Raw genomic sequence first — 143,042 nt, 5'->3', positions numbered from 1 at the left:
CCCTTTTGAGGAAAGGGAAACAAACATACTTCTTCCTCAAGTAGCTACAGTAGCTTCACGTTGTGTACAGTATGATGACCATGTTACTACAGTCTGGAGGTTTCCAGTCATTTCAATGCCAAAGGTGCAGTTTGGGGATTGATCAGGCAGGGCAAAACTTTGTGAGTAAGCACAATCAGTGGGGCCCTCGTCATTCATGTGCCCACTGCTGGTCCATCAACTGGCCGGTCAGCACCTGCTTCCTCTGGGACAGCCAATCACAGGCGTTCAATGCTATCGACAGCTGCTCTCGCTCTCTTGTCTCTTTCCCTGTCTCTCTCACTCTCCCTTACTGCTGCTGAATTATCCACATTTCCCTATACCTGAGGATTAGTTCATGGGATCGTACTCTACAGTACCTTATTATCAGTGTTGCTCTTTTTTTCCCTCTCCTTCTCACTCGCTCTCTCACTTTCTTTTCTCTCTCTCATCCCACCCTCCATCTGTCCCTCCCTTCTTCCCTTTCCCTTCAGATAAGTGTGTAATACCTTGGGGATTATGTTGACACCCGAGCCGGCATGAGCAATGTTGTGATCAGCAATATGGTCATGCATTAATTTAATTCCTGAATAAATGAATGGTATTTATTGAGTGGTCAGGGGAGAAAATGTTGGCATTGTACTTATTGGCATCTTTAAAAGATTCATTATTCCAGAGGTAGTTTACAATTGGTAAACAATTATTATAATCCAAGCCTACATGTATAATTAATTGATGCATTAAAAGCCATCACCTTGGTTTTCATGAATTTGTGTAGAGATGTTTATATGGAAATGCTTAAAATGGAGATATAGGAATACTGCTGAGAGATTATATTTTATCAGTATCAATGAACTCAATTTAAATATAGACTTTGGTGCTAATATACAATTCCATCAATTACTTTTACCTACTGTGGTTAGTTATTAGGAGTTCACAGCGAAGCTGCACACAGATGCTAGAGGCCATGAGTAACTTGGTCAAAAATAATGGCACCGATTGGCCTATAGGGGGTGCCGTTATAAGCAGTCTCACTTAAACCCTTATATCCATCACCCCTTTGACCTGGAGACTTTAAACTTTGGATGTAGGTGTAAGGACAGATGCTGTAGACGAGAAGCAAGTACAGGGAGTAATTTAATGAAACATGGACAGGAACAGAATACAGACAGTATCTGGACATTTGAAAACAAAACAGCAATAATGCTGACACAGGGATGAAACAGAGGAGCCAGACAGATATAGGGAATGCAATAAAAATGTGAAGGAGTCCAGGTGAGTCCAATGAGTGCAGATGCGCATAATGATGGTGACAGGTGTGCGTAATGAAGGGCAGCTTGGTGCCATCGAGCGCCAGAGAGGGGAAGCAGGATCAGGCGTGACAATAGGTGTCTTTCCTCATGCTGGACACATTTGAATCAACGACCTATAAGGTCCGTCAGGATAGATTTTCCTCCATCTTGTAAATGTTGAAAACCTTTGAAATACATCTTCTCATTAACTTATTTTGAAAAAAGCTCAGGGCTTTACTAAGAGATGGCTGAGTTATTGATAAAATCAAGAAATCAGATTTTAGTTGTCCATTTAAATCCTTTGTATATCCAATTCACAATGGTCTATGAACTTGAAACTTTTTAGAGTAATCAAATGCATTACCATGATGAACCATGTTAAGTGTGGCATTGATATCTAAAAATAAATATGAAACTATTAACAATTCACTTTTTGACTATGAAATGCTAATGCTTAAAATAATAATACAAAATCTTCTCACAAACTAAAAGTCCGTAAAGAGTTAGAGATTTTTGTTATACATTCAAAGATGGCCACACTATACCAGTAGAAAAGGAATTGGTCAAAAGATGGCTGAGGTATTGACAAAAATCTGATTTTACGTGTCCATTTATACCACTGTAAATCCACTCCACAGTGGCCTATCATGAATGTACCTAAGATGAACCACACTGAATGTGGTATTGATATCTCAAAAAACAAGGAAACTAGTAACAGCTCATTCTTTGCACATGGAATGCTAATGCTCAAAATAATCTTCTCCTCATAAACCATACGTCAGATTTTGGGATGATTGCACATAAAGGAAAACAGTTCCTACATGATAGACTGCTTGCTTTGTTATCCAACTGATCTTGTGTCCTTTCTATCATCCTGTGAACCCCGTTCATTGCTGCTCGCAGCTATGTCTTTTTAATATGTTTTTATTAGTGTACTGTTTGCAGTGTTTCTGCCTCACTGCCTGCTGTTGCCTCACTATCACACATCTAGGCTGTAGCTCAGTGAGCTAACACAGTCTTGTGGTGCATAGTTGACCTGGTTTCAAACTCAGTTGGTCACACTGATCCCTGGTCCAGAATTGGTCAGTCAATGTCTCTTAGCTGCTGTGGTTGTTGTGGAGGAGGTCATTGAGCAGACTGTAACTGTATGGCAGTAGTGTGATCATTTGTTTTAACGTTTTTTACAAAATGGGGTGTGAGCATCAAGTTAAACCATAACCAATATAATTATTTATTGTTGAATGAAGAACCGAGTCTTGAGAGACCAGGTCAAGAACATTGTTGCACTTTGAATTATATCCAATGGGATTCAAAAGAAAGACTTGCATTGGGGAAAATAAATTATGGAACTAATTTTAACAGACCACAGCAAATCATTGTCTGGAAGCACAACAGTCAGTTCAGACATCAAATGGCAGCCTCACTTTTCAGATGTCATTTGGTTCTGGAGGCGGAAATTGTATACCGCCATTTTGGTGCTTGGGATCGGAGCAGGCTGTGTGTTAACTCGGCAACATGCAAATTAAATAATCTTGGGAAGAGATTGAAAGGGGTGTAGGGTGTGCTGGCAAGCCCATCTGTTTGACAAACAAATATACAGTTGTCAGAGAGATGCAGAAGCGAGCTTGCCTGACAGGAAGAAGGGGGGATAAACTGTTTGCTCTGTGCCCAGAGGAGCGCTGTGGTAAACATCTCCTCTGCCATGTTTTCTTCCAGTCGCACATCTTTGGAGAGTCCTTGTGATCACATTGTGGCAAACACAACATGGTTTCTGTGTTAAGAGGAAGGTGCTCAAAGTTGCTCGCTCACAAACCAGCGCCCCAAATCTACCATTATCCCAGTACCAGATCACAGAGCTTCTGCTCTAACCCAATGTTGACTTGTTTTGAAGAACATTTATGTGGTAATGTTTGGAACAAGTGTTTTGCACTGCAAAAAGACTGGAAGGTGGCGAAAGTCCAGCATCCTACAGGTGACAATTTTTTGGGGGAGACAGAGACCATGAGATAGAATGACCTGTCTGAAAAGTACAGAAGGACAGACTGAGCAACAGAAGGCACACAATCTTATCTGGGCAAATCAGCCGGGATTACCGCTGGCATTGACATGACTGGCATTGAGCCTTTTCTCAATTTGCTGATAACAGAGCCTCTGATAACCAGGAAGAATTCTGCACAGAGACAAAACACAGAGGTGAGAAACCAAAAACAGAAGAATTCGCTCAATACAGGCCACAAAGTCTTCTTCAAACTTGACAGCCCAATCAGAGGATTGGTGCTAGAGTGTAGACCCATATGGTATCCAAGCAACAATTTAGCTAGGGAGGTCTGGGAGCGGTCTGAGTGGGGAGTGAAAAAGTAAAAACTAGCTGTTATTGGCAGGGAGGCCTAACATAGAGTTTATATTTTGTTACAATACAGCAAATGTTGACTTTGTGGCTGTGGTAACTAGCTAACGTTAGCTAGCATGTAGCTAGCTAGCCTGCCTCGCAAGCATTATCAAATGATAACGTTACATAACCAGCAGTATCTCGACAACCCTTACAAAAAAAGATTGCCGTTTTGAAACTGCAGTAAAAGTTCAGTAACTGCAGTCGACTGTGGTATTTTGAACACAGTAATTGCAGTCTAACAGTGTTATTTTGGGCGCAGTATTTGCCTCATACTGCAGTTACAATGCACTCTAACTGCAGTTATACTGCACTCTGACTACAATCTTTTTTCTTAAGGGAATTCACAATAAACTTGTAATGAGGTATCTAGCTAGATATCTAGTTAGCTAACTATGCTAACATTAGCTAAAATGTTAGCTAGCCACCTTAAGTCTCCATACTGGCCAATGATTACAACGGTGATTCTGATTCAACCATTAATTCATACATTGCTGTGCCCCCCTGGCCTAGGAGGATGGAAGATGTTGGCTAATGTTAACTATCTAACATTTCCCATGAATAGACGTTAGGCTACCGAGCAAGCATTTTAGCCAGGTAGCCTAGGACAACAAAAAGTAAAAGCGTGTACTGCATGACAGAGTGATAGACAGTTTCGTCAACATGAAAGCGAGTCAACATGCTTTTCTACTTGCACGAACGTGCACGCACGCACACACACACACACACACAGAAGCACAGAAATCAGAACCATGGACAGTCACATCATATTTAGCTTACGTTGATTGGACTAAATTGTTTTTGGTATATTTTAGTAGTCACTGTATTACACTAAGCAGAGGTGATTTGATTGTGTTGAAATGTTGAAGTTTGAACTGTGCTGCAATAGTGGAGGCAGCTCCTGTTTTCTTTGTGACTTGAGGTAACTCTCTGTGGTTCTAATGTCGGAAACATTAACTTGCTTGACCATGCTGTAGATCATGTAACTGTCTGTTAGTGTACAAGCAATATGCTTTGTGGACTTCACTTGACAGAGTTTGCTATCCGGTTTTGGGAAAAAACAAAGATATGGTTGAATTTATTCTGCAACTGTGTCTTCTTATTGTCTCTGCCTTTAGGCCTATATATCACGGTCGCAAGGCATATGAATTCACAGGTTATAGAGCAAACAACTCAATTATCACAACACATGGGTTGTAATATGGCTTTTCTGGGGAATAACACTACTTGTTATACTCACCACCACCGATCATGACACACCAAGCTAGAGTTACTGGTGCAGACTTCAGGACCGCCGAACTCCAAGCACCTATTTCGCATACTAGCTAGGGTCCTTCGGCAGGGCATGCAAACAATATAACTTTATCAATACGTTTAGGGCTTTTCAGTCTGCCTTCCTTGGAATACATTAGGGGCGATGAAACAATGGAGCTCCATTCAATGAAGGGAAGTGGGCAGAGGGGCGATTTGCCCAGTGTTGTCCGGGTTATGGGAGAGTTTGACTGGCTGGGATATCTTTGCCCCATCGTGGTCTAGCGACTCCTGGGGCAGCCTGGGCGCATGCAGTTGTACGGTGTTTCCTATGACACATTGGTCCGGCTGGCTTCTGGGTTAAGTGAGCAGTGTGTCAAGAAGGTTTGGCAGGGTTGTGTTTCGGAGGACGAGTGGCTCTCAACCTTCGCCTCTCCCGAGTCTGTATGGGAGTTGCAGCGGTAGGACAAGACTGTAACTACCAATTGTGGAGAAAAAAGTGGTTAAAAATAAATAACATTCAGAGACCAAGCAAATTGTGTCTCCATCAAAAGGGGCTGTACAGGCCTGACCTTTGGTGAGCTTTTTGATAGCTGTGCAAACCTTACTCTGTGAAAGGCTGCAGCATTGCTACTTATAAAATCTACAATGACAGAATATTTCCCCCCTCCTCCCTTTGCAGTACAAACCATTGAATCTGCTCATGAGTCGCAACAGAGCTATATTACCCTCAGAAATGTCAGACAGCTGCAGTAGAGAGGTACTGAAATGATACTTTATAATTATTTATGAACACAAAGGAGGGAGAGTAAGGAGGGAGAGTCTGATCCCTGTAAGGTTGTAAGACATACCTTAAACAGATTTGAAAGGCACGTTAACTGGAACATCTTTGAAGACATCTTCGGGAGAAGAAATAAAATGGCTGGGCTCATCTCTTGGTAATCCTAAAGAAGAAGGTACAGGAGGAGTGAGAGTCGTCAGCAACTGACAACTATAAACAGCTAAAGAGTAAATGTTTGTTAGGTAAGAGGTTTATATTTAACCTCCTTCACAGAGACCTGTAGACATAGAAATTGCACAAGGCATCAATTTGCATTTTGAGCTGACACAACTAGATATCATGGAGTTAAACAGTCCCTCTCTGGGGTTGGATGTGATGTCTCTATGAGGGGACCCACTGGGCACACACAGGTTGAATCAATATTGTTTCAATGTGGAAAATACAATGGATTAAAAAAAAAGTAAACCAGTACTGTATTCATCTCATTTAAACCAGTGTTGTAGACATTGGAATTAGGATAAAACTTCAACTAAAATACATTGACTTAGCGTAACTAACAGGTTGATACATCAATTTAGTTTTAACATATTCATCAGAACTATGTATACGTTGAAATTGCATTGAGAATTCCATATGGAAATGTAAAAAATAAAATCCTGTATTTAATTTACAATATATACAGTATATTGACTAAAGTAGGCTACTAAATAAAATGCCCAGTGGCACACAGATGAAATGAAGCCATAGGCTACTCACCGGTGATGGCCGATGCGTTCGTCGTGGCAATAGCCTATATTAGCTACTTTGCAAAACAGTGCTGCTGTTCGCAAATTTGGAGAAAATATATATATATATATTGGCTCTACAGACAGATTAGTACGGAAGTCCAGAGAGGACATATTAATAAATACAAAAATTCCCTCCTTATGTCGATACCTCAACTTATTTATCTCTTAATCACAACATAACAAAAGTTATTTGGTCGATATAACTAGATAATCAAAAGTACCACACATCATCCATTCATTTGTACAGATGCACTATAACCACCTCATCAAGGAGCCCTGTGGCTTTGTTGATCACAATGTTCCCCCAAGACAACAGGCATTCACATGCAAAGAACAACGCAGCCAACTTGGCTAGTCTTGTTAGCTAATTAGCAAGCAAGCTAGCTTGTTATCTATGCTGGTTGTTAGCTTGCATAACGGATATGTGTATAATTAAATGGGACACTTTATGTTTTGTGGATAATATTTACATTTACAGTGTAAATATGTGTAAGGGGTCCCTAATGTAAACTTGATGTCTTTATGACATTGGAAAAGCCTATAAGACTGTCCCACTTTAGCTACTCCATGCTGTCCTACTTTAGCTAGCTATAGTTGGTAAAGCTGGACAACTAAAAATTGACTGAATTACCAAAGGTTTACATAATATTGGCAACTTTTTATATATCTTGAGGCACCAGTACACAGTATTCACAATTATATCACAATTTGGCACAGTGCATTATTTATGACAGTTTTATAACTTCAACATCAAAACAGAAAAAGTTATGCCACTGATATTACCATGTGCTTCGCTGCGTGAGCTTGCTGTTTGAAGCTTGCTCTGCCCCCCTCTATGATGTCTTACCAATGAAGTTTGTGATTTTGATCATGTAGTTTCTCAAAAAGGGCTTAGTAACAATAGTTTAGATTTTCTCTTGTCAGACCAAGAAATAAAAGTGTCAGGATTAAGCTTTCCCGGTTAATATGATGTCCTACTCTTTCTGTGCATTTTCCTGGCGTGGTTTAGGTCCACTCATTGGAGCATTGAAGCTGTTCTGGCGGCTTGTGGTGGCCTAACATCCTATTAAGACACTTTATGTTGGTGTTTCCTTTATTTTGACAGTTACCTGTATGATAAAACCTAATTTATTTATTTTTAACCTTTATTTAACTAGGCAAGTCAGTTGAGAACAAATTCTTATTTACAATGATGGCCTAACTCGGCCAAACCCTAACAACGCTGGGCCAATTGTGCACCGCCCCAATCACAGCCGGTTGTGATACAGCTTGGAATCAAACCAGGGTCTGTAGTGATGCCTCTAGCACTGAGATGCTGTGCTTTAGACCTCTGCTCCACTCGGGAGCAACTAATCGCCACTAATCCACAGCTATTTTTTTAGAAGCTATTGATCCTCTGTGACAAAATTATGCTTTCTGGTGTATTTTGAACATTGAGAGCGGGCTCCTGTGGTTGGCTGATGCAGTAAAAAAAAAGATTTACTTAAAAAAACTAAAACATTCTCTGACTCTGGGTCCCCTATGGGTTTGGGCCCAGCCCCTGTAAGCCTCTGAATTAACCCTTTCCTCCAGTGGGCTAAATCAGGGTCACACAGAGTGTTTCTTGGTAGACTTAAACAAATCTACTTTGAAACAAAAATATACACCTCACACACATGGTTATGGTCTTTAAAAAACAAGACACCTGTACCATGTCAGATATAGAGTTGAAATGTATTACATTTTGAGTTTGCAATCCAAAATTACACTTCATATACATTACAGAAGACTGAAATATAACAAAACCCTTTGACATAGAAACACCGTCTTTTGGCTGTTTTTTTTTATAAAGTTTATTAATTATCAAATTATAAAAAATATGAATAACATTACACCCATGAGGCCACTTGAGGGCAACTTGGTCATTTGACTGCAGGAAAGGGGTCTACTTCGGCCCTGTAGTCTATGTGAAAGTAAATTCGGTGTGAGGTTGTATTTATGTAGGCTACATTGACATGTGATTTGACCAGCAAAGGACACCATCATTTCAACGTGTAGCTAGGTATACTATAATGTATCAATGGTTGACTGGATATTTGAAAGTTTAGAAGTAGTTGCCATTAGTCCTGTATATAGGATGCCAAATGAACTTTTACCCATGGATATCGTCTTGTATATGAAGGTTGGTTGGTTGATTTAAAATGTAATCTACAAGTTATTCATATTTTGGATTCACGTCTCCATCTCAACCAAAAATGTAAGTTGAAGAATATTACTAAATCAAATCAAACTTTATTTGAAGTGCATTTAAAGTTTGATTTGATTTAGTGCTACTCTTTAACTTTGATTTGTGGTTGAGATGGAGACGTGAATCCATCAATCACTAATGTGTAGACAAACTGGATATTGGATTTTGAACCAAATATCAACATTTGAACGGGATGTATCTTCTGCTAGGATAGTATATATATACCGTATATTATGAATAACATACATAAAAGACAATATCCAAAGGTAAAAGTTTATTATGAATTCATGAATTTGGCATCCTATTTATAGGGCTAATGGTAACTACTTCTAAACTTCCAAAGATCCAATCAACAATGGATGAATGATAGTATACCTAGCATCATGTTGAAATGATGGTGTACTTTGGGCAAATCAGATGTCAATATAGACAACATAAACCCAACCTCACTCTAAATGTACTTTCACATACAACATGTAAATATTACCTCAACTAATATTACCTTGACTCCGTACTGGTACCCCCCTGTATATAGTCTTGTTATTGTTATTTTACTGCTGCTCTAAAATTACTTGTTACTTTTATTTCTTATTCTTATCTGTATTTTTTTAAACTGCAATGTTGGTTAGGGGCTTGTAAGTAAGCATTTCACTGTAAGGTCTACTACACCTGTTGTATTCGGTGCATGTGACTAATAAAATGTGATTGGATTTGAGCTTGTGTAACAAAAGTTAGAGTTAATTTAAACTTTTTTATATAATTTAGGTAGTCTAAGCAAATTAATATGGAAACAGATCGATGTCTAAATGTGTTGACATGATACCTCAGCTGAATCAAACATAGCTTGTTTCAAAAGCTAAGCAGGGTACACAGAGGTGGGCATCTGGATGGTAGACTGTTTCTTACAGAAGTCCATTACCCCTCAAATACCAGTTGGAGTCAATGAATCATTGGACTGTGGTTTCACATTTTATTTCAATATATTGTACCTCTTTATATAGTTGATTCAAACATTCTATTTTACTCAACAAGCTCTCACAGTCTCACTGCTAAATTTATGTTTTTGTTGCACCTGCTGCTCTGTATTGTTCCATTTCTCCACAAGTCAAATGAATAAGTTAAGGGTTAAGATTAGGCACTCATTCTGAATGGTTACGGTAAGGGTTAAAGTTTGGGATAGGGTTAAAACCCCCAAAATAAAAACTGTGTCCACAACTGGGATCAAATGCGCAACCTTCTGATCCAGAGTCATGGGATTACGCCCTAGCAAAACAAAGCCTACTTGGTGGTAATAGCACTCACTGTTGCCTCTAGTGGACAGTTTTGAAGGCATTTCACGACGTCCTCAGGACATGGATAGACGTCCGATTTCGAGATCAATCTTGAACGATCTCCCTGTTTTACTATCAACATTGAAACAAGGTCAAATAAAACATGTCTAATAAAATATGAAATTCAAACAAAATCGACGCAATTTTAAATATGCATAGTTCTTAAATTGGAATTAGATTGATGTAAAAACCTATTTGTCAGGTTAAGTCAATGTATTTATGTGGAACTATTTCCCTAATTTCAATGTTTACATAAGTGGTTGAAATTAGGTGATAACAGTACTGGTTTATGTCTTTTTCCACGTTGATTACACGTCAAAATACTTTTACAAATGAAGTTGAAACAACGTTGATTCAAGAAGTGTGTGCCCAGTGGGGAGTAATTGAGAATGCTCTTTTAATGTTCATTTGACAAGTGCAGTGCTTTTAAAAAATACATTTAATTGGTGCTGCTAAAAGACAGACGCTGCGCTAACAGTTACTGGAGGGAAAAGCAGTTCATTCTCAGACAGCTGAAGGAACTCCTCTCTATTTCTCTGTATTCTCTCTCTGACTGGGGCTGTTATCACCTTCAGAGAATTAAAACACTATTACGCTCAAACACATTTGTGAACAATCAGTGTCTTTTGTACACAAAGCACACACAAAAGTACACACAAAGCACTTCAATTGACTCTGGAAGTTTTGGAATAGGCATTTACTGAAAAAAGATTGGATTAGAGCCAATATGAGCCAAGATGTCAGAAAGGGAGAGGACGAGAGAGAGTGCATACTGAGACTGATCTAAACTCAACCTCCAGAGAGACTTCATAAAAATATTTATCAGAATGATCTGCCACTGGCCTTGAACTGTTCTTTAATTATTTGTTACTGTTATTTTTTGCTCTTTAATTATTTGTTAGTGTTATTTTAAATGTTTTACTTATCTATTTTTTACTTAACACTTGTTTTTTTTCATAAAGCTGCATTGTTGGTTAAGGGCTTGTAAGTAAACATTTCACTGTAAGGTCTACCTGTTGTATTCGGTGCATGTGACAAATACACTTTGATTTGTTTTGATTTGACATGAATTGATCGCATTTGAATTTAGCTAAACAGTTGCACAACACACGTTAGGCAGTCCTTGTGCTCTATTCAATCTGTATCGCTGCTTGAGCATTATAGATTGCACGCTAGAAATGTAAAAATAAATACAGTGTTTACCGTGAATGCAGTCTTCATAAACATGGGAAAATTGCCATTAATTGTCAAAAGCGCTGTAAAGGTGAACTTCCGGGATACGGATTGAACACAGCCAATTGTGTTTGTAAAGGAATCCAATTTCTGAGGGATTGTAGCATGTATGTCATCATGACAATATCTGTCATATTTGTTATTCTTGTGGGTGCTTTTGTCCATTCTCATTATGGCCAAGTTTAGATGATTCCTGCAGTGAGATCTTCAATGTGAAGCACAGGGCCCTTTAGGATTACATCATAAATAAATCATTAGCATCTTTATGTTCTGTGGACACACCAGCATTCTAATGAAGGAAGGATGCATGCATTAGTAGCAGGGGTTGGAACTGGAATATAACTACATTTTTCAAGGAACAGAAATGGAACCTGGAATGAAAGTGATCCATACTGTTCTGGAACAGAACCATTATTTTAAAAGCATGGTAGCCGGTTAATAACGTTATTTTACGTTCCAGGCATTTTTCTTTCTAGTACCACAACAAAATGCTACAAAGCGCATATGCAAAGCCTATGCGAAAGCATGTCACTCAGCCTGTCATCCTGAAACATATTCGTGTCTGCCTGCAAGCAGAAAATCTTTGCCTGTGCATGTGCGTTTAGGAGGGAGAGGATGTGTGAGAGAAAACCTTGCAGAGAATGTTAATGAGTCAGTCAGACGTCACAAGAGTAGAGCAGAGTACACCCTGACTAACACTTCTGGGTTGCCACCAAATAACTCAAATCAACAAACATCACTCGCCTTCACCTCAGCTAGACCCTATACGCTATGCTGACTACTTCCTCTCCTATACTACATTATCTATAGCTGAGCCTGCCAGCATCAGTTCCCTTATCACTAAACCAACATTGTAATGTCATACCTTCTTTATTCCTCAAACACACACATTGTTCAGTTATTACTGTAAGACTGTTCTGAAAATCCACATCTACAAGCTTAAAGTCACACCTCCAATGTCTTAAAATGAAATGAGCTTATATAGTGTGTGTAAATGTTCTGTGCTGCCGACACCAGGCTTATGTAAATAGACATCTGCTCATTGAGCAATGAATAATGTGTGACATGGAGGTAAAAAATACCTACATTTCTGAAGAAAGTGTGTGTGAAGAAAAACCATTTCAGCAAAGGCAGATGATTCCATACTGGAATGGTTGGTTGGTTCCATGTTCCAAATTAAATCAAGAATTTATATTATCTTAATTAAAATGCTGTATGAAGTATGAAAGCAAGTGATATGTCAAGAGGAGGAATGCCCTATGTGAGCTAGAAACCAAGACAATCTCTCACGGCAGAGCTGAGAGCCTCACAAAGTCACAGCCATGGTATGTAAATGTACAGCTGGAAATGGAGCAGAAACAAAATGCCCTAACCCATTATTACTATGGGGTCATTCCACCTCAAAAAGCACAAGAAAGAGGATTTCAACACCCACCATTTCAAATTGTTCTGAAATTGTTTCTGTTGTTAGCTTTAATATTTTGTTAAAAAACAATTTGATCTCTTATAAATTAAGCTAATTGATTGCACCAAAAGTGTAAATTTCAATTAATAGGATTCATGTAATATTCAATAAATATGGTACCTAACATCCGATTTGGACCAAACATTTTTCTGACAATGTGTTAGACCTGAGGGATCCAAAGAAATAGTCAAAAGACACACTCTGACCCCACATACCAAACGCCAATCCCACCGCAACAACAAGTATATAGTATCAGTTCTCTATGTCTGACAAGTAGAATGGAGCTGCGGCTCAGAGTATTGTTTCTTCATCCTATGAAGTGTATTTCAAGTGAATTTGGTGTTGTTGTTTTTTCTTGTTCAGAGACATTAATCATTAAGCATTTCACTGTAAGGTATGTTGTATTCGGCACATGTGACAAATACAATATGATTTGATTTGAAGTTGTTAGGATTTTGTCCCATCCTACATATTGATATTTCCAGGTTTTGACCATTAGATGGTGCTGTTCCAGGTGATTTGTTTTAAAGAATCCCATCCCTCTCGATATTAAAGGGATAGTTCACCAAAACTACAAAATTACAAATTGATTTCCTTACCCTGTAAGCATTTTATGGACAAGGAATGACAGCAATCCATGCTTTTGGTTTGATGTTGACTTTTTGTATTTATTAAGGATCCCCATTAGCTACTACCACAGCACAAAATGTACAATACCACCATACAACATTATTAAAATGTACAGTGCCTTGCATAAGTATTCATCCCCTTTGCATTTTTCCTATTTTGTTGCATTACAACCTGTAATTTAAATAGATTTGATTTGGATTTCATGTAATGGACATACACAAAATAATCCAAATTGGTGAAGTGAAATTTAAAAAAATACGGAAAAGTGGTGTGTGCATATGTATTCACCTCCTTTGCTATGAAGCCCCTAAATAAGATCTGGTGCAGCCAATTACCTTCAGAAGTTACATAATTAGTTAAACAAAGTCCACCTGTGTGCAATCTAAGTGTCACATTATCTGTCACATGATCTCAGTATATATACACCTGTTCTGATAGGCCTCAGAGTCTGCAACAACACTAAGCAAGGGGAACCACCAAGCAAGCGGCACCATGAAGACCAGGGAGCTCTCCAAACAGGTCAGGGACAAAGTTGTGGAGAAATACAGAACAGGGTTGGGTTATAAAAAAAGATCAGAAACTTTGAACATGCCACTGAGCAACATCAAATTCATTATTAAAAAATGGAAAGAATATGGCACCACAACAAACCTGCCAAGAGAGGGCCGGCCACCAAAACTCACGGACCAGGCATGGAGGGCATTAATCAGAGGGCCAACAAAGTGACCAAAGGTAACTCTGAAGGAGCTGCAAATCTCCACAGCAGAGATTGGAGTATCTGTCCATAGGGCCACTTTAAGCCATACACTCCACAGAGCTGGGCTTTATGGAAGAGTGGCCAGAAAAAAAACATTGCTTAAAAAAAAATATGCAAACACGTTTGTGGTTGGCCAAAAGGCGTATGGGAGACTACCCAAACATATGGAAGAAGGTACTCTGGTCAGATGAAACAAAAATGTAGCTTTTTGGCCATCAAGGAAAATGCTATGTCTGGCGCAAACCCAACACCTCTCATCGCCCAGAGAACACCATCCCCACAGTGAAGCATGGTGGTGGCAGCATCATGCTGTGGGGGTGTTTTTCATCGGCAGGGACTGGGAAACTGGTCAGAATTGTAGGATGATGGATGACGCTAAATACAGGGACATTCTTGAGGGAAACCTGTTTCCAACTGGGACAGAGGGACAGAGGTTCACCTCCCAGCAGGACAGTGACCCTAAGCATACTGCTAAAGCAACACTCGAGTGGTTTGAGGGGAAACATTTAAATGTCTTGGAATGGCCTAGTCAAAACCAAGACCTCAATCGAATTGGGAATCTGTGGTATGACGTAAAGATTGCTGTGCACCAGCAGAACCCATCTAACTTGAAGGAGCTGAAGCATTTTTGCATTGAAGAATGGGCAAAAATCCCAGTGGCAAATGTGCCAAGCTTATAGAGACATACCCCAAGAGACTTGCAGCTGTAATTGCTGCAAAAGGTGGTTCTACAAAGTATTGACTTTGGGGGGGGGGGGGGGGTGAATAGTCATGCACGCTCAAGTGTTTTTGTCTTCTTGTTTGTTTCACGATAAAAAATATTTTGCATCTTCAAAGTGGTAGGCATGTTGTGTAAATCAAATGATACAACCCCCCCCAGAAAAATATATTTTAATTCCAGGTTGTAAGGCAACAAAATAAGAAAAATGCCAAGGGGGGTGAATACTTTCGCAAGCCACTGTACATGTGTACAATGCATGTGTTGGCGTGTGTGTGAGTATGCATGTGTGTGTGTGTGCTGTGTGTGTCTCTCTTAACAGTTCACGTTGTTCCATAAGGTGTAGTGTTATCTGGAGCTATCTGATTTTACTGCTTGCATGAGTTCCTTGATGTGTAATAGAGTTCCATGTAGTCATGGCTCTGTATAGTACTGTGCTTTTCCCAGAGTCTGTTCTGGACTTGAGAACTGTGAAGAGACTGCTGGTGGCATGTCTTGTGGGTTATGCATGGGTGTCTGAGCTGTGTGCTAGTCATTTGAACAGACAGCTCGGTAATTTCAACATGTCAATCCCTCTCACAAAGACAAGTAGTGATGCAGTCACTCTCTCCTCTACTTTGAGCCAGGAGAGATTGACATTCCTGTCATTGATGTTAGCTTTCTGTGTACATTTAAGGACCAGACATGCTACTCTGTTCTGGGCCAACTGTCCCTCTTTGTGGCACTCGACCATATGACTGGGCAGTAGTCCAGGTGCGACAAAACTAGAGCATGTAGGACTTGTTTTGTTGATAGCCTTGTCAAGAAAGCAGAGCAGCACTTTATTATGGACAGACCTCTGCCCACCTTAGCTACCATTGCATCAATATGTGTTGACCTTAACTGTTTATATTCCAGGGTTACACCAAACAGCTTAGTCTCCTCAACTTGCTCTATTTCCACAGTATTAATTACAAGATTAAGTTGAGATTTAGTGAATGGTTAGTCCCGAATACAATCCTTTTAGTTTTTGAAATATTTAGTACTAGCTTATTACTTGCCAGCCATTCTAAAACTGACTGCAGCTCTTTGTTAAGTGTTGCAGTGATTTCACTTGCTGTGGTAGCTGACGTGTATAATGTTGAGTCATCGGCATACATACATACATACAGCATATTAGCTTTACTCAGTGCCAGTGTCAGTAAGGGGCCTAGACAACTGCCCTGGGGAAGTCCAACTCTGCCCGATTATGTTGGAGAGGCTTCCATTAAAGAACAGCCTCTGTGTTCTGTTAGACAGGTAACTCTCGATCCACGATATAGCAGCGGATGTAAAGACATAACACATGTTTTTTCAGCAGCAGATTATGATTGATAATGTCAAAAGCTGCACTGAACTCTGACAAAACAGCTCCCACTAGCTTCTTAGTATCAATTTATTTCAGTGCTGCACGTATTGAGTGCCCACCCCTGTAAGCATGGTGAAAGTCAGTTGTTCATTTGTTTACTATAAAATAGCATTGTATTTGGTCAAACACAATTTTTTTCCAAACGTTTACTAAGGGTTGTAAGCAGGCTGATCGTCCGGCTGTTTGAGCCAGTAAAGGGTGCTTTGCGAGTTTATTGTGATGGCAGTGGTGTAAAGTACTGAAGTAAAAATACTTCAAAGTACTACTTAAGTAGTGTTTTGGGGTATCTGTACTTTATTATTTCTATTTTTTAACTACTTTTACTTCACAACATTCCTAAAGAAAATAATATAATTTTTACTCCATACATTTTTACCGACTCCCAAAAGTACTCGTTGCATGGTGAATGCTTAGCAGGACAGGAAAATGGTCCCATTCATGCATTTATAAAGAGAACACGTGGTCATCACTACTGCCTCTGATCTAGCAGACTCACAAAATACAAATGCATCATTTGTGGAGTGAGTGAAAAGGGAAAATGGTTGCAAATTCCTGAGCCCATGTGTGTCTGTGAGCAGGAGATCTGACAGAGAGAGCTTTCAATTTTGTGCAGATATCAAATCAAATGTTATTTGTCACATGCGGCGAATACAACAGTGAAATGCTTACTTACAAGCCCCTAACCACCAACGCAGTTTCCAGAAAATACCTTTAAAAAAGTAAGAGATAAGAATAACAAACTATTAAAGAGCAGCATTAAATAACAATAGCAGGGCTATATACAGGGGGTACCGGTACAGAGTCAATGTGTCAATGTGCGGGGGCACCAGTGTCAAGGTAATTATGTACATGTAGGTAGAGTTATTAAAGTAGCTATGCATAGATAATAACAGAGAGTAGCAGCATCGTAGGGAGGGACAATGCAAAAGTCTGGGTAGCCATTTGATTAGCTGTTCAGGAGTCTTATGGCTTGGGGGTAGAAGCTGTTTAGAAACCTCTTGGGCCTACACTTGGCGCTACTGTACCGCTTGCCATGGGGTAGCAGAGAGAACAGTCTATGACTAGGGTGGCTGGAGTCTTTGACAATTTTTAGAGCCTTCCTCTGACACCGCCTGGTATAGAGGTCCTGGATGGCTGGAAGCTTGGCCCGGTGATGTACTGAGCAGTACGCATTACTCTCAGTAGTGCCTTGTGGTTGCCATATTTTAATTATTTTATTTAACCTTTATTTAACCAGGAAGGGCTCATTAAGATTCAACATCTCTTTTTCAAGAGCGTCCTGGCCAAGATAGGCAGCACCAAATCATTACAAAAATGACAGACAAACAACATGAAAAACTACAAGTAATCTAGTAAAAACCATAGAATTCACAAAAGAATAACAAAATCAAAAACAGCAAATTAAAAACATTGACATGTCAGGGAATCAGTCTCAAAATCATTCATCAGTGATTTAAAAATACCAATCGGAACAAGTTCTTCCAGTTTAAAAGTATTTTGTAAGGTGTTCCAAGACGATGGCGCAGAATACATAAAAGCCCTTTACCAAATTCAGTTTGGATATTTGGAACAGTTAGCAGGATAAAGTCCAGCAAACGAAGAGAGTACCCACCACTTTTCTGAAAAATAAAAATGCCCAAATAAAAAGCTAATAAACCCAAAATGGCTTTGTAACTAAAAGTATGCCAGTGACTGAGCCTACAAGTGACTAGAGAAGGCCAGCCAACCCTGGTATACAAGTGCAAGTGTAAGTGTTTTGCAGTACCAGGCAGTAATGCAACCAGTCAGGAATCGCTCGATGGTGCAGCTCTAAAAACCTTTTGAGGATCTGAGGACCTTTGCCAAATCTTGTCAGTCTCCTGAGGGGAATAGGTTTTGTGGTGCCCTCTTCACGACTGTCATGGTGTGCTAGGACCATGTTAGTTTGTTGGTGATGTGGACGCCAATGAACTTTAAGCTCTCAACCTGCTCCAGGTTGAGAGCTTTAGTCAATAAATAACATTCCACATAGGTGTTCCCTTTTGTCCAGGTGGGAAAGGTCAGTGTGGAGTGCAATAGAGATTGCATCATCTGTGGATCTGTTGCGTTATGCGAATTGAAGTGGGTCTAGTGTTTCTTGGATAATGGTGTTGATGTGAGCCATGACCAGCCTTTCAAAGCATTTCATGGCTACAGACATGAGTGCTACGGGTCAGTAGTCATTTAGGCAGGTTTCCTTAGTGTTCTTGGGCACAGGGACTATGTTGGTCCGCTTGAAACATGTTGGTATTACAGACTCAGACAGGGACAAGGTGAAAATGTCAGTGAAGACACTTGCCAGTTGGTCAGCGCATGCTCAGAGTACACGTTCTGGTAATCTGTCTGGCCCAGCAGCCTTGTGAATGTTGACATTTTTAAAAGTCTTACTCACATCGGCTACAGAGAGTGTGATCACACAGGCGTCTGGAAAAGCTGATGCTCTCATGCATGTTTCAGTGTTACTTGCCTCGAAGTGAGCATAGAAGTTATTTAGCTCATCTGGTAGGCTTGTGTCACTGGGCAGCTCGCGGTTGTGCATCCCTTTGTAGTCTGTAATAGTTTGCAAGCACTGCCACATCCAACGAGCGTCGGAGCTGGTGTAGTACGATTCGATCTTTGTCCTGTATTGACTCTTTGCCTGTTTGATGGTTCATCAGAGGGCATAGCAGGATTTCTTATAAGCATCCCGGTTAGAGTCCCGCTCCTTGAAGCGACAGTTCTACCCTTTAGCTCAGTGCAGATGTTGCCTGTAATCAATGGTTTCTGGTTGGGGTACGTACATACAGTCACTGTGGGGATGATGTCCTTGATGCACTTATTGATAAAGCCAGTGACTGATGTGGTGTACTCCTCAATGCCATCAGAAGAATCCCGGAACATATTTCAGTCTGTGCTAGTAAAACAGTCATGTAGTTTGGCATCTGCTTCATCTGACCACTTTTTTATAGACTGTGTCACTAGAGCCTCCTGCTTTAATTTTTGCTTGTAAGCAGGAATCAGGAGGATATTGTTATGGTCAGATTTGCCAAATGGAGGGTGAGGGAGAGCTGTGTACGCATCTCTGCTGATAGAAATTAGGTAAAACTGAAAAAGTCACCGGCCACATGACTCGTCGCCTCTGGATGAGCGTTTTCCTGTTTGCTTATGGCAAAATACAGCTCATTGAGTGCGGTTTTAGTGCCCGCCTCTGTCTGTGTTGGTATGCAGACAGCTACGGAAAATACAGATAAAAACTCTCTAGGTAGATTCTGTGGTCTACATCTTATCATGAGATACTTTGAGACTTCCTTAGATATCGTGCACCAGCTGTTGTTTACATAAATGCATAGGCCCCCGCCCCGTGTCTTACCAGAGGCTGCTGTGCTGTCCTGCCGATAGAGTGTATAACCCACCAGCTGTATGTTCTTAACGTCATCGTTCAGCCACGACTCAATGAAACACAAGATATTACAGGTTTTATTGTCCTGTTGGTAGGATATAAGTGCTTTCAGTTTGCCCTATTTATTTTCCAGCGATTGAACGTTAGCTAGCAGAACAGAAGGCAAGGGCAGATTAGCCACTCGTCGCCTGATCCTCGCAAGGCATCCTGATCTCTTTCGGCAAAACTTGCGTTTCCTTTTCCAGCAAATCACAGGGATCTGGGCCTGGTCGGGTGTCTGTAGTATATCCCTTGCCTCCGACTCATTGAAGAAGAACTCCTCATCCAGTTTGAGGTGAGCAATCCCAGTTCTGATGTCCAGAAGCTCTTTTCGGTCATAAGAGACGGTAGCAGCAACATTATGTACAAAATAAGTTACGAACAACGCGAAAAGACAAACAAAATAGCATGGTTGGTTAAGAGCCGATATGGGATATACATTTTTAAATTAATTATAAATATAGTTTATTTATTGTCCTATCATGATGGAACGGTCCCCAACCCTGTACCCTAGACACCCACCTGAGCGACCCACACACTAAGGAGAAGTCCTTATCTGTTTTATAGGCCTACTGCAAGTAGCCTATCTGCAGCCAAGACAGAAAGATAAACGCAGTCAGAGACCAACTAGAGCAGCACTGGCCCCTCAAGAGTCTGAGCATGCCTGGCAGGGTTGGTCCAACAAAGCCAAAGTCCCCGGATGAGTGAAAATAATATAGAAGGAGTTTCTCAAAGCTTCTAATGAGAACTTTGATGACCTTGTACCTAGCCGATGAGAATTTCATTGGGGACACTACCCTCCTAGGTAGTGGCAGTGCTAGTAACACTAGCAGCAGGAACCCATGGGGAGGGGTCACTCAGAGAGAGGGGAAATTATTGTGGCTCTGGTTATAACGGGGGACGAGCATGTGTGTGTTTCAGGGTAGGGGGGGTGTATCTGAGCTCCATCACCTAGTACTTGACATTGGTTAATCTCCCCATTCTTGCTCAATTTTGCATGCCTTCTCAGACAGCTGCAACTGTATATGCATTCGCACATCAAGTCTTCTCTTGAGTTCGACTCGGGGATGGAACAACTGTTGAACATCTGAGCCTGTGGTTGTTTGTGGGGGAAGGGTGGGGAGTGTGTATGAGTTGTGGTGGAAATTCTAACAAAAAGAAGAGAGACTGTAGATTTCTTCAAACAGCAACATTATTATAAGATTTGCAAAAATGGAGCAATCAACAATCACTCAAATAGTTCAGAGTTGAAATGCCCAATGAACAGAGTTGTCAATCCCCTTTTATAGAAAGTACATCCTCTTATCTGTGTGACAGTTAGCAGATGTGCAGAAATAGGGCCAGGGAACAGAGTTGTAAAGTAATTTAGCTCATCTGTGCAGATCAAGATAGCCATTATCTCCACCATTCTCTCTTCCTCCCTGTAATTCACACATAGCTCAATTCCTGCCGATTGTAAACATAAGAGGTCACATCCTGCAGTCGCACCCAAACGGCTCATAAATCTCCACGCTCAGATTTATGATTAAGTCACACAAGATAAGTTTGTATCAGTAAAAAATATTAGCATAAAGCAATGGACAATTAATTAAGTAAAAAACAGCATAGTATGTCTAAACAGCATACTATGTGATTAATTAATTTCCTCCACATATCCACCCTTTTGAGACTAAGTCTCAACCTAATAGGAAATTACCTACAAGCATTTTCATCAAACAAGCATGAGGGGAAAGAGGGAAAAATGAAGACTGTCTTACATTACAATCGTAAATTACCTCTGTTGTCATTGAGTTTCAAACCTTCACATAGTGCAATTAATTCTCAGAAGGGGGCAAGGACGTATTGTAAGGCTCCGGGTGTCGTGGGTGTGGAGTCAAATGCAGGAGACAGAGAGTTCAATGATGTGCGTCTTTTAATAGCACCAACGCACAGGGAATCAAAATGTACAATGGAAAAAATCACGACCAGGCACTAACATGTACCTCTTACAACAGAGCCGAAGGTTACATTGAAATAATCCCGCACAACAACCAGGCAGGCAGGCCGGCTGTCTAATAAAGACAAACCAATTAAACATAAACAGGTGCTACCACTAAACATACAAGGAGGGGGAGGAAAGACAATCAGTGGCAGCTAATAGGCCGGTGACGACGACCGCCGAGCGCCACCCGTCCGGGAAGGGGAAAGACCCTCGGTCGGACTCGTGACAGTACCCCCCCCCCCCCCCCCCCCCCCGACGCGCGGCTCCCGCAGCGTGCCGACACCGGCCTCGAGGTCGCCCCGGAGGACGAGGTGCAGGGCGATCCGGATGGAGGCGATGGAAATCCCTCAACATGGATGGATCCAAGATGTCCCCCACCGGTACCCAGCACCTCTCCTCCGGACTGTACCCCTCCCAGTCCACGAGGTACTGCAGGCCCCTCACCCGGCGTCTTGAGTCCAGAATGGCCTGGATCGTGTACGCCGGGGACCCCTCGATGTCCAGAGGGGGGGAGGGACCTCCGGCACCTCACTGTCCTGCAGGGGACCAGCTACCACCGGCCTGAGGAGAGACACATGAAACGAGGGGTTAATACGATAATAGGAAGGGAGTTGTAATCGATAACACACCTTGTTTATTCTCCTCAGGACTTTAAAGGGCCCTACACACTGCGGACCCAGCTTCCGACAGGGCAAGCGGAGAGGTAGGTTTCGGGTCGAGAGCCAGACCCTGTCCCCCGGTACAAACACGGGGGCCTCACTGCGGTGGTGGTCAGCACTCCTCTTCTGCCGTCCACTCGCTTGTCGTAGAGATTCCTGGACGGCCCTCCAGGTCTCCTTGGAGCGCTGTACCCATTCCTCCACCGCAGGAGCCTCGGTCTGGCTCGGATGCCATGGTGCCAGGACCGGCTGGTACCCCAACACACACTGAAAAGGGGACACATTAGTAGAGTAGTGGCGTAGGGAGTACTGAGCCATTTCAGCCCAGGGAATGTATCGTGCCCACTCCCCTGGCCGATCCTGGCAATACGACCACAGAAACCTACCCACCTCCTGGTTCACTCTCTCCACCTGCCCATTACTCTCAGGGTGATAACCGGAGGTCAGGCTGACAGAGACCCCCAAGCGTTCCATGAACGAGTCGTGAGACGTGAGACGTGAATTGGGGGCCCCGATCAGAAACGATGTCCTCCGGCACCCCGTAGTGCCGAAAGACATGGGTGAATAACACCTCCGCAGTCTGTAGGGCTGTAGGGATACCGGGCAACGGGAGGAGACGGCAGGACTTAGAGAACCGATCCACAATCACTAGAACCGTGGTGTTCCCCTGAGACGGCGGAAGATCGGTCAGGAAATCTATGGACAGATGTGACCATGGCCGCTGTGGAACGGAGAGGGGTTGTAGCTTCCCTCTAGGTAGGTGCCTAGGAGCCTTACTCTGAGCGCACACTGAACAGGAGGAGACATAATCCTTAACGTCCTTAGCCAACGTAGGCCACCAATACCTCCCCTGAAGGCTCCCCACTGTCCTCGTCACCCCAGGGTGACCCGAGGAGGGTAGGACGTGAGCCCACCGAATCAGTTTGTCCCGAACACCAAGCGGCATGTACCTTCACCCCGCTGGACACTGAGGAGGCGCGGGTTCAGCCCGTAACGCCCGCTCGATGTCCGAGTCCACCTCCCATACCACTGGGGCTACCAGCTTTGAGGCGGGAAGGATGGGAGTAGGTTCGGTGGACCCATCCTCCGGGTCGTAAAGGCGGGACAGTGCGTCAGCCTTTACGTTCTGGGAGCCCGGTCTATAAGACAAAGTAAACCGGAACCGGGTGAAGAATATGGCCCACCTTGCCTTGCCTGTGGGTTAAGTCTCCTAGCTGCCCGAATATACTCCAGATTCTGGTGGTCGGTCCAGATGAGAAAGGGGTGTTTAGCCCCCTCCACACCCTCCACACCTTCAGAGCTCTAACCACCGCTAGCAACTCCCGGTCCCCCACATCATAGTTACGCTCCGCTGGGCTGAGCTTCCTTGAGAAGAAAGCGCAGGGGCGGAGTTTTGGTGGCGTACCCGAGCGCTGTGATAGCACGGCACCCACCCCAGCCTTGGACGCGTCCACCTCCACTATGAATGCTAGAGAGGGGTCCGGATGCGCCAACACGGGCGCATCAGTGAACAACGCCTTCAACTTGTTGAATGCTCTGTCCGCCTCTGCTGACCACTGCAACCGCACCGGGCCCCCCTTCAGCAGTGAGGTGATGGGAGCCGCTATCTGGCCAAAACCCCGGATAAACCTCCGGTAGTAGTTGGCAAAACCCAAAAACCGCTGCACCTCCTTTACCGTGGTCGGAGTCGGCCAATTACGCACGGCCCTAATGCGGTCACCCTCCATCACTACCCCCGAGGTGGAAATGCGATATCCCAGAAAAGAGACGGCTCGTTTAGAGAACACGCATTTCTCAGCCTTGACGTATAGGTCATGCTCCAGCAGTCTACCAAGCACCTTGCGCACCAGAGACACATGCGCGGTGTGAGTGGCCGAGTAGATCAGAATGTCATCGATATAAACAACCACTCCCTGCCCGCACAGGTCCCTGAGAATCTCATCTACAAAGGGTTGAAAAACGGCTGGAGCATTTTTTAACCCATACGGCATGACGAGGTACTCATAGTGGCCTGATGTAGTACTAAATGCGGTTTTCCACTCGTCTTCCTTCCGAATACGCACCAGACTATACGCGCTCCTGAGATCCAGTTTTGTGAAGAACTGCGCTCCGTGGAACCATTCCACCGCCATAGCGATGAGAAGTAGAGGGTAACTATACCCCACTGTGATGGCGTTTAGACCTCTATAATCGATACACGGACGCAAACCTCCCTCCTTTTTCCTCACAAAAAAGAAACTCGAGGAGACGGGTGAAATGGAGGGCCGAATGTACCCCTGTCCCAGCGACTCCGTGACATATGTCTCCATTGCCAACGTCTCCTCCTGGGACAGCGGGTACACGTGACTCTTGGGAAGCGCAGCGTCTACCTGGAGATCTATCGTACAATCCCTTCCCGGTCGATAAGGTGGTAATTCACTTTACTGAAAGCGATTGCCAAATCGGCATACTCGGGGGAATGCACACCGTGGAACCCTGGTCTGGACTCTCCACCGACGTGGCACCGATGGAAACTCCCAAACACCTTCCAGAACACTCCTCTGACCACCCCTGAAGAACCCCCTGTCTCCACAAAATTTTAGGATTGTGCCGGGCCAGCCAGGGAGTCCCCAGCACCACTGGAAACGCAGGCGAATCAATAATAAAGAAACTGATACGCTCCCTATGATTCCCCTGCGTCACCATGTCCAGTGGGACCGTGGTCTCCCTGACCATCCCTGACCCTAATGGCCGGCTATCTAGGGAGTGCACGGGGAAAGGAGAATCTATCGGCACCAGCGGAACCCCCAACTTAAGGGCGAGTCTGCGATCCATAAAGGTCCCAGCTGCGCCTGAATCGAGTAGCGCCCTATGCTGGGAAGAGGGAAAAAAGTGAAGGAAAAAGGTTAAGACAAACATGTGGCCAACAGGGGGTTCTGGGTGAGTTTGATGCTGACTCACCTGGGGTGACCGAGAAGCGTTCCGCCTGCCATCTCTACTCCCAGACGGACCCCCCCAGCACCGATCAGACGTGTGTCCTCTCCGACCACAGTTGGTGCAGGGAAGGCCTCCTCCTCCGGTACCCCTCGGCACAGCCCCTCCCAACTCCATCGGAATGGGAGCGGAGGGGCTGGGTGGTGGAACGCACAGGACCCTCTCTGAACGCCCGCGGGCAGCCAGCAGATTATCCAGTCGAATGGACATGTCAATCAGCTGATCCAGTGACAGAGTGGTGTCCCGACACGCTAACTCCCGGCGGACGTCCTCTTGGAGACTACACCTGTAGTGGTCCATAAGGGCCCTGTTGTTCCACCCAGATCCGGCTGCCAAGGTCCGGAACTCCAGCGCGTAATCCTGGGCGCTCCTCCTCTCCTGCCTGTGATGAAATAGTCATTCTCCCACCGCTCGGCCGTCTAGAGGGTGATCAAACACGGCACGGAAGCGGCGGGAAAACTCTGGGTAGTGCTCCCGCGCTGAGTCTGGGCCATTCCAGACTGCGTTCGCCCACTCCAGAGCACGACCCGTGAGCCAGGAGATGAGGACACTCACCCTCTCTGCTGCTGAGGGAGTGGGTCTGATGGTGGCCAGGTATAGCTCCAGCTGAAGCAGAAACCCCTGGCAACCCGCCGCCGCTCCATCATAAGCCCTCGGTAGCGTCAGACGGAGGGTGCTGGAGTTGGGAGATGGGGAGGCCGGAACCATGCGTGTCGAAGGTGGAGAGAGGAGACCACTCCTCTCCCATCTGTCCATTCTCTCCATCACTTGATCCATCGCGGATCCGATCCGATGGAGGACGGTGGTGTGGTGGAGAACCCGTTCCTCCATCGATGGGAGAGGGTTGGCTGCTGCTCCTGCTGACTCCATTCAATTTGATAGGTGCGGGATTCTGTAAGGCTCCGGGTGTCGTGGGTGTGGAGTCAAATGCAGGAGACAGAGAGTTCAATGCTGTGCGTCTTTTAATAGCACCAACGCACCACAGGGTGCTCACAAAAGTTACGTTCCCAAACACAGGGAATCAAAATGTACAATAGAAAAAATCACGACCAGGCACTAACATGTACCTCTTACAACAGAGCCGAAGGTTACATTGAAATAATCCCGCACAACAACCAGGCGGGCCGGCTGTCTAATAAAGACAAACCAATTAAACATAAACAGGTGCTACCACTAAACATACAAGGAGGGGGAGGAAAGACAATCAGTGGCAGCTAATAGGCCGGTGACGACGACCGCCGAGCGCCACCCGCCCGGGAAGGGGAAACACCCTCGGTCGGACTCGTGACACATATGAATTAAACATCAGTACATACTTAATCACCAAACACAAGTTATAATAAGCATAATTGCTAAAAAGATAACTAAGCCATAAATCAACCAATGAAATATTGTAGCTTTCATAAAACCAAATAATGACTGAACCTATCCCCAAACGGATTCCAATCGTTCTCTTGTTGGTGTTCGTTTGCGAGATCACCGCTGAGCTCTTTCAGATGTTCCACTACAATAGTCAAGTTACCCTCACCCTGGGGTATCAATGTACAGCAATGGTCACCTATAATTTGGCAAGAGATGTGATGAGATGTGATGAGATGTGATGCTAATACTACAGCGAACTTCCCTTCCGGTGAGGTGGCCTCCTGTTTCAAATACATTTGCACATATATCATTCCGTCATTGTAAATAAGAATTTGTTCTTAACTGACTTGCCTAGTTAAATAACGAAATACATCTAACCCATAACACATCAGTCACTACTGCTAGTCGACTTATATTTATTTAAATGTATTTATTTACCTTTATTTAACCAGGTAGGCCAGGTGAGAACAAGTTCTCATTTACAACTGCGACCTGGCCAAGATAAAGCATAGCAGTGCGACAAAAACAACAACACAGAGTTACACATAAACAAACATACAGTCAATAACACAAAATAAATGGAAAATAAAAGGATCTATGTACAGTGTATGCAAATGTAGAAGAGTAGGGAGGTAGGCAATAAATAGGCCATAGAGGCGAAAATAAATACAATTTAGCATTAATACTGGAGTGATATATGTGCAGATGATGATGTGCAAGTAGAGATACTGTGGTGCAAAAGAGCAAGAGGGTAAGTAATAATATAGGGATGAGGTAGTTGGGTGTGTTATTTACAGGTACAGTGATCGGTAACCTGCTCTGACAGCTGATACTTCAAGTTAGAGAGAGAGAGAGATATTTTTGCAATTCGTTCCAGTCATTGGCAGCAGAGAACTGGAAGGAAAGGTGGCCAAAGTAAATGTTGGCTTTGGAGATAGTTATATAGTTATAAACACACTAAAACATGCTCAAGTCAATTGTACTGTATCAGCCAGAAATGGTAAAACAAAACCCCTCCTATCAATGTTATACAACCCAAATTTGGAATGGCAGTCTTCAGTGCTCCACGTTGAGTCTATCACTCAAATTCAAGACCCTCAACTTAGCACACATCGACACGGTTAGAATGACCATATATTACCAGTATTAACTGTTTTCATTACGGCCCCCGTTTGTCCCTGTTTTAGTGTTGCGAGTGGCATGTTAATGACAGATCGGTATCTCAATGGATTTTAATCTAATTTACAATAAGCTTCCCAGTGTGTAGACCTCCAAAATCAACATGATACCCCAAATAAACAGTTTAGGGCAACCCTAAATAGATTTAAAGGCACAGTTGACCACCCCCTACTTCTCGGCACTCTTTTTCTTGTGTTTCTTCATGTTCTGCTTCAGAGAGTGTTTCAGTTCGTCCTCCCAATGGCACATGCCAAAGTGGATGGCCCTTGATAATGTCTCTCACCTGAGCTGCCACTTCCCTTTACAGTCCATTATGTCTTGTCCATTTTCCTACCAGTACACCAGCAGTAGGAGAGAAGTTTGGACGGGATCTCTCTCCATGCTCATTCCACGTGGACTCAGGTAGCACTCCTGAGAGAAAAGACGTGAGAGAAAAGGCAGTTGATAACTTCGACTGGATGCTATCAAAAGACAATAACAATTAACAACCAAAACAAGAACAACAATACACTTTTTCATATTATACTTAAATATCATCCAATGTCTCTATCATTTCTAGTGAGGTTGATTAGGCCTCACCAGAAAGTCAGGTCAAGACAAGGTCATTCAACACCATTTAGCATTTTCTTTCCCCTTTCTTTTCCTGTACTTCAGAAAACATTTAGAAACATTTTCATCATTCTGCGTACTCAGTTTACAACCAAATTAAAAAGACTCTGCACAATAATTAAAAAGACCCCACACAATAAATCACAATAAACAGCATCTAACAAATGTTCATAACCGGTGGGTTGTGTGTGCATGTGCTGCTGTGTGTGGTAAAACGTAGGGCAAAAACAAACAAACCAATGGCCAGGCCTTACTTATTTGGAAGCTCCTTTTACGGCCGAATCCAGATACATACAGTGGTTCCTCCTTTAAAAGTTGCGTCATACTGCAGCACATCTTGCGTGCTGCCTCGGCATTCTGTGGCACGTCTTTTAATTCTCAGACATTTTATCTGTTACTGCAAGTTATTGCTAGTTTGACCACCAGAGGGCATCTTTGAGAAGCATTTGATAGTATTCCGTATTGGCATTACCAGAGAATTTAAAACCTTGTGGCTTAATTAATTTCATTAATATTGTGGTGTTTCTATTCAGAGAAAAATTAAAAATGAAACCCTCACGGTGTCTATGGCGCTGTACAACGTGACGTCGGGAGTAGGGTGCAGGATCGTAGGATTCTAAATTGTTTGCCTTCATTAGACAACTTTGTTCCAATATCTCTGTAAATCAGTGATATTTATTCCCATAGTAATACGTTATTGAAAGAGCATTTTTTTTTCTTTTTTTTTTTTTTACCCCTTTTTCTCCGCAATTTCGTGGTATCCAATTGTTGTAGTAGCTACTATCTTGTCTCATTGCTACAACTCCCGTACGGGCTCGGGAGAGACGAAGGCTGAATGTCATGCGTCCTCCGATACACAACCCAACCAGCCGTACTGCTTCTTAACACAGCGTGCATCCAACCCGGAAGCCAGCCGCACCAATGTGTCAGAGGCTACACCGTGCACCTGGCAACCTTGGCTAGTGCGCACTGCGCCCGGCCCGCCACAGGAGTCGCTGGTGCACGATGAGACAAGGAGATCCCTACCGACCAATCCCTCCCTAACCCGGACGACGCTAGGCCAATTGTGCGTCGCCCCACGGACCTCCCGGTCGCGGCCGGTTACGACAGAGCCGAAAGAGCATTTTTTATCATTATTTTATTTAAGAATTTAAAAAAAATAGATATATTAGGCTACTGTGCAGTCTACAATAAATACTGTAGTAAACATGGGAGAGTGCCTAATTCCTTACATAATGGAGAACAAGCCGTGTCTGTACTACAGAATACAGGGCATGCGTTATTTCATAGTTGTGATATCTTCACTATTATTCTACAATGTAGAAAATAGTTTTAAAAAAAAAACAAATCCTGGAATGAGTAGGTGTGTCCAAACTTTTGACTTGTACATGCTTAATTAATTTGATTAATATTATGGTGTTTCTATGGTGTTTCCATGAAAAATGAAAAACCCTCTGGGTTTCTGTTAGAATGGAAAGGAAAATATGGCGCTGTACAATGTGACGGTAGGCAGTACAGTGCTGGGCTATTTAGCTAAAGAATCCCTTAGCTAAAATCCTGGAATGAGTAGGTGTGCCCAAACTTTTGACTGGTACTTGCTTAATCATTTGAATAATATTATGGTGTTCCTATTCCATGAAAACACATTGAAAATATAGGCTTTGTTCCAATATTTCTGTAAATCAGTGATATGTATTAATTATCCATAACTAAATCAACATCTGCATTTTGAAAGAGTATTTTTTATCATTAGTTTATTAACTAAATTTGTTCATTTGTTTATTAGGCTACTGTGCAGTTTACAATACATACTGTAGTAACTTTTGACTGGTAATTGCTTAATTCATTTGATTAATATTATGGTATTTCTCTTCCATGAAAAACGAAAAACCCTATGGGTTTCTGTTAGAATGGAATGGAAAATATGGCGCTGTACAATGTTATTTCATAGTTGCGATGTCTTCACAACATAGTTGTGATGTCTACTACAGAATTATGCATTAGACATTACTCAACACTAGTGAGACTCATTTCGCCGATGGTAGGCCTACAGTATATCGAAAAATATGTTTTTCAAAGACGTGACTCTCCACCAATAATTACATTTACAGGATTGGAGGACTCTAAATTAATATCTAAGGGGCATTTTCCTTTAGATATTCTCACAGATCCTAAAGGGCTTATATATAATTCTGAATTCATTAATAATAATAATACTCACTTTGTTTAAAAAGTAACAATATTTTGGAGATTTTGTTTTCATTTAACCTAGAGTGAGCGAGAAAAAGGCAATAAAGCAGACATCACTTGCATATATTCAGTCAACACATCTTTTAAGAATATCATGGCATATTTGAACAAGTAATTCGTTATGGACATTTTGAAAGAGTATTTTTGTCATTATTTTATTAACAAAAGCATAAAGATGCTGATGAAGAAATACAGTAATGTACAGTATATGCTTTTACATATGGATAATAAAGCATTTAAAGCATTTTGAAGACATAAGCCACCTGCATTTGTTTTTTGGGCTACTGTGCAGTCTGACAAGTAAACATAGCATATAGTACATACTGTAGTAAACATGGGAAAGTGCATAATTCCTTACCTAAGGGAGAGCAGGCCATGTCCAGACTTTCTTGTTGACCTTTAATGCTTTTTAATGTTTTTAATGCTTTTTCGGGTTGCATCAGTCATGGACAGAAACTTCAGCGACACAGTATTAAAGATGAACACCCGGAGGTTCACTGGTAAGCCACATTTGCCTCGGGATCCATCTCAGTTTGTATTCTGTGCCCAATCGTGGTATCTCTCTTCAGTTACACATCCTTGGAATAGCAGAACAGCATAACGGTCCGGGCGACCCTTGCTGTGTCTGGTGAGCAGTTGGTCAAGTTCTGTTGTCAGAAAAGAAATGGAAATGTCAGGGTGAACCGACGACCTGACGAACCCGCCACGTATGTTGACTCTGTCGGAGGTGGAGGTGGAGTTCCAGAGCTCACAGGTGTGCCTGAAATGGATTGTGACTCCATCTCCTTCCTCGCCCTTTTCAACGTGTCATTCTCCACCTGACTCTCCGCCAATGCCGCCTGACTCTCCGCTAATGAGGTGTGACTCTCCGCCAATACCACCTGGCTCTGGACCAATGCATCAGCTGTCGCCCGTATCTCTGCCCTCAGAGAATGTTTCTCTTTCTGATGATCTGCCTTCAATGACTCGATCTCGGTCTTCAAAGTTTGAATCTCACCCATGAGCACCTTCATCAGATGAGCAGAATGGTACCGCCCTGAGCCCCCATCGATTGCAATGGACTATGATAGAAACAGTAGATCAATTAAGAATTCAAAGTGATTCCAACACACAAATGCTGTACACATTTTAAGAATCTTGCTTAACTAACCGCCTTCTTGGCAACCTTGTGTTTTTTTGGTGTGGCCCATTGTCCAGCCCTTTGTCCACTGATCTCCACGGATGGAATCGGCATTTGTTGTAAGCTCTGCAAAAATTCATTCACATTTTAAGTACACAATTATCGAGTTTATTATACAGTATGCCTACACATTGATAGGCTATATACCTTATATTTTCTTTATGTAAAATGCTCTGAAACCAAAATACCTTTAGTTTTGGTGATCCTCTCAGCTCCAGCTCATTTTCAAGTTATCTGGTGGTTACAGTCCTAACCCTGGAATGGGTAGCACCATAGAAAGATGCTGGTTTGATGAAAACGAATCCCATTTCATTTTTTTATTTTTTTTATTTCACCTTTATTTAACCAGGTAGGCTAGTTGAGAACAAGTTCTCATTTGCAAGTGCGACCTGGCCAAGATAAAGCATAGCAGTTCTCTTTGGTCGCAATGTGATTTTAAAAAAATTAACAGCTAATTTTTGAATGGTAACTGTGTTAAGGGTGGAGTTTTGGTCTGTGTGAGGAAAGGCGTGACTTTCAGGTTACAATAGGCTCTAAGTATAGAGCAGATTGTCGATTGTCCTCAATTTGATTATATTGTAGCACCATGAACAGGATCTCTATTCATTTAAGTGAGCAGATTAGGCCATTCAGGAGGAACGGAAAATCTACTGGAGACATTTCAAAAATACTGGTAGACTTGGGGATTTTGGTCACGGACAGTGCTATTCGCAAACACTATCATCAGATGCCTGTTTTACGCCGACCTCGAAATCCCAGGAAAATGAACAGGAACAGTAGGCTACCATACTTTAATGTAGGTCTAATAATGCTAAAAAATAATGCTTAAATAAATCAACTGCTTGTCTGTACTGTACGCTGCACATTTTCACATTGTATTTCAAATTGCTCAAAATTGCTACAAAAAAAAGGAAGATCAAGCAAGCCGAGTCCCAAGCATCCGTTCAAACTCCATGTGTGTGGGGGGCAATTTCTCGCCAGGGACCAGGCCCATATTTGATTTTTGATGGTAAGTTTGGCTATTTACAAAGCAAAAGTTACATAAAATATTGGAACCTAAAACTCACAGACTGTTATGTGTTCCAGAATAATTCACTCTTGCCTCCTTTTTTAGGTATCATGACTTGAGATTTCTTTGAGGAAGAAATCATCAAGAGAAATGCTGGACCCTATGTCAGAGGGGTGTTTCTGGGTACACATCGTTTCTTTCAAGGTAGGATTATAGCAATAATTTTGTTACGGTTAAGCCTATTTACATGTATATTTCTATTATTGTACCTAATTTTGTCTGTTAGGCAGACAATGACACAAAACACACTGCTGCCCGGGTTTGCATTGCAGATGAGGGCATAAACTGGGTCAAGACGCCAGCAGAGTAAGTAGACCTTTATGTAGTAAAATTAAGGTTAAATAAATAAATAAAATACCTACAACACCTTTGGTAGGACCTACAGTATATCTACAAATATTGTTTTCATCTCTACATGTAGGTCTCCTGATTTAAACCCGATCGAACTTATTTGGCATCAACTGAAAACATTCATCAGTAACTCTGCCAAGCAGACAAGCAAAGATGAACTGGTGAAGGCCATCAAGATGTTTTTTTGCTAGAGAAATTGACGATACAACAATGCAACAAATACATTGATCATCTCAGCAAGGTTTTACCTGTGGTCGTGGAGCTGGCTGGAAGTGCAACTAAAATGTAGTTTATATAAACATCCTCATTTGAATGTCTTTTTTTCTCATCATTTTATTTTATTAACAAAAGCATAAAGATGTTGCTGAATAAATACTGTACTGCTGTTTTGACTTAGAAATGTAACACTTTAGAGTACTTAACCATCATACATTGCAAGTTGGGGGATTTTCACAACAGTAGCAGGATTATAAAAAGTATATTGTCCTGCTAATAGGAAACATTTGCATGATGGGCTACACCTGCTACTGTAAATAAAAACACAGAATCTTGTTTACATCTTTTTTACATTCTTTATTGTGTCACACATAATTTGTATCTACCTTTCCAATTACTTTCAGAGTTTGGGATTTACAAATTTGCGCTTTTAATTATTAGTTACAATGTTTAGATTTTAAAAAATTAGTTAAACGATTGTTTTATGTAGGATGCTACATTTTTGACCAGTTGCAATTGTAAGTAGGCCTAATAAAGCCTCATAGCCTACCTGCCTGTTAAGGCATTTTATATAGGTCTGGGCTCCGAAGAAACAGACTCCAATTAAGCCCTCTTGTTGTTTGAAAAGTCAAATTAAAATGAAGATTGTTGAAATGAATTGCTCGACTGGTGTAGGTTTTCTCCATCTGTTGGTGTGCAACACTTGCATAACAAGCTAGCTATATTTTCAGCACCAGCCTACCCCGGCTAATGAAGGCCAATCAAACCCGCTGGGCCAAATGTGTGCCACCCTATGACACTCCCAATCACAGTCAGATGTGATACAGCCTGAATTCAAAACATATACTGTATATATATATATATATATATATATATATATATATATGTATATATATATGCATATATATGTATATATATATATATATACACATATATATATATATATATATACATATATATATACACATATATATATACATATATATGCGGTTAATGTTCTGATATATATATATATATATATATATATATATATATATATTTATATATATATATTTCAGAACATGTGTAGGTAGATACGTGTGTAGGTAGACACAAATGATTTGTTGCAAGTTGGGGTTCACACCTAGCTTGGCTATTAGACAATTCTTTAGTAAAGGTTGAATAGTCTATTGTTCCGCTAATAGCCCATCCTGCTGCGCTTGTGAAAAACTAATAATAATAATACTTTTCCCCCTTTCCACATGTTACAGATTCCAATTGATAAAGTGTTTTTAGCCACAATCGGCCCCAACCCCAATTAATACATTTGAGCACAGTCGAAAGCGTGCTAGACTTCAGGCTAGAATGTTGAGGGTTAGAAACCTGCTCTATGCTTGTTTCATTACATTATTATGCAGATCTTAGAGCAAATAGCCTGAATTGTTACTCCCATCTCATTCCTCGCTCTCTTCCACGTGTCATTCAGCATGCTTGTGGGCGTGCTGGCAGGATGTACTGTTTTTTATTCTGTATATATATGAATTACAAAATCATGTTTCTAGTCTATTGCATAGTTACAGTGTGTAATCATTGATGTCCCAGAAGCAGAGTGGTAAACACTGTTGAAGTGTATAATTGTAACACATACATGCAGACACAGCGTCATTCACAGAATGGAGCTTGATACATCTGGTATTGGATATGACAGAAAAAAACTTGCAAAATAGCGATTTTCGTAAATTAACTTTATGACAAAAAAATATGCACAATCGTTTGTCTCTACATTAACTAACATATTCCTCTCAATTGTACATTTTTTGGCTTGATTGTTACTACGTTATAACTACTTACATTTGCCTCCAAAAAATGTTTTGTCAGCCATCTTTGCTGAAGAAAGCCACACGGGAGGGGTGGCTCCACGTCAAATTCATCATTGGAAACACTCGATATGATTGGTCATGTAAAAACCTTGGGACCCAAATGCATAATGAGTGCTCTAACTCCCCCTTGTGGTGGTCTGGAGCAATGAAGCCGTGACGCTGGGTACCTTGTAAGTAAACTTGCAACTTTTAAAGGATGTCACTAACTTTTAAAGGATGTCACTAACTTTTAAAGGATGTCACTAATGCCACTAACTACTCTCCCAAGGCAACAGCCTCGGGAAACATTTCAAAGGGAGAGAGAAACACCCCATCCTCTCCTAAAAGAGAAAATAATAATTTAGTTAGTTTTCACTTTTCTAAATCTTAAACCAATTTACTTTCCAATTCATCTACATCTCTGAATCCTTTAACTCTCAATCACCATCACCCAGTACATTTCTATTCCACTCTAACACTTGTTTCCCTCTACATACTCTGCTACACTCTACCCCTGTCTTTCGTCTAACGTTACTTTACCAGGTGAACAAAAAGTTTTAAATTACAGACTAAACAAAACATGAGATCTTATGTTTACTAGGAGGCCACCGTCCTCCCTCCACTCATTAATCGTTTGTGTATTAACCAATCCCAACATGTATTTACTCTTTGTGTAGCCTACACTATACTTAGACACAGTGGCTTCTCTCTCACCACTGAGTGTAACAATTTACTCCCGTATATGACTGGTCTCTCTTCTCCTACATGATTTTATGTAACCACCGTACTACAATGCCCTTCATGTTCATGAACAAACTTTTTAAAAGGTAATTTCAAGTTTGGCAACCCCAATGTTGGCACCAGACATAATAGCTTTTTCAAAACTCCACAAACAATTACTCACAATATTAACTCCACTTTAATTTCTCGTGACCCCTCCTTCCTTTCGTCAATTCTATAAATCTATTTCAGAATAAGACGGAATAAATTGTCTCACGAGATTAAAAACCCTCAAGGTTTTCTGGAGTGTTTGACCTGGTCATTTTAATTGTTACCTTTTAGAATCCATTCCCCTGGCATTTCGCATAGTTTCTTCCAACCCCAAAATTAGTTTCACACCCGGCGCAATGTAGTAACATTACCAGGGAATTTTTTTTACTGGTTCTGTGGTCAGAGATATGGGTAATATCTTTATAGCTTTAGATTCTGCCTGTTACCTCACTAAATATAATACTTTCCCTGTCATAAATTTGGCCAATTTCGAGCTCCCTTGCCCCGCTACACTCACTTTTCCAATGACCAACGGCCCCTCACACTACGAGTCGGTAATTTTCCGCTACCCCCGGAATATCCATTTTGATAACAGGTTTCAAACCTGCCATCTAAGCATACATACACATTCTATCAACATACTCACATACCCAAGCTGTGTTTGAACACCCATACTAACATACAGTATACTACATAAACATAAGGATCCGCCCCTTTTTTTCAATTTTTGCCTAAAATGACATACCCAAATCTAACTGCCTGTAGCTCAGGCCCTGAAGCAAGGATATGCATATTCTTGGTACCATTTGAATGGAAACACTTTGAAGTTTGTGGAAATGTGAAAGGAATGTAGGAGAATGTAACACAATAGATCTGATGAAAGATAATACAAAGAAAAAAACAACTGTCATTTTGTATTTTTTTGTACCATCATCTTTGAATGCAACGGAAAGGCCATCATGTATTATTCCAGCCCAGGTGCAATTTAGATTTTAGCCACTAGATGGAGGCAGGGTATGTGCAAAGTTTTAGACTCATCCAATGAGCCATTGCATTTCTGTTCAAAATTGTATATCAAGACTGCCCAAATGTGCCTAATTTGTTAGTTAATAATTTTCATGTTCAAAATTGTGCACTCTCCTCAAGCAATAGCAAAGTATTATTTCACTGTAATAGCTACTGTAATTTGGACAGTGCAGTTATATTAACACAAATTTAAGCTTTCTGCAAATATAAGATACAGTGCCTTGCGAAAGTATTCGGCCCCCTTGAACTTTGCAACCTTTTGCCACATTTCAGGCTTCAAACATAAAGATATAAAACTGTATTTTTTTGTGAAGAATCAACAACAAGTGGGACACAATCATGAAGTGGAACGACATTTATTGGATATTTCAAACTTTTTTAACAAATCAAAAACTGAAAAATTGGGCGTGCAAAATTATTCAGCCCCCTTAAGTTAATACTTTGTAACGCCACCTTTTGCTGCGATTACAGCTGTAAGTCACTTGGGGTATGTCTCTATCAGTTTTGCACATCGAGAGACTGACATTTTTTCCTATTCCTCCTTGCAAAACAGCTCGAGCTCAGTGAGGTTGGATGGAGAGCATTTGTGAACAGCAGTTTTCAGTTCTTTCCACAGATTCTCGATTGGATTCAGGTCTGGACTTTGACTTGGCCATTCTAACACCTGGATATGTTTATTTTTGAACCATTCCATTGTAGATTTTGCTTTATGTTTTGGATCATTGTCTTGTTGGAAGACAAATCTCCGTCCCAGTCTCAGGTCTTTTGCAGACTCCATCAGGTTTTCTTCCAGAATGGTCCTGTATTTGGCTCCATCCATCTTCCCATCAATTTTAACCATCTTCCCTGTCCCTGCTGAAGAAAAGCAGGCCCAAACCATGATGCTTCCACCACCATGTTTGACAGTGGGGATGGTGTGTTCAGTGTGATGAGCTGTGTTGCTTTTACGCCAAACATAACGTTTTGCATTGTTGCCAAAAAGTTCAATTTTGGTTTCATCTGACCAGAGCACCTTCTTCCACATGTTTGGTGTGTCTCCCAGGTGGCTTGTGGCAAACTTTAAACAACACTTTTTATGGATATCTTTAAGAAATGGCTTTCTTCTTGCCACTCTTCCATAAAGGCCAGATTTGTGCAATATACGACTGATTGTTGTCCTATGGACAGAGTCTCCCACCTCAGCTGTAGATCTCTGCAGTTCATCCAGAGTGATCATGGGCCTCTTGGCTGCATCTCTGATCAGTCTTCTCCTTGTATGAGCTGAAAGTTTAGAGGGACGGCCAGGTCTTGGTAGATTTGCAGTGGTCTGATACTCCTTCCATTTCAATATTATCGCTTGCACAGTGCTCCTTGGGATGTTTAAAGCTTGGGAAATATTTTTGTATCCAAATCCGGCTTTAAACTTCTTCACAACACTATCTCGGCCCTGCCTGGTGTGTTCCTTGTTCTTCATGATGCTCTCTGCGCTTTTAATGGACCTCTGAGACTATCACAGTGCAGGTGCATTTATACGGAGACTTGATTACACACAGGTGGATTGTATTTATCATCATTAGTCATTTAGGTCAACATTGGATCATTCAGAGATCCTCACTGAACTTCTGGAGAGAGTTTGCTGCACTGAAAGTAAAGGGGCTGAATAATTTTGCACGCCCAATTTTTCAGTTTTTGATTTGTTAAAAAACGTTTGAAATATCCAATAAATGTCTTTCCACTTCATGATTGTGTCCCACTTGTTGTTGATTCTTCACAAAAAAATACAGTTTTATATCTTTATGTTTGAAGCCTGAAATGTGGCAAAAGGTCGCAAAGTTCAAGGGGGCCGAATACTTTCGCAAGGCACTGTATGTCTATGTCCTGGGAAATGTTCTTGATAATTATAACCTCATACTAATCGCATCAGTCTACGTTAGCTTAACCGTCCCGTGGACGGGACACCGATCTCGAAGAGGTGAGTATATACTACATACTATTAGTATTATTTCATTTTAGTATACTGTAAATGAACAGTAACTTTTCAGATGAGCATACTAGCGCTTCGCCTGCCTACCTGAAGTTGATACTGTTGCTATGCAGCATCTTGCTAGCTTGTTAGCATAACAAATTACTAGGTAGACATCTTACGACTTCAGGTGTGTTCATAAATTCAGACTTTTCAGAGCGCACACTGCCCGCTCTGGCAGAGAAGCAGGGTTGACCTCACAATGGCAGTCATGCACCCAAGCTAACTGGCTAAAGTTGGCTAGCTTGCTAGCTACTTCCAGACATAAATGAGAGAACATCTCACTCTGACCATTTTTGTCGCCCTAGCTGAGCTGGTTAGGCTTTCTTCATGTAATCCAGAGCGTTGATGACTGTAACTGTGCTGACGGCAACAATTTACTTATGCTTTTCCCCCCGACGTTTACTGACAGGCCATATTCAACGGATGTTGAGCGTTTGTAAATTCAACAGTTATTCTGCGCTCTGGCACATTCAGACGAAAGTGCTCTGAAATCGGAGCAGATTGCCAGAGTGAATTTACAAGACACCCAATTTAACAATGTCCATTGAGTTCTCACAACGACTATACCATTTAGCTAAGCTAAGAATGATGTGAATAATCAAGTTAACATACATTGGGTAGTTAGAAAGCATATAGTTCGCCTCCCGGGTGGCGCAGTGGTTAAGGGTACTGCAGCGCCAGCTGTGCCATCAGAGTCCTGGGTTCGCGCCCAGGCTCTGTCGTAACCGGCCGCGACCGGGAGGTCCGTGGGGCGACGCACAATTGGCCTAGCGTCGCCCGGGTTAGGGAGGGCTTGGTCGGTAGGGGTGTCCTTGTCTCATCGCGCACCAGCGACTCCTGTGGCGGGCTGGGCGCAGTGTACGCTAGCCAAGGTGGCCAGGTGCACGGCGTTTCCTCCGGCGCATTGGTGCGGCTGGCTTCCGGGTTGGATGTGCGCTGTGTGGTTGGTTGTGTATCGGAGGACGCATGACTTTCAACCTTCGTCTCTCCCGAGCCCGTACGGGAGTTGTAGCGATTAGACAAGATAGTAGCTACTACAACAATTGGATACTACGAAATTGGGGAGAAAAAGGGGTAAAATTCGAAAAAAAAAGAAAAAAAAAAAAAAAAAGAAAAAAGAAAGCATATAGTTAATATACTGGCAAGTTTAATGTATTAGTAGCCAACTAACGTTAGGTAGGTAGCTAACATATTACCGGTGCATGATGTCGATTAAGGCAGCCCTCTGATTCAGAGGGGTTGGGTTAAATGATAAAGACACATTTCAGTTGAAGGCATTCAGTTGTACAACTGACATGGTATCCCCCTTTCCCTTTCCCTTTCCATACAGCTGTAATGATATGCTATGCGGTTCATAAAGATAGTGTAACTAACAAATTGTCAGCCAACATAACATATAACATAATTTACTTGAATAGTCTTTACTTTATAACATTGCTCAACATTTTCTTAACATTTGTCATAATTAGTTAAAGCAATGAATTTGTATCTATGACCAGTAAGCATACTACATACTCAATTTACGACACAAATAGTACGGTTAGTGCGGTTATGCTGATATTTTCTTACTTCTATCTCAGGATTGTGCCCTGGGATCACATAACTTGTGACCATGTCATGTCATTCCATGGCCGCTTCTCTGCTTAGAACCTTACCCTACTCCAACAGGGCAAGTCATCCCAGAATTTCTCCTTTAATTAAAGAGTTATCTCTGCTCCAACAGAGTTTCTAACTAGGGGTGTCTTTTTAAAATGACAGAATCCCCCATGATTCCCCAAACTATATTTAGAAAGAGAAAGCAAAGTACTTTAAGCATACAGTATGTTTTGTTTCAGTCTCCACTAACTGAAGTTAATTGTAAGGATTTTTTTCTATTAATAATGTATATATATTTTTTTTCGCATTGTTTGTAACTCATTTTGTACATAATGTTGCTGCTACCGTCTCTTATGACCGAAAAGAGCTTCTGGACATCAGAACAGCGATTACTCACTTCAAACTGGATAAATATTTGTTCTTTAACGAGGCAGACACGAAGGAAATATTGCTATGTCGAGACAAGGCCCAAATCCCTGTCATCAATGTGAAGAAAAGACAGAGAAAAAGGGGGAGGAGGGCAGCGTGCCTTGTAAGAATTCGCTGATGAGTAGTAAAACACCCCTTCCCTCTGTATTATTGGCCAACGTGCAATAATTGGAAAACAGACTGGACAATCTACGATTCTGACTATCTTACCAACGGGACATTTAAAACTGTAATATCTTATGTTTCATCGAGATGTGACTAAACAACAACACGGATAATATAGAGCTGGCTGGCTTCTCCATGCATCGACAGGACAGAGCAGCTATGTCTGGTAAGACTAGGGGCGGGGGGTTGTGTCTATTTGTCAATAACTGCTGGTGCACAATGTCTAATATTAAAGAAATCTCAAGGTATTGCTCGCCGGAGGTGGAATACCTCATGACAAGTTGTAGACCACACTATCTACCAAGAGAGCTCTCATCTACATTATTCATAGTCATCTATTTACCACCAGAAATCGATGCTGGCACTAAGACTGCACTCAACCAGATGTATAAGGTCATAAGCAAACAAGAAAATGCTCATCCAGAAGTAGCACTCCTAGTGGCTGGGGACTTTAATGCAGGCAAATTTAAATCCGTTTTACCTCATTTCTATTAGCATGTCGCATATGCAACCAGATGGAGAAAAAAATCTAGACCACCTTTACTCCACACACAGAGATGCATACAAAGCTCTCCCTCACCCTCCATTTGGCAAATCTGACCATAATTATATCCTCCTGATTCCTGCTTGCAAGCAAAAACTAAAGCAGGAAGTGCAGGTGAATCGGTCAACACGGAAGTGGTCAGATGATGCGGATGCTAAGCTACAAATATTACAACAAATATTATTGTTAAACTGAAAGATACTAATTGATGAAAAAACAATATCTTTCAACTACAGTTTTTTTTTAACAGTCTGCTCTTTGTAAGTGATAAATAGAGCTGGTGGAGTTAAGTCACACATGCAGCTAACAAAAATATATGGAAATGTCTGCTCTACTCAAAATTACAACAAACTACAGTGCATTTGGTAAGTATTCAGACCCCTTCCTTTTTTCCACATTTTGTTAGATTACAGCCTTTTTCTAAAATTGATTAAATTAGCCCACTTGGAGTTTGCCAAAAGGCACCTAAAGGACTCTCAGACCATTAGAAACAAGATTCTCTGGTCTGATGAAACCAAGATTGAACTCTTTGGCCTGAATGCCAAGTTTCACGTCTGGCACCATCCCTACTGGGAAGAATAGTGGTGGGAGCATCATGATGTGGGGATATTTTTCAGCGGCAGGGACTGGGAGACTAGTCAGGATCGAGGGATAGATGAACTGAGATCCTTGATGAAAACCTGCTCCAGAGCGCTCAGGACCTCAGACTGGGCCGAAGGTTCACCTTTCAACAGTACAACAACCCCTAAGCACACAGCCAAGACAATGCAGGAATGGCTTCGAGACAAGTTTCTGAATGTCCTTGAGGGGCCCAGCCAGAGCCCGGACTTGAACCCAATTGATAATCTCTGGAGAGACCTTAAAATAGCTGTGCAGCGACGCTCCCCATCCCACCTGACAGATCTTGAGAGGATATGCAGAGAAGAACAGGAGAAACTCCCCAAATATAGGTTTACCAAGCTTGTAGTGTTAAGGCCAAGAAGACTTGTGGCTGTAATCGCTGACAAAGGTGCTTCAACAAAGTACTGAGTAAAGAGTCTGAATACTATACTATAATATTTCAGTTTTGAATTTGTAATAACTTTGCAAATATAAAAAAAAAACAGTTTTTTGCTTTGTCATTATGGGGTATTGTGTGTAGATTTATGAGGAAAAAAAACAAGGTAATACATTTTAGAATAAGACTGTAACAAAATGTGGAAAAAGTCAAGGGGTCTGAATACGTTTTGAATGCACTGTAATTGCAGCATTACAAAAATGGAAGAGGCAAGTAGAAGGGGAAGAAGGTAAGGAACTTGTCTCTCGGCCATGCATTAAAGATCAAAATTGGTTAAAGAAAATTGTGATAAATAAAAAAAGTATAGCCGTTTCATTTAAGGACCAAAAAATTGATAGCTGTGCCATATATACTGAACAAAAATATAAACGCAACATGTAAAGTGTTGGTCCCATGTTTTATGAGCTGAAATAAAATATCCCAGAAATGTTCCACACACACTAAAAGCATGTGGAACACAATCCATCTGCCTGACAGGTGTGGCATAGCGATGATCAAGAAGCTGATTAAACAACATGATCATTACACAGATGCATCCTGTGCTGGGGACAACAAAAGGCCACTACAAAATGTGCAGTTTTGTCACATAACACAATGCTACAAGTTTGCAATTGGCATGCTGACTGCTGGAATGTCCATCAGAGCTGTTGCCAGAGAGTTAAATTGTCATTTCTCTACCATAAGCCACCTCCAATGTAATTTTAGATAACTTGGCAGTACATCCAACCTGCCTCACAAGCGCAGACCACATGTAACCATGCCAGCCCAGGACCTCCACATCCAGGCTTAAAATAAAAAATAAAGGGTGCTTTGCAATTCTTAGGTTGTGGAATGACTTTTGCTTCCCTCGAGGCCTGAGGGTACATACTTTCCTGTAGGCTTAGATTGAAGAGATGGCAAATAGGAGTGTCAGTATAGTCCGCTATCATCCTTAGTAATTTTCCATCCAAGTTGTCAGACCCAGGTGACTTTTCATTGTTGATAGACAACAATTTTTTCACCTCTTCCACACTCACTTTACAGAATTCAAAATGACAATGCTTGTCTTTCATAATTTGGTCAGTTACGAATGGATGAGTAGGTTGAGAGATTGTTGTTGTTGTGTCATGACTAAGTTTGCTAATCTTGCCAATTAAAAAAAACATTAAAGTAGTTGGCAATTTCAGTGGGTGATGAGCCTGAGTGGGAATTCAATACTGTTTTTCACCTGTTAAAGCCATAAATGCTGTAAATCCTTGTGCCATGGACCCCTTTTTCTTCATTTGAGACATTGATCCATGTTGTGCTATCACCGCTCCCTCAGAGGTGTCTCATTGTGCAGGCAGATAGACCAATGGCATTTTAAGTTACCTAAAATATCAGGTTGTCATTTGTGATCAGAATTATTCCAGCCAAAGGAGTTGATAGAGTGAGGTCCTGATTACGCTTTCATCTATAGTAATCCATCAAGGCCTTGTTGTAGGCAGACAATACCCCATGGTACAGGAGGAACCTGACAGCTGTTACAGGAAGAATCCCTTCATTTATTTAATTGTTACACATGCATGGATGTTTGTACGGAATTCACTTTGCAAACAGCAGACAACCTAATTGATAGTTGAAGGGTATGTGCAAATAGCATCATTAGCGAAGATCAATACCAAGAGCCAATGTCAGGTCATTGGTGAGAATGAAGAGCTATGGGATGACTCAGAGGTATGTTATTGTCTCCAAGATGATATAAGCTCAAATGGGAAACTTTCATCCACAATACTAGTTCCGCTCATAAAATCAAAATGTATAAATTGAGACAATTCAGTCAAACAGTCACATAACACAGATTTGACAGTTAATAAGGGTTGACATTTCTTTGATAGTCAAATACAATTAGATTCATGTAATGGCTCACATGTGTGGACCAGACAGACTATGACCCTGGAATAGTTCAAATAAAATCACTTTCACTTATGGTGGTGCTCTACTACTGATAACCCCCCCCCCCCCCCAAATGAAAACATTTCCACAAGATTTAAGCCCCTACATCATTCTAATCTCACCAAGGCTCATCCTCACAGTTCACCCTCTACTGGCCTGACATATCTGCTTTGTTGTGGAGGAAAGTCAAATATAAAGAGAGTGTGTCCTCCACCTGGTGCCTATCCACTGTGGTATTCCCTGGTCTCCCTATGCCTCAGGGCTCCTGCATTGGCTCACTATCCAGTAGACTGCTTTTAGTCTGGCTCTTTGAACGGACTCGTGTGCTATACTGAGCTGCGGTGACATGAATACCAAAAATGTTGACACCTTTCAAGTGAGTTACCTGAACGTTAATAGGCCAGTAGCTGTAGCAGAAAGTGCCAAATAAGGACATTTATCACACATTGCTTTACACATGATCACAGACTGATTGATTTGTGCTAATGTACATTTATTGCTCAAATGGAGACAATAAAAATTGCTGTCATGTCTTGCTTTAGTGTGCTATTCAGAACAACACTTCAGAGGGGTCAAAGGACGCAAATGGCATCCAGTTAACATTTTCCAAATTCATTTCAGGCAGCAATTTATTGCTTCATGGTAATTTGCAAAGTGAATTCCGTGCATTTCTCTGCAGAAGTCCGTGCATTTCTCTGCAGAAGCCTACATGGTTCAGATTTTCACTTTCCCCCCCTAAGTAAGGAGGATAATACACCAAGGACATAATACATTAGAAGTAACTGACTGAATAAGTAAATGGATGACGTTTCTCTTGCATTGTTTATAGAGCAGGACTTTGCTCTGGACGTGAGATGCATGTTAGTTTTTCTAATCCTAAAAAACCACAACATTCAATATAGGGCATTTTTATTAAAATTGAGTAAAACAATTCAATTACAAACCATAATAGTGACTTTGCATAATAATAGTCACTATTCAATACAGATGAATGGGAGATAATTATTAATTTTTTCCATTCATCATGTGTTGGTAAGAGAAGTCGTGAACAACATCCTATAACTGAATAACCCACCAGAAATAAGCTTAACGTTGGATCATGTGTAAGTGTATGGAATACACATAATGGAAGACAATTATGACAAGAGGTAAAATCAGAACAATTATAGATAATGATAGACAAAAGGGAGGCAAATGTACACATAAATAGCAAGAGAAAGAGGATTTGTATATAGACTATTTATAAAATGATTCTGGAAAATAAATGTAGTGTAATGCAACATCATCCCCTTAGACCCTCCTGAAAAACATACCCACTTTACAACATAAAACAATCACTTACAAAACAGCAAACAGTAGCTTCTGTTCCCCTAATCCTGATCATTAATATCATCAAAAAGTAAAAACATTTCAAGAGCTTTATAAAAGCTGGAAACTATAGTAAGTGAAGCCAACAGGCGTGTTCCCCAAAAAACTAAGTAACACGTTTATTGGCTTATCATTCATTGAATTATATCCCTCCTCCACAACAAAAATACAGAAAATGTCAGTAAATATCGTACCTATACATGTTAATCAAATGTTCCCAACTGTCTAAGACATGAGGTCAACTTGTAACATTGTAAGTAAACACTAAATACAAGAGTATTCATCTTTCATTTTCCAAGTCAGACATTATCTGAATGAACTTGCGTTCATTAAACAATTACAGGATGTGCCAATCTGCAGTAACATTGCCGAGAGGTGAGCTAATTGAATTACAGTGAGTGGTGCACCGTGCAGAACAGCTTGCCGTGTTTCTCTCCTCGAAGAGTCAATCAGAACAGGTGGGATGTGGAGCGACTGAACGTGTGGTACTTCCTCTCAAACATGGACGGCAGGTTGACCATGGAGGGAGAGTGCATCGCCTGGAGGGAACAAAACAGGACAGGGACATTAATTAAATTAGGAAATTGATTGGGTTCCAAAACAGAAACGACCCCTTGAGTGTTAGTTTAAGGACAATGAGTTACACTGAAGGGTTAGAGATGAGCAAATACTCAAGTGAGCACTTAAGTCATTCAACATGAGGGCTTTCTGATCACATGTACACGCTGGGACTCCTGGTGGACCTTTAAAAGCCACGGCACAAAGATGGATTGTCATGTGGTCCGCAAAAGCAATCTCGTGGGAAGTGCATTGTGAAGGATACAAGGTCGTTTTATATGGAAGTCTCATTTAATTACTTTTACATTCAGCTTTCCCCAGTGCCAGTGTGCCTTCCTAGCCAAATGTTGGCATTGAACTAATCAAGCGAGTGATGCCAATACAATATTACTATACTCCCCCCAACTTCCAAAACCATTCAACATTTTGCCATGTTGTAAAGACGTAGTTTCCTCTCTCTGTCCCTGTGCTGCTCATTACTGTGGATGAATCAGATCTATTGAAAAGGAACCTTGATTATATGTTACCGGGGCAACTTGGGGAGGCCAACATGAAAGGTGCTGCTGCATAAAAGCAGGGTGATTTCTGGGGAACCACAAGGTCTGGCTGGTTAAAATGCATACATATTTCACCCTCATTAAGAGTCTACCCTATGGAGACCGGAGTGTTAACGAATGTAGGAGCGTAAACAGGTGTGCGTCATGTATCATGTATCCTCCTTCAGTAAAGCTGTGGCCGGCTAAAGCCAGAGTGAGAGTAAAGGCCAGCCTGAAAAGCAACCCAATTTATGCACCAGCACCTTCTCACCGTTTGCTTGTTGCTATAACCACCATAACACATTCTCACTTTGACAGGGCCCAGTCAGGTTAATGAGATTTGAGGTGACATTACGGTTTAAATTTGAGGACGTAGGATCAATAGCAGTGGCACAGCGAGGACATACAGAACAAGATTGTCAGGACACACATGAAGCCACTGTTTCACAAATGCCCAGTGACAGATTGTCAAAAGGCCTGGAATGTCCATCCAAACACTAAAGCATAATGCTGCACACAATGTTGGATTTATTTAATTAGTGGGAGAAAAATGTTAATCCCTGTCACCACAACACATTTGTTTTAGAAGCCATAGATCATAACCAAATAATCCACTGCTGTAAGACACTCCTCCCTATTCCAAAATGGATTGAGAGGGCTTATGTAAAAGCTAAAAGTGAGCATCTGCCCGGCGCTGCAAGCTGATGTTAGTGGAGCTGAGTGAGTGAGGTGTGCAGCAGATAAGAGACAAGAGGAGGGAGCCCACAGAGAGCCGGAGAGAGAGAGCCACCACAGCCCAGGAATGAGGAGTTAGTCAGTGAGAGAGCCACCACCTATCCCAGTGAGTTAAAAGGGGTATTAAACCCAGCATGGTGATGCTCACGTCAGTCAGCCGCCTATAGGAGGGTCTCTTTGCGGGGCCTCAAGCAGCCTGCCTTGTGGGGGTCAGAGGAGGGGACCAGCAGGTCCCTGCAGGCCCCAGGGGGAAGCCTCCCTTTGGACGGGACCCTCCAGGTAGGGGGGCCGGCAGAGTAAGGGGGCCTGGTGGGGGTGGGTTGGGGCTTAAGTGGGGTCTCCTCAGGGCAGGTTGGATTAGGGGTTGGGTCTGGGGTATGAATACAGACGGGAACACGGAGGCGGGGACAGGGTGGGTGGTCCAGGGAGTTAGAGCGCTGCACCACAGCAGCAGCTGTAGAACCACTGAGGTTGAATGTTGAGGTGGAGCGGGCCATCTACAGTCACAGAGCAAAGCATGGGGGAGAGAGTCACAGACCATGGGAGAGACCCTGTCAACTCATAGGTCAGACTCTGCATGTCACACTACTGCATCAAGTTGCACTTAAAATCCCTTTTTAATAGCAAAGTTTGAGTGCAGTACCTTACTTCAAATATTTAGTATTGTATGACTCATCTTTTCCACTCTAATAAAAGGAAGTACAGAAAAGGTCAGAAAAAGACTGAGATAAAATAAAGCCTGTCATCAATACTGACGCAGTTAGAAGAACTGGAAATAAATAGCTAAACTGAATAAAAAAGGAGAAAAGTTCAAAACAGTCATGTGTCATCATTAATTGAAAAACTGAAGCTGTTCCTTCAAAAAGAATATGGCTTGCACTGGCAGAACAATTTCACCATTAGATGTCAACAATCACCTAATTACGCAACCCTTTCAGGACTATGCTTTGGAGAGCGCTGCAAATTGATTTTCTGAGAAAAACAGGGTACATGGTGCAATTAGAGTACCCATCTCAAAATCCTAAAATGACTCAAGATTCTTCTGCCATTGCTCTTTTATCTTGCACTATGCCCCTTTAGCCTCGACTTGATTAGACAAACCTTGTTCAAGGCCTGGACCTTTGAAGTAGACGGGTGGATGGATGAACTTACTGACAGGGTGGCACTGCTTCCAACATGGATCATGTTCTCTGAGCTGGGGCCAGGGCTCTTGTCGTCGGAGGTGCTGTTGGCCATGAAGGCTCTCTGGATTACCCGTTTGGGTGTTTTGGTGAAGGAAAATGCTCTCGTTACCTGGGGGTTAAACAGTCACAAACACTCATCGACGGGGCTGCAGTGGAGCAGGTTGAGAGCGTCAGGTTCCTTGGTGTCCACATCACCAGCAAACTAACATGGTCCAAGCACACCATGACAGTCGTGAAGAGGGCACGACAAAACCTATTCCATCTCAGGAGACTGAAAATATTTGGCATGGTTCCTCAGATCCTTAATAGGTTCTACAGCTGCACCATAGAGAGCATCACTGCCTGGTACTGGTTGCATCACTGCCTGGTATGGCAACTGCTTGGCCTCCGACAGCAAGGCACTACAGAAGGTAGTGTGAACGGCCCAGTACATCACTGAGGCCAAGCTTCCTGCCATCCAGGACCTCTATACCAGGCGGTGTCAGAGGAAGGCCCTAAAAATTGTCAAAGACTCCAGCCACCCTAGTCATCTCTCTGCTACCACACGGCAAGCTGTACCAGAGCACCAATTCTAGGTCCAAGAGGCTTCTAAACAGCTTCTACCCCCAAGCCACAAGACTCCTGTACTACTACTCCCCTCCCCCTGCTGCATAGTCACTTTAATTAACTTTACCTACATACTACCTCAACTGGCCGGTGCCCACGCACATTGACTCTGTACCGGCACCCCACTGTGTGTGTGTGTGTGTGTGTGTGTATATATATATTTTTTTTTACTGCTTTAATTACTTGTTACTTTAATCTCTTATTCTTATCTGTATTTTTTTTTTTTAAACTGCACTGTCGGTTAGGGGCTCGTAAGTAAGCATTTCACTGTAAGGTCTACACCGGTTGTATTCGGCGCATGTGACTAATAAAATTTGATTTGATTTTGAAAATAGCTCTGTTTAACAGTCAGCTTGTCCAATATCCAACATGTGCTTGTGTGGAATACAGGAGAGAGATGGGCTAATTCAGAGCCCATTTTACCTTCTTTGAAGTTTTCTTGATGACTCTAGATGCTTTACTCAGCGTGCTGTCCATATCCTTTGTGCTCACTTGGACAGAGTCAGGCTCAGTGCACTGAATTAGATCTTCCTGTTTAAAATAGAAATAGAAAGTATAAATACATTTCCAGACCATTCTGCTTCGCTGTCAAAATGCATAGAGTGAGAAACTGTTGTCTGTTTTTACATGCAGCTGGAGCTCACTGGTTGGTATTCAGGGTGCGGAGAGAGCCAGTGAATCAATTAAGATAGCAAGGCCAGCCTGTAGTAGAGGTTTACATCGCCACCTAGTGGACAGTTCACTCCTGACAGCTGGGACTGGCTGGGCTCACCTCCGAAGCTTATTACGCCTGTTTTTAATTATGATGGGAAATACACGCCTGTCTCCGGGCAACCAATTACTAGTTAGCTTCCTCATTCAAGCTCTAATACTACATCAGTGAAAAGACCTGTGGAGAGATAAAACAACCCATCTATGTCTTTAGTGTTAGTTCTAGTACAATTCCACTTCTAATTACATTAATCTGTCTTCCAGTTTAACCACAGAGGACAATCTAATAGGATTGAAATGACCAAAAAGGCCACTCACGCAACGTGATATGTAAGTGTACTAAAACTGGCCAAAATAATTGCATTTGTGTCCTCATCAACCTCTAAAGAGTCCATACACCATGTTCTGCATGAGGACACCAGACCAGTGAGGGATGCCTTGGTCGCTTCAGCCTGTCTGGCTGTGTTAATGAGAGGAGCAGATAGACAGGCAACATGTGTTGCAACATGTGTTCTCAGGAGGAGCCCTCCAACCCAACGAGCCTATAGCGGCTCAGTGGACCACTGTCTCACTCTGCCTCTCTCACCGCGTCAGCCTTACAGATGGTGTTGGCTACGTGGCGACAGAGCATCTTCAGCCAGGTTGACTTCACCGTATCCTCAGTGGTCAGCTGGAAGCTGAAGAGAAGATTCTCCTGTTCCGTGGGCGGGTGCACCACCAGGGCAAAGGCATTACGGCAATCTAAGAGAGAGAAAAGGAGAAATGAGCGAGGTTTGGACCACTCAAAATTGTCAATAGTCTAGCTGGTAAAACATGCATCCCATTTCTCTTTAAGATGCATAGAGAGCCATCTCTGGTGTATCAACATACACTGGTTGTAATTATAGTACATATTGACAGTGAAATTAAACCTAGCAGCTCCATTACAAGGCCAAACAAGCGGAGTCACTGCTAGTGGGAGAGAGGAGAGATGTTTGCTTGATTATGTCTGGGCTGCCATTTCAGTCAGTGTTGACTCCAAATATTAGGCTATCCAGTATGCTTATGAATAACATTTCCCGATACAGGGAAAACAGAAAGGAGCAATATACCTGCTCAGGGAATGTGTATCGACCCAAAAGAAGCACAAACAAGGAGTGGTCATGTTTCTTAGTAATGGCTGTTAAACACTGAGGTAGGTAGGTAAGCAGGCCATCAGACTGCTGAACAGCTAACCCTAGCCGTCTCCCTACAGATCTGCACCTTAGAGACTATTTCCACCTCATTACTTAGATTATTTGCACTCCCTACCCACACATCCAATCCTTACACAAACACACGCACTCAGAACTCACACACACAACTCTGCTGTTCTATTATATGTATTCCACAGCGTGACCAAGACACTACCTACTTTATATTTCTAAACACAGTGTAATACAGTCCATTATTACTATGTTTACAACCTCTCATTTTTGACTTGACTTGTATTATTACTGTCTGATGTACTGCATTGAGGGAGCTAGCACATAGCATTTCTTCACACCTTTAATATGTGTAGTATGTATGTTTAGTATGTGACTAACATCATTTGAATGTATAGGCTTTGATAGGTAGGTAGGTAGGTAGGTAGGTAGGTAGAGAACATGCCAGGGGCTGGGGCTCACTCACCCTCTGTATCCTGCAGGTCCAGGACCCTCCTGATCTGGGACAGAGGCATGAGGGTGATGTGTTTGAGTTGGGCTGCAGGTCGTGTCTGGCCCAGAGGACTCCTGAATGTGCTGATCACCTTATGTCTCTTCCGGGCAATCTGCAAATACAGACACAGTTGAAGTATGGAAGCCTCCATCCCCACCTAAACTCTCTCTCCGGTGAAGTGAAGTGAGTGAGTGAGTGAGTGAGTGAGTGAGTGAGTGAGTGAGTGAGTATGTATGTATGTGGTTAAGCTGTGACAAATCGATAGGGCCTTTTATAAAAGGTAAACGGTCCAAGTCATTAGCATGTGTTTAACTGGCCTGTGTGGGGGCTGAGGCAGGGGTTGGGTCTGTCCCATGAAGGCATTGTGATATCTATTGGGGGTAGGGGAGATCTGAATACAGAGGAGCTAATCAATGAATAATTGAAGAGTGCAGCCCCTGCTCTCCCCATGCTCATTACCAGGCTGCTCTGACACTCCTGAATCAGGCCGCCTCGCCCACACCCATTCTGGGTTTGATTGCTAACCCCCATTCTAATGCAACACTTCACTAATTAGGAGCCAGATAAGAAGCTGTGTCAGCAACGATAGATTGCACACCCATAAATAATCATCCAGTGGGGCTCTTTGCTACTGAATTTGCATTTTTCTTAGCATCTCAAGTCCCAAAGATTTCATAATGTGGGGGGGAATAGAGGACGGGCAAGATTTTCTCAAATGAGCAATGGCATTAACTTGGAGGGCATTTTGGGTGTAAAGTTCTAACATCTAAAGCCATGTCTGGGCCATCACTAGTCAATACGGTGAAATGTTGACCAGGGTTCAAATATTCAGCATATCATTGAGCCTGGCTGGAGTGTCAGATAAGCAGGTCTTCAATGTTGGTATTACTTCATTGATGTTGGCGTTACCTCAAGACAGTCATTGAAGAGAAAGAGTGTGACGTGCTCGCCTCGGTCACAGGGTTTGTCTCCCAGGGCGATGGTCTCCACCCTGTGGACCAGGCTGCGGTGGGACGAGAGCAGGTTGGCCTGAGGAGGAGAGAGAGAGTGAGCGAGAAGACGGGATGAATATCACACAACCAAAAAGACATCCAGCAACCATTCGTGAATAAACAAACAAACAAACAAACACGGTCACCAGAGAGAGCTTCATGATTCAATCATAGGCCTCATTTAAAGCGGCATATTTGGTATTAATGGGTCTAACTCCACAGATTGGTCATTTCACTGCACGGCTGATGGAGGAATTTCCATTTCCAGTCCCATTATTCCTTTAAAACCCTATCATCAAACTATGTTTATTCATTTGGATGCTCTGCTTATCCAAATCAAGATAAATAGAGCGATACTCACAGCCCAGAGCCAACGGTATACTAATTCACTCCCTCTAGTCCCAACTCATCTCCACTATTATCACCTGAAAAGAGGACTTCGGCACACAGAAAAGTAGTTTGGTTCACACATACACACAGCTCTACACAAATTCTCTCCACACACACATTATCAAGTTAACTCCAGCACAATAATCCATGAATTACAAGCTATAAATGCGCAGTGAACAGTACAAAAAAATGCATCCTGTGGAAATGAGCTGAAATAAATAGGGATATCAGGGTGAACACATAGGGAGAGGCCTGGCCGTTATGTTGCTGAGGACAGCCATGAATGCCGTTATGGGAGAGGCCTAGCCGTTATGGTGCTGGAGAACAGCTATTAACGCATAGGGAGAGGCCTGGCCGTTATGGTGCTGGAGGACAGCCATTAACGCCATTATGGGAGAGGCTTAGCCGTTATGGTGCTGAGGAGAGCCATTAACGCCATTATGGGAGAGGCTTAGCTGTTATGGTGCTGGAGAACAGCCATTAACACATAGGGAGAGGCCTTGTCGTTATGTTGCTGAGGACAGCCATTAACGCCATTATGGGAGAGGCTTAGCCGTTATGGTGCTGGAGGACAGCCATTAACGCATAGGGAGAGGCCTTGTCGTTATGTTGCTGAGGACAGCCATTAACGCCATTATGGGAGAGGCTTAGCCGTTATGGTGCTGGAGGACAGCCATTAACGCATAGGGAGAGGCCTTGTCGTTATGTTGCTGAGGACAGCCATTAACGCCATTATGGGAGAGGCTTAGCCATTATGGTGCTGGAGGACAGCCATTAACGCATAGGGAGAGGCCTTGTCGTTATGTTGCTGAGGACAGCCATTAACGCCATTATGGGAGAGGCTTAGCCGTTATGGTGCTGGAGGACAGCCATTAACGCATAGGGAGAGGCCTTGTCGTTATGTTGCTGAGGACAGCCATTAACGCCATTATGGGAGAGGCTTAGCCGTTATGGTGCTGGAGGACAGCCATTAACGCATAGGGAGAGGCCTTGTCGTTATGTTGCTGAGGACAGCCATTAACGCCATTATGGGAGAGGCTTAGCCGTTATGGTGCTGGAGGACAGCCATTAACGGATTAGCGGCTCAACAAAGCGTGCCACATCCCAGTGAAGAAATGCACAAACAACTTACAGGGCAGCCGTCAACTTCATAGACGACATCAAAGATCTGCTTCTGTCCCTCTATTTTCCTCTTGTCCTCGTTTATGTGACTTGGGGGGGGGTCAAATAAATTCCGTTAGACAACTGATGCTACAATCACTTTATGTAAATGCATGGCTAATGGATGAGGCTTTGACTTAATTACAACAAAATGCTTCATGCATGGCCGGTGGTGCACAGTTGACTCACGTCATAACTTCCTTGAGTGATTCGATTGCCTTCTCCAAAGTGATTTTGTCAGGGTTGTTACAGGCAGTGTGTTTCTTAATATCTGCAAGATAGATGGGTCAATGAGCATTGACATATATAATTGATATAACAGTGAAAAAAGCCAAGGGCAAACAACTGATATGACCGACAGATTTATAACACAACTGTGGATAAAGGAGAGGAGCATCTATCAGTATTTCCTGTGACATTTTAGTCGGAAATCAAGCGCTCTCTTCATATGCAGGTGAGGAGAATGCATAAAGTTAGTACTTCTATCATGCCACATATGTACCATGTTGCTCAAGATTTGGCTGTCAAGTGTGTTTGTGTGTGTGCGGTGTAGTCTACCGTTGAGGAGAAGGGCGACGCTAGGCAGTCTCTGCACAGGGCGAATCAGCAGCTCCACCAGCGTCTGTCGTCCACACTCGGGCTTCGCCTGATTGATCTGGAGGCAAGAAAAAAAACACTGCTGTTAAAGCAGGAGGAGACCTGACAGACATGTTGCGGCTTACTTACACACACACAGGCAATCACTCACATCCACAACACAGACCGAGACATTTTCTTCAAGTTTACTGTACATAGAGACAAGCAATGAATGACCTTTAGCATGAGGCATATGGTAACTTCTAAACCTACACTCACGTGGATGTATACACAAATGTACATTGTCTCAGAGGTCACATACCTTGAGGAAAGCATGGAACCTTGGCTTCTGCTTCTCACACCTCACTATGGTCTCCTTGCTCATCTCAAAGAAGTTGACGAATGGCGGGTAAGCCTTCACCAGGTCTCTAGACTGACAGACAGAGAAAGGAACTGAGTGAGAATGTCCAAAATGGCTCAATACAACATTCAGAACAAAGGCATGCTATACTCACGTATTTGAGAATGATGTCCCCGACACTCTTGTCCTCAGACCAGTCCATGACCAGCTCCTCCAGATCGGCCTTTCAAATTAACCCAATAAGCAGAGAGACACAGAGGACGTTTAGGTGACTTCACTGCAGATTAAACTCTTGTTCAGGTCATCTTGGGATATTTCAAGGAGAGAAGTGCCCACCTTTATCCTGGTGTGTACATCGAAGATCTCTGGGATGCTGCCAAAGATGGTCTTGATTTCTTCCGGAGCCAAAATGGGTCCACCAACTTGGCCTTCCTTTTCCAGGGGGACTTTGAACAGCTAAAAGGAACAGACGTTTCAGGTGAGACTCAGACTTAGCCCACTATTCCCTTAATCAATACATACACCCCCAATACATAAGGTACTCACTATTTCAGACTGAATAGTTCTGAGAATGTTTGTAAAAGTAGAAAGTCAAATCATTTTAGAGTGCAGGTAAGTATTAATTATAAAAAGACCACCCTGCCTCCCCATCATCTTATCAAAGACATAGAAAACTCACAAACAGTGAAAGTAGGTCCCCTAATAAACTACAAGAAATGATTCCCATTAAAAAGTCCTGATCTAGCAAAGCTCTATTCAGCTTTCCTGTAAAAAGTATAATCAAAAGGCTCAAAATGGCCTGGAATTACCTTCTAATAAAAATACATTTTAACAAGCACCCAACATGTGTGAACCATAATGGGATAATTGGTATTCAAGCCCACTTCTTGGCAGGCCAGTTCATGGGCTGACTTCAGAGGGCAGTGGACATGGGGTCAGCAGTCAGTGTTAAAGACCATCCAATGTGAAGCCGGCCATCTGTCTCCTGGGCTGGCATGGTGCAGTGGGCATGGTACAGAGAGAGGACACTACTGGTGACTGCTTACGAGTGGGGGTGAGTGGGCATGGGTCAGGGTGAAAGAGAACAAGGTGATGTACGTGCAAAAGTAGAGTACACTACACCGATCAGGAAATATGGTAGTGAGGTTTGCTGAACACCTTCATTCTACTGGTATCATAGTAATGCTGTAGCGAGCAGAGGAGGGAGATGTGAGAATAGGAGCGATGAGACAAGGACAGGCCTGAGGTTTGGGTCGATGAGCAGCAGAGAGCTCTGCAGTGTGAGTGGGAGCCTGGCTGGCTGACAGTCCTGATGCGCACAATCCTATTAATTTTCTCCCCCACTGGTCACTGGACTCAGGCACCAGTGGGACAGCCTGATTAGGACCCTACCAGCCCCGGTGGTGCTAAGTGAGCCCAACATCCACAGCAGCAGCGACAAACCTGCAAGACTGTGGTGAGAATATCCACATAGTTGCTCTCTGTCTGGTACAACTCCTTGGAGACCTGCCATCTAGCCGACTGCTTCAGGACAGCAGGTGTAGAGCTCTTCAAGGGCCAGGAATGTTCTGGAAGAGAGCCAGGGATTGTCAAGAGGTGAATATTGATTGAGACAGTGGGGAAAAACATGTTTTCTTTTGACTACCCACAACTTCTGAACTTATTTTGACTTCCTGGGTGTCTCAGAGTTTAGAAAATTGAGATTCTGACATGCAAAGTGAACGCTACTCTGCAGAAGACTTGGGGCTTTTATCTTAGCTAGTGAGAATAGTTCCAGAATGCAACTAAATGTATTTCATATAATCCCATTCCTTCATATAATTTCATCCTCAACTCTCCAGTCAACTCTCCAGGCTTTAAGGCTCAACCTACTATTCTTGCACCACTTTGATCATCTAGACAGTTCTTATATAATTTCTAATATCATACCAAATCGGATTTCCCCACAGTGACAGTTCAACTGAGTGACCCTTCATCTCCTGGCATTCACTGAGACAGACTGACTCCTGTGACGAGTCCCTCCACGAACCCTCCCCAGTCTCTGTGGCTGGGGACTGGGCTGGCTGAGGACACACTCCCCGTCCTGAGGGCCCATGGGGGCCTCTGGGGTCTCTGCTTCCTGCTGAGGGGTGGTAGTGCTAGTGCAGTGGAAGGGCCACTCTTTGTCCCCCTACTCATCTCCCTGGCACTCATCCTCCTCTGCCTGTTGGCCTCAGCACAGCACCTCCTACGCCTGCTGCTCTCTACACTGTGCTCTGAAAGACAGGGTGTTCAGTCTCTTTGGGGGGAGTTCAAACAGAATAGCAGAGAGTGCTGGTTCTTCCTGCCTCCCCCTGCAACAAGCAGTGACCGCCTCCTTAGTCTATGACAAGGCTCTGATTTCAGCTGACATGAGACACTAATGATGCTATAATCCCTGTCTGTTTTTGCCTGCATTAATTTTTAACGAGGTCAGAGGCGCTTATTAACCACCATTGACAGGCTAACTAACACCCAGTGTTACCAGCCCTGTGAGATGACGTGTGTGGCTGATGAGTGACCGTTGCTCCTCTCTCACCTGCCAAGGCCTTGCAGGTCTCGGGGGTGTTGGAGATGTCCAGCAGAGAGCCCATGGACATGGAGTGTTCGGCAGAAGGCCTCTTGCGGGGTGGAGGGAAGGGGGAGATCTCAGTCTCCTTGGTGAGCTGGGCCAGGGTTTCCCGCAGACGCCTCCTCTTCCGGTTACTGTTGGGTGTGTTGAGGGACAGCAGGGACACAGCCTTCTTCAGCACAGGACTGTCCATCTGAGAGTAGGAGAAACATGGGCATGTCAGATGAGGGTGTATGGAGAAAAATGTCTGTAAAAAGAAAAAGGATGGTACTGTGGTGGAAGTCATCTCTGATTAACCAGAACTAAAATCTCACGTATTTTGGTCAGATGCTCGATTAAGCTCTGCAGGGGAGAGGTTCAAAATTGTGATGAGATTTGTGAAGCCATAATTTCACCTAGTTTATCATCTGTTTACACATGCAAAGCAATTACACTTATAAGTGTCAAATCAGTGGCACGGTATCAAATACATGGTTTCCAGGTGTTTGATGCAATTCCATTTGCTCCGTTCGGGCCATTATTATGTGCCATTCTCCCCTCAGCAGCCTCCACTGGTGTGCAAGCGCACAATACTACGATTATTGTGAATACTCAGATTTATATAAATTTGATTAAAACGTTAACATGCTTTCCAAGAACGCTTTCTCTTACAATCTAGACATGGACTTTGAAAAATGCAGAGCATTGCCAATCAAAATAAACATTCTATCACAGGGATCATCCTATTATTGGGGGAGCTTTTTTGATTTGGACATAAAGTTTGTATGTGAAATGTTTTTGTATTTTATTTCCCAAACTCACTTCACTCCCTCCAAAGAGGGATAATCATGAGGATGTGCACGACACAGTTTACAGAATCTTAGCAGTGTCCATTCCACTGTATAGAGGTTTGTGTAGGGGCATTGGGAGGATGAATCAGATTGACTGACAGACAGAACGTACCTTCTGATAGAAGTACATGGACTCTCCGGCTCGGGCATCCATCTGTATCGTTCCCCAGAACCACTTGAACAAGCAAAGAAAAATAGTATTGATACAAGGTGGGGAACACCAGTGCTCACTATCTCTGCTCAAATGACTTGTCTAGTCGAAAGGAAAATTAAACTCTTGCCTCACTTGGATGATCAATATTTATCAATCAATACAGCCAAATACATTAAATAGAAATACGTATTTGACATAATCCTTAGAAGAAAACAACAAGGCTCATTTTCCCAGACTTGACAATGCCAATGTATTAGAAAATTCATGAATTTGAGGCACATGAATTTGAGGTGTTATGCTTCAGTCAGACATACTGTTGACCTGGGAAATGTTTCATGTTTGTCTGCCTACCGCCAGTACGGTGATGTAAGCTGACACCTACTACATTGAAGTGCTCACCTCCTGCTTGACAACATACAGTCTCTTTGATGGTACGAATGGCAGATCCTTGACAGCGTTTTCCTCCACCACCATGTGAGTGCACTTCTGATCACCAACCTCCAGGTGGCTGCCACCTTGGAGAAACACAAAGTTTTAGAAACTCCAAAAGTACTCCATAATAGAAGGGAGGATAATGTGCTTGCAGAGTAGCTTTTGTAAAGCCTAGATATAACATATGAAGGAACAAAAAATAAATACTGAAAATGTAAGACCTCAGGCTAATACCATGTTTGATTGTCCTTTCCTCCATGTTGGTCTTCTCTTCATCTGAGAAGCCCAGGAAGCTCAGCACACAGTCTTGAAAGGGGGGAACTTTGAATTCGGTGCGGAACTCTTCATCTCCAGCATGGAAACTACTGTAAGAACAGGTGGTTGTCAGCCCTCATACATGTACATAATAGTATACATTGATGTACAGACATGAACGTGAAGACCACAATGAGGACTGGGCATGCAGTTGGCTTTGGCCATTGTCTGTAGCGTGAGGAGATACTTACACATCCTCTCTATGCTCCCAGGCCTTATGGATCCAAGTTGGGGTGAGGATGGGTGTTCCCATACACACAGCAAGCTAGACACAGAGAGGTATGTCATATTAGGAGGTATACCGTATATACTAGAGGTAGACCGATTAGTCGGAATGGTCGATTAATTAGGGCCGATTTCAAGTTTTCATAACAATCGGAAATTGGTATTTTTGGACGCCATTTTTTTTTTATTTACAACTTTATTTAACGAGGCAAGTCAGTTAAGAACACATTCTTATTTTCAATGACGGCCTAGGAACTGTGGGTTAACTGCCGTGTTCAGGGGCAGAACGACAGATTTGTACCTTGTCAGCTCGGGGGTTTGAACTTGCAACCTTCCGCTCTAACCACTAGGCTACCCTGCCGCACTTAGGGATGCCATCCGTTAGATAAAATACCAAACGGTTCTGTATTTCACTGAAAGTATAAACGTTTTGTTTTCGAGATTATAGTTTCCGGATTCGATTAATTAATGACCTAAGGCTCGTATTTCTGTGTGTTATTATGTTATAACTAAGTCTATGATTTGATAGAGCAGTCTGACTGAGCGATGGTAGGCACCAGCAGGCTTGTAAGCATTCATTCAAACAGCACTTGATTTTATTGATGTATTATATTAAGTTAAAATAAGTGTTCATTCAGTATTGTTGTAATTGTCATTAAAAAATAAAAAAAGTCTGATTAATCGGTAGCGGCTTTTTTTGGTCCTCCAATAAATCGGTATCGGCGTTGAAAAAAATCATAATCGGTAAACCTCTAGTATATACCACATACATACCACGTATTATGAAATAAAGACTGTACGATTTTTTGTGGGGGCTCCCTAAAGCTCGGTGGGTGGGTGCAACTGTTTATAACTAGAAGTCAATTTATTTGGCACATCTTAGAAAGTGATCTTCAGATCAGGGCTCCAGCTATGCATTTGGTTTGCGAACTAAGTGGCTAACTTGCAAGATCCAGCTTCTTGGTTAAAGCAGAGACAATCCCCTCCTGGATCAAGATCCAGCTTCTTGGTTAAAGCAGAGACAATCCCCTCCTGGATCAAGATCCAGCTTCTTGGTTAAAGCAGAGACAATCCCCTCCTGGATCAAGATCCAGCTTCTTGGTTAAAGCAGAGACAATCCCCTCCTGGATCAAGATCCAGCTTCTTGGTTAAAGCAGAGACAATCCCCTCCTGGATCAAGATCCAGCTTCTTGGTTAAAGCAGAGACAATCCCCTCCTGGATCAAGATCCATGCTGCATACATTTGTTTTGTGCATTATTTAGTTTTTTTACGTCAGGAAAGAAAGAGGCCCTTGTGTGCACTGCCGGCAATACAATATACCCAGGTACCACAGGATAATTGGGGGGCTTGTGTATGGCTTGTGGTAACGGCTGGAGAGGAATGAGTTGAATGGTATCAAATATATCAAACACATGGTTTCCATGAGTTTGATGCCATTCTATTTTCTCTGTTCCAGCCCCTCAGCAGCCTCTTATGCCCAGTATGGTACAGAAACTACTCTTTAAAAAAGAGGATTGAGGTGTTTGGCCCTCTTTTACAACAGCTGTAGGCTGTGTGCCAGGTACTGCAAGAGGTAAAAAGCTCCTTCAAAAGCCAGGGATGAAAAAAGGCATGTGTATTGAAATGGATCTCATTCTTGTACTCTATTAAGTACTCACTTTCCAATGTAAAATGTCTCAGTATGTCTGTTAAGAGAGCTAGGCTACTTTCCTGTTTAAAGTGCTGGAGCAAAACATCTAAACAAGTTGAGCTTTCAACTCAGAAAAAGATGGGGTGGAGAAAAGCGAACAGAACCACTGAGAATCAATAAAACAAAAACTTCAGTCAGCAAATGAAATGTCATGTGGGGAAGAAAATAAATCACATGGATTAGGTCTATACATGAGCTCTTCCAGACGGGAGGAAAGGTTAGGGGTGTTTTACAAACCTTGTATTTCTCGCCATGAGTGGAGTATGCAATGAGATGGGTGACTTTAGTGCTGAAGTCCTTCCGAATGGTGCCTCCCATGTGATGCACCAGATTCACCAGGTTTTTCTGCAGGGGTTAAAGGCAGTGAGTGACATTTGGCACCAACACATATCTCTTAGCATTAAAAAGCAAACAAAACCGACATGTTGGTACTTGGTAGTGCTACAAATAATGACAATCAACTTGAACCCATTCCACTTACAACTTCCTCTTTATTGCGGAAACCGGTGAAACACAGCGACAAGTTGAGCATGGTGGTAGAGTATAGAGGACGAGAGGAAAACGGCAGGGGCTGTGGGAAACAACAAACAATAAGGTTCTTATAAATCTTGGATATTGGTAACATTGCTCATGCATCATTTCCTCCACTGCTTTTATCAAGTACATTTTTTTTTTCTTTTTTTGGGGGGGGTTCTTTACTGGTCAGTAGCAAAGCTGTATGAAAGGCCACTGCATTTGTAAGTATGTGTGTGTTCTGTTGATCTCCAAGTTACCAGGCTCTGTAGATAAGGGGATAGATGCAGAGATAATTTCTCATTCTGTATACGGACATATTTTAAATATTTTCAGTTTTTAGAGCTGTGATGCATTCCTTCATAGATCTACGTTCATCTTGGAGAGGTGACTGGTGAGGTTTGCAGTGATCTGTAGCCAAGGGTGTTTTCCTCTTCCCCAGTAATCTGACTGAGTTGAGCAGGTGCTCTGCTTAGACTCAGACAACAGTGATGCATTTCTCAGGGTTCACGGGAACAATCAAAACCCATCATATAAATCTATTTAAACTTGAAAGCACACCTTTTCTGCCATGTTTTACTTCATCTCCCATTGCAGGCAGATGCTAAATTGCACCATAACAGTCAAAACCTCATATCTTGAACCGGCGAGGAGTGATCCACAGCCGAGCACTGCGAGTGCCATCCCAGAGTGAGTGAGTATATTTCAGGAGTGATTTGCTCCTGTCCTTACCTCCTCTCGTGTCGCACAGTGGAGAACAACCGGGGGGCCCACGATCCGGTTGTCATGTTTGTAAAGATAGATGTAGTCAGGAGAGGCAAAGTCTTTGAGCACGAACACCGTCTCAAACTCTGTGTTTTCTCCATCTCCAAACTCTTTGACATTGTCGGTCTTTATGCAAGGCACGTTGATATCCTGTGGATTAAAAAAGGTTGCTGTTAATGTGAGTAGGGACACACAAGCAGCCCTTTCATATCAAAGGAGTAATTTGATAATCATGATATTTTATTGCAATATGAGTGATACATTTAAAGTAGGTGAGTTTAGAGCAAACGGTAAACATTGAAGTTCAAGTACTTGAAAGCCGTTCATTAATTTGCAGAGAGACAGACCGATGCTCACCATGACATTGCTCAATGCCGCATGAAACAATTTCCAGTGCTCTCTCTGAGGGTGTTATTTTGATTCGATTTAACTCACTAAATTCAGTTGAGCAGAAATTGAATCAAGAACACAGCCTATATAAATCAGAGATCATTGAGCTGAAGAGAGAAATTATGTATGATACCTGTAAACCGTATTCATAAAATACATAATCCCCACAGAATTATTGGCACCATACATCAGAAGACAAAGCATTAGAGGAATAAACAGTGTGAACGTGTTAGATCATTTTGTTAGAGACATCTAAGCTTGGACACCAGGTGTTAACAGTATAAATCTGTGACATTTACCAGTAATTGTGAGGACACTGCTGCAGCTACACACCAATCACCTTGAGATTGCCCATGCAAAGAGACCCCCCTTGATGGATTAAAGCATGCAACACAATCCAAGCCCGAAAAAAGACCTACCATATTGACTATAGATTTTATCAATTTCTCTCCAGTCTCAGCACCCGGTTCTCCTCCTCTAATCTTAACCACTGGGACTTCCATTATTCTGACGGCCTGTAAAATGAAGCATTGACCTCAAGCTGGCGACACCAAACTGACAAATTCTCTGAACAACAGGCCTGTGTCATTGCAACCCAGAAGGCAAGAACTTCAAACAAATGTCAAACGCTATCTGGGGGGGAAAGTTCTGCTAAATTAATAAAGTTGAAAGCAGCAGGTCAACTTTGTCAAATCACTCAGCAGACTTCCCCCTCTGATTAAGCTGTCAGCGAATGTGCCACTACTACAGATTGGAACACAAAATAGATCATTTAAAGAAGCCTTCAGATCGAAAAGCTTCTCAGTCGCTCAAGAGTGAACCCGTTTTATTCCTACAGTTGAGCCCTGTGCCGTAGCTTCACATTCACAGACAAAGTTAACCTGTCTCCTCCCCTTCATCTACACTGATTTAATTGGTGGCATCAATAAGGAATCATAGCTCTCAACTGGATTCACCTGGTCAGTGTATGTCAAGGAAAGAGCAGGTGTTCCTAATGTTTTGTATACTCACTGTACTCATTATTAAAAAACAAAATGAAAACAATCACACGCAACAAATCATAATGCAATGATGCTTCCACAATGACAGCCCATACAACTGGGCTCAAACCATTAGGGCATGGTACCTGCAGTGCTTTGACAAGTGCTCCATTTTTTCCAGCTTCTCCTACAAGAACAACTCTGGTTTCGACCCGAGGTAGCATCTCTACAAGGGAATAGAGGACCAAGGGCACAGTGAATCTCAAAGGTAATGTGAAAGCAATCATAAAACGAAATCCTTCCTGTTTTGAGTGACAGCCTCAGGTAAAAAGCAGTTAATATCAAACTGATTGAGAAAAGGGTGAAACTCTTGCCTTCCATGTCTTCAGAGCCCAAACCCAGGAATACATCCTTAGTAGTCTCAGCCATCCTGGAGTCATACACAGAGGAGTCCACCAGCAGGCTCCGAGCCATCCCCAAAGTAACTATGCTGCTGTCAGCCATGGAAGTGTGACACGGGTGGTGGCACAATCCTGTCTAAACAATCAAAAGTTAGTAAAGTCAGAGCTTGAGGAGAGAGTGAGGTGTCAAATGCCAAACCACTTGGAATAGAAATGATGAAAATAAAAATGTGTGTAGCCCATTTTATACCCAAGTGGAATTTGGGTCTTATAACATATTGGCTTCCCACCTTGCAAGTTATTTGCCAATATGTGCCTCTGCCTGGTGATACTTAAACCACGATTGAATGTATATCCGTAATTGGTAGATGGTTGTAATTAGTAGATTGTGGTAAATGTCGCTTAGATGCAACCACCTTCCTCCCAAATAAATTCCAAACATGAATTCCATGTGGTATGTTTGCTTTGAGCAAACATTTTAGCTAATCAGCCTTGCAATATGGGCACCATGCTATGAAGCATGAATGAATGAATGAAGCATGTGTGACCAAACATTGACATTCATGTTTAGCATTTCCCCTATGATTTATATAAAAAAATGTTTTTACTTCAGTGGTGACAAAGTTAGCGGGGGCGGGGGGGGGCATGGCCAATGCCGCAGTCTGCAACCAAAATTTGAGCCTGTCCTCTTGGCCTCAGAAACCCTTTGCTGTTTTAAAGCTAAAATCCTGCAATTCTACACATTTTGCCATGGCTTATGCGGTGTTCTTTTGCTATCTGAGTGACCCAAACATAAAGTCAAATGGGGGAGATTTGCCTCGACTGTCTAGTTATATTTTAGTGATTGCGAGACTTCAAATATTATTTTATTAAAACAAAACTCCATTATCTTTTCTACAATTTATATCTGGTTTTAGTTGTTGAAGTAGTTTTTTTTATTTTTTATTATATATTTTGGAGTGGTGGCAACGAATATAGCGAAAACACGGAGTGGTAGTGTCTAACAATTGGATTCGATTATTTATTGGGCAAAGCTCAGTGATGCATTCAAGGACCTTCTAATTAGAACCTTCTTCTGATTACGGGCATACTGTCCAACGTTGGACACTGTACCTGTATAGCAGGGTGTCATTTTCCGCGTCCTTAAAAAAGGGAAATTCAAAAAATGCTCAACTTTATATTCACCATTTCCAGCACCACCGCAACATTAACATGTGAAAATGGCACATTTCTAGGATTTGTAGTAAAAAAGTGTGTATTGTGATTTTAACCAATTATGAGTAGGCATTGCCTACTAATTGGTTTATGATGTCATTGGAAATAAATTTTTTACTACAAAACAGAAACAGCCAATTTTCACATACAGTTGAAGTCGGAAGTTTACATACACTTAGGTTGGAGTCATTACAACCCATTTTAGAACCACCCCACAAATTTCTTGTTAACAAACTATAGTTTTGGCAAGTCATTTAGGACATCTACTTTGTGCATGACAAGTATTTTTTCCAACAATTGTTTAGACATTTTTTTCACTTATAACTCACTGTATCACAATTCCAGTGGGTCAGAAGTTTACATACACTAAGTTGACTGTGCCTTTATACAGATTGGAAAATTCCAGAAAATTGTGTCATGGCTTTAGAAGCTTCTGATATGCTAATTGATTAGCATATCAGAAGCTTCTAAAGCCATGACACAATTTTCTGGAATTTTCCAATCTGTATAAAGTCATTTGAGTCAATTGGAGGTGTACCTGTGGATGTATTTCAAGGCCTACCTTCAAACTCAGTGCCTTGACATCATGGAAAAATCAAAAGAAATCAGCCAAGAACTCAGAAAAAAAATTGTACACCTCCACAAGTCTTGTTCATCATTGGGAGCAATTTCCAAACGCCTGAAGGTAACACGTTCATCTGTACAAACAATAGTATGCAAGTATAAACACCATGGGACCACGCAGCCATCATACCGCTCAGGAAGGAGATGTGTTCTGTCTCCTAGAGATGAACGTACTTTGGTGCGAAAAGTACAGATCAAACCCAGAACAGCAGCAAAGGACCTTGTGAAGATGCTGGAGGAAACAGATACAAAAGTATCTATATCCACAGTAAAACAAGTCCTATATCGACATAACCTGAAAGGCCGCTCAGCAAAGAAGCAGCCACTGCTTCAAAGCCGCCATAAAAAAGCCAGACTACTGTTTGCAACTGCACATGGGGACAAAGATCGTACTTTTTGGAGAAATGTCCTCTGGTCTGATGAAACAAAAATATAACTGTTTGGCCATAATGACCATTGTTATGTTTGGAGGAAAAAGGGAGGCTTGCAAGCTGAAGAACACCACCCCAAACAAGAAGCACAGGGATGGCAGCATCGTGTTGTGGGGGTGCTTTGCTGCAGGAGGGACTAGTGCACTTCATAAAATAGATGGCATCATGATGTAGGAAAATTTGGTGGATATTTTGAAGCAACATCAAGACATCAGTCAGGAAGTTAAAGCTTGGTCGCAAATGGACAATGACCCCAAGCATACTTCCAAAGTTGTGGCAAAATCGCTAAAGGACAACATTTCGGGTAGCCTTCCACAACCAGGTTAAAGAATTTAAAGACAATGCTACCAAATACTAATTGAGTGTATGTAAACTTCTGACCCACTGGGAATGTGATGAAAGAAATAAAAGCTGAAATAAATCACTCTCTACTATTATTCTGACATTTCACATTCTTAAAATAAAGTGGTGATCCTAACTGACCTAAGACAGGTCATTTTTTACTAGGACTAAATGTCAGGAATTGTAAAAAAAAAAAAAAAAAAAAACATTTTAATTTTGTTTTTTTACATGAGTTTAAATGTATTTGTCTAAGGTGTATGTAAACTTCCGACTTCAACTGTATGTTGAGGTGGTGCTGGAGATAAATATGAAGTCATAACATTTAGACATTCCCCTTTAACCCTGTGAAACCCACGGTTGCAAAAATACAATGTCTCTAAAATTGCATCCTGTATTATATATATATATTTAAAAAAAATGGTAATTTACCAGACTGTCTTATTCAGAGTGACTTATAGGCTCAATTAGGGTTAAGTGCCTTGCTCACGTGCACAGACAGATGTTCTTACCTAGCAACCTTTTGATTACTGGCCCAACCTCTTAACCGCTAGGCTACATTGTTGTACTAGTAGCCTCTGAAATGTTACAAACTTGTCTGAGACCACACTGGTAGGCAAGGATTTATTCAGGGATTTTCTAGGTAAGATGGGAATGGTCGGCAAGGCCCCCCATCTTGGCGGCGAAGAAAAATGTTGCATCTTTAAGCCAACTTCCTGCCATTCAACATTTTCTCAATGGAGCTTGGAGAAATGTTTGCAGTTTAAAGTTAATTTCCTGCAATTCTACACATTTTGCTGTGGAGCTGAAAGAAAATGTTGCAGTTTTAAAGCTAATTTGATGCGATTCTACAGTACATATTCTGCCTTGGAACAGTGAGAATTTTGCCATTTTAAAGCTAATTTCCTTCAATTCAGTGTATTTTGCCATGGACAATTATTATGCTAAAAGTAGCAATTACAAAATCAATACTGCTAAATTCATTGTTTTTGGAATTTTCAATTTTCCCAGACTGTCTATTTTCATTTTGATGTTTGTATTGAGGTAGTTTTGGGAGTGTTGCAAAAAGGAAATATTGGGCTTAAAGGGGTGCCAAACTGAGACATGGTAGACAAGTCAGGGATTTGGGAAAGGTAACATTCTGCACATACAGACAACCAAATACTTCAAAGAATAACTTTGATGATGACCCCCCCCCCCCCCCCTACACATCAAAAGAATACAAAAAAAAATGGCTTATGGTCTCAGAATACTGCCATTAATCTTATGGTAAAGTAAAATAAGTTCTCTCTCCAAGTTCAGCCAGAAAGAAAAAACATATATATTACTAAAAAGGAAGTTGGATGTTCTCCATTCATAGAAATGTTTTTGATAGCCAAATACTAAAATATGGATTGGTCAAGTTGATAAACATAGCTATTTCTGTCAAAATGACTTAATTTCAGATGTATATACGTTTAGCCAGTCTTTATAGAATTTCAGTTCTAACGACAAAATTGTCATGCCATTGAAAACCAATGTTGCATTTAAAAGAAACATTTCCAGAAAACTATTTTACAAACATGACGTAACAACGTTAACGTAACAGACGTCCCGACCCCAGTTAGCAACATCTGATTAACTATGTAACGTTAACTAGCAAAACAACACAAATGCAAGTGTATTTATGACTGCACTAACGTACAGTGAAAACCCTCGTCAAAGACTAGCTAACTGGTTGTTCTATCAAAAACGAACCAGACTGGCTAAACGTTAGCGAATGTACATTACGACGTGTTGTTACTAACGTCAACTAATTAAATAAAACACTAACTAACGTTAGCTTGCACACTAACGAATGTAGTTAGTTAACTAACTACAGTACTTAATAAACATGGTTGCTGGAAAATAAACAAATGTTAAGACTTACATAAACCTTCGGAATTAACAACAAATAATCGCAGGTGAGTGGTAAACTGGCTAGTCGACCAGTTCAGCTAGCTAGCTAGCGGCTGGCTAACTAAATTGACACTTAACTATCTGTAGGTTATTGCCGTCTCTAAAAAGTAAATATATATATTTGCGCGTGGATAAATCTGTCAACTCCCTCAATCCGAATTCAAAAAGCAAGGCAAACAAGGCGTCTGTAATCTCATTGGACAAGAATGGGAAAGCCTGCTGAATAAGCACTGCGCGGCTACTGATTGGCTCGTGGATTCAAACTACAATGCCCACTGTGCAGGGCACAGGCGCTCCGTGGCCACAGGGTTGGCTACGAAGTTATACACAACTTTACCAGATATTCTTCAAATTTATGGTCCGCTTCTATTATAGAATGTCATCATTAAACATGGGCAAGTTAATTTAAATAAATCAACTTTCTACGTCATTAAACCTGGGCAAGTTAATTTAGGTAAATCAACTTTCTCAAACACAGGCAAGGCTTCAAGACAGATTACCTGTAGTACAGGCCTACATCTGCATTTCCCTGTTGTCATCACTGAGGTTGGGTTGCGCCAACATGGTTTAAATTAATATAGGTTTCAAGTGAAAACTAAACTTAGATTAGAGGAAGGATTTAAAAATTTGGTGCAACAAAATTAATAGATAAACCTTGATTTAAAACTTATTATGGATAGGCGTCACGTCAACGGAAACCTTGATTTAACCCAATTTAAGAGTTAATCCATGTGGGTGCACAGTTTGTTCACAAAGTTTCTAAATCCAGAGCTGCAACATCGCGAGTCTTCAGGGAATGCTTGCGAAGAGACTAAACAGACCAGGCCGATGATTTTTTATAACTAAATCAATGTAGTTTCCAATGGGTACAAATGATTCATAGTGGGCAGAACTAGAAAGGATATGGGCAGGACCAAGCACAAGCTAGCGAGATCCCATTGGCCCGTTATAGCATATATCTGCATATTTCCGTTATGGAAATGCCTCTGTGAAGTGCACTCGTAAATAACGCTATGTTTTAAACTTTGGCAAAGGGCAAAGTTTTCTTAGCCCACTCTGTTCATAACATATTCTAGTTTTGGAAACAGAAAACTGTATTGAGATCAAATGTTTAATCGATGATAAATGTAGCAGAATGTCAGCCAAAATCCATCTTCTCCCACTGCCGGCCAATGGGCTTCCTCTCACTACCAAATATGAGTGGAAAAGCCAAGTGGATGCTTCACATTTATACATCCGGTGAAATATCTGTCTCATTGTTATAGCTGTGGTTTGGGAAGTCAATGAGAGAAGTGAAATATTCTTCCTTAGTTGTTAATTTTATCGAACTCTAAAGAAACAACCTAGATTCGACTCAATGTCTTAAGTAGTTGAACAAGTTTCTACTCCAATCTCATGAGTGACAAACTGACACGGTTTAATTTTCGTCAAAAACAACTTTATATCGAAGGAGTGTCTGATTTAACGGCTTAGACGACCGTTAGACCCGATGACGTGTTTCTAACGCTTGAGCTATACAACGTTGCCATGACATCGCCTGCACGTGTGATCGAGAAGCAGTTTTAGCTAAAATATTCATAAACTTTTCTGTCTGTGGTTTTAGCCTATCTTCATACTGTACTGTCTTTTTTTTGTTCTAGGGGTAGATGCTCATGATGGATTCCTTCTGGCTGTGGTGCAGTTTGTCTTCACAGAACCTCTGCAAACCTGCACCAAGCTTGAAGGACAAAGTGATGAGCTCAAGCAAGTCCCTTTCATTTTTTACTCGAGTCCCAGCTTCTGTATGCCTGTTACATCTTCAGCTCTTTGTGCCAGCTCTTTTCTACTTCTGTATTCCCCCCTGGAGCTTGAAAGACACACCATAGAACAAAGCTCAATGAAGCCGTGCCCTCCACCTCCCTGCCATCCCCTCCCTGCACCGCACTTTCAATTTCAAACCAAATCATATTTCTACCACAGTGATGGACAAAATGTTTACATTTCAGTTATGAGCACCTTTTCTTGTTACTGCACAATTCAGATGTTTTGGAAGACTTTATTGAAGTGAAGCTCAGGAATGTATTACATGCCAATGGAAACTATAAAGATAGTGTAAATGATCAAATGTTAAACGTTTATTGCCTTTAAATCTGGGGTGGCAGGTAGCCTAGTGGTTAGAGCATTGGGCCAGTAACCGAAAGGTCAAATCCCTGAGCTGACAAGGTAAAAATATGTTGTTCTGTCCCTGAACAAGGCAGTTAACCTGCTGTTCCTAGGCTGTTATTGGTAATAAGAATTTGTTCTTAACGGACTTGCCTAGTTAAATAAACATCTGGATGATACTCACCAGCAAGGAAATTTGGCCAAATGAGAAGTTCATATCTTTCAAACTTTGCATCTAAAATTGTGTTTACAGTTATGTAAAGATGTCTTTTGGTGCACTTAAATGGCAGGTTCATGTTTTGGATGAGGGAATAGAAGGAATTTGTCATCCTTTTCATATGCTATGAATAAGGCTATTGGTGCGAGAGACTAGATCTCTTAAGCATTTCAAATGTTATAATGTGATTCTTTAAAATATGATTTAATATCAGTAGGAGAAAGCAGATAAAAAGTTAGTACCAGTCACCAACTGAGGGAATACATTATGCTTTAAGTCTAACATTAATGGCTTTCTTCTTTCCCTTGAGGGAGTAGCAATGGGTAGGCAGGAATTATAATGATATAGTGGGCTGGTTGTGTTCTGCTATACCTGAAACAGCATTGATCACTGACAAAAGAACAGAAATTAACATTGGCTTTCAAGATGCATGCATTTCATTATATACTTAAAATGACAGAAAAGTAATGTACACTTATCCATAGAAAACAGTCACAGATGCATTCTGAATTCACTCAGATTGAATGACATTTCATTGTAACTCATCTTAAATGAGTCCAGCACCTCTGTCTAAAAAGGCAGCCGCTTTGTGCTTCGTGAGAATTCATTGCCTTTTGGCTGAATTTCATTACGTCTTAGTGATATTTTTTGCAGAGGTCTGGTCTCAGAGATTAGGAACACAACATTTTTGGTTATGAAAAACAAATCCAGACCTCTTCTTTACATTCCATCTAGAGTTTCCTCTGTCTTCAGTCCCTTTGTGCATGTGCTTATGCCTTTCAATGTCTTACTATTCTTAAACACCCCAAATTGTTAGAACTCCTTGATGGGCATTCAGAAGAGATTTAATTACATTGAGGTAATGCAACAAGTTCATTGAATAATATGCTATTGTGAATAATGATTTGTTCTCAATGACTTACCCGGATATAATGGTCAAATAAATACATACAAAAAATGTTGGCAGTAGCAATACAGCCTTTTGAAGCGCTTTATATTACAAGATTGTATTGGGCCACAGTATAGCAATCTCATGTATGCTGTTATACCATATCTGGGGCATTTAATGCCATTATATGGCTTAGAAACAATGATATTTAAACAAAAGTCAGATGAACAGTTCAATGATCATATGAGTCATATCACTGATGGTCAAAGCTATGTTCTTAAATATACATAATATTAAAACATTCTATATTGGGGCTGTAGTGTATAGCAATACAACTTCCAAATAAGCTGTACAGTACTACTGGAATATTTTCTGTACAATGATACCACATTTTTAGTAGATTAATAAAATATGTTCAGGGCTATGTGCAATGCTTGTAATCACAATCGACCATAAAATGGTATTTCATGAGTGAATTCACTAACATTTAACCAGGACATACATTTGAGATTAATCCACTAGAGGCACACGCCAAAATTTGAAAGACGTTGGCATGAATACTTTTACAATGATCAGATGAGAATTTATAGAATAGTTATACACATATTTTACAATAGTGGAAAAAAATATATATATTATGTATGTACATAAGATTAAGTAAATATCTATGTACTGTATGTTGTTGTTCAGGGAAAAGTATATCTCATGCAAAATGAGAATTCCCTCAGTTATTTATAAAACAACTGAACTGGCAGACAATTCAGCAGGACAAAACATCAACGTTTCAGGAAGTTTAAATGTTAAGGTCTTAACGCAAGAATTACAATCAAGCCCGTCTCCAATTGAGTCTATCGGTGAAGCATTTTCCCCCTTGATGGAGAGATCCAGTTTCCATGGTAGCACTTCTTTGTCCACTATGTGTCCAGGATGACCCTCCTCACAACGGTTACATGATTAAGCCACAGGAGGGAGTATGGTGTGCAGCAAAGCCACAGCAGAGTTTCTTTGACAGCACTGACTAGCAGATCATGTTCAGGTTTTGAGACATGACAAAATGGTGGTAAAAGTAACTTTCTTTAACCTTAGCAGCTGAAGCAGGGCAAAACAGTTTGGCATTTATTCTAATTTTCACTATTGACTTGACTTCAGACTTGTAGTTTTCTGTCTGAGCACAGCAGCTGAAATCGATGCCCCACTGTGAAGATTTACCAAGTTGGGCTACCAGCATGAAGTTCATGGCCAAATGGTCCATCGTGCCTATCTGCTGTCCTGAGATACATCTCCCCACGTAGGGTTTTCATTTTCCTCAGAGTCAGACAGAGCTGCTGTGCACATGTCACTGAAGATATCTGCAATGTAAGGAAAATCAGAGTTAAATACGTAAAGTCACATAGATGGAGGTTAGAATCTAACCTTATGGAGGCCAAGCAACAGGTGTGAAGGGAATGGTGATTTCTGGGATTTAAACACCATCAGTCTTTTTAGCGAGGGGTTGCATAGCCTGGCTACAATGACTGACCAAACAATGCAGTTTTAATAGCCGTGTAAAAAAGGACATTATGGTGAAACACACAATATCGATTAAGATCAATATCAGTGAAAAGTGCTTCTATTAAACTTTATAGTAGTAACCAGTATTCTGCTGGAATGGTGTTTATAAGTGGTTTCGAGTGAGAAAGCTCTGCGCAAAAATGTCAACTGCCCAAGCATGGAACTCTGTTCTCGAAGAACTTAAGATGGCATTCCACTCAGTGCAGACAATAGCCTGAGAGAGCCCTTGTTTTAAGAGGAAAGAGCTCCAAGAAAAGCAAGGCCGTGAACTGAACACTTCAAGGGGTGGCTGAAGTGAGGGATGGAGGGAGGAAGGAGAGAGAGCATGCTGAAATGGATGACATCATGCTCTGCTTGTTCACCTCACAGCCAAAAGCTTAGTTTACCATTACCCTCCTCCCAAGCATGCACACCGCCAAATCCCTAAGCACCGAATCAAACTATCACTTTGAGCTATAGCGTGAGTGTCTTTTTGCAATGCCATGAATGCCTCATCATTTTACAGTGGATGTTGGTTAGTCAGAAATACCAGTAGTGTTACTGTATGAGTGACCACCTCCTGCTGCTGTCTGAAGTACACTGGGCGGTACCAGACCTGTCTTCTGAGGAATAAGATTCTTGACTAGCCTAAAACATGAAAGAGAATGTAGGCTTTAATGGAATGGCTGGTGCAGGGCCTCACACTGCAATCGAAATGATCAGAGAAGGACTGGGAGTTAGATTACTGTCACTAGGGAGAGCTAGAGGGGCCCTGGCAGTGTAAAATCTAACATATTTACAAAGTATTTGATCAGGTGTTCTCTCTGTGATCTTGTCTATGAACTGTCAAGTCCAAAGTTGTTGTTTTTTACACCCTGCTTCGTGTGACGGAAAGCTTGTGTTTTCTTTGCTTGTGATGCTGCTTGCGACAGTTGATTGTGTCCAAAGCCTCTGTACTGCTTCATATTTGTATTTCATATTCCCAGTGTTCTGTCTGTATACTGTACAGGCTCTGCAGCTGGAGCTCTGCCTAGCAGAAAGTAAACATTTCATTGGACGGTGTATACCATGTGCATCCCGTACCTACAACTAATACAACTTGAAACAACCACTCTGGCCTTGGCCTGCTGCGAACCATTCACATGCCAATGGACAATTACGTGGGAAAGTCAACCTGAGCTTCTATTTACATTACATTTTAGTCATTTAGCAGACGCTCTTATCCAGATAGCGAATTAGGGTTTAGTGCCTTGGTCAAGGACACAGACAGATTTTTCAGTTGTGGAAACTTCTGTGCAATACATGTTGACTCCCTTCCATGAAAAACATATACAATTATTCATATCACTGATTGCTGAAGAGGAGAGGGTTGTGTGAGACCAAAGATGCAAATGATTGAAGACGGTTTTAAAGAAAAGATGAGATTTAAGAAAATATGAAATATGTATGAGCTGATGAAATATAAGCATATTCAAATAATTTTTAAGTGCAGCTTTAATCTAATGGAGTATAGTCACCCCAAAATGCACTGCGAAAGCTCGTGTGAAATCACAAATCGCTCTCTCTCATGGATTCTGCAATGGATTCTGCAGGCTATTTCTGTGAGAAGACATATATATTATTCATTTAGGCATTGTGTTTTCATTGCCACTGGGATGTGCAGATCTACTCAACTTGTATGCTTTAATATCCTGAATGCCCCATCGAAATAACTAATCATAAACTTAACTTTTAATCTAAAACTACATAGCACCTACTTTTAGTCCTAAGGGAACTCTGAACAACATTGTTATTATTAGTTCTACATTTTTTCCACAGGGTTTCAATCAGTGAAGAGATGTGGATGGGCAGTGTGTGTGTGTAAAAACAGTGCAGGGACAAGGATGAATATGGCTGTTTTATACCGTTGACTTGGGTCCCTCTCACTACGGCAGGAGAAATGGTTTCTCTCTGGGACTCTCATGGAGTGTACAAAGGATAGAGAGAGTGGGTGCTACCATCACTCACCAGTGGCCATCCTCTGCCTCCTCCAGGAACTGTACTAAATCTCCTGACTCCAGAGACAGGTCCTGTGCCGTCCTCGACTCGTATGTCAATTGGACACGGAAGCGATCATGGTCCTTTGAGCAGAGAGTGGGGAGAGAACGGAGAAGGAGAAGTGATTTAGAGGAGATACCCTATCCTTGTAGTTGTAGTTTGTCTTTGTATGTGACAGTGTGTTACTTTAGAGTGTGTGTGTGTGCACAGCAGGTCCATCCATCAGTCTCATGTTGGACTCAGGGAGCATCAGTCTCAGGGTAGCAGAGTTGTGAGCTTCAGTCTCAGGCTGGCGGAGTTGTGAGCATCAGTCTCAGGGTGGCGGAGTTGTGAGCATCAGTCTCAGGGTGGCGGAGTTGTGAGCATCAGTCTCAGGGTGGCGGAGTTGTGAGCATCAGTCACAGGCTGGCGGAGTTGTGAGCATCAGTCACAGGCTGGCGGAGTTGTGAGCATCAGTCTCAGGGTGGCGGAGTTGTGAGCATCAGTCACAGGCTGGCGGAGTTGTGAGCATCAGTCTCAGGCTGGCGAAGTTGTGAGCATCAGTCTCAGGCTGGCGGAGTTGTGAGCATCAGTCTCAGGCTGGCGGAGTTGTGAGCATCAGTCACAGTGTGGCGGAGTTGTGAGCATCAGTCTCAGGCTGGCGGAGTTGTGAGCATCAGTCACAGTGTGGTGGAGTTGTAAGCATCAGTCACAGTGTGGTGGAGTTGTGATGAGGCCCTCCATATCTTATACATCAGACAGATTGTAATGGAAAGAGAAAATCCGGAGACGCTGGGGAGAACCGCACTAGGCTAATCCCCAGTCCTTTTGGTCTTTTAAATGTCAAGTCGTCAGCCCGTGTTAACGAGATGTGATGGTGGGAAATAATTAAGCGGAGAGGATTTCTTTCCCGGGGATTGGAAGGATTTAAGAAGAGCAACATGATGTAGGGGGATGAAGTTACCTTTCAGGATTTTTTTTTAACTCAACTTACATTTTTATTACTGGATTCATCCTCGCCATCTGAAGAGTTGGAAAGCTCCTCTGCACTTGAATGGATGGTTTCAAAGTCCTCTGTGTCCATTGAAGGCAAACACCGTTGGGTCCAGCCTGGAGAAATAGAGCACACAGAAAGAAGACAAGGTCTTGTTAACCCTTCAGTTGACGAGAAGAAGTGAACATGTTCGTCTTAAGACATGGCATTACACATCCACTGCTATGGAAATCCACCCTTTACACATACGCATTGAACATTCTGAAACATTGATACTGACAGTCAAAGAAGGTGTGAAGAAGTTGGAAATATATAAAGGATACACACAACGCAACAAACCCACCTGAAAAATGTACCACAAGACATTCAATGCCAACAAAGACTCACACAAACTTGAAACCAAAACCGGCAAAATGGGAAAAGAAGAATACAGACCATCAGTGTGACTTTTCCATTACCTGGTTGAGAAGTGGATCTAGGCACAGCTGAATCTGTGCCTGTGGTGCCTTTGTGTCTGCTCGCAGCAGGGATAGCACCGCGTAATGTATCTGTGAGGAAATGAGCTCTTTACAGACCACTGGGATGCCATTCAGGGAATTGATATACGCATGCAGAAATCAATAAAGGAGTCATCATCGCTCCACAGCCACACTGACTCATTACCGGCAACAAGGCAAGCAGAGGCCTGTTAATATGAAGTATTCTTGTTCAGCACTTGTTGTGCCACACTAATAACTAATACATACCATGCATCACAACGGAGCAGGCAATACACAATCATGTACACAGACACGTACAAAGTCACAAACACTTGAGTACACACACACAACCAAAATGCTAAAAAGTCCACATTAACAAAGGCTGTACATGCACAGACCCACCCAGTGCATACTGTGACGCTATAGCTACCTTCATAACCGAATGGTGTTGGATCACTTTTTATCTCATGTCTTTTGGTCTTTCTAACATTAGTTGAAGGAGGACCTGTCAGGGTCGAAGAATTAGTAGAAAATTAGATCTATTGAGACAGTGAACCCAAATCGATGTTATTGTACATCCTCAGTTTTCATTGATCATAAGTCTATCTACTTGTTAATGATGTTTCTAGATTTTACAGCGCTTTGAGATTTCATTATGTAATGAATAGCACTATAAAAAGTAGAATAAATTATTATTACAAGTTATTGAAATGCTTGATTGTTAGGAGGGAATATAGTTAAAGGAGAACTTCATATTTTTCATTGGGAAATTAAGTTCCTATCTAAATTCCAACAACAGTTGCACTTGCTTTGCAGCTCTGAATGTCACCCCACATTCCAAATGTCAGCTTTTCAAAATTTACATTTTATTACTATGGTTTCTCTAAAAAAAAGACTATTCAGTGTTTTCGCTTTTCCATTTTGTTTCATTTCTGAGACTGATTTTATTCATGCATCTCATACATTTCATGAGTCATAAATGGGTAGAATTTGTTGAGAAAATGACTTTTTTTCCTCTCCCTTCCTTCTCTCTCTCAAAGAGCTCCCTCACTAACCTGTCGGTGCCTGCTCTCAGACACTTTAAAAAGTTTGATGGTGACGGGTGGAGAGAGAAAAAGAAAGAGAGAGACCGCAGGCAATCAGGTACCTTTTGTGCGGCTGGTGGCAGAGACACTGATAGAGGAGGCTACAGAGAAGCGGCGTGTGACATCTGTCTCCTTAGATGGAGCCTCGGCTGTGAAAGGCAAGGGTTAGCAATTAGCTGAGCACAGAAGAAGAGGAGGGAGGGAGAAAGGGCAAAGCAATGGCAAGGCTAAAGGAGCATATTGCATTGAGGATTCCTCTTTCCTCTGGATTGATTCCTGATCTTATACAATACTTGGTGATAACTGTCACTGTTGATTCCTCACTACACACAGTCCAGTTTATGGAGATTCGCTTAATTGCCAAAATGGCGCACTTTTTTCCACTTACCCAGTCAGATAAACTCATGGATACCATTTTTATGTCTATGCGTGCAGTTTGAAGGCGGTTTAAGCATGCTAACGTTATGTTCCTGTAGACTTCCAGACATTGTGCTAACGCTAGTTAGCAATGACTCCACAAACTCCATCTAACTTCCTTCAAACTGCATGCAGAGACATCAACATGGTATCTATTAGTTCATCTTACTATGGGTAAGGAAAGAAAGTAGAGAAGCGGTGGCAGGACCGCGGTTGGGAAACCATGGTCTGTGGGACTGAGACCGTGCAATGAGTGGAGGAGACACGAGGAAGTGCAGGGCATTGCATTGCTAGCGGGTGGCGGCATTCTCACAGGCGCAGATGAGAAATCCATGGGTGGGATATGCTAACAAGATGAAATCTATCAACAACAAGTTCACAGCGAGGCGTTACCTCGGCAAACCAAAAAGTGCAAAAACATCCCCCCCCCCCCCCCCAGTGTCTATTTCCCTTCAGCTTTAGCTAGCCTGCTCTGCTCTCCATCAAGAATGGCGCCAACTATACATTATTAGATAATCACCATACACGGTAATGTTATTGCCCACTTACAAACCACAATACCCCTGTAATAGCGCTAACGTGGTAATAAAACAATAATTAAATAAACCCATCTCCCTGTTCAATTTGTTTGTTTAACTGAAAGCAGTATAATGTTTGCATAATGTAAACATCTGATGTAGCGCCAAGCTATCAGTATTGTGATTAAGGATGTATTCTGTGGAGAGATTCTGCCATCGTTCATTATGCTTGTGTGTGCCTTGAAGTGAACCTTAACCACTAAAACAAGAGAAAAACATTGAATCAAACCATCCTCTTAAAAAAATGCGCGTTTAAATGTCAAGAGCATAGCACATTACAGGCGGACATTTACTACGGCTGAGAATGTAGCCTTCATGTGTTTTCATTGCCTATACGTCAAGGTTGTTTTATACTAGTGATGGGCATTTGAAATGATTTCATTACATTTTTTTGTAACTTTGTTTAAACCTGGACACTTGTTTGATGCGCAGACTGCGCGACTCGGGAGAGATGGTGCCCCAGGGAGGGATAGAGCGAAAAAGTAGACAGACTCGCGCTAGGCAGACAAACTTGTAAATGCCCATAGGTTATCCATCATCCCATCTGGCAGTGCCTGTCTTTACTGCATCAAATCGATGTAAATAATCTAGATACGATAGCTAGCCAGCTACACTAATTGAGGCTATTTTGCTGTGCTCCCTGTCCTTGTCAACAACAGCTCCATTCGATTAAATAACAGCCTATCTGTCGGTTGCTCGTTGCAGACTCACCTTCTCATTTAGTAACGAAACTCATGAAAATGTAAAATCCCTTTGTCCTAGACATACAAGTATTTGGCAACTTGTGACATATACTCCCCGCCATAATTATTTGGACAGTGAAGCTAAAGAGAAAACGGATGAGAGAAAATGTTGCAATTTTATAACAATGTCATGCAATTCCATACTCATTTTGCCATGGGGCAAAGATATATATATTTTTGTAGTTTTACAGCCAGTTTCTTTCAATTGTACCCATTTCGCCATGGGGTGGTGAGATATTTTTGCATTTTTAAAGATGATTTCCTGCAATTCTACACATGTTGTAATGACTTATGTATGCCATGTTAATATGATATCTGAGTGAGAATGACTAACAAAATCAATGGGAGCCCCATGGATGTCAGGGCTCCAGGACAGGTCCCCTGCGTGCCTAGTCGGTATTTGGCTATGAATACTACAAGTTTAAATAGCTGGCTAGACTAACTACAAATCTACACATTTCTTGCTGACATCCCTAGCAGCCGGGGGCACAAAGCGACCGCTTATGTCGCTTATGCCTGGAAGAGGCCCTGTTTGTGCCTCTAACTTTCTCACTCATCATTAGTCATGATTAATTAATGATTGTCCGTAATCACGGTAGCATCCACATTAATGTTAAAGTGTTCAGAGACATATTATTATTTACAATAAAAGTGACTCCAAAATGACACAATACATTATTTACACATACAATACATTATTTACCATTCATTTCTATCGGGTACAACATCATCCAAAACACAACCAAAACAAACTGCATATGCATCCAACAAGTTTGTAAAGTCACAAGCTTGATGTAGTCATTGCGTGCTGTGAATATGGGACCAAATACTAAACTTTGTACTATTTTAATACAATATAGGTGAATGTGTCCAAATACTTTTAACACCTACAAGTGGTGGGACTAGATACATAAAGTGCTTTAATTTCTAAACAGTAAAACAGATATGTATGAAAATACCCTCAAATAAAACGTGACATTCTGTACGGTCGCCTCGTATAAAACATTTGATCTCGAATCCAAAATGCTGGAGTATAGAGACAAATTAAACGTTTTTGCTTCACTGTTCAAAATAAATACGGAGGGGAGTACAATAGTTCTCTGCTCTGAGCAAAAGTGCCTGTATGTATTAGCAGCACAATGACACACAGAGTAGCAGGCTAGGGATGAGATGACCAACAATGAGAATGAATGAGAGCGGTGAAGTTCTTCACAATACAATGAGTGGGACCTCTTCAAAGAGGGGATGAAGCCAAAGTCAAGAGTTAGGATGGAGTGGTGGTGGTGGTGGTCAGTGGATATGTCATGGCTTCTTTACCTGAGGGAAGAGACCTTCTGTTGGAGAGGCCCTGCAAGGTGAAACGCTTTCTAGCGAGATAACCATTGTGGTCAGGGTTATTAGTGGCAGAAGCATCAGCTAGGGAAGGAAAGGGAGAGGACAATGGTAAAGGAGGCAGAGGTTAGAGAGAAAGCCCGAGGGACGACTTTGTAAGAGTAGTATGGATACCATGACAACCCTGGACATTTTGGAGACATTGACCCCTACTCAATCACCTACATTTTATTCTGCATGAAAACTGATTCAAAGATCAGGGGTAGACCAACCTCAACCTATTTCTGAAAATAGATTCAGATGTTCACAAGTTTGAAGAGTGCTGACAAGGTTGTAAAAAAGCATGTTTATAAGGGGGCTCCCGAGTGGCACAGCGGTCTAAGGCAATGCATCTCAGTGCTAGAGGCGTCACTACAGACACCCTGGTTTGAATCCAGGCTGTATCACAACCGGCCGTGATTGGGAGTCCCATAGGGTGGCGCACAATTGGCTCAGCATCGTCCGGGTTTGGCTGGTGTAGGCCGTCATTGTAAAAAATTATTTGTTCTTAACGGACTTGCCAAGTTAAATAACAATAAATAAATAATAAAAAGACCATACTTGATACAGATGGTTGTTAATGATGGCTTTTAATTAGGTCTTTCTCATCCCTACCAAAAGGTTCTCTCTGTTCTAAACACAACACTGACAGAGCTCTGAGATGCATAATAAGCTTGACATGGAATTTCCTGGAGCCTTCACCATATGGACTAAACCTGACCCATGATTGACCCCTCTATGCTCCATCAACAACACAGCCTGCATTAGGAAGAGAAGAGTCCTCCACAATCATGCTGTAACTGCAACGGTATACGGATTTAGACACCTGCCAATGCCAACTCTAGAAGACACTTTTACACAATAAATAATGTATATTTTCAAAGTGGACTTTGTGCGCGTCTGTGCGCATGTGTGTGATTTCAAGGACACTTTAACTACCTGCCCTGGAGGGTGTTCAAAATGTCAATTTTATCTTGTACATAATTATCACCTTCTGATTGTGAGAACACAAAATAATCACAACTCCCAGCTTCACCTCCTCTCACCAACATCACACCTCTGACAAAGGTGCAAAACAGAGAAATGTCAATGCTGCTGCTTCTTCTTCTTTCCTCAGAGGTTACTCTGGCCTTCTGGAGATGAGAACATAAATTGGAGCTTTTGGATAACTATGAGAGAGAATCCAGTAGACTGACTGAGAATGTGAGTGTGCTATATACCGTATCCTTGGTAGCCCAGGAGGTTGGTGGCACCTTAATTGGGGAGAACAAGCTCGTGGTAATAGCTGGAGAATAATCAGTGGAATGGTACCAAATACATCAAACACATGGTTTCCAAGTGTTTGGTGCCATTCCATTTGCCTAGTCCCGGCCATTATTATGAACCGTTCAGCCTCCACGGGTTGGCCGAATCTAACAGCTGGTCAGACTAACCCCAGAAGAATTGGGAGCAATGTTCCCTCTAAACTGCGCATGGGTGCGGCGCACGCACCTCCTCCAGGACTGCCACTCAGAAGAAATGTCATGCTGCGCAGCGATGCAAGAGATGCAACATTTCCAATGCAACAAACCAAAACAAATCTAACTTTGCAATATTGAGTCTGTGGTTTTGTTGTAGGTAGACCCAGAGCACAACAGAGTACAATTCCATTGGCGGGTGTAGCTAGCCGATGAGCGGTCTTTCAATCACCTGCGAGTGAATGCGCTTTTCAGATCTGTTCAGATCAGAGAGCAGAGCAGAGCAGAGCCGTGCGTGTGCACGTTTGTTGATATTCTTTGCTAGTTAGCGAGTTATTATCCCAACTATAGATAAGTATAGGTCAGCAATGGGGAGTTACTGCTTCCTACAAGAGCACAAAAAATGTAGGCCACATTTCAAGCTGTTTTTGAAAAGCCATTCCAGTAAAAAGCTTTTGTCTTAATTAAAGAGGCAGTGTTGTATTTTGAGACAGGCTTGAATATGTAAATAAACCAATAGGCAGTGGGGTAGCCTACATTGTCTAATTCTCTGTATGGTAATAATACATTTTATTTTGTAAAGTGGTTTCTTGCATCATTTTTATTGGCCTGGCCAAAGCTTTTGATATGGCAGACCATTCCATTCTTGTGGGCCGGCTAAAGAGTAATGGTGTCTCTGAGGGGGTTTTTGGCCTGGTTTGCTAACTACCTCTCTCAAAGAGTGCAGTGTATAAAGTAAGAAAATCTGCTGTCTCAGCCACTGCCTGTCACCAAGAGAGTACCCCGAGGCTCAATCCTAGGCCCCACGCTCTTCTCAATTTACATCAACAACATAGCTCAGGCAGTAGGAAGCTCTCTCATCCATTTATATGCAGATGATACAGTCTTATATTTTGTGTTAAATACTCTACAACAAAGATTTCTTAGAGTCCAACAAGCTTTTTCTACCCTTAACCTTGTTCTGAACACCTGCAAAACAAAGGTCATATGGTTTGGTAAGAAGAATGCCCCTCTTCCCACAGGTGTGATTAATACCTCTGAGGGTTTAGAGCTTGAGGTAGTCACCACATACAAGTACTTGGGAGTATGGCTAGACGGTACACTGTCCTTCTCTCAGCACATACCAAAGCTGCAGGCTAAAGGTAAATGAAGACTTGGTTTCCTCTATCGTAATCGCTCCTCTTTCACCCCAGCTGCCAAACTAAACCTGATTCAGATGACGATCCTACCCATGCTAGATTATGGAGGCGTAATTTATAGCTCGGCAGGTAAGGGTGCTCTCGAGTGGCTAGATGTTCTTTACCATTCGGCTATCAGATTAGCCACCAATGCTCCTTATAGGACACATCACTGCACTCTATACTCCTCTGTAAACTGGTCATCTCTGTAAACCCTTCACAAGACCCACTAATTGATGCTTATTTATAAAACCCTCTTAGGCCTCACTCCCCCCTATCTGAGATATCTACTGCAGCCCTCATCCTCCACATACAACACCCATTCTGCCAGTCACATTCTGTTAAAGGTCCCCATACCTGGGTCGCTCCTCTTTTCAGTTTGCTGCAGCTAGCGACTGGAACGAGCTGCAACAAACACTCAAACTGGACAGTTTTATCTCAATCTCTTAATTCAAATACTCAATCATGGACACTCTTACTGACAGTTGTGGCTGCTTTGTGTGATGTATTGTTGTCTCTACCTTCTTGACCTATGTGCTGTTGACTTAATGTTGTTGCCCAATAATGTTTGTGCCATGTTTTTGTGCTGCTACCATGTTGTGTTGCTACCATGTTGTTGTCATGTTGTGTCGCTACCATGCTGTGTTGCTGCCTTATGTTGTTGTTTTAGGTCTCTATGTAGTGTTTTGTCCTATATTCATATTGTATTTTTTATGTAATTTTATCCCAGGCGCCGCGGGAGGCCTTTTGGTAGGCCGTCATTGTAAATAAGAATTTGTTCTTAACCGACTTGCCTAGTTAAATAAATACATTTAATAACAATCATACAATACAATGCAATGTAGCTGGCCCATGGTGTTACAGACCAAGTACAACATAATTAATATCAAGCTCTTCATAATGTAAAAAAAAGTCTCATGCAATGTAGGCCTGCATTTAACATATAGGCTACTGTAGGATATATCATAGAAATCAAAAGCTATTTACATGTGAACATGTTATGGGATTTGCTCCTGTGGTTTTGTTGGTAGGTCTACATTATGCTCAAATTGCCACAATAGCCTATTGGCTACTGTCTAAAACTGTAAGGGTACAGCCTCAGTGTTCACTGTAAACAACATTCAAGTTTCCGCTCACGGGACCTAAAATTTGCTCAGTTCCCCCCCAAAATTGAGGGAACATTGCTTGGGAGGTATAGTGAGATGTATTATTGAAACTAAAGTATTTGGAGTCATGACCTCTGGAGTGGGTCCTGCTGACCCCAAAAGGAAACAGTTCCAATTAGGGAAATGGTTGGCATCAGCTAAAAAATCCCACCAGACCACAGTACAAATCTCATTGTAGTCAAAACCGTACTGTACTACAGATGCGCACCTGTATGACTTTGGTGTAAGGTTCGGACTGGATTTATTTTTTTTGTGGTAAAGCTCAACTCTACAACAGCTTCTGTCATATTCCTTTCCCACAGAGGAGAAGGGGAGAGATTTTCTCTGTGAGTCCGTGGTGGGGGTAATAAAGGCCCCCGTGCACCCAGGACTAAGCACCTGTCAGATCCACTTACTTCTCGAGCCAGTGACGTCCAGTCACCGACTACATCCAGAGTCAAAGAGCCACTCTCCTCTCCTAACCACCACCACTCGCTCCCTGGCAGACAGACTACAGTTAGCCCAGGTCCCTCTCACTGTGATGCAGCAGCACCCTGCCGCCGGGCTCTACATGGCGTGAAATCGTACCTGTTACCTCATCCTCATCTGCCAGTATAGTGAGCCGGTGTAGTGAACAATCAGAGTGGAGTGGGGGTGAGGGGTTGGCTGGGGATGATGCCGAGACAGACAGACTGAGCCAGTAATACATCCATCCTCTCATCTCTCACTAACAGAGTTAAAGCCCAGATGAAACATCCCAGCTAATTGTGCCATCAGTCTGGTGTCTTTCACAATGCCATTATGGGATAATTTGTAGATGGCAGATGCTGCCTCTTGTTTCCAGTGAACGCAGCTGAGTGGATGCTAGTTGGTCAGGGCTCGGGGGTTGGTGGTAGGGCTTTTGCGGTGACCATATTACGACACCAGCAGTCATGAGTCATAACCGCAGTAAAATTCCATGTGAGTCACGGTAATCTCTTTTTATGCACTTTGGACATGCCTCAGCTCCAAATAACTGGGTACTCAGGGCTCTATTGTCCCTCTAACCACTCTGACATCAATGCAAAACGCAATTGAAAATCACATCAAACACATATCAGCAAAACAGAAGGCCAATAGTACTTTTAAAACTCACCTCACTGCGATGATCAATTTCAAGAAAGAAACAGCAGGTTGAATCCGTGTAAAATATGGTTGTTGTGTTTCAAAGCCTAACACAACGAAATGGACAGCGCTATCTAAGGTGATGATTAATTCAATACACCCATACAAGATTTTATGCATATGCAAGCCCCCCCCCCCCCCCCCCCCAAATAAAAACCTTCATAAAAATGATGAATGTGTCATTATACAATACATAGCACCGCATATTACGCATAGCAGAAAAACATAAAACTGATTTAAGATGTCTTTGGTACATAATTGGTCTAGCCTATACTCCAAAATTAAACAATTCTAGTAATTGGCTTGGACTGTATTATTATGCATACTGGATGGACTGGTTACCTTACGCATGCTACACTCCAAAATGTCTATCCATGAGTCTGAGAGTGAACGTATAGCTAGCTCTAAGCGATGCTGTTGGTTCATTGATTGTGCAGTGCGGCTTAGTTAGCCTACAATGAGTGAATTTGTATTTTGAATAGCCTAGTAATAGGGCATTTTTATATTTTCAAAATGAATTGGGTGACACAGCTATACAGAATATCTCACCAGCATGCGTTTCGATTTCCTCCCTCTCCATTATTCCTTTCTCGAGCGTGCAGATGGGCTGTCAACAAATATGTTACTATCGATGTTCGAACAGATTTCACTTGATTTCCCGAAATAAGCACTTAGCTGCAGGAACAAGGTTGGAGAAGCCATTGCATACAGAGTTTTGGTGGAATATCACCAGTGAGTGCATGTTCCTCAAACAGTGGTTGATGTGGACACCCCTTCAAATTAATGGATTCGGCTATTTCAGCCTCACCGGTTGCTGACAGGTGTATAAAATCGAGCACACAGCCATGCAATCTTCATAGATAAACATTGGCAGTAGAATGGCCTTACTGATGAGCTCAGTGACTTTTAACATGGCATGGTCAAAGAGTGCCACCTTTCCAACAAGTCAGTTTGTCAGATTTCTGCCCTGCTAGAGCTGTCCCAATCAATTGTAAGTGATGCTATTGTGAATTGGAAATGTCTAGGAGCAATAACAGCAGAGCCGCGAAGTGGTAGTCCACACAAGCTCACAGAATGGGACTGCCAAGTGCGGAAGCGCATAGTGTGTAAAAATTGTCTGTCCTCGGTTGCAACACTCACTACCGAGTTCCAAACTGCCTCTGGAAGCAACCTCAGCATAAGAACTGTTCGTTGGGAGCTTCATGAAATGGGTTTCCATGGCCAAGCAGCCACACACAAGCCTAAGATCATCATTCTCAATACCAAGAGTCAGCTCGAGTGGTGTAAAGCTCGCCACCATTGGACTCTGGAGCAGTGGAAATGCGTTCTCTGGAGTGATTAATCACACTTCACCATCTGGCAGTCCAACGGATGAATCTGGGTTTGGCGGATGCCAGGAGAATGCTACCTGCCTGAATGCATGGTGCCAACGGTAAAGTTTGGTGGATGAGGAATAATGGTCTGGGGCTGTTTTTCGTGGTTCAGGCTAGGTCCTATAGTTCCAGTGAAGGGAAATCTTAATGCTTCTGTGCTTCCAACTTTGTGGCAACAGTTTGGGGAAGGCCCTTTCCTATTTCAGCGTGACAATGCCAAGTGTCCAAAGCTGTCATCAAGGCAAAGGGTGGCTACTTTGAAGAAACTAAATATTTTTTTGCTTAACACTTTTTTGGTTACTACATGATTCCATATGTTTTATTTCATAGTTTTGATGTCTTCACTATATATTATACAATGTAGAAAACAGTAAAAATAAAGAAAAACCCAAACCTTGAATGAGTAGGTGTGTCCAAAAGTTTGACTGGTACTGTATTTTTTTATTTGTAAGACATTCTAAAGTTTGTATCATTCACAACTAAAGTTGCCAAATCTAAATCTAGCATGTAGGACCTGTTTCAAATGATCTATTTTATGCTCAACATGGCCACTTCATATGCGCAGTCAATCGATCCTTAATGAGAAAAATATCCTTTATATTTATTCAGCTAAGTTCAATGATATCTTTCTTACTATAAAATCTTGTCAGCTAATTGAACAAGCCTACAGCCTATGGCATGGAGCATAGCCAGATAACATGGGCCGACAGTAGGCCAACTCATATTCTGTTCTTCTGAAATGTATTTTCTTCATATCATGATGTTTTTTACAACTGACAAAAAATATATATTTATTGTGATGGTGTATATTAAATTGATTTAGTAAATGTTCCAAAGACCCTCGTATGCTTGTAAGCTAAACGTGTTCATGTTAATTAAAGGTCAATTACCGTGAGACTGGAAGTCTTTTGCATGACAATAACCGGCTGACAAAATTTCATGACCGCCACAGCCCTAGTTGGCGGGGGCCGTCAGCGAACGAGTGTGACATCTCACCTCGTTTCTGTCTCATGTTGGGGCTGGGGTTGCTCCTCCTGAAGCCTGTCTCCGGGCTAGACGAGTCCGACTGCCTCAGGGCCATTTTGCGTATGTTTCTGAGCGGCGGAGAGGAGCGATGAGAGACAGTCAATCACACAGCCACTATAGAAGCATTACATTCCCTGTACTTGAGAGCATCTATGCGCTGCTGCCATTCAATCACACGACATGATGAAAACGTTGTGAGACCAAGTACTCTACCTCATGGGAGCATGATACACATTCTCAGTGATCTTCTGATGGAGTTGACTAGCCTCTGTGAATGGAGAAAAAAAATGGTATTGGAATAGAACATAGATTTTCAATAGAACGACATATTAGTTTAGGTTAAATTGACATAAAACGGTCAGGGAGGTGGATTCATAGGAATGCAAGTGTGTGTGTGTGTACATTTGTTGTTTGCATGCTTGTGTACATCACACTGCGTGTAGGACTGTGTGAGAAACCTGCAGTCAAAAGCAGGTTGATAAAACTGTTTCAATGCCAGGCGATAAAACAGGAGAAATCCCAGGAGTTACATAAGCCACAGGAGGGTATGTGGACCAAAACAGTGTAGTCAGACCAGAAGCCGTGGGCCAAAACAGTGGTGTAGACAGAATGGAAGCCCCTAATCTGTGTCTTTAACAGGAGGGACAGGACAGTTGACTGCCAAAGCCCAGGGGAGGAATCAAATCAAACAGCTGCAGTACAAGCCACTGCCTTGTCCTGCTATTGCACAAACCCCATGTCGCTGGGCTTTTTAACATCTCACACTGGCTTATCGTGTGTGCTTCTCTATGCTGCTGTACGTGCTCCCCTCCCCTCCCACCACTTGCCAGCAGAGACAGGTGTAAATCACATCCAGCCCTCCGTCAGGCCAGAGCCTCTTTCACTCTCTCTACTTCATATGAGGGCTGCTGTGTCATTACCCAGTCCCCTCACACATACATCCTCTCTCTCACACACACACAGGTTGTCAGTTCAGTTGAGAGGACACAATGCACAGAGGGTCGTTTTCCTGACTGTCAGGCGCTTCGGAGCGGAACATGGGGCGATTGATGCATACTACTAGGGAGGTGGAGGGAGAGGACAGGAGGAGAGGAGAGGAGGACAGGAATGTGTGGACTGTACCATCTGGTCAGGTAAGTGTTCTCAAACACTGGTCTTCCCCCCGCTTAACATTCACATCACCGTTCTGGGAGGCGTCAAGGCTGTGTCCAGGTGTCCTGTGTGAGCTGAGAGGGTGGTATAAATATGCCTATACAGAGAATCCCCACACACTGCATACCTCTGCACGCTTCGAGCTGGCCTGTCAGAACTTTCCGGATCTCTGACACCCACATGTTCTTCACATCCATGGAGGGAGCCTGGGGAGACACACACTAATATATATATCTATATATATAGAAACACCCTCTCAGGTTTAACTGTACAGCCTCCCTCACACCAGACAGTGGATGTTTCTGTCGTAGCGACGTCTGAGGAGCTACTCTCAGTGGGACAACACTGCCACCAAGTGGTCACACTGAGAATATCATACAGAAAAGGCATTTGACGTCTTCATGACAAATGTCTCAGGAGTGAGAGGTATGCTTCTTAGAAAAGAATGTGGCTGAATCACAGCTCTTATTACAAAGTCTGGCATCTATTTAGTATTCTTTGGAAAATAACTAGTCATTTAAATGGAAACAATTGAGTTTTAACGCAGAAAGTTTATGGACATGTACCTGAATGATGTAAACTTCCTCTCTGCCGTTATACCAGACCTCAAACTTCTTAATGTCTCCTTTGACATTTTCGGTAATTCCTACAGCACTCATCTGAAACAGGGGCAAGACTGTGGTTAACAACAATGACAGCTTGATATTTCTGATTTCTCCTGCAGCTTCACATAAACACACGTAAAGAGAATAATTTAAAGATAGAATCCTGCTCAGAGGCTCTTGTATTTTGCAAATGAATGTGAACTGCTACAGCCTTTTAGTTCAGCTTTAATTCCAATTGAATGGCTCTATCCTGAAACAGCCCTGGGCTGAAACATGTATTTTCCTATTAAGTTATGAACACCATTACTCATTGACCCAGTGACTGTCAGAGTGTATTACATGCACAGCACTTTATATCAGCGAGTGAGAGAAAAAAAACAAGTTCATCAAAGATTTCCTTTAGAAAACAAAGGGTTGTCCCAGCATCCCACTGATGAAAGGAGGTCCTGTCATCTCAGGGCCGTTTCCTGCCCTGAGGTTTCATGCATCTAGATTAGCTTGAATTGAAATATGTGGGATGACAGTGAATTCCAAGGTTCTCAGGGGATCGGAGAGAGCCACTGTAAAGTTTCCATAAGAGAAGGGGGAAGTAAGTGGAGGATGGTGAGAATTGTAGCCCCGCGGACAGTTAAAACCATTCAAATTCCAGGTGAGCAATTGTTATGTTTGTCCAACAAGGAACTGACCCCACAAGCCAACCTCACCTTTAGGGAGTGTTTGAAGCTGTAGGAGGCGGACGGCTTCTCGTGTCCGTCCGTGGTCTCCTCCCGCTTCTTACAGAAAAGCAGCATCTTATTGTAGAGGAACAGGTGCCTCTGCATGGGCTTGAAGCGGGCCAGGTCCTTCACCTTGCTGTGGCCCTTCTTGTGGTCCGTCCACACGTTGAATGAGCCCTGCATCAGGAGCTTGCCCAGCTCACTAAGGTTCCCCTGGGGATGGGAGAGGCACACAGGGGACATCAGTCCTACACCCTCACACATACAGTACACCTAGCCATAACACTCTCTCCGACAGATTAGTCAAACTGATTAACAGCAGGACTTCCTGGAACTTTGACACAGCCCAACAGATCCACTCTAAGATAGGAACAGTAAGGATCTAAATCGGACTGATTTTTCAAACTCGAGCCAAGTCTACACCCCAGCCAGGAGCTGTTCACTCCCTTCGCGTCAGGCAGACGGTATTGGAGCATGAGGTCTGATACCAACAGGCTCAGAGACAGTTTCTATCTTCAAGACATCAGACTGCTGAGCACTTGAACTGGACTGACCACCTGCACTGTAGCACACATGCACTCATCCACACACACACACACACACACACACACACACACACACACACACACACACACACACACACACACACACACACACACACACACACACATGCACGCAAACACACATTTATGATACACACACAGCACAACTCCTGCTACCATACTGCACAATTGGTAGCAGAATTTAAAACACATACCCAATCCCCCCCTTCCCCAAATCACGTGTAAATATTGGACTATAAATTGTGCCTTCCTTACTTATGCTAAAATATTTATTATATTCTATTGAGCCATTTACTTTATGTTCGTATTGTTATGCTTTATTATTTCTTGTTGTTTTTTTCATTGTCAAGAAGGAACCTGCAAGTAACCATTTCATTGGACGGTGTGCATACGATGCATCTCGTGTCCATTTTGACAACTAATAAAACTTGAAACTACTGACCTCGAATCCCGTTATGGCAATTTGATGCATGGAGTCATTGACAGACTTGATGATGTCCAGCATTGTGGCAAGGGCCTCCTCCAATTCAGCAGTACCCTCCTGGTTCTTACTGCATTTCAGCATCTCCTAGAAAGGAAACAGAGCCGGGTCAGGACAAAGCCAAGTGGGATAAATAATGTATCTTAGTTCCTCTCACCAGCCTCCTCTGCTTGAGAGTCAAGGTCTTCAAATTAGATCAGTCTGAAGGAAGTGCTTTGCATGTTAGCCCTTAGGCAGTGAAGGAGGATGTTTGAGCAGTGAAGACATTTACATCTTATCTGTTATCTGTGTGTTGCTCTAAAATTTGAATAAGCCTGTGATTGTATAGTGCTGAAGTGAAATATTAACCTCAGTGATAAACTTGCCTTGACCATCAGCTGGTACTTGGTGATCCTCTGCACAGGCTTGAGTAAATAAGCATCCAGGGAGAGTTTGTGGTCCAGCTTCTTCTGACATTCCTGCAGTAATAAACATCATAGAATGTTTCCTGTTGCAATCATTTACAGTGCATTCAGAAAGTATTGAGACCCCTTGATTTGTTCCACATTTTGGTACGTTACAGACTTATTCTAAAAATGGATTGAAAATATAAATATAATTCTCATCCATCTACACACAATACCCCATAATGACAAAGCGAAAACAGGTTAAGAAATGTTTGCACATTTATTACAAATAAAAAAACAGAAATACCTTATTTACATAAGTATTCAGACCCTTTGCTATGAGACTCCAAATTGAGCACATGCTCTTTCCATTGATCATCCTTGAGATTCCACCTGTGGTAAATTCAATTGACTGGACATGATTTGGAAAGGCACACACCTGTCTATGTAAAGTCCCACAGTTGACAGTGCAAGTCAATGCAAAAACCAAGCCATGAGGTTGAAGGAATGGTCTGTAAAGCTCAGAGACAGAATTGTGTCGAGGCACAGATCTGGGGAAGGATACCACAAAATGTCTGCACCATTGAAGGTTCCCAAGAACACGGTGGCCTCCATCATCCTTAAATGGAAGAAGTTTGGAACCACCAAGACTCTTCCTAGAGTTGGCCGTCTGGCTAAACTGAGCAATCAAGGGAGAAGGGCCTTGGTCAGGGAGGTGACCAAGAACCCGATGGACACTCTGACAGAGCTCCAGAGTTCCTCTGTGGAGATGGGAGAATCTTCCAGAAGGACAACTATCTCTGCAGCACTCCACCAATCAGGCCTTTATGTTAGAGTGTCCAGACGGAAGCCACTCACATGACAGCCAAATGAGTTTGCCAAAAGGCCCCTAAAGACTCTCAGACCATGAGAAACAAGATTATCTGGTCTGAATGCCAAGCATAACATTTTTTAGGAAACCTGGCACCATCCCTACAGTGAAGCATGGTGGTGGCAGCATCCTGCTGAGGGGATGTTTCTCAGTGGCAGGGACTGGGAGACTAGTCATGATCGAAGGAAAGATGAACGGCGCAAAGTACAGAGAGATCCTGCACCAGATCGCTCAGGACCTCAGACTGGGGTGAAGATTCACCATCTAACAGGACAACAACCCTAAGCACACAGCCATGACAACGCAGGTGTGGCTTCGGGACAAGTCTCTGAATGTCCCTGAGTGGTCCAGCCAGAGCCCGGACTTCAACCCGATCGAACATCTCTGGAGAGACCTGAAAGTAGCTGTGTAGCGACGCTCCCCATCCAACCTGACAGAGCTTGAGAGGATCTGCAGAGAACAATGATCTACAGAGAAGAAAGGTGTGCCAAGCTTGCAGTGTCATACCCAAGAAGACTCTAGGCTGTAATCGCTACCAAAGGTGCTTCAACAAAGTACTGAGTAAAGGGTCTGAATAATTATGTAAATGTGATCTCCGTGTTTATTTTTAATACATTTGTAAAATTTTCTAAAAAACTGTTTTCATCATGGAGTATTGTGTGTAGATTGAGGGGGAACAAAAACTATTTAATCCATTTTAGAATAAGGCTGTAATGTAAAAAAAAGGGGGAAAAGTGGTTTAAGTCAAGGGGTCTGAATACTTTCCGAATGCACTGTCTGTCAAGCCAAATCCGAACCCTAAACAACAGGAAATGTATGTTTTTCCATTGACATGTTGCTTAAAGGGATACTGCAAACTTCCGGCATTTAATCCACTTACCCAGAATCACATGAACTTGTGGATTCCATTTGTATGTCTCTGCGTTCAGTATGAAGGAATTTAGCGATAGTTTCAAAAGCCAATGCTAACTAGCATGAGCGCAATGACTGAAAGTCTACATGTACAGCGTAACTACATTTACGGTAGCGTAACTTCATACTGCATGCAGAGACATAAGAATGGTATCCACAAGTTCATCTGACTCTGGGGAAGTAGAACAAGGTTCTCACAGTATCCCTTTAATGTAAACTGACACCATTATACAGTGGAATGCTATATCATAACTATGACAACACTTAGACACCCAAGGAAGGGGAGTCACCTGGAAGAACAGGCTGTCTCCACACTGTCTCCACAGTGCCTCTGATCGAGGCTTGTTCTGACAATACTTCTCATAGATCTGCAGCTCTTCTTTCTGGAGAGAGACAGACACTTAGCAATGCAACATAACAGCACAGTAACGGCCTTCAGTCTTCAAATGACATCAACACAAGGAACTCACCCTTTTCAAAAAGCAGGTCCCTACCAATTCTGGCCTTTCCATGCAATTTTCAAGCTCTTTGAAAAATGTCCTGCGAACAAGAAGGATGAAGTCAACTCAATTAAAAAGTTCAACACATTTCCTGTTGACCCCTTACAAGGTACATAAAGTAACGTATAACATTGGATACAATTGCACATTCATCAGATTGCCATTTCCTATGCTGGGAAGTTAAGAGGATGTTGGGAAATTGTAGCTGGTAGACAGAGTCTGTGCACTTCTGTTTGGAACGTCTATGATGTGTAAAGGTATGGAAGCCATGGATGCCAGTCTGAACAACAAGGTTGGGATTTTTGTGGGGCCCTGCAGTTGACTTTGAATTAACCTACTGAACCCTGAGCCTTCCCAATGAGTGTCCCATTAGTATCATGCTTGGGGGTTTGTCCTGGGTTTTAACTCCTTAAGCATTTCCACACCACGGAGTTAATACAGTAAGTCCTTTAGCTATGGACACTGGACAGTATTTAGCTGAGTAGAGATAAAACATTATACAACAGAAATTATCCACATATAATGAAATGAAGAGCTAAAACCCTGGCACTGAAATGTTGACATATCTGATATCTATGTGTTATGGATATTGTCATTGTATTAGAAATATGGACAAACTGGAAAAGCGGAGGTGAAGGGACATGTTCACATGAATGTGTCTGCATAATATTGAATGCCCATGTGGCGTGGAGCTCTATGGGTCCCTGTGGAACCTTTTGTTTGCCCCTCTCACTGTAACCTAACCCCACCTGAGAGGGAGTGATCACAGGGCCTTGCAGAACAATGGGTGTCCAACACATGGGGCGTCACGCCTAGAATACAAAACCCCAAAGACAATACAGGGCCCACTGTCAATTGAGCTCTCTCAGCCAATCACAATGCAGGATGTTTGTTTATTTTTTACTTCTTGCACAGAGGTATTTTACAAAGCAAGTTCAACGACTCTGCCAGTTAACTTACCTAAATAAAATATGATAAAAATGTAAATAAAAAGATAAGCTTGAAATATGCATGGTCTGATTGACCCAACAACTAAAAGTACACAGTTTAGCTTTCCTAATAAACCAGAAAATCAATCAGTAGATATAAAAGTTAGCTGGCTAAAGGCTTCTTTCTGCATGCTTCAGTTAGGCTGGCGAACTCGGCTAGGCGAACAGAACGAGTGCGCTCGCATACCTTCCACATTCGCTTGAAAAACGAGAAAAAAGCAGCAATAGTACTGTTTGTCCATGTTGAGACGCCGTAGTCAGTATTAATCTAAAATAACTCAAGAAATCTGTCATTCATTTGGATGTTTTTGCCAAAGAGATCTTAGTCGTGCAGTTTTACATCTAACTAGGATGTTTGGTACAGTATTTAGTATCTATAGTTGTATGACAAACACTTAATTGAAGATTCCCTACTGTTGACCAATAACCGACGAAGGGGCGTAAAACTTCAGCTTCAGAACTTCGACTTGCATCCATAAAAAATGTTACGCGCACGAACAGCCGAAAAACCCTTGCCGAAGACCGAAACAAACGTCACAAAATCTCGTCATAATACAGTATATGCACGAAGTGTTCCGGGTGGGAAGCATGCGGACGCCTTAACTTATTGATTCTGCTTTGTAGCATACTCTTCTGGTGATGATGAATGTTATTTGGAGCCTTCATAGTTGACATAGCGGTACAATGTGTTCTATATATATAGCTTCCAGTGAAGAATGGGGGGAAAACTTCCCAAGCTGTGAGAGAAAATAAAATAACCAGTTGTTCCATGTGAGTGCTTGCAGCCAAAGAATGCATAGTAGGAATGTGTTAAACACAGGTCAGGTCAAGAGAAGTTGTTAGCAATGGGAGACCAGTGAGAGGATGAAGGCTATCTCTCAGGATTGTCATGTGGCAGGGGGAATGGGTACCATGCCAATCCTTTTTTATTTTGACATCGCAGGCACATTTGTCAACTCACTGAATATGGAAATGTAATTTAGAACGAGACAGAGGAAATTAGGTCACCTGTTGTGAAATTCATATATTTCTGGGAGATTGCCAAACAGTACATCTTTCTTGTTCTCCAGGGCTGCGGGGATGAGGGGGGAAAGCTCTGTGTTGTCCAGCTCGGCAGCATATCCCTGGAGAAGAAAATCACATTCAAAGCTAATGAGTGACGGCTCAGTGAAAACAATGATAATGTCAACACTTCTTTGATAATCTGAACCCAATCAAATCCTGTCCTCCACATGGCTTTACACATAACACTTGAATGAACATGATATGAACTTCAATCAACCACTGACAGTTTGAGTAGCCTAATGACTAATCTAATCAATAAAGACAGCACATTTTAAGTTCAACAAAAGTTCACACGGCATTCTGAAATGGGCAGATCTAATGCAACATTTACACTGGCGGTCAATTCGATTTTTAGAACAGGGTTTAATTTTCCCTAGGTGCAGTAAACAGAGAAAGGAGCGCTTTCTCTACTGTCTCCTTGACATTATTGCCACTAACTGGCAGCGTTTCACATGTCACGAGAGAGCCAATTAAAGTAACAAACGCACCTCCATGATGCTCTGCAGCTCCTCGACGTACAGCCTCTCAGTTTCAATCAGCTCATTCATGATGTGTCTGGGGAGGAAAAATACAGGATCCGTCAATACACAACAAATACAGAGAAGCCCTTTAGTCGTATTTGTCAATGCAGATAGATTAATGAAACCCATAATGAGGACATCAACTGCCTCTCATACACTAAGTGCTTTGTCAAAGTTCTAAATGACCATCAACATCGTCATCGGGTTATTGTACAAACTCAAAAGAGGCTCTGCTAAAGACAACAGTACATCACCCCAGATAGGAGGTACAAGGGAGGAAATAAGACCTTTGGAGAATTAACAGAGGAAGTTGTCATAAAACCAACCATCTTGAGCAAAGCTAACATTTCCAGACTTTAATGGCCCCTTTAATGTGCACATTTGTATGAGTTCTGAGGTCTTGATTTTTATGTGCCATCACGAGCCCATCGAGACACTGAGTGGTGTTTGATGTATGGTCACATTTTATAGGTCAATAAAGCTCCTCCAAAGGCCCCGCCAATCTCACAGAGGCAAGCATCTGTTATATCATAGGTGACTGCCTCCTAAGTCCCAACGCAATAAGATCTGTGAATATCGATTTTGGAAGATAGGGCAGCATCATGCAAATAAATATTATGGACAGAGATGCCTTGATTGAAACCCTGGAGGGAAACTGTTCCATGACGCCATGTGCCTAGCCTGTTATTTGTGCTCCTAGGTCAAATCATTTTTATTGAGCACCCTAGTGGAGTGTTTAATGATACATACTCTGCCATCCTCCCTCATGTTGCTTCCAGCAACACTAGCTAAGGTATTAGTGCATAAAATAGCTTAGATCTCCACACACCTCTGTGTGCCTAGAATTAAGTCGGGGAGCAAAGATAACCTCCTCCAACAGAAAAACAATGCAATAACTATATAAAACAAATAATGTATACATATCATGTACTAGAAAACAATGCCAGAGTTTGCCCCTGTGCAAACCCTCTCCTAATGTGACCCTCGGGAACACCGAATTACCTTTATTGTGCAGGATTTGTAGTAGCTGATGTAACTCAGATGACACAAATTCCAAGCTCTGTCATTCTGGCATATGATCCAGCTTCACTCCTACTGGTTGGCTTCACTAATATGATAACGCAGAGAGAGGATCAGACTGACTCAGCTGAGGCAGGCAATGAGAGGGGAGGTACAGGGGCTGAGCTTTCCCCCTCTAGCCCAGCGGTTTCCTCCCCCGCTCCCATTCTGCTCTCTCAGTTTTTCACAGTCACATAGCGTAGAGACGTACAGACAGAACAGCTCAGGCAGGAGAAAACCACTGGGAGGCAGGCAGGCGGCTGGGGGCTGATGCTGCCATTCCTTACACACAGAGGGGAAAGAGAGAGCGAGAAGGAGAGAGAGAGAGGGAGAGAAAGAGGGAGAGAGAGTGCTCATCTACAGGAAAAGAGGGGCAGGGGAGAGTAGTTTTCTGTACTTTTCCCAGCAACACGTGGATGGAACTCTCACAGGCTGGTAAGTGATCTGGGAGAGGAGAGGGAGGTGGTGGGGGGATTGTATGCGCTAGCTGAAAGACTATATTAACTTAAGCTGCTCAAAGCAAAAAGGTGTTGACTTTCAGTAGAGGGTTTGAGAAAGAAAAGTCAGACTGTGAAAAACTAAAAATAAATCTATGCTCATGTCGCACTCCTGAATTCACACTGCTTTTACAGTTAGCCTGTAGTGAGATAACAGCTAACGGTAGAATCATCGCAGGGATGAAGGGGAGAAAGGAGGGGAGAGGCCAACACCCTTTCATGGAATTGGAACCTAACCCTCTTGGTAGGTTTTAAAACAATAGACACAAATTTAACAGAATTCAATATTTTCTTTTGACTCAACAATGATATGGTAATTTATGGAATAAAAAAAAATCTGCTAACACAAAAAAATAACTCCATTTAGGTGTTCTTATCTGCCTATTCTATTGTGTTTTAATCTGACTATCTGAACTTACTTAGAGCCCAATTTAGCACAAAACTGTAGTTGTTTATACTTCTCTATAGATATCTACTGCATTCTCAAACCATTGTTGAGCTGATGATTAATAAACCACATTCATGTCTCCAAGAGTTTACATTCTTGGACTTATATTCTGGGAGGCTGGCTCAAAGATTTTTCCCACTTTCAAAGGAACTTCATGGGGACAGTTGGCTGTACAAGTCATTGATCAATGAATAGGTTTGCATCGGTAGGGATGAATGTTTCACTAGTCTAGAGGTGGGCAATAAATTCAAGATTTAGATGTTCAAGATTGGCCTGTATTTTTTATAATAAATCCCCACCCTCCCCCCAATTAAAAAATAAAAAACCTCCCCTGAATAAGCTCAGGGCCGTTTGTTGCCCACCCCTGCACTAGGCCTATCATTTAAAATATATTACACGTTGTAGCCTATAATAACGCTATGGTGAACTTCTGTTTTAAATAGTTTTGAGAGAGAAAATACAGTACATGACCAAAAGTATGTGGACACCTGCTCATTGAAAAGCTCATTCTAAAATCATGGGCATTAATATGGAGTTGGTCCCCCCTTTGCTGCTATAACAGCCTCCACTCTTCTGGGAAGGCTTTCCACTCGATGTTTGAACATTGCTGCGGAACTTGCTACCATTCAGCCACAATTCATCCCAAAGGAGTTTGACGGGGCTGAGGTCAGAGCTCTGTATAGGCCAGTCAAGTTCTCTCGACAAACCATTTCTGTATGGACCTCGCTTTGTGCACAAGGGCATTGCCATGCTGAAACAGGAAAGGGCCTTCCCCAAACTGTTGCCACAAAGTTGGAAGCACAGAATCGTCTGGAATGTCATTGTATGCTGTAACATTAATATTTCCCTTCACTAGAGCTAAGGGGCCTAGCCCGAACCATGAAAAACAGCCCCAGACCATTATTCCTCCTCCACCAAACTTTACATTTGACACTATGCTTTTGGGCAGGTAGTGTTGTCCTGGCATCCACCAAACCCAGATTTGTCAGTCGGACTGCCAGATGGTAAAGCGTGATTCATCACTCCAGAAAGCACGTTTCCACTGCTCCAGAGTCCAATGGTGGCGAGCTTTACACCACTCGAGCCGACGATGAGCATTGCGCATGTTGATCTTTGGAACTCGGTAGTGAGTGTTGCAAGTGAGGACAGACGATTTTTAAGTGCTACGCGCTTCAGCACTCGGCGGTCCCATTCTGTGAGCTTGTGTAGCCTATCACTTTGCAGCTGAGCCGGTGTTCCTCCAAGAAATTTCCACTTCACAATAACAGGACTTATAGTTGAAGCTCTAGCATGGCAGAAATTTGACAAACTGACTTGTTGGAAAGGTAGCATCCTATGACGGTGCCACGTTGAAAGTCACTGAGCTCTTCAGTAAGATCAATCTCCTGCCAATCTTTGTCTATGGAGATTGCATGGCTGTGTGCTTGATTTTATATACAGTGCCTTGCGAAAGTATTCGGCCCCCTTGAACTTTGCGACCGTTTGCCACATTTCAGGCTTCAAACATAAAGATATAAAACTGTATTTTTTTGTGAAGAATCAATAACAAGTGGGACACAATCATGTAGTGGAACGACATTTATTGGATATTTCAAACTTTTTTAACAAATCAAAAACGGAAAAATTGGGCGTGCAAAATTATTCAGCCCCCTTAAGTTAATACTTTGTAGCGCCACCTTTTGCTGCGATTACAGCTGTAAGTCGCTTGGGGAATGTCTCTATCAGTTTTGCACATCGAGAGACTGACATTTTTTCCCATTCCTCCTTGCAAAACAGCTCGAGCTCAGTGAGGTTGGATGGAGAGCATTTGTGAACAGCAGTTTTCAGTTCTTTCCACAGATTCTCGATTGGATTCAGGTCTGGACTTTGACTTGGCCATTCTAACACCTGGATATGTTTATTTTTGAACCATTCCATTGTAGATTTTGCTTTATGTTTTGGATCATTGTCTTGTTGGAAGACAAATCTCCGTCCCAGTCTCAGGTCTTTTGCAGACTCCATCAGGTTTTCTTCCAGAATGGTCCTGTATTTGGCTCCATCCATCTTCCCATCAATTTTAACCATCTTCCCTGTCCCTGCTGAAGAAAAGCAGGCCCAAACCATGATGCTGCCACCACCATGTTTGACAGTGGGGATGGTGTGTTCAGCTGTGTTGCTTTTATGCAAAACATAACGTTTTGCATTGTTGCCAAAAAGTTCAATTTTGGTTTCATCTGACCAGAGCACCTTCTTCCACATGTTTGGTGTGTCTCCCAGGTGGCTTGTGGCAAACTTTAAACGACACTTTTTATGGATATCTTTAAGAAATGGCTTTCTTCTTGCCACTCTTCCATAAAGGCCAGATTTGTGCAATATACAACTGATTGTTGTCCTATGGACAGAGTCTCCCACCTCAGCTGTAGATCTCTGCAGTTCATCCAGAGTGATCATGGGCCTCTTGGCTGCATCTCTGATCAGTCTTCTCCTTGTATGAGCTGAAAGTTTAGAGGGACGGCCAGGTCTTGGTAGATTTGCAGTGGTCTGATACTCCTTCCATTTCAATATTATCGCTTGCACAGTGCTCCTTGGGATGTTTAAAGCTTGGGAAATCTTTTTGTATCCAAATCCGGCTTTAAACTTCTTCACAACAGTATCTCGGACCTGCCTGGTGTGTTCTTTGTTCTTCATGATGCTCTCTGCGCTTTTAACGGACCTCTGAGACTATCACAGTGCAGGTGCATTTATACGGAGACTTGATTACACACAGGTGGATTGTATTTATCATCATTAGTCATTTAGGTCAACATTGGATCATTCAGAGATCCTCACTGAACTTCTGGAGAGAGTTGCACTGAAAGTAAAGGGGCTGAATAATTTTACACGCCCAATTTTTCAGTTTTTGATTTGTTAAAAAAGTTTGAAATATCCAATAAATGTCGTTCCACTTCATGATTGTGTCCCACTCGTTGTTGATTCTTCACAAAAAAATACAGTTTTATATCTTTATGTTTGAAGCCTGAAATGTGGCAAAAGGTCGCAAAGTTCAAGGGGGCCGAATACTTTCGCAAGGCACTGTACCTGTCAGCAATGGGTGTGGCTGAAATAGCCAAATCTACTAATTTGAAGGGGTGTCCACATACTTTTGTATGTATAGTGTATATTCTTGTTGTTTTGGTCAGGAATATTCACAATTACTAAAATGTCAACCAAACAAATGCAACCTTTTGTGATTACAATAACCTAGAAAGTAAACAACAATCTGATTTCTACCTCTTATTGACACTGATATGTGACACCCAGACATGGGAGGAAATTCTAATTGGGAGTTGAATGTTATTTGCGTTGTGACTGTTGGATAGATGGCCATCATGGTATTGACACAAGGTTATCTGATGCATGCTGTCAGGGCTGCTCATTGTTGTGGGCCACTGCCTAAATCTGCTGCTGTAATGATTTTGTTTTGTCATGATGACTGTTTTGTACAGACCTCAGCAATTCCATGCACTCTGTTAGTTTAAAGCCCCTCCATTATTGAACTTTCGCTGGGTTGGCTTATGCATTCATTCACAAAAGATTCGGCAACTACCGCTATACGGTTGAGAGGGTTAAGATACTTCACACTGTGAACAAGCATCTACAGAGGATGGACTCTGACAGATAAACACTGAGGATTTTCCATCATCCTTTCAGAGATAGAGCACAATGGGATGGAGGGCCTTCAGAAAGTATTCCTACCACTGGACTTATTCCACATGTTGTTGTGTTACAGCCTGAATTCAAAATGGTAAACATATTTGTTTTTCTCTCACCCATCTACACACGATACACCATAATGACAAAGTGAAAACAAGTTGTGAATGTATTAATTTAATACTCACTGAGTCACTACTTTGTAGAAGCATCATTGGCAGTGATTACAGCTGTGGATCTTTCTGGGTGAGTCTCTAAGAGCTTCCCACAACTGGATTGTGCAACATTTGCCCATTATTCTTTTCAAAATTCTTTAGGGTCTGTCAAATTGGTTGTTGGTCATTGCTAGACAACCATTTTCAGGTTTTGCCATAGATTTTCAAGTATATTTAAGTAAAAACTGTAACTCGGCCACTCAGGAACATTCACTGTTTTCTTGGTAAGCAACTCCAGTGTAGATTTGTTTTAGGTTATTGTTGTGTTGAAAAGGTGAATTCATCTCTCAGTGTCTAGTGGAAAGCAGACAACCAGGTACTCAAAGAACTTGCCTGTGCTAACCTCCATTCTACTTCTAATTTTATCCTGAAAAACTCCCCAGTCTTCTACGATTACAAGCATACCCATAACATGATACAGTTACCACTATGCTTGAAAATATGGAGAGTGGTACTCAGTAATGTGATGTATTCGATTTGCCCCAAACTTAACACTTTATATTCAGGACAAAAAGATAATTGCTTTGCCACATTTTTGGGGCCTTGTTGAAAACACGATGCATGTTTGGGATAATTTTTTTCTGTACAGGCTTCGTTCCTTTCACTCTGTCAATTAGGTTAGTATTGTGGAGTAACTACAAAGTTGTTGATCCATCCTTAGTTTTCTCCTATCACAGCCATTAAACTATTAAAACTGTTTTAAAGTCATCATTGGCACCATCGTAAAGTCCATGAAATTCCTTCCTCTCTGGCAACGGAGTTGGGAATGACGCCTGTAGCTTGTTTTGATACACCATCCAAAGTGTAATTAATAACTTCACCATGCTCAAAGGGATATTCAATGTCTGCTTCTTTTTTTTCTACCAATAGGTGCCCTTCTTTGCGAGGCATTGGAAAACCTCCCTGGTCATTGTGGTTGAATCCGTGTTTGAAATTGACTGCTCGAAGGAGGGACCTTATAGATAATTGTATGTGTGGGGTACAGATATGAGGTAGTCATTCAAAAAATCATGTTAAACACTATTATTGGACACAGAGTGACTCCTTGCAACTTATTATGTGACTTATTTAGGCTTGCAGGTAGGTAGGTAGGCAGCCGGCTCTCTGTGCTAGTGGTGTTTAACTATCTGATGGCCTTGAGATAGAAGTTGTTTTTCAATCTCTCTGTCCCAGCTTTGATGCACCTGTACTGACCTCGCCTTCTGGATGGAAGCGGGGTGAACAGGCTGTGGCTTGAGTGGTTATTGTCTTCGATTATCTTTTTTGCCTTCCTGTGACATCGGGTGTTGTAGGTGTCCTGGAGGGCAGGTAATTTGCCCCCTGTAATGCATTATGCAGACCGCACCACCCTCTGCAGAGCCTTGCGGTTGTTGGCGGTGCAGTTGCCGTACCAGGCGGTGATACAGCACAAAAGGATGCTCTCAATTATACACCTGTAAAAGTTAGTGAGGGTTTTCGGTGACAAGCCACATTTCCTTAGCCTCCTGAAGTTGAAGAGGCGCTGTTGCAACTTCTTCACCACACTGTCTGTGTGTGTGGACCATTTCAGTTTGTCGGTGATATGTACACCACAGAATTTAAACTTTCCACCTTCTCCACTGCTGTCCCATCGGTGTGGATAGGGGGGTGCTTCCTCTGCTGTTTCCTGAAGTCCACAATCATCTCTTGATGATGACATTCAGTAAGAGGTTATTTCCCTGACACCACACTCCACTGCCCTCACCTCCTTCTTGTAGGCTGTCTCGTCGTTGTTGGTAATCAAGCCTACCACTGTTGTGTCTTCTATAAACTTGATGATTGAGCTGGAGGCGTGCATTGCCACGCAGTCGTGGGTGAACAGGGAGTACAGGAGGGGGCTGGGAACGCACCCTTGTGGGGCCCCAGTGTTTAAGAACAGTAGAGTGGAGATGATGTTTCCTTCCTGTCAGGAAGTCCAAGACCCAGTTGCACAGGGCGGGGTCGAGACCCAGAGTCTCAAGCTTAATGATGAGTTTGGAGGGCACTATGGTGTTGAATGCTGAGCTGTAGTCAATGAACAGCATTCTTACATAGCTATTCCTCTTGTCCAGATGGGATAGGGCAGTATGCGGTGTGATGGCGATTGCATCGTCTGTGGACCTATTGGGGCGGTAAGCGAATTGAAGTGGGTCTAAGGTGACAGGTAAGGTAGAGGTGAAATTATCCTTGACTAGTCTCTCAAAGCACCACCATGGCCATCTTGAAGCATGTGGGGACAACAAACTGGGATAGGGATTGACTGAATATTTCCGTAAACACACCAGCCAGCTGGTCTGCACTTGCTCTGAGGACGCGGCTAGGGATGCCGTCTGGGCCGGCAGCCTTGCGAGGGTTAACACGTTTAAATGTTTCACTCACGACGGCCACGGAGAAGGAGAGTCCACAGTCTTTGATAGTGGGCCACGTCGGTGCACTGTATTGTCCTCAATCTACACACAATACCCCATAATAACGCCAAAGCAAAAACAGGTTTATAGAACTTTTTTTCAAATGAATAAAATAAAACAGAAATATCATATTAACATAAGTATTCAGACCCTTTACTCAGTACTTTGTTGAAACACCTAAGTCCAGGCTATAGCTGGGCCACTCAAGGACATTCGGAGATTTGGCCCGAAGCCACTCTTGCGTTGTCTTGGTTGTGTGCTTAGGGTCGTTGTCCTGTTGGAAGGTTAACCTTCACTCCAGTCTGAGGTCCTGAGCGCTCTGGAGCAGGTTTTCATCAAGGATCTCTCTGTACTTTGCTCCGTTCATATTTCTCTTGATCCTGACTAGTGTCCCAGTCCCTGCCGACGAAAAACATCCCCACAGCCTGATGCTGTCCCCACCATGCTTTACTGTGGAGATGGTGCCAGGTTTCCTCCAGACGTGACGCTTGGCATCCTTGGTTTTATCAGACTAGAAAATCTTGTTTCTCATGGTCTGTGAGTACTTTAGGTGCCTTTTGGCAAACTCCAAGTGGGCTGTCATGTGCCTTTTATTGAGAATTGGTTTCCGTCTGGCCACTCTAACATAAAGGCCTGATTGGTGGAGTGCTGCAGAGATGGTTGTCCTTCTTGAAGATTCTCCCATCTCCACAGAGGAACTCTGGAGCTCTGTCAGAGTGACCATTGGGTTCTTGGTCACCTCCCTGACCAAGACCCATCTCCCCCCATTGCTCAGTTTGGCCCGGGCGGCCTGCTCTAGGAAGAGTCTTGGTGGTTCCAAACTTCCTCCATTTAAGGATGATGGAGGCCACTGTGTTCTTGGGGACCTTCAATGCTGCAGACATTTTTTGGTACTCTTCCCCAGATCTGTGCCTACAGACAATTCCTTCAACCTCATGGCTTGTTTTTTTGCTCTGACATGCACTGTCAATTGTGGGACATTATATAGATAGGTATGTGCCTAGCCAAATCATGTCCAATCAATTGAACTTACCACAGCTGAATTCCAATCAAGTTGTAGAAACATATCAAGGATGATCAAAGGAAACAGGATGCACCTGAGCTCAATTTTGAGTCTCATAGCAAACGGTCTGAATACATACGTAAATAAAGGTATTTCTGTTATAATTTAAATTAATACATTTCTCAGCAATAGGCCTACATCCCATTGTGCAAAAAACTTGTTGAATCAACATTGTTTCGTTATTTCAACAAAAAAATGTAATGTGATGTTGAATCAAGGTAGAAAACTGATTGGATTTGCAAAAAGTCTTCAAAGCAAGGGAATTTTTTTGTAGGGAGCTCTGAGCATACGTGTTTTGGCAGCTTTGTTTCTTCAGTTTGGAATCGTTGGAATATGAGAAAAGTTACAATTTCGCCTTCAGCCTTACTGTTGTTCTTTCACCCCGGTGAGTAGGTTGATTGAAAAGCCACGTTACCAGTCTGTATTTATAGGTCTACAATCAATATTGCATTTGGACTGTCCACGCATTGTGGACTAAATGCGATTGCTCGACCCACGGCTGTTGTTGCTGTTTGGGTAGCCTACCTTGGGGACGTGAGGATGGATGCCTCGTTCCAGGTTGGACAGAATAAGCATGCTTGATTGACGCTGCCCTGCGGTTTTCGCACTTTAGCCCTGTTGTAATAACCTCAAAAGTACTTACCGGGTTTAGCCGGCGTGATGGATCAAGCACATCTAGCAGTTTCATTCACTTCCTCAGAATGACTCAATAACATAATATTGACTCACAATTTCAAATGCATTTCCTATTAGTGCGATATGTTCATATTTTTGTCTTTCTCTTTTCAGATCCTATGATGTGGAATGCTTTGTGACTGTGTGGACACATCACAAAACGGTGATGACTAGAGACGTGATTGTCTCAACAATACAGTCCCAGTAGAGAGCAGAGTGGAGAGGTGTCAGGAGGAGATGAAATTTAACTGAAGACCAACATTTCTCTGAGGAGCCCATGTCTCCCGTTGGGCAAATATGATGGAACTCAGACACTCCCAAATCATTTGGAATAATTGTGAAAGTAGCAGCCTGTCAAACGCAACAACCTATTGGACTTGACAAAAAGATAGAAAAGGGGGGGCAAGGGTAGGAAGGTTGAAGAATGTTTTTGAATTTCAGAAGGATCAGAAAATGTCAATGTGTGCAGCTGGTGACGACGTGCTTTGTCCTGTCTGTGTTGATGGTGTGCTGGGAGCAGCTGGACCACCATGTGGTGAGCCATATGAAGTCCTACTCCTACCGCTACCTGGTCAACAGCTACGACTTCATCAACAAGAGCTTTGGCATCAGCCAGAGGGAGGCTAAGAGTCAGAGCAACTTCCCGTACCTCATCAACCACCATGACAAATGTGACAGCAATGAAGTGCTGTTGTTGCTGTTCGTCAAATCTTCCCCAGAGAACCTGGAGAGGAGGCAGGCCATCCGGGCCACCTGGGGGAATGAGGCCTACACCCAGAGGGAGTTGGGGGCCACCGTGAGGGTGGTGTTTGCCCTGGGGGTCCACCCCAACCCCCAGCAGAGGGGCCATGTACAGAGGAGGCTGCTGGGAGAGGACCAGGTCTATAGGGACCTGGTCCAGCAGGACTTTGTCGACACCTTTCACAACCTCACCATCAAACTGCTGCTGCAGTTCCGCTGGAGCCACAACTACTGCAGCCAAGCACGCTTCCTCATGTCAGCCGACGACGACATCTTTGTCCACATGCCCAACCTGGTGCACTACCTGCAGGGCCTGATCCAGCAGGGGGCCCAGGACCTCTGGGTGGGCCACGTGCACAGGGGAGCCCCACCTAACCGCCGGAAGGACAGCAAGTACCACGTGCCTTATGAGATGTACCAGTGGCTCTCTTACCCAGACTACACAGCGGGGGCAGGGTACGTTGTCTCAGGGGACGTGGCTTCCAAAATCTACCAGGCCACTCTGTCCCTCAATGCCTCGCTGTACATTGATGATGTGTTCATGGGCATCTGTGCCAACGCCATGGGGGTGTCTCCCCAGGAACATGTTTACTTTTCAGGGGAAGGGAAGGCCCCCTATCACCCCTGTATCTACGATAAGATGATCACCTCTCACGGACACGTGGCAGATGTCCGGTACCTTTGGAAGGCAGCGACGGACCCCCAGATCCATGACATTTCCTCTGGCCTGTTGGGAAAGATGTACTGCACAGCAGTGAAAGTAATGCTCCTCTGTAAACCTTACTATTTAAATACCTACCCATGCAAAGCAGCATTTTCATAGTGTATTGTAAGGCTGCACAGTATGTCACTGCAGTGTTTTTTTATTTTTTATATTTCAGTGTCAACAGCTGGTATTATTTTCTAAATCAAGACCAAAGCCTTGTTCTTGAGCATATATTTACCACTCTTGCCTTGGCTTGATGGATACTGCAGTTGTACTTTGTGGTTTAGCTAATTGTGTGATGGTAAACAGACTGCTCGTGTTCTTGGCTGCATTCAGGAACATTTTGGCTGGCTGCGTGAAGTCATAAGGGAAGAATCATTTGAATAAATTACCTCAGTCTCAAGAGGAAATTCTGTCCAGCATTGCTAGCTGACATTAGGGTTTTTATTCAGTTTTCTATTGCTCATTGAATTAAACTGGTTGAAAGTGTACCGTCTGTATCCTACTAATTTTACCGACCCTCTTATCTCTATAGAGCCAACTCCTTTCTTACCCCATTCCCTGATTTCACTTCTCCTTAAATGTCAGGCTGCAAACAATGAGCAAACACAATTTGCTTTAAACCACATCCTGCTCACTAAATCATTCCATATGAACTCTGCTCCCCCATCTCTCCCTTTCTTACAGTCTGGGCCCCCCAATAAGGTAACATACAGCATTTAGTGACTCTGCAGAAAGGAATTCACTGTGAAACTAACTACTCTCTGAAATAAGCTAACTAACCCCACCTTCAAACACAAAGCACTTCACAATGTTTGCTAAGGGTCTTTAAATTTCTCTACAATTATAAATCTGGCATGTGTAATAAAGAAATCGGAATGATTGGCTGTGAAAATGTGGATTTAGTATGGATCTCTAGCGGCCCTAGCCTACAGCAGGCGTTTCCCAAACTCTGTCCTTCATTTACTTCTTTTTTGGTTTTTATCTGTACTTTATGCTCCAAAAGAGACATTGTCAGGGACATCACAGCCTGTATGTGTGTTTTATGAAAATCTCATGTACAAAAAAAAACCTTATGCATAAATACCCAGAACTGTTACAGGACATTTTAACATATCAGGTGACATACCATATGTACATAAGCTTCTGTACGTCTCATTTCAATGTCATGCAAATACACATGGCCTACATTGACTGCTTCTAATGCCTGTGCTTGGCAGAGGAGGGGAGTGCAAATATCATTCACTTCCTGTACCTATTTTATTTCTTTCAGCCACATCTCGTTGAGATTGAGCAACTTTCTCACTTGCTCAGAACCTCAAAAGAGGTTTCCAAATATAAAAATGTCTGTTGAGTCAGAGACTGTACCCATGCAACAGGGAGTACACTCCTACGAACCGTAACAGTTACAATAAAGACAAGATACATAATGTGATCGACTTATCGAGTATTAATAAACTTAGTGTGCTCCATATCAGGAGGCACTGTGCAGGTTGAAATTAGAGCAGGAGACATTCCACACAGCAGTCACACAGTGTGTGGTCACCTGGGTGCTAACAGTCAGCCGGCAGCCTTTGCCTCAATAAAAGTGTATCTTCATCATCGCTACAAGCCCTTTCTTCAGACCACTGTACTGTAAATGCTATGCTCTCCTAACCTCGTCTTTCAATGTTCACTCTCTCTCGCTCTGTGACCTATTTCAAAGTTTCTTCAACTAACACTAACTAATGGTGGAGGAAAAGGTAGTCCCTGGTAAAATGTCGCCAACCTCATCACTAGCCAGTGTGTATATGCAGTGGTTTTGAAAAAGAGCAGAGCGAAAGAAACAGGAAAGATACTGTATATGGGCAGAGAACAGAAAGAGACATTTACCTCCGTCTGTTTGAAAGACTCTCCTCTGTCTCGTTCGTCACCAGGACGTGGCTGGAGCCTCCCTGGCTTGCCTCATGCATTACCTCAATCTGAGGACACAAACACACAGCGTTGCAGTCACGGACAGGTGAAAGGGTGACACACACGGTACATACCTTGGAGGCCCCTATTTCCTTTCAAACGTCACCCTTGTGGTCATAGTGCTAACATTTAGATAAGATGAGTGGCTTATCACGCATGACTAGAACTTTATGCAAACTGGAAACCATATATCAGGAGGCTGCTGCATTTATTGTAGCTGGGGATTTTAACAAAGCTAATCTGAGAACAAGGCAACCTAAATTCTAACAGCATATCGATTGCAATACACGAGCGAGTAACACTCGACCACTGCTACTCAAACTTCCGTGTAGTTATTCCCTCCGTAAGGCAATAAAAAAGCAAAATGTCAGTATGGCGACAAAGTGAAGTTGCAATTCAACGGCTCAAACACGAGACGTATGTGGCAGGGTCTACAGACAATCACAGATTACAAAAATAAAATATTGACGTCTTGCTCCCAGACAAATTAAACAACTTCTTTGAGGACAATACAGTGCCACCGACAACGGCCCGCTGTGGGCTCTCTGTGGGCTCTCCTTCTCCGTGGCCGACATGATTAAAACATTTATACGTGTTAACCCTCGCAAGGCTGCCGGCCCAGACGGCATGCCTAGCCACTACAGCTCAGCATTCAACACCATAGTACCCTCCAAACTCATCATTAGGCTTGAGACCCTGGGTCTCGACCCCGCCCTGTGCAACTGGGTCCTGAACTTCCTGACAGGCCGCCCACAGGTTGTGAAGATAGGAAACAACAACTACTGTTCTTAAACACTGGGGCCCCACAAGGGTGCGTTCCCAGCCCTCTCCTGTACTCCCTGTTCACCCATGACTGCGTGGCAATGCACGCCTCCGGCTCAATCATCAAGTTTATAGAAGACACAACAGTGGTAGGCTTGATTACCAACAACGACGAGACAGCCTACAAGAAGGAGGTGAGGGCAGTGGAGTGTGGTGTCAGGGAAATAACCTCTCACTGAATATCATCATCAAGAGATGATCGTGGACTTCAGGAAACAGCAGAGGAAGCACCCCCCCTATCCACACCGATGGGACAGCAGTGGAGAAGGTGGAAAGTTTCAATTCCACCGACAAACTGAAATGGTCCACGCACACAAACACTGTGGTGAAGAAGGCGCAACAGCGCCTCTTCAACCTCAGGAGGCTAAAGAAATGTGGCTTGTCACCGAAAACCCTCACTAACTTTTACAGGTGTATAATTGAGAGCATCCTTTTGTGCTGTATCACCGCCTGGTACGGCAACTGCACCGCCAACAACCGCAAGGCTCTGCAGAGGGTGGTGCGGTCTGCATAATGCATTACCGGGGGCAAATTACCTGCCTACCTACAGACTTGATATCATTGGCCACTTTAATAAATGGAACACTAGTCACTTTAATAATGCTACTTTAAAAATGTTTATATATCTCACATTACTCATCTCATGTGTATATACTCTATACTGTGTCCTTCACTATCTATTCTTTACTATCTACTGCGTCTTAGCCGATCTGTCACTGCTCATCCATATATTTTATACGTATATTCTCTCATACCATCCTTTACCAGATTGTGTGTATTAGGTTTTGTTGTGGAATTTGTTAGACATTAGGTTTTGTTGTGGAAATGGTTAGATATTACCTGTTAGATACTGCTGCACTGTCGGATCTAGAAGAATAAGCATTTCGCTACACTCGTAATAACATCTGCTAACCATGTGTATGTGACCAATTAAATATGATTTGATTTAGAATGGCACATTATTCCTATTTATCAGACAAACGTGATGTGGTCAGGGCAAAAGGTGCGCAATTGATTTGAAACTAGGGTTTCTCATCCCCGCAGGGTTCCCTTGGGAAAGGCAGGAAACAGAAGATGTCTGATATAGGACACTCCCATGACTTCTTCTCCCAGACTCCCATTGACCAAGAGTTATGTTCTGATGAATTATACAAGAAGAATTGGCAGGACACTGTCATACAAATGGACCAGTGGCTAGCCAAAAAAACAACAGATGGTTCTTGTTGTTGTTGTGAATGAGGTTGAACCATTTCAGGTTCAATTGTCTAGAGGATGTCCACAGGTCTTACCTTGAGGCTCCCTTTGACTTTGCGGCTTACATTTTTCCTTTTTGCAAGCTCAGCTTCCGTGGGCTGCTTTGTGGCACTAGAGTTCTCTGAGATCCTTCGACTAAGGGCTAGAAATGGTTATAGAACAGGGATGGGAAAAGGAAGACATTTTTTTTTTAATTAAGCGGAATGTTTGACATGAAGGCATAGAGACATCTAGGGATCCTGTTTGACATGAAGGCATAGAGACATCTAGGGATCCTGTTTGAAACATCAGGCGTTTTGCCATTCTCTCTGTGTGGAACAACAGCAGGAGGCCCTGGCCCAAAGCTATGTCCTCCTCCTGTAGTAGGTCGAGTACCACAGTGAATACAATATACTTCCTTTAAAAGCCTCAAGAAGTAAGGTTTTAAATACATACTTTGAATTAAACTAGAAAATGACTGTGCTTCCTGGAAAGTAAAGTACAGACTATGTTTCAGTTTCAATAGCAATGAATAGGCTCTACAATGATCTTTCATTACGGGCATGTAAAGTTTGAGGTTAGGTCATGTGGGCCATAACGATGGAAAGAGGTTTCAACTTTTTATCTGTGCCATTATGGAATCTGTGACAGCATGGGCAGCGCCATTGAGGCTATCTCCATTTTAAAGTAGTCTGTTTTCTTCTTATTTTGTGTTTGAAAAAAGTGTAAAGCTAATATTGGTGATCAACCGCCACAAATCTTGTGTCATTAATTTACTGTGGCCACTATATGGCAGTGATATAGCTTAAATTAATTTACAAACCATAGCACTCAATTTGAAGAAGACAATGCTCTGATCATTGGCTGATTGCTGTCAATCCATAGGAATCCCCACCCAGTTGACTACTTTAAAATGGTGGATGCTCTCAATGGCAATGCCAATGCTAAAAGGGGTTATATCTAAGTTGAGTCCTTTAACTATCTCTATGGGGGAGACTTACCAGGGGCAGGGCAGGTGGTCCTGGGTGTTTTGTGGGGCACAGGCCGTTTGGGAGAGGACTCAGGTCGGGGGGCCACAGGCTGGACGGGCCGGGTCTGTTTGGCTGACAGCTTCTTCAGACTAACCTGTCTCTTCTCAAACATCTCCTGTACATCGTCCAGCCTCTTTAGAGCCTGTTGTACATTAGCCTGATGGAAAGCACAGATCAGGGATCAACAAATAGGACCATTGTTCTTCTGTAGGCTGACAACTCCAGGAATTAGGATTCCATGAGTGAATTAAGGGAGCACTGCACACACCTTGACTTCAACGTTGAGGACTAGCTCATACTGGTTGTGGATGTTCTTGAGGTCACTCAGTTGGTTCTCCTTGGCCGTCTCCAGGAACTTCTCAATGTCCTGCAGGGCTGCCTCAGCCCCTTCCTGGGACTGGCACTTGTCCACAGCCTGAGAGGCCAGCAGGTACACCCCCGACTCACACCACTGGTTTACCTACAACCACCCGAGAACACATGGATGAATGAACAACTACAGTAGCTACTGTCTAGGCTCAATATCAGTAGTATATCTAGGCTCATTTGCATGGCACTAATGTATATTTTTAACTACTAATGTTATACATGGATGGCATGTATAGTTGTTTAGAAACTAAAAAAGAAGGTACTGATTATTGTATGGGACAATATACTGAACAAGCGTTTTTTGAGACAGATAATATGAAAAAAACAATTTTATTGCTTTGCTGAAAAAGTGGAAGTACCACTAACCTTGATGGAAGAGGGAAACTTTGTGAAAGTTATTTGAATTCATGAGAGCATGTGTAAATGACGTGTATAATCATGCAAACAATCTCTCCCTGAGGACATTGCCTTTTCTGACAGCAATATAGAGATGAGGAGCCTCTTATGTTATCCACCCCACCTTGTCTATGCCTTTGTGTATTTGGCGTGATTTGGAGAGGACGTCGTACTTCTTCTGGACCTCGTTGGTGAAGTCATCACAGATGCGTCGGAGCTCCACACACTTGGGCCGTATGGAGTCCACAGAATAGTGGTTGCTCTGAATCAGCTGGTCCCCGTGTAGGGCGTGGAGCTGGGCCTTCTCTAATGACTCCTGATATGCATCAGACAGAGAGCCATTCATCTCACATGACCACATTCGTGTTAGGCTCACATTCAATACAATCCAAGGCTGATGATCACGTGTTGATTAACACATAGTGGATACATTGTGCTTTGTATTGTCTTTTAAGGTGTAGATGTTACAGCTCATATAACATTTGTTATGTGACTTGGCTGACCTGAGCCTTCTCCTCTAAGGTCTTGAGGTCCTTCAGTAACATCTCTACCAGGGTGACACAGTCCCCAATGTCTGACAGGGCTGTCAGAGTCGCCATCAGACTGTCCAATGACACTTTCACCTGTGGAGGGGACACAGAGAGAGCAGGAGGTTAAGGACTTATGTACAGTATTTCCAAGCACATATGCTTGAGAGGAAGCGCTATATACTGTAAGTGTGAGGTTGCAAACATAAAAAAGTGTAATTAAACTGAGAAATTGACGGGTGAGCAACTATTTTTGGACAAGGTGTTACATTGTAACGGCTACTTCTAATAGCTGTCTCTGGGGGAACACAAATAGCCAGGCTGTGTCCTGTTCAGCTTTCTTTGTTAACATGATTAAGCTAAATCAGCTGACTACAGCAGTCAGCGACTCTGTCACAGAAACATACGTACCTCTCGGAAGTCATGCTCAAAATGGCGGAACTGTAGGCACTGCTCCAGTTTGAGGTGATGTTTAGACCAGAACTGTTCAAAAGCGTTTTCTGTCTCATCTAGCTGGGCCAACAACCTGAAATACAACATGGACATATAACATCATTTGCAGCATCTTTATCCACCTCTGGAATATACTCTTAGTGAGAAATTAAATAATAAGTTAAATCATTTGTGAACCGAACACATACAAATGATTTAATTGGGAGCTTCCATCTCCAGTAGGTCCCAGTAACCAACCTTTCCACAGTGATGTGGTTCTCCATCTCGTCTGGGTTTAGCTGGTGGTTCTCAGACTTGGCAGCCTGCTCTTTGATACAGCCCAGTAGAGTGGTTCCCTGTTTCATCGCTAATTTCAGTTCATCCTGTCAAAATGAAAGAATTAATTAAATACCATTATAAACCGGGTGGTTCAAACCCTGAATGCTGATTGGCTGAAAGGTTGGTAACCAGTTTATAATAGCAATTAGGCACCTCAGGGGTTTATGGTATATGCCCTATATACCACGGCTAAGGGCTGTATCTAGGCACTCCGCGTTGCGTCATGCTTAAGAACAGCCCTTAGCCATGGTATATTGGCCATGTACCACACCTCCTCTGGCCTTATTGCTATTATAAACTGGTTACCAACATAATTAGAACAGTAAAAATACATGGTATACGGTCTGATATACCACAGCTTTCAGCCAATCAGCATTCAGGGCTTGAACCACCCGATTTATAATGGTATTGCTGGTTTGGGAATAGAAAACTCTGATTATTATCTAGGCCATTGATGCTTATGGTTAAACTACAATGCCACAGGCTATGATAGAACCCATTCCCCTGTGTATTGGATCACACTACTGTGTGTGAATGTAACTAATAGTAAACTAACAAATATCAACACAATCTTCAGGTGTTGAGGATGTTAGCCATGAGTACAAGTAAACCATTGTAGGAAGCCAGGTTCAGTAGTATTATGTTGACGCTGAAGCAGAGCCCCACCTTGAGTTTGTCGTGCTTCTCAGTGTGAGTAGTGAGTAGGTCTTTGGTGCACTGCACATCATTGGGCAGCTCCGTCTCTGCCAGGTCTGTACCGAACTTCTGCAGCATTTGAGCCGTGGTCTTCACCGTCACAGCAAAGTTCTCAATGGCCTGACAACAAAAAACATACACACTTGTATTGTTTCCAGTGAGTCCAGAAAATAACTGGTGTAAGGCCAATGTCATGGTAACTCACTGTCCGGCGGTGGATCCACTGGCTGTGACAGTAGTCCAGGTTCCCACCAAGCTCACACGTTAGCTGGCCCTTATCCACGTAGCCATATAAGTCAGATAGGGAGTTGAGCATCACAATCTGTAGGGAAACAAATTCACATACATTGCTGTGTGTTATAGATGTTAGGGCATCTTCTGCATCACCAGTCTCGGTTTTCTCATCTGATTTTAGGGTTAGACAATAATTGTCACGGCATAAAGTTAATATAGGCTTCTGTGTTTTTTTGGTTTCCTCCATTTCTCTATTTTCACTTCCTCACCAGTAAGGATGACACACACACGCAAGGTGATGAGGATGAGGAGGAGTTGCAACTTTTATCTATTACAGTTACAGTATACTGTAGGCGTCTGGGGATAATGCAGGAGAATTGGCCTTCACCAAAAAAATGTATGAAGGGATATACAGGTGTATGTTGTCACATTCTACAGCTTTCTATAAACAAGGAAAACATGCAGTGAGTACATAGTCATTGTTCTAACAGTTAGTTTACAGGTGAAGATCACACTCCGAAGCAACACTCCACATGACATTAGGTCAATCACTATCTCACACCCAGACACAGAGGAAAGGTTTCTAAGATGATCTACGAGTTGGACAGGGTGAGTGGTAGCGAAGCATTCTTACCGGTACCTTCATTTTAAAGTCATCCCGGTGCAGCTTCATGCCAATGTCAGCGATGGCCCTCTGGAAGAAGCGGGAGGGCCTTAGCACCAACACCAGCTGGAGGTTCCCTGGAAATGCCCCCTAGTGGACACAGGTACAAAACACAGCTTCATACCATCTCATAGCCTTGTGTGGAGTTAGCCTTGTGTGGAGTTAGCCTTGTGTGGAGTTAGCCTTGTGTGAGGGAGCTTTGCTCTGCGCTTACTTTCAATTTAACATAATCTCAAGAATTTGCAGTAGATTATACTCCCCAAAAAATTCTTCATACAATACTTCCTGATATAGGAGCATTGGTAGCAATTATATTTTACAATGTTACATGATGCTGAGATAAAAATGCTTGGTCCCATTCTGTCTGTGATGTGGCCAACTCCTCTATTGAAGTCAAAGACAGTGAGGAGTTAAAGCACAAACAGACTGGATAACCAGGCAAGAGATAAAAGCCCTGTCTGAAGTGAAAGATGGACATCGTCATACCGCTATCCGCGTCAGCGAGGCCTTCACTGAGCTCCATTTGTCCCGCCTGCGGTCGATGATTATAACGAAACCGATGCTGGCCACGTCCAAACTAGACAAAGGAAAGATGGGAATAAACGCATGCGGTAGGTGAAGCTATCCAAGCATGCAGTCACAAGACATATCCAAGAGGGCACTACACTACACTCTTGTGCTCTGTCTCTGTACAGTTTAAACAGAGTTGACACAAAATCACTTCAGCACTTTTAGAACCAGGCCATTATAGTTAACAGTGTTAGAAGCGCTGTGTAAACTTGTGTAATGTTTGGGGTCTTTTACAGGGAAGAGGTTTTTAAGTGAGGGCCATTAACATTCTCAATGTGTTACTCTGACAAAAAGGTGAATAAAGTTGCTCATGTCTAACATCTTAATGTGTTATCTGGCCTAATATAATTCCTACTCAATTGAGCAACTTTTGTGTATTTTCCTGGCTGCGAGCAGCTGACATGAGACAAGATTAATGGTCCTCACGATGTACCATGAGAGAAAGAATGACATCCCAGTTTTTTCACAAGACACATTTCTCAGGATGTGGAAAAAAATTGAAAACGAATTGAAAATGCTACACCTCAAGAAATGTGTCTTGGGAAGTACCTTTGGATTTGCGGTTGGATGGGAGTTAGCCGGAACCACATCCCATACAGAGGGGATGAAGTGGCATTTCCTACTGGGCACAAACTAGTTGGATCAACATTGTTTTAATGTAATTTGTCAATGTATTGTGACATGGAAACTCCGTGGGAAATAACTGAATTTGAAAAAAAGTGTTGTTTTGAAGGTGAAATGTCAACCACAGGATTATGTCATCTTTTTGTCATAATCAAATTTAAACATAGACAAACCTTGAATAAAATATGTTGAATTTGTACCTTTAAGACCTAAGATCTTCAACGTTATATCCACTATCAGAAAAAAACGACAGGCTGGGCATCCCCTCCTACTGGAGAATTGATCTATATACAGCTATCCATTGGTCCCCCATCCAGGGTTTTAACCAAGGCCAGCCCTGCTTAGCTATGATATTTGTCACTGACTATTGCCAATATTAGATCATGAGAGTGATTGTTGAGAGATCTCCACTTGAAAACGAAATAGATTCACTGTTGCTATTGAAGTCATTCCAAAGGGTATGTTTAACATAGCAAATGAAAAGTGACTGTACTTTCACTCAAATATCATCATTGATGCTATTCAGGACTATATACTGTAACATTTGCAGTCATCAACAGCAATTGTTTCAATTCAACCCAGAATTCAAAAAAAGAAAATAAATTACAATAGGCCAAGGGTTTCAAGCAACGTTTGATTTCAAATGTAATTATATTTTGTGACATTGAGTTATGTTTGGTTGTCAACGCAACCAAATACTAACATTTGAAGGAGATGCATCTTCTGCTTGGATAGTTCCATCTGTGCCACTAATTCAATATTATCTTACAAACTAATGCAACATTCAACCTTAAAATAAGTAATACATCCATGGCCACATTGAGGTTTCTTTAACTATAAATGTGTTATTATGTAATCATGCAGAGCATGCATGTTCAAGACAGCATGCATAGGTCATCGCAGATCTGTGGAGATCATCACTGCTGTAATAATCTGCACAGAATGTCAAACGGCATTCACCACCTGTACTTTTAATGTCATTTCAAATGCATCCAGGTCATTTGGTTCTGCTTTTAGATGAAGCTCACTATTCATCTGTTGTATAAATAAACAAAATATCTGATATTGTATTCACATTAGATTTTCTTTTAAATGGTTGAAAGCACATCGATAGACATTTGGGTGACAACTAAACCAAAAATTTGACATTGTTTTTCCATTCCAGATGGATGAAAGCACAATGATCACAAATTGGAAATTCAACTCATTTAGGGCTGTCTTTTTGAGTGGGTGACAGGTTTTAATCTCGCTGATCAACGTCTCAACCAAATTGTACCCAATTATCCACGTTGCAATGATGTGGTGTACCCAATGTCTTTCTTCAAGCCACACTCTTTAGAAGCATCACTCTTTAACCTGCTATTACCAAATATATAGTAGAATTCAGTGCCAGATCCCCGGAACAGGATCTGGCACCTCTCAGTTTTGTTCCAGAACCCATTTGCCAGGATCCGGTACCTCTCTTGGCATACTTTTTCCCCCACTATTTGCAATGTAATAAAAGAAATCAGAGCAATCAGAGTTAGTTCAGGTTGACTCCTCTGTAATTATCCTGCCCATTAAAAATCGTAATGTGAAATCATGCCTGATATTCTAAAAATGGATTTGTGTTGTGCCAGCCCGGGTTTATGGTTTGCGCAACATTGTAGCCTATGTCGACCAACGCCTATATAGACCAGAAGCAAGCCTGTATCGCTCACAGATCTAGAATGAGATTCACTTCCTATAATCTCTCTCTGCTCTGATAGACATGATCCTTGCAACTCATCTCTTCCGCGTTGCACTTCCTCATTTCTTTCCTTATTGAATCATAGCCGCCGAAGGGAACTCGAGATGCTGCAGCCCCCCTGATGAATTGAAATTCTAGGCTACATTTGCCAAAGTTATAGAACTACTCCTGTCTGATCATAAATACATCAAATAAATCAGAATGCTAGACCAGGAGTAGGCCTATAATTTAGCAACAGAGGATCAATAGTTTATGTAAAAAGAAAAAAAAAATGCCTAGCTGTGGATTGTGTAGCCCAATCACTGGGCATAACCTACAGTCGGGAAGGCGCGGGAAATCGGTCAGTGCAATCAAAACAGGCCTTAAGCAAATATTTATAATAGGCCTACAATCGCGGGTAAAACACAGGTTGTAAAGCAAATGGATCCAGCTGTAAAGAGACGTCTAATCTGTCTGTAGGCTACCAAGTTATCAACTTCTAAATAGCCCTGTTGAGCAAACAGCATTGTTTTACAAAGTCAAACAAGAGAGATAGGCTTTTGGCAGGAGCACATCGGCCATGGCTGGTGAGTGAGCTCTGCATCATTGGGTCAGTCAGTGAAACTGGAAAGCCTTTTTAAGACTAATAAGATAATTTCCTCCTCTAATTGTACAATATGTGTGTCTCCAAACACCTAGGACTTGGCTATTGATGGATTCGAGACAAGGTCGTTTTAATTGATCTCAGATTCTCAGTTTGTCAGTGTTAAAGTAGCCTGTCATTTCGATCATTTGTGAGGTATTAAAAAATATTTGTCTAAAGTCTGCAGTCATCTAAAATGTTGAAAAATTGCATGAAATACGTTTATAAAAAGGTCACATTTTTTCCCTGACCCTAGGCTACAAAATATTTGCCCAATGTGTGCAACTTAAGCAAGCCCGTCTATTCAACTGCTCTATACCAATATGCAAAAGCTATGATAATGCATGCAATACTTCATTCTTTTATTTTTTCATGCGTTCTGGTCCTTCAGAGGCCCCAGATCACCCCGCTCTCGGGCTCACTTTTAGTTCTGGCACCTCCCAATTTACAAATTAAGCACTAAGCCTCTGTTCTCCACTGTGGGAAAATAAAGTGCACCAAAAGTGCTACTTTGATCTGAACTGCATAGCCATGGGTGAATATGCATGGTTGGAAAGAAAGCTTTAAATGCATTGCTCCTACTATACCTGGGGATGCTGGTCAGATATGTTACAACATTCTGGAAGTCCTCCGCTATGAGGTCGCCGAAGCCTGAGTACTCCGGGAAGGTGATGATTGGGGCACCATCTTTCCCTCTTCCTCCTGCACACAGAGGGGTAAAACAATTGGTTGTTATAAATGTGTCCATTTTGTTACGTTCATTCGTTCACACCAGACATTGACAGGCAAATAAACATTCATTGGACGCAGTCCTAGAAAAGTTATATTTACACTAATTAACCACAAGGTGGAAACATTGGGTTAAAAAAATGTCAGCATTGTTTGCCAATGTTTGATATAATTTGATAATTTTTTGACAATTAAGTCATTATTTAATTATTTGAAACATGAAACTTAACAAGTTTGATAAGTGAATACGTTGATCTAACAGAAAGGTTTCTTATTAAATCCTGAAACAAATGAAGCAGCCATATTAAAAAGCATGATCCTATATCTCTACAATGAGAGATTGATCAGTCAAAGTGTACCACTATGAGAAAGCATAGTGGAGCAGCAAGGCCACCATTTATCTAAAGTGTTCCACCTCACTCAACATTATGCCCCCAGTGCTTACATTCATGGGTGGAGATCGGGGACTAGGGTTTGGCCTTATTATCTAGGTTGAATTCTTCTCAACGTCAAAACAGTTCCGTTTAGGATGACAGAGGGGAACTGCTGTAAATGGTATCTTTGTGCAAGGCTTTTATTTGCCCGAGGCAGTCTGATTTTCTACTTAAGGCTTGTGTCTGGGCACTCACTCTGGACACATTACTCTCATTCCTGTGGAGCACGTCAAGAAACATTGCCTTTGATATTATTGGTCAGGTAACGGTAGCTCTTTACTTTCAACTCGCATTGACTAACTTCTCCTCCTCTCCCTTCTCTCAGTCGGTTCTAAAAAATGTACCAATCACACAGACAAGCATAACACCCTCCTCCCAAACTCCAACGCTGTCACTGTCGTTGTGCTAAAAGCAGCATTTTGTTCATTTCCTGTGCCATCTTGCCTGCCATCCATCCCACAGGGTGACATCTCACCTATCAGTCCTCCCAACCAGACACATCCAATCACCTGCTGATGGCAGAAGAATCCATACCTGCCGCCACAGGAGATCCTTACACATGTCAGGGCTCGTTGTCTACTTCTCTCACTGACAACAACACTACATCAGATAATAATCAGAGTTAGAAAATACAGCGCTGTCTGGAAAACTCCACTTAGCACCACCTCTTCAGGTATAAGTACTGCCTGAAAGTAATATTGGAGGAAAACCCATTGAGAGACCCACTGAGAATTTAAAAAAACAGCTTGCGGTGTAGGTCATAAAACATTCTTGTGTTTTTTCCACAGTAAAATTACATAAGTTTGAAAGCTAGCTTTTCTGAGCCAGGGTTTTTAGACTGAGGCATAAGCTTGGCAGAAGTGCAGCAGGCCGACCCCTGGTTGTTTGACATGGGTGGGAAGGAATGGAAACAATCCCTGTGGAGGCAGAGGCTTAGGTGTGGACGTCCCGCCCAATAACTACCCACAACTCCCTCTGTTATTGTCCCAGCTTAGGCCCTACACCTCTGCCACTTCTATGTCTCCAGTAACTAAAATATGGATATGCCAGAAGATGAAGACTAATTTATTTGTGCTCCTAGAAGGTTATGAGGGAAATAACGCAGAGATGGAAAATGTTTGAGAGAGTCTTCTGGGTTGATCTGTGAGCACACAGATATGATATAGGGGACTCAATGTTCTCACATACGTGTTAATAAGACTATACAGTACTGTATGTACAGTTGAAGTCGGAAGTCTATACACATTTACATTTAAACTCAGTTTGTCACAATTCCTGACATTTAATCCTAGTAAAAATTCCCTGTTTTAGGGCAGTTAGGATCACCACTTTATTTTAAGAATGTGAAATGTAAAAAATAATAGCAGAGAGAATGATTTATTTCAGCTTTTATTTCTTTCACCACATTCCCAGTGGGTCAGAAGTTTACATACACTCAATTAGTATTTGGTAGCATTGCCTTTAAAATAACTTGGGTCAAACATTTCGGGAGCCTTCCACAAGCTTCCCACAATAAGTTGGGTGAATTCTGGCCCATTCCTCCTGACAGAGCTGGTGTAACTGAATTGGATTTGTAAACCTCCTTGCTCGCACACACCTTTTCAGTTCTGCCCACACATTTTCTGTAGGATTGAGGTCAGGGCTTTGTGATGGCCACTCCAATACCTTGACATTGTTGTCCTTAAGCCATTTTGCCACAACTTAGGAAGTATGCTTGGGGTCATTGTCCATTTGGAAGACACACTTGCGACCAAACTTTAACTTCCTGACTGATGTCTTGAGATGTTGCTTCAATGTATCCACATAATTTTCCTACCGCATGATGCCATCTATTTTGTGAAGTGCACCAGTCCCTCCTGCAGCAAAGCACCCCCACAACATGATGCTGCCACCCCGTGCTTCACGGTTGGGATGGTGATCTTTGGCTTGCACGCCTCCCCTTTTCCTCCAAACATAACGATGGTCATTATGGCCAAACAGTTCTATTTTTGTTTCATCAGACCAGAGGACATTTCTCCAAAAAGTACGATCTTTGTCCCCGTGTGCAGTTGTAAACTGTAGTCTAGCTTTTTTGGGCGGTTTTGGAGCAGTGGCTTCTTCTTTGCTGAGCGGCCTTTCAGGTTATGTCTATATAGGATTAGTTTTACTGTGGATATAGATACTTTTGTGCCTGTTTCCTCCAGCATCTTCACAAGGTCCTTTGCTGTTGTTCTGGGATTGATTTGCACTTTTCGCACCAAAGTACGTTCATCTCTAGGAGACAGAACACGTCTCCTTCCTGAGCAGTTTGACAGCTTTGTGGTCCCATGGTGTTTATACTTGCTTACTATTGTTTGTACAGAGGAACATGGTACCTTCAGGCGTTTGGAAATTGCTCCCAAGGATGAACCAGACTTGTCGAGGTCTACAATTTTTTTCTGAGGTCTTGGCTGATTTATTGTGATTTTCCCATGATATCAAGCAAACTGAGATTGAAGGTAGGCCTTGAAATACATCCCAGGTACAAATTATGACTCAAATGATGTCAATTAGCCTATCAAAAGCTTCTAAAGCCATGACATAATTTTCTGGAATTTTCCAAGCTGTTTAAAGGCACAGTCAACTTAGTGTATGTACACTTCTGACCCACTGGAATTGTGATACAGTGAATTATAAGTGAAATAATCTGTCTGTAAACAATTGTTGGAAAATGTACTTATGTCATGCACAAAGTATATGTCCTGACCGACTTGCCAAAACTATAGTTTGTTAACAAGAAATTTGTGGAGTGGTTGAAAACGAGTTTTAATGACTCCAACCTAAGTGTATGTAAACTTCCGACTTCAACTGTATGTATGTACACATTCACTACTTCCGGATCCCAAAAAGTGGCCATTTCAGGCACTGAACAAAGCTTGTGAATATAGTCAGAGGAAATGGTTCACGGTGTAATGTCGTAATGCTGTTATTGTCATGGAGCAGACCAGACAGGAGGCCGCTGAGGCGAGAATAGCTCATAATAATGGCCGGAACAGAGCAAATGGTATGGGATCAAACACCTGGAAACCATGTGTTGTAAATGGTATGGGATCAAACACCTGGAAACCATGTGTTTGATGTATTTGATACCATTCCACCGATTCCATTCCAGTCATTACCACAAGCCCGTTCTCACCAATTCGGGTGCCACCAACCTCCTGTGACCTCTGTCCACTCTGGGACAGGAAGTCATTAAGAGGCACTCCTATCGATCAACTGTATTAAAAAGGTTCAAGTCTGCTCACAACTCAATCATGATTTAAGGTCAACACCGGAAATGGCCTTTTAACTGATAATGTGACTCGAAAGGATATGACCCATTTCCTTTTTCTGTCCGCGATCCAAATGAATCATGAAACATTGCAATGTGTAGTACTATAGAAGCGATCACATCTCTCTAAGTGAGGATAATAATAGTCATTTCCATCCTTCGGACATCCATCTTTCCTCCTTCATAAAGGGAGAGGAACTACAATATTTGCCTGTCTGTGTGTGAGAGAAGCAGGATTAAGGAGAGGAGACAGAGCCCCTAGATACATACCTGAGAGCAGGGCAAACTGCCGGTGCAGCTGCTCTATGATGTCGACAGCCAGCAAGGGCCTGATCTCCTGCTGCATGATCTCATCTGGGGAGGGAAACAGGAGAATGCCTCCAGTCAGCAATCACAATATCATAGGAGAAAGAGACGTATTATTAAAACTCTAGCGTACAACATGTCCCAACTAATCAAGCCCCCGAGGCCATACCCTGGCCCAATCATCATCAGCGGAGGCTGCTTAGGGGATGACGGTGCATAATAATGGCTGGAATGGAGTAGATGGAATGGCATCAAACTTCTGGAAACCATGTGTTTGATGTATTTGATGCCATTCCACCTATTCCACTCCAGCCATTACCACAAGCCCTCCCTCCCAAATTAAGCTGCCACCAACCTCCTGTGATCTACATGTCGGACAAGTCAGCTCAGTATGTTCTGTGGAATATGAGGGCAAGGCTGGGCGCTGGACCTTTCCACAGTGTCTGTTCTCTCTCCAACAGTGGTCTCCATGTGTAACGCTGCCCCTCGCAGTCAAGACCTTTAGCTGTGAATGCAGATGAGCTTTGTGTGCCTTTGTTAGATTTCCATTACAAGCTGCAGTAGCGACTGTTGCCCCCTTTCACACAGATCATTCTTTCATTGTGTTGTTCCTGTAAGACTTAGTAGCTATTCTGGATGCTTGGAGGGGAGGAGGGGAAGGATGGTTGATGAAGCTCCATCAGTCTGCCTTAATGGTTTGGGGTCACCCTGGCCTGAAGCACACTGCAGCTAGCTTTTCACTGTGAACAAAACACCCTCTGTCTGGCCATGGTATAAAGGAGTGTATTAACACAGACTGCACTTTATCCAGTCCTGGTCCTCCAGATGTTTCCCTATAGTCAGATCACATGGTCAGGATAAACTCCAGGCCCTAGTCAGTCATATCTGCTGTATTGTTAGTCTGGTGGGTGTGTTGTCCACACAGAGTTGATTCTGTGGCAGGTTGTGCCAGCAACATGTGGAGACACCATGAAATAATGCCATGGCAACACAGAAGGGCGCCATCCTCTGCGCTCCACCCACCTCATCCCAGTGTTCACCTCACCTTTTGCAAGGGAGCCTACAGCCTTCTCCATTTGCTCCAATGAGCAGAAACACACACATTCACTCTCAGCTACAGGAACACATCTACTGGATATGAGGACTTACAGTACATACTGTATTTTCCCCTAATCCAAGCTGTGTGGTAAACTGAATGAATTTATTATTGTGACATGCCATTAATGAGATAGTCAAGATTGTTGCTTGCATAAGGGTCAAAGTGCAATGCAATATTGTCAGATATGAACTTGACAGACAACAATATAACAACCTCAAACTTGTATGATTCCCATTTGAGAGTTGTACTGTATGCACCATTTTCTCTGCCTGGAAAGTTAATAAATGTTTAACGTTAGTTACCTCAAACTATATGGAGGGCAAGCAGGTTTCCTTTGAATCATTAGCTATGGTGAGTTATATGATCAGGTACAAGGTTCTAGAAGGCTCAGTAAAGCTCCAAGAAAGCATCATTGCGTAGCCTACTAATTAACAACATTGCAGCTCTTGTGAAATAATGAGTAGAGGACTGGATAAATGACACAAAGCAATTACAACAGATGTTATATATTTGTAGCCTGCATAACTTTTATCACGCAACAATCTAATTTTCACACAGTTGGCCCCCACCAGAAAAAAAGCCTGAAGCACACTGGCATCTCCCCCACAGAAAACTGCAAAACAACTGAGGCATTTTGTCCCTCAGCATTAACTACGGACAGACAGGCAAGAGTCCCTTGAGCTCCTCAGAGGAAATGCTGAAGAATGTCTCAGCCTCTTGGTATACTGTTGAAATGGAAATCAAGTCTAGGACCAAGGCTAGCAACATGAGTGACAACAAACATGTGTCTCTGTTTGGCATGTAAACACCCTATAACTCCCGACAGAGAGCCAGCCAGCGAGCAAGGGGAGTGAAAATACCTTACCTATGACAGGTCTGGTTCTCTTCATCGTAGTGCCACTATAGTTGGGTGTGAGGAGAGAGAAAAGTCACACTAATCCAGGCGACGGGGGTAAATCACACAGCCAGCAGCGGTAGTTTGGCAAAACAATTTTTTCAACCATTTTCATCCCCTTTCTCCTCTTCGGACTTCCTTAATAAGTAACCCAAGACACACACACACACACACACACTCCCCACTTACACACACCCGAACACACACATACCCAGCTCGCAAAGTTTTTTTCTAAGGAAGGAGTGCATCTGTTCCTTTGGGCATTTTTTCCAGCCCCATCTGTGTCTCACAGCTCCACTCTATTCTCTCACAAGACTCTCAGCGCACAGCAGCCACACAAGCAACCTATCAGGACTCAGGGAGGAGGAAAACACTGCTTACTGCCTCTTTAAGTGGGGGGCAGCCCCAAATGTTAACTAGACTTCTGAGAAGGAAAAAAAGAAAAAAAAGAAAAAGAGAGGATCAAATCAGAGCGTTCTGTGTTGTGCTCTGGTGTTCTCCTCCCTTCAGCAGCATCCCTCTCATTAAAGTCACGTGCTGACTGTGCACCCCTTTCTGATCTGACTCTATCTCCTCTCTTCTCCCCCCTCCCCCCATCCATCCCTCTTCTCTAAGAGCAGCTGCATGGGAAGACAAGGGTGTTTATGGTCCTAGAGGAAGTATGTCCCAAAACACCAGTGGCAGCTACTGAGGCATTGTATGTTAAACAAGCAGCTTTCCTTCCTATTGTACACTGTATTCCAAAATAGTGAGATTCCCTGAAATGTGCTGTCCAGTTTGCCACATGAAATGTGCTGTCCAGTTTGCCACATGAAATGTGCTGTCCAGTTTGCCACATGAAATGTGCTGTCCAGTTTGCCACATGAAATGTGCTGTCCAGTTTGCCACATGAAATGTGCTGTCCAGTTTGCCACATGAAATGTGCTGTCCAGTTTGCCACATGAAATGTGCTGTCCAGTTTGCCACATGAAATGTGCTGTCCAGTTTGCCACATGAAATGTGCTGTCCAGTTTGCCACATGAAATGTGCTGTCCAGTTTGCCACATGAAATGTGCTGTCCAGTTTGCCACATGAAATGTGCTGTCCAGTTTGCCACATGAAATGTGCTGTCCAGTTTGCCACATGAAATGTGCTGTCCAGTTTGCCACATGAAATGTGCTGTCCAGTTTGCCACATGAAATGTGCTGTCCAGTTTGCCACATGAAATGTGTTACAATATTCGCACAAAGGACAACATGAAAACCATTCTGTTGTAAATCCGATTAAATGTTTTAATGGACCTGAATGTATTATACAATTTCATAAACACGTCATTTAAAATAATCTCAATCCATGTGGTACTTTGAATCTATGTCAGGGTTTAGACTTAAAACTCTACCCTTTATTTTGTAAACAAACAAAACAAACTCTACCAGTAGATCTGGTATTATGGGATAATTAGCTCTGTGTTTAATCACTTGGCGGGTCAGCAGCAGTCTACAGCAGGGAGATCAGCTGTGTCTGAACGAGTAGATGGGAAGTTAGCTAGACTCCCTCTCTGCTATGTCTGCCCTGTCGACCTGCCTGCCTGAGCCACCATGGATTTCACACACAGACAATAAGCCTACTGTTACAGGGTTACATAACAAGAGGCCATTATTGAAGACAAAATAAGGAGACAGCCAATTGTTCAGAAGGAGTGCAAATCAATGTGTTGATACATTTTGCATTGTTCTCTTTCCAAACAGAAGACACACGTCACAAATACACTCAAGTTTTCTGTATGTAACACAATATCCTACAATATCCACCACATATAGCATAAACACCACACACACTTTCTCTCCACACTATCCTCATAGGATATGAACCCCTTAGTTGACAAATTGAGCCCCGAGGGTGAGAAATTCATAACAAAATCTGTCCTCCAGGAGAGGACAATTGATAGGCTGGATTAGCCTCCCTAATGAGCATCTTAAAGCAGTGGACTATCTAACACAAATCATCCCCTCAGCATCAGGGACCAGCGGACCACAGCACTGTTTTTTGAGCTCCCCTCCCATCAACATGTGACTGTAAAGACACTCAGCCAACCAGCCCACGACGTTCCTCCTCCAGTCTGATCCCTGCTACACGACACCCACCCACACAGATACACACAGGTGCACGCCAACACATACATGCAGGTGTGTGCGTATGGAGTAACACATTTAACTAAATGGACATTTAACACAGAAGCACAATCAAATGAGATGCATAAAGTATTGTATGAAAGTAGTCCATCCTTGTCATTTAATAGTGGTTGATACAGCCTCTCCTGAACAAAAGCTTCTGTCTTAAAGGAAACCTCCACCCAAATCAGATCTTTTGGTATTTTGTCCATTGTTGACATAGTCCCAAAATGTTTTGCTTGACAACACTCACATTTTCACGAGATGTAACTTTCAAAATACAGAAATCATTCCTGTACGATGCCTTTTGCGTCACATGATGCTGCGTTTTGCGTCATATGACTTCTGTATTTTAAAAGTTACATATCTTGAAAACTCAAGTGCTGACAAGCAAAACACTTAGGGACTATGTCAACAATGGACTAGTGAAACAAATACCAAAAGATAGTTTTTGGGTGGAATTTTTCTTTAACTAAAGGGACATGAGAATATGTGACCAACACTCCATGCTGATCTCCTTCAATATTGTTGGAGAGGAAGTTTGAATATAGTAGATATTTGTTCGTAAATCCACATACGTCCAAAAGAGCACGTTTCCCATTGACACTCAGGAAAAGGGCGGTCGTGCAAGAAAACAATAAAAGGATGTCAGACCGGTCCATTTATCTCCCAATAACAAACCTCCCCTAGTGATGGATAGCAAATGTCAGCTAAGCCAAAACTGTCTTTGGAAGTAGGACGAGCCCCAGATGTGTAATAATCTGGACTTCAGGTGGAGGGAATACCAACCAACCGATTAGATAAAAATAGGGCAACAAATTGGGATTTTGACCATGAATTTTGTGGAAACTTGTTCTAGGAACAGAATGAATGGACGTCATTATGGTGCTGAGAGATGAAAGGATTTCTGAGGAAGAGACGTCAAGGCCATGCGATGGTCATTATGGTTTCCGTCTTACACTCAGGACATTAAGATGGATACCCCATTCTCTTATTAACAATCAAAAACCTATTAGAATTGCGCTTGGACAGATACAGAAACGGCTTTCTGCCAATAAAATGTGTCACTTTGTTCCGACTAAAGAACATTATCTCAGAAACACCTTTGAATGAAGACAGTCCAGGAAGAGCAAAAAGTGACACATATCCTTACTTGAACGTACCCAAACAATTTAATTGCATTTATATCTTCAGACACACAGATTTTGAACCAGATGCCCTAAAGGACATAGGCTTGGCAGCTAACTGGATACCATAGGTGACTATTTTCTTCAGTTGCAAGGGATAATCATACATAAGAGATGGTGCATGTCTAGGCATTGAAGATTTGTGGGACCATCAACTGCTTCTGGGTAGGTTATTTTGTGACATCATTCAACTTTGCCAGCTAGTCTTTTCCCACACATTTAAAACAGTCAGACAGGACATCTTTATCCAACCACAGACACCATGATTCAGATTGTCATTCTTTTTAAACATGGAGCCATTTTTGTCTGCTGTCATTGACACTTCTCCACAGAGAGAAACATGAATAATTGTGCAAGCCTGCATGCATGGTATAAGATGTGTTCTAATCAAGTCTTCTTTAAAAGGTTGTTGTGATGAGCTTTCTATCCAGGACAATGCAAGCCATTTGACATGCAGATAGGAAAGCAACCTGGCATATGATAAGCATGTCTGAGAAGGTTGAGAACTGCCATGCCTATTCATAAAGGCATCAGTCTAATATTAGAAGGAATGGCATACCTCAGATAGCAGCAGCGGCAGACTAATGAAATCTCACTAAAGCATGTACATATAGCAGGGCCTTAGCAGCATCACATCAATCAACAAGCGCAGCATAATGGTTCGAGCGTTGGACCAGTAACCAAAAGGTTGCTGAATCGAATCCCTGAGCTGACAAGGTAAACATTTGTTGTTCTGCCCCTGAACACAAGGCAGTCATTGTAAATAAGAATTTGTTCTTAACCGACTTGCCTAGTTTAAAAACAAAACTGACAAGGGGATGGAGTGAAGGAGAGGTGCTGAGAAGGAGGTTGAGAGGGAAGAGAGGAGGACATACTTCTCCCTGCGGCTGACTCAGTCTTCTGACACACCCCCAGAAAGTGGTGGTAGGACTCCATCTCCCCGGCAGAGATACGCACCATGGAGGAAGCGCCACGCGTGTGCCTCCCACATACCGAACACCGCGAGGGGATGGTCTGGTACCGCGGGGAGCCGTCCATCATCCCACCACAGCAGAGTGCCAAAATATCTGCACTACTCATCTCTGAGAGTGTGTGCGTTTGTGTTCAAGAGATTGCTTTCCTGCACACCAGCCTGTGTAGTTCCTTCCTACGCAGTGCCTAGTGTAGTCAAGGTCAGTCCAGACTCCAGCCCAGGGAGAAAGGGACAGAAAGAGCTCAGAGCGGCTACCAGAGCTTCACTCTCCTCCCAGGCTCAGTCTTCCTGAATCACCCCTGGTCTGCTTTTCAAGTCCCCTAGACGCTCTTCTCTTACAGTGCCTTCCATCTGATAGTCTGTCTCTCAGCGCAGCACATCTCACACACACACACATACTCTACACAGTACGCACACACCCAGTCCCCTGCTAGCCTCTACCACTGCAATTATTTATCTTCAGTCCCAGGAGCCAGTGAGCTGTTGCCTCTGACCTCTGCCTACGTCTCTTCCCTCTCTATGCCGGGCACATGCAACAGAGGATAATCAAAAACCCTTCTTATGTAACCTCTATATAAGCTTAGGTGACTTCACACTCAGGGGAGAATGTAACAGTGAAATGCACCATGCATTTCTCTGTGAAGCACAACATGTATGCACAGAAGCAACGGGTAACTACACTGTATAATACATTCCATTGTGAATTGATCAGGCATTTTGAATTCCCCAGCTCTATTTGTGACCAGGTTCCCACAAGGTGTTCACAGGGTAATCACCGGCCTCTCTGTTAGGTCACATTGCTGAACGCCTTAAGCCTGTAAGCACGCAGAGCTCCTTACTCAAGACGTCACATGGAAACACAACACAACCACCAGCCCCTACCTACTGCTCTCTACTGAGCAGGCTTCTCCAGTAGCACAACTAGCTTACATCACATCTGTTTCACACCACTCGGAGGCAAAAGAGCCATGGAAACCAGACCTGTATGAGTGTGAAAGAACATGTAAATTAAGGTTTAAAGTAGGTAATCCAGTCACTTACACATAACTGAGCCCATGGCGAGGTCTTCCTGTCTGGACCGAACCAGACCGCTGAACACTACAGTCCTGCCCTGGGGGCTCCAGCTGTGGTTATGAAAAACCGCACAGAGCACCACGGAGCAGATTCCTTACAATGTGTGTGTCTGTGAGTGTGTGGGTGCATGTGTGTGTGTTCTGTCGCCAGAGGTCTGAGTTCAAGTCTTGTGACCAGTGGAGCACAGGAGACTGGCATGGTTTACACCAATATCCTCAACTATACCCTGAGGCACTGGGGCTTCCCTTTCCTCCCCCACCCAGCCCAACATTCAGCCTCTGTGCTGTGGAGTACTGTGTGGACAATGTGCGTCAGGAACACAGCACAAGAGGCACTGCTTTTCCTCCTGGCTGTAGCTCATTTACTGTCCTTGTCTCAGAAGCCCTTTCTCACCCCTCCCTCCCAAGACACTCTCATTGGCGAAGGGCACGTACTTCATGAGAATAATAACACACAAGAACATTATCAGTCATACTAAGTTACACCCGTGGGCATGGCACTTGGTGTAAGTTTGTAGAACTGCTATTGTAGCCTACTGTCTGACATTCTTTTAACACTCATTCACAAATCTGCGTCTTCAGGCTTCACCACACCGTGTGCTGTAAGAACTTAACCATTACGTCATAATGTGTCCATTTAGTGTCAAAGTGATGACCAATATGTGTGATACTATAGTCTTGATGTTTGCCACATGGAATAGGAGCCAGTGGCCTTCCTGCTTTTAAAAATGCATAATACACAGGTCTGTATCTTAAGCTTACCTTTCCACTGGCTGATAAACATAGATCACTCTCGCTAGCTAATCTTAGGACACAGGTCTATTCAGGGACGACTTTAATGACAGTGATAGGCCTATATTTGGCTTTAGTGTTTACCTCTGCACGCACCTCCCATACACATCTACTACAATAAACAGCTCAGTCCAAAAAGATCTCAAACATACAGTGCACATAATCTGATATTGCCACATTTGTCATATAATGTAATAAAATATATATGTAAAAAATGTAAGATGCAATGTCCCTACTTTCTTTATGGATGACTTTGAGATACGTCTCCACAGACTATGCTCAGATAGTTGGTCTCCCAGGCAGAGAGAATGGGTGTCCACAGACAGACTCCTGTTCCTAAGTGGTGTTGATGTGCAGGAGATCACCAGTTCAGATGTTTTACTCACAGTGATTATGTCATGTGAGAAGAACTAGTGGCTTTTGCGAAAGTGTTCACCCCCTTGGCGTTTTTCATATTTTGTTGCCTTACAACCTGGAATTAAAAAGGATTTTGGGGGGTTTTGTATCATTTTATTTACACAACATGCTTACCACTTTGAAGATGTAAAATATTTTTTTATTGTGAAACAAACAAGAAGACAAAAAATATATATAACTTGAGCGTGCGTAATTATTCATCCCCCCCAAAGTCAATACTTTATAGAGCCACCTTTTGCAGCAATTACAGCCGCAAGTCTCTGGGGTATGTCTCTATAAGCTTGGCACAACGAGACACTGGGATTTATGCCCATTCTCCAAGGCAAAACTGCTCCAGCTCCTTCAAGTTGGATGGGTGCCGCTGGTGTACAGCAATCTTTAAGTCATACCACAGATTCTCAATTGGATGGAGGTCTGGGCTTTGACTAGGCCATTCCAAGACATTTAAATGTTTCCCCTTAAACCACTTGAGTGTTGCTTTAGCAGTATGCTTAGGGTCACTGTCCTGCTGGAAGGTGAACCTCTGTCCCAGTCTCAAATCTCTGGAAGACTGAAAGATTTCCCTCAAGAATTTCCCTGTATTTAGCGCCATCCATCATTCCTTCAATTCTGACCAGTTTCCCAGTCCCTGCCGATGAAAAACATCCCCACAGGTGTTCTCAGGTTGATGAGAGGTGTTGGGTTTGCGCCAGACATAACGTTTTCCTTGATGGTCAAAAAGCTCAATTTTAGTCTCATCTGACCAGGGTACCTTCTTTCATATGTTTGGGGAGTCTCCCACATGCCTTTTGGCGAACACCAAACGTGTTTGCTTATTTCTTTCTTTAAGTAACAGCTTTTTTCTGACCACTCTTCCGTAAAGCCCAGCTCTGTGGAGTGTACAATTTAAAGTGGTCCTATGGACAGATACTCCAATCTCCGCTGTGCAGCTTTGCAGCTCCTTCAGGGTTATCTTTGGTCTCTTTGTTGCCTCTCTGACTAATGCCCTCCTTGCCTGGTCTGTGAGTTTTGGTGGGCGGCCCTCTCTTGACAGGTTTGTTGTGGTGCCATATTCTTTCCATTTTTTAATAATGGATTTGATGGTGCTCAGTGGGATGTTCAAAGTTTTGGATATTTTTTTATAACCCAACCCTGATCTGTGCTTCTCCACAACTTTGTCCCTGACCTGTTTGGAGAGCTCCTTGCTCTTCATGGTGCTGCTTGCTTGGTGGTGCCCCTTGCTTAGTGGTGTTGCAGACTCTGGGGCCTTTCAGAGCAGGTGTATATATACTGATATCATGTGACAGATCATGTAACACTTAATTGCACACAGGTGGACTTTATTTAACTAATTATGTGACTTCTGAAGGTAATTGGCTGCACCAGATCTTATTTAGGGGCTTCATAGCAAACGGGGTGAATACATATGCACACACCACCTTTTCCGTTTTTTATTTTTTTTGAATTTTTTGAAAAGTAATTTTTTTCATTTCACTTCACCAATTTTGACTATTTTGTGTATGTCCATTACATGAAATCCAAATAAAAATCCATGTAAATTACAGGTTGTAATGCAACAAAATAGGAAAAACGCCAAGGGGGGTGAATACTTTTGCAAAGCACTGTATATGTTCAGTTCAACAATATGATCTTGAATCACAGTACTGGCATTATCTATTCTAAACCACTATGCTAATGAAACAACATAAAAGACTAGAAAAGCAGCAACACCTGCTGTACAAGGAGAATATCGGAGTATTTGCACTGTTTGTTTTTCTACTTAAGGTCAGAGGCAAGGAGTAAATTCCATCATATGACATCACCATGTGGCTCTGTCAGCAGAAAGCTGGCCTTTGCCATTGGGACATGTGCTCTAAAAACATGAAAACAGGAACAAGACACCCCCATTTAAAAAAAAGTACTCCTCATGTTTGGATCCGGAGATCACTCTTCCTGTCGCCCTGCCCGCTCTATCCGTCCTCTCAAATGCTCCCTGGACCGTCACTTCTTCAGTTCTGAAGCCTACCCAGCCTTACCCCCACCCTGCTCTGTCATCATCGAATGACAGAGCAGCCACATATTTCGAGCCCACACTGCATAGGACCAGTGCAGTAAGGCCAGGTTCTCCTAGTGTCACTGGCATCTGTCAGTCACTCCTCCCTCTAGAAAATACACACACACTGCACACACATAGGGAGGGTGATGAATAGTATTGTATATGTGAGCTCTGAACAGCACGGTGCTGGTAGTAATGAGGTCCAGGATCACACACACTGAGTCAAACACCCGCACAGTGTCTTTTATTGCTTCCTGCTATTGTAATGGGGCTCACACATATATATCTGCATGTCAACACAAGGTCAACCTATTTTTGAAAGATACATATTGGAATGCATCTGCTAATCCTCACAATTAATTTTTTATTCTCTCGTTATTGCAAGGACATAACCAACCAAGTCCAAATAGCATATACAGCATTTATTTCACATTTTATTTGACATAACCATGTTGATGAACAACCCTACCCTAACCATAAAACATATGTGGAAAAAGCTAGTTTCAGTGCCATTTCAATTATACATTTGTATATACAGTGCCTTGAGAAAGTATTCGGCCCCCTTGAACTTTGCGACCTTTTGCCACATTTCAGGCTTCAAACATATACATGCACGCCCAATTTTTTCAGTTTTTGATTTGTTAAAAAAGTTTGAAATATCCAATAAATGTCGATCCACTTCATGATTGTGTCCCACTTGTTGTTGATTCTTCACAAAAAAATACAGTTTTATATCTTTATGGTTGAAGCCTGAAATGTGGCAAAAGGTCGCAAAGTTCAAGGGGGCCGAATACTTTCGCAAGGCACTGTATATAAATGAGTAGTATGTCGTCCCTAGTTCAGAGTTGTTGTGAACATCTGCACTATTACATTGTGGCAGTGAGCCCCAGTTATCAGTGCAGGAGCAGAGCATGCATCAAAGCTCTCAACCGTGAGAAGCACTGAGGATAGGAAATCGACTCAAAGATCAGGTATTGTCACACCCTGACCTTAGTGTTCTTTGTTTTCCTTGTTATTTTGGTTAGGTCAGGGTGTGACATGGGTGATGTATGTGTTTCAACTTGTCTAGGGGTTTTGTATGTTTATGGGGCTGTTTCCTTTCTAGGTGTTTATGTAAGTCTATGGTTGCCTAGATTGGTTCTCAATTAGAGGTAGGTGCTTATCGTTGTCTCTGATTGTGAACCATATTTAGGCAGCCATGTTCTTTGGGTATTTTGTGGGTGATTGTTTCCTGTGTCTGTGCCACACGGGACTGTTTCGTTGCCAGTTCACTTTGTTATTTTGTATTTGTGTTCATGTTCAGTTTTTCCCTATTAAAACATGGACACCTACCACGCTGCGTATTGGTCCGATCCTTGTTTCACCTCTTCGGAGGAAATCTGCCGTGACAGGTATGCTGTGACTGCACACAATATACTGCAACCCCTTGCGAGATAGATTAAGGATCTGGTAAAAAAAATAATAATAATAATCTGCAGTGCTATGGATCATGAATTTACACCGTAGCCTTGAGAGGTAATTCTTCTCACAAACAATGCCCTATCAGGGGTGAGCAAACCTTCCCAACCACCTTCAGAGAGGAAAGGGTTACAGAGGTCAAGGTCACAGAAGGAGAATGGGGAGTAGTAATCCCCAGTACTCCCTCTGTCTGTCCTAGCCTTACCTGACCTGACTTCTGTCTTCTACCTACATGCCCTCTGTTTTTCCAAGCCTGCTGTGAAGCTTGACCCTGCTGATCTGAGGGCCACCCTGAGCCCTTGAAAACTGGTGCAGTAAGTCCATATTAGAGTTTGAAATTAGGCCAGACTCTTAAAATAGATTTATGACTCAATGGGCTATTGTTCCATTGTGTTACTGTGAGCACCAATCAAATACTGGCCAATGCCCAAAGGGGGCTGTGCGAAATAAGACAAACGTTTTCCAAAGAGCCCCTTTCACGTAAATGAGGGACAAATGGGAAGCAGTGTGAATACAGCCTACGTCATAACAACAAGACTGGGCTGGCTGGGCAACAAGACCAGATCTGTTATGATACCAGGAAGATCTATGGCTGGAACACCTACCTAACCTTAAGATATGTTGACAACCTCTGAGTGAATCAAAATCCAACAGTCTATGATATGTCTACAGATTAAATGCACTCAATGAATGAACATCGAATCCCTGCAATCAATCCTTTATGATTCCACATCATCTAAAATCCAAAAACGGAGATAAAGTTGATGGCATTGTTGTGAGGGGATATGATTTCAGAAGTCAGAGGTGAGGAAGGCATCTGATCAGGACGTTTGAGATGATGAACACCAGGGCTGCTGTTCCAACAGGAGAGAAGATGACCTCCTGACCTTTCCATTGTTCACCTCTCTGCATATGGGATAGAATCAGGACTTTTTATATATCTCTTTCTGTGCCAAGGAAGGCTTATGAATGGACTATCAGTATTACAGAATGACATGGCACACGCGCTCATGGTGGCATCTGGTATTGATTTTGGAAGATAGCAATGGCCCTTTGGCTGCTAAGAGGATGAGGGGTGGAGACATAGATAAAGGGAGGGACAAAACAATGCTGCTTCTATTTATCCATTTAACTCTTTATGATGTAGATAGTCTCTCAATAGATTCATTGCTTACTGTAAGAGGATATAACTACTACAGTGCCAGAGTTACAACAAAATGAACGACAGACAAGTAAGCCAACATTCATCCTGAGAGAAGCCATAAACATGCTCACACAAAATACATAACGTCTAGGATCGAGGTCGGTGCTGTAGAGCCAGTGGAACATGTACATTGTCACTGATCACTTGGTGAGAATCTGCCAAGAATGGTTACTCATCTGTGGAAAGTATGTTTTAAACAAAATGCCTCTGAAAACCACAAAGTGATTACACTGACATTTTAATGCATTTTCCAGCCTTGGTGCCTTTACGATTCCCTGTCAGCTGCGTCTTTAGTCTGGGCTCATGTTTTGATGTGGTTGTATTTTCTGTTTATATAGGCCTATAGACTGTTTCATTTCCCTGTGTTAACCACATAGTATGTGTCTGGGGCCAGCCTTGAGTAGCCAGACCATGCTAATCCCGTTAGTTCAATTAGCAACGGATGACCGATGCCACACATTTCCATTGTTCTACTCTACTAAATAGTACAGAAGGCATCCTGAAATCTTTGCACACTATGAGGTTAAGAATTTAACTCATGTAATACTGAGTTTATATTTCCCTATATGATTTGGAGATTGAATTAGATATTAGATATCCTTGGGATGTGTTGTGGAGGATTGCCCTGTACACAAGAGGCATTGCACTACTGTAATTCCTCGGTTGCTAGAGGCAACAAAACATAACATCGTTTTTTTCCTGAAAACTATTTGAAGGACCATTTCAAGTCGGTTGTGTATTTTCCTGTAAATATAATTTGTTTGGAAGAGCTGTGAGAGGACGATGGTCTGCAGTATGATCATTCTAATAACTCTGTTTAATAGAGGAAGCCGCTTGAATTCTACATCATTTCTATCATGAATTATTCATAAAATCCATACACCGTTACCCTAGATTACACAGCCTTCACACTCCGGCAACTATGTTGTCACCTGCCACCAATGAGAGCTCAGATAAGGCTTGCCTCTTTCGCTTTCTTTCTCTCTGAGTCATGGAGCCTGTTACAAGGTGTAACTGCAATAATATCTCTGATGTAGTGCTGCTGACATCAGCTGCCAAGCTCACCATTTCCCACACATGGCTTTTAATGTAAAATATGTGATTGAATCTGCACAGCTCTACATCCCTTACAGATGAACAGAGGGGTGTGTCTTTGATTTTAAAGAAATCAATAGAGAATAAATGCCACTAGCAGAATAACATTACTATTGTCAGTCTCTTGGCAATCATCTTCAGTATAGGGAAGCTCATTATGAACCTTGCATTAAAGGACACTGTTGGGACCGTTAGGTCCGATCGGTATAATAAAGTGTTATGATGACAGCAATCTATAACGCTCAACATATAACATGACACTGACAATGATTTAATTATGGTTAATGAGTAAAGGAGGAGGGCCTCCAAGTCTATGGATGTGTTATGTGTTGGCCAAAGACCACCCTACGGGTGTGATAGTGAAAATAATTGGGGGTCTGTGATAAGTTGGGGGCGTGAGAGATGCAAACAGCAACACAGGAGAGGCCGTTTCCATAAATCAATAGGGCCAATGCACACAAGCCTGGGCTATCTCAGTTTCTATGGTAACTGGCTGTATGGTCCCCTCCTCAATAGATGGCTGCTGCATGACTGCCTCACGAGAGCAGTGATAGAATACACTCCGTAACAATCTCCAGCGTGGCACAATAACCTACTTCCTCTGCCCAGCCCGGAAGACCCGGATGTAGAATATGGAATGAAGGAGAACAAGAGGAATTTTGAGAGGGGGAGATAGGAACCTAAAGAGATGTATACTAGGTTGTGCTGTCTTCTGTGGCTAATAACAATTGAGTATCATAAAATATGTAACGAAACCCATAGACATCGATAAATACTGTATATCTATCTGCATGATGATACATATATTGTCTCTAAAATGTGGTTACAGTGATTTACAATTAAACTCATAATAAGAATAGGATGGGATTATCAGAGAATAGAAAAGTCATTTTCAATATATGACAATCACACTTTCTGATGACACCCACTCACTGTGATGTGCTGTGACAACTAGTTATTACACATCACACCAACCAGCATGGAATAACAAGTCTGACTGGAGTGGAACATGATGCGTCCATTATAAATCTACTCAAGAATAAAATATAAATCCACAAACCAGATCCCAATTTTGGGTGGCAGGTAGCCTAGCAGTTAAGAGCATTGGGCCAGTAACCAAAAGGTTGCTGGTTCGAATCCCAGAGCAGCCTGGTGAAAACCGGTTAATGTGCCCTTGAGCAAGGCACTTAACCCTAATTGCTACTGTAAGTTGCTCTGGATAAGAGCGTCTGCAAAATGACTCAAATGTCCAAAATGTAAATGAGTAGTGGATAACAACATGCTACATGGTTATTTGTGTAAGGCTGACTCTGAACTTGAACTGTTTCAAATGTAAATTGTGTATAAATTGCAACAATTATGATCAGCCCAAACCTGACATTTCTATCCGTTTAGACCAAATATTCACACATGTATCTCTATAGTCAAGCATTTCATATCTAGGCATCTCTAAAGATGCTGTCTGGAATAGGGAGACCATGCAGGGAGCAGCTGCTGGGTATCCCCTTGGCTGATGGCTCATGGAGGGATAAAGACAGGACACTCACCGACATGTGTGATGACACAGCCCACACGTTGCTGGAACTCCTGCAGAGACATCTCATCTTCTATCAGACAGCAGAGCATCTCAGGGTGTGGGCAGCATCTGCTCTCCTCTCTCCCCTCCTCTTCGATCCACTCTCCTTCGTCAATCCGCTCCCTCACCGGAGCATGAAGCACCCTCCTCACACAATGCTTCCCAGTCCGCAAGCACCTCTGAGGGATGATGTGAAAGAAGGGAAGCAACTTGAGGGTCTGAGGATACCTCTAACTCCACTGAAAATATCTCTTCACGTCAAAAATGACAATACAATGTAGCATAGTATGTGTGTGTCATTAATAACGGATACTCACACACACACACACACACTGACTGGGTGAGCCAATCAGGAGGATTTCATGGTGCTTTCAGGCAGATGCTCGGCTTGCTGTAATAAAGGCTGAGTCAGACACCAGGAAGCAAATCAGAGAGCTGCTACCTGCCTTGGGGAGATAGGGGGCTAATGAATTCACTAACA

The 143,042-nt window shown here is 42.5% G+C and overlaps 3 protein-coding genes across 28 annotated transcripts; 1 reads left to right on the top strand and 2 right to left on the bottom strand.

Annotated features, from left to right (window-relative positions):
* Positions 1-45,765: 45,765 nt before the first annotated feature.
* LOC139407635 (protein ECT2-like) lies at positions 45,766-69,733 on the bottom strand. 2 transcript variants are annotated; one of them, XM_071151469.1, is made up of 26 exons: positions 69,537-69,672; positions 64,992-65,154; positions 64,764-64,843; positions 64,057-64,152; positions 63,215-63,397; positions 62,451-62,540; positions 62,207-62,314; positions 60,245-60,318; positions 59,973-60,103; positions 59,706-59,821; positions 59,265-59,327; positions 58,290-58,515; positions 57,176-57,300; positions 56,069-56,188; positions 55,887-55,955; positions 55,694-55,804; positions 55,354-55,450; positions 54,985-55,066; positions 54,767-54,845; positions 53,162-53,281; positions 52,226-52,364; positions 51,162-51,316; positions 50,288-50,395; positions 49,227-49,367; positions 48,223-48,571; positions 45,766-46,784 (listed from the first exon to the last, which is right to left on the bottom strand). In XM_071151469.1, exons 2-25 carry the CDS (start codon positions 65,119-65,121, stop codon positions 48,236-48,238), a joined length of 2,979 nt encoding a protein of 992 aa, XP_071007570.1. In that variant the 5' UTR covers positions 65,122-65,154; positions 69,537-69,672; the 3' UTR covers positions 45,766-46,784; positions 48,223-48,235. The 2 variants fall into 2 exon arrangements, with proteins under 2 accessions (XP_071007570.1, XP_071007571.1); XM_071151470.1 differs by lacking the exons at positions 48,223-48,571; positions 64,057-64,152 and having other exon boundaries at positions 69,537-69,733.
* A 3,151-nt stretch (positions 69,734-72,884) lies between these two features.
* On the bottom strand, positions 72,885-142,743 carry LOC139406630 (guanine nucleotide exchange factor DBS-like). 25 transcript variants are annotated; one of them, XM_071149441.1, is made up of 34 exons: positions 142,533-142,611; positions 126,572-126,655; positions 122,437-122,551; positions 118,791-118,881; positions 118,275-118,394; positions 117,612-117,728; positions 117,377-117,526; positions 116,630-116,754; positions 116,351-116,465; positions 115,916-116,035; positions 115,537-115,728; positions 114,916-115,107; positions 114,618-114,804; positions 113,673-113,779; positions 111,481-111,569; positions 98,098-98,164; positions 97,553-97,668; positions 95,526-95,595; positions 95,346-95,438; positions 93,252-93,344; positions 92,848-92,973; positions 91,831-92,055; positions 91,088-91,180; positions 90,649-90,727; positions 89,583-89,637; positions 89,340-89,437; positions 81,973-82,071; positions 78,980-79,066; positions 78,263-78,337; positions 77,812-77,901; positions 77,354-77,469; positions 76,351-76,463; positions 74,894-74,991; positions 72,885-74,162 (listed from the first exon to the last, which is right to left on the bottom strand). In XM_071149441.1, exons 1-34 carry the CDS (start codon positions 142,609-142,611, stop codon positions 74,071-74,073), a joined length of 3,768 nt encoding a protein of 1,255 aa, XP_071005542.1. In that variant the 3' UTR covers positions 72,885-74,070. The 25 variants fall into 25 exon arrangements, with proteins under 25 accessions (XP_071005542.1, XP_071005540.1, XP_071005541.1 ...); XM_071149439.1 differs by lacking the exon at positions 142,533-142,611 and adding an exon at positions 132,814-133,093 and having other exon boundaries at positions 118,281-118,394; XM_071149440.1 differs by lacking the exons at positions 81,973-82,071; positions 142,533-142,611 and adding an exon at positions 132,814-133,093.
* LOC139406633 (lactosylceramide 1,3-N-acetyl-beta-D-glucosaminyltransferase A-like) lies at positions 99,370-109,768 on the top strand. The gene is made up of 2 exons (XM_071149466.1): positions 99,370-99,624; positions 108,276-109,768. The coding sequence occupies exon 2, from the start codon at positions 108,586-108,588 to the stop codon at positions 109,723-109,725; it is 1,140 nt and encodes a 379-aa protein (XP_071005567.1). The 5' UTR covers positions 99,370-99,624; positions 108,276-108,585; the 3' UTR covers positions 109,726-109,768.
* Positions 142,744-143,042: the final 299 nt, after the last annotated feature.

Source organism: Oncorhynchus clarkii, chromosome 4 (assembly GCF_045791955.1).
Source record: "Oncorhynchus clarkii lewisi isolate Uvic-CL-2024 chromosome 4, UVic_Ocla_1.0, whole genome shotgun sequence".
In the NCBI taxonomy this organism is placed as follows: domain Eukaryota; kingdom Metazoa; phylum Chordata; class Actinopteri; order Salmoniformes; family Salmonidae; genus Oncorhynchus; species Oncorhynchus clarkii.
This window is presented reverse-complemented; position numbering and strand designations above follow the sequence as displayed.

Bases quoted from the DNA above. Each gene is read 5' to 3' on its own strand.
- LOC139406633 (XM_071149466.1), top strand. From the start codon at position 108,586: ATGTTTTTGAATTTCAGAAGGATCAGAAAATGTCAATGTGTGCAGCTG.
- LOC139407635 (XM_071151469.1), bottom strand. From the start codon at position 65,121: ATGGCTGACAGCAGCATAGTTACTTTGGGGATGGCTCGGAGCCTGCTG. The intron at 60,104-60,244 runs GTAAGTATCTCC...CTGTTCTTACAG, and splicing joins TGGGAGCATAGAGAGGATGT to TAGTTTCCATGCTGGAGATG. The intron at 49,368-50,287 runs GTAAAATGGGCT...TTTAACCCCCAG, and splicing joins TCAAGAAAACTTCAAAGAAG to GTAACGAGAGCATTTTCCTT.
- LOC139406630 (XM_071149439.1), bottom strand. From the start codon at position 133,018: ATGAGTAGTGCAGATATTTTGGCACTCTGCTGTGGTGGGATGATGGAC. The intron at 118,882-122,436 runs GTATAGTAGGAG...TCCTTTGTCTAG, and splicing joins TATCTGACCAGCATCCCCAG to TTTGGACGTGGCCAGCATCG. The intron at 91,181-91,830 runs GTGAGGTTGGCT...CCCCTGTTTCAG, and splicing joins GCTTCAAACACTCCCTAAAG to ATGAGTGCTGTAGGAATTAC.